Below are 144,179 nucleotides of genomic sequence, written 5' to 3' on the forward strand. Positions count from 1 at the left end.
TTTGTAATTGCATCATGGCATCCTCTAATGGGAATGGCGGCCATACCTCCTTAGCTGGGGAAAAGGGACAATTCTAATTTATTTGGGGGTATTAGGCCAATTATTAGTTTATAAGGTTGGAAATGACAGGTGTCCATCAAACTCAACCTGTGTTGATCCAGAGGAAGGCAAAAAACCCTCGTGAGGCAGACGACAGTAGCCTCATCACAGGGAAAAATTCCTTCCCGACTCCATAATGGCGATCAGAATAATCCCCAGATCAACGTGACCCCTGAAATAGGAATAAGGGACAGAATTTAGATAATGTAGAACTCCAATGACGTGTGGTGCGCCTTGGAGCGATCCAGTATACAGAGGCCGGGGCGATCAGGACAGGTGTCACACTGGAAAATGGTGTCCTTCCTGATCCCCCTGTTACCCCACACTCTGCACTTCTTCTGGGGTCTCCCTTTCTCCAGTGTGGGGGACGTCACCTGGAAAATGTTTCCCTGGTGCGATACGGGGTTCTTCATATCCAGAAGCGCTGGGTCCGCTCCATGGCTGCTAAATATTAGGGCGCTATTACTACTTCTGATATTTACGGATCATGCCGCAAGCTACAGTAGCTCGGGCAGCGAGGGACCAGAAGAGGGGGTGCTGGTATAAAGGTTATCCCCGTACAGGTGGTGACCTTTATCCAGCAGTGGGAAGATCAGTTCCCGGACGATCTTCCCACTTGTTCCGAGGATTGGGGGTGGGGGGCATCTGGGGGCTGGATTCGGGTGTCCCTTCCTACATACACTCTAAGGGTACGTGCACACTGCGGAATGGTGAAGGATAACCCTTTGTGCATTCCGCAGTTGGCACCCGCCGGCGGACTGATGCAGGCGCACTTCTCCATCCGTGTCATAGACTCCATTCTATGCACGGGCGGATTCCGCTCTCCGTCCAACGTATTCATTCTTTGGACGGACGATGGAATCCGCCCGTGCATAACATGGAGTCTATGACACGGGTGGAGACATGCGCCTGCATCAGTCCGCCGGCGGGTGCCAGCTGCGGAATGCACGAAGGGTTATCCTTCGCCATTGCGCAGTGTGCACGTACCCGAAATCTGTAAGTGTACCCTGAGGTACGCTCACAGAGTTTGTAGAATTTCACACCATACCGCCATCTCTTATTGGGACGGTACTGGCGGAAAAGACGTGTCTGGGGGGCAGCGTACGCTACGCTACCCCCAGACACGTCACAGGATGATGAGGATGAATGGAGGAAAGAAGGATCCCCCCCATTTATCCTCACTGGCTGTTTTGGTGTCGGAGGCAATAACGTATCCCTCTGACGCCGAAAACACCCTGGGGGCCATCTTTATATGGGGACTAGTATATGGGGTATGTAGTGGTGTAGTGTCAAACTTTATTCAATGTAGTGTGGTGTAATGTAGTGTTTTTTTACGTGTTTTTTTACAGTAAGTATAAAAAAAAAACTACGCCAACAAAGGAGTTGCTGATAAATGCCGCACTTATGTGCGGCACTTATCAGCAGACCGTGGCAGTAGAATATAGAAAAAAAACACCCTACGTCAAAAAGGAGGAGTTGCTGATTAGCAGCGCACTTTCGTGCGATGCTGATCAACACTCAGCGGCGATAGGGTGCGGAAAATAGAAAAAAAAAATTTGAAAAAAAAAAAAATTCTACATTCTGAACATCCCTGTAGCTGCTGATAAGTGTATTACACATATCAGCCGCTAGAGGGCAGCAGAGTGCAAAATACGGAAAAGGCCGACGCTGGAGCCGAAAATAGCCGAGAGAAGCCGAACGTGACGTCACGGAGGAAGCCGAAGACCCGAACGAAGACGAGGACGCCGCGAACCCGGAAGACGCCGATCAGGAGCCCGGGACAGGTGAGTAATGTACAAATACCTGCTCTGGACCCCTCGGCTACCTAGCTGAGGGGTCCAGGGCAGGTATTTACTATTTTGTGGGACTCTGATCGCCGTGCCACCGGCCCGATCGCCGTGAACGGCCGGGCGGCCGTTCACGGCGATCGGGCCGGTGGCACGGCGATCACCATTACTTTTTACAGTAATGGCGGTCGATGCCGTCCTCGGACAGCACCGACCGCCATTTTTTTCCGGGTCATCGGGTCGCCCATGACCCGGAAAGGTTCCGATCGCCGCTATTGGCTGATCTGAATTGATCAGCCTATAGCGGTGATCGTAAGCACGGGGGGTGTTAACCACCCCCCGTGCCGTGAAGCTAAGATGGCCTGCTATGATTTATAGCAGGCCATCTTCCCCGATCGCTGTGTGCGAACACGCAGCGATCGGGGAAACATCGGGCGTAAATTTACGCCCTGATGCGCCAAGTACCAGGGCGCGAGGGCGTAAGTTTACGCCCGATGTCGTTAAGGGGTTAAGCCACAATTACTTCACATTTGACATTTTTCTCTTTAGGCAGTAAAAAAATGGAAAATTTAAATTTTCCAATAATATGTACGTTTAGATTAAAGTTTCTCATTTTCAAAAGGATCATGAGAGAAAAAGCACCCCAAAATTTGTAACGCAGGTTCTCCTGAGTACAACGGTACCCCATATGTGGGCGTAAACCACTGTATGGGCACACAGCAGGGCTCAGAAGGGAAGGAGCGCCAATTAGCTTTTCCAATGCAGATTTTGCTAAAGAAGTTTCTGAGCGCCAGGTGCGTTTGCAGTGCCCCTGTAGTGTCAGCAGAGAGAACCCCCCCCATAAGTCACCCCATTTTGGAAAGTGCACCCTTCAAAGAATTCATCTTGGGGTGTGGTGACCATTTTGACCCCACAGGTATTACAGGAAAGTATTCAAAAGAAGACAGTAAAAATGAAAAACTCGAATTCTTCCAATAATATGTTTGTTTACTTTGAAATTTCTCAATTTCACGAGGAACAAGAGGAAAAAAGTACCCCAAAATTTGTAACGCAGGTTCGCATGAGTACAATGGTACCCCATATGTGGGCGTAAACCACTGTATGGGCACACAGGAGGGCTCAGAAGGGAAGGAGCGCCAATAAGCTTTTTCAATGCAGATTTTGCTGCAGAAGTTTCCGAGCATCAGGTGCGTTTGCAGTGCCCCTGTAGTGCCATCAGAGTAAAATCTCCCCAAAAGTCACCCCATTTTGGAAAGTGCACCCCTCAAAGAATTCATTTTGGGGTGAGGTAAGCATTTTGACCCCACAGGTATTAGAGGGAAGTATTCAAAATTAGACAGTAAAAATGAAAAACTCTAATTTTTCCAATATTATGTTCTTTTAGTTTGAAATTTCTCAATTTTATGAGGAACAAGAGAAAAAAAGTACCCCAAAATTTATAACGCAGGTTCTCCTGAGTACAATGGTACCCCATATGTGGGCGTAAACCACTGTATGGGCACACAGGAGGGCTCAGAAGGAAAGGAGCGCCAATTAGCTTTTTCAATGCAGCTTTTGCTGAAGAAGTTTCCGAGCACCAGGTGCGTTTGCAGAGCCCCTGTAGTGCCAGCAGAGTAAAATCTCCCAATAAGTCACTCCATTTTGGAAAGTACACCCCTCAAAGAATTCATTTTGGGGTGTGGTGAGCATTTTGACCCCACAGGTATTAGAGGAAAGTATTCAAAAGTAGACAGTAAAAATGAAAAACTCGAATTTTTCCAAAAATATGTTCCTTTAGTTTTAAATTTCTCAATTTCACGAGGAACAGGAGAGAAATGTCACCCCAATATATGTAACGCAGGTTCTCCTGAGTAGAACGGTACCCCATATGTGGGCATAAACCACTGTATGGGCACACAGCCAGGCTCAGAAGGGAAGGAGCGCCAATTAGCATTTTCAGTGCAGATTTTTCTGAAGAAGTTTCTGAGCGCCAGGTGCGTTTGCAGCTCCCCTGTAGTGTCAGCAGAATAGATTCCCCCCAAAAGTCACCCCATTTTGGAAAGTGCACCCCTCAAAGAATTCATCTTGGGGTGTGGTGACCATTTTTACCCCACAGGTATTAGAGGAAAGTATCCATAATTGGCCAGTAAAAATGAAAAACTCGAATTTTTCCAATAATGAGGCGACGTAACGTGGTCAGAGGCGTGTAACGTGGTCAGACGCGCCGTGGCGTGGTCAGAGGCGATGTGGCGTGGTCAGAGGCAACGTGCGGTGGTCAGAGGAGACGTCACGGGCAACCTGCTGTGGTTACGGCAACCTGGGGTAGTTACAGGCAACGTGGGGTGGTTACGGGCAACGTGGGCTGGTTACGGGCCACCTGCTGTGCTTACAGACAATCTGGGGTGGTTACGGGCAACGTGGGGTGGTTATGGACAACCTGCAGTGCTTACAGACAATCTGGGGTGGATACGGGCAACGTGGGGTGGTTACGGGCAACCTGCAGTGCTCACAGACAATCTGGGGTGGTTACGGGCAACGTGGGGTGGTTACGGGCAACGTGGGGTGGTTACGGATAAACTAAAGTTCTTATAGGCAATCTGGGGTGGGTAGCTGTAATCTGGCATGGGCACTGCAATCTGGAGGGGGTCATTGGCAATTTGGGGTGGTCAGAGGCGCCGTGGCGTGGTCAGAGGCGACGTGTCGTGGTCAGAGGCGACGTGTGGTGGTCAGAGGCGACGTGTGGTGGTCAGAGGCAAGGTGCGGTGGTCAGAGGCATCGTGGCGTGGTCAGAGGCAACGTGTGGTGGTTACGTGCAATCTGGGGGGTTACATGTAATCTGGCGTGATCTGGCGGGAAACCTGGAGGGGTTATGTGCAACCTGGAAGGGTTATAGACAATCTAAGATTGTTACGGATAAACTAAAGTGCTTATAGGTAATCTGGGGTTAGTACATGTAATTTGGGGTGGTTATGGGCAATCTGGAGGGGGTCACTGGCAATTTGGGGTGGTTACGGGCAATGTGCGGTGGTTACAGGCAACGCACGGTGGTTACGGGCAACGTGCGGTGGTTACGGGCAACGTGCGGTTGTTATGGGCAACGTGCAGTGGTTACGGGTAATCTGGGGGGGTTAGGGGTAATTTGGGAGTAAACTGCAATTATTACTATAATAAAAAGTGTGTGTTTTATTTTTTTGTATGTTTTCACTTTTTGTACTTTATACATTCATTTTCACTGTATTACTATGATTACTGTGATATTTTCTATCACTGTAATCATAGTTCAGTGACAGAGACCAAATTGGTCTCTGTCACTTTAAATTTTCAGAGTTGGCTGGTTGTGGAGCACATGCGCACTTCACAACCAGCCAGGACGCCGAAGAGGAAGGAGCTCCAGGATCAGGTAACATATATGGGGAAGGGGGGGGGTGACTAGGGGATGGGGGGGTGACTGGGGGGGGGGGGGGGGGGGCGACTTGGGGGGTGGGGGGACATCACTTTTTATCCCCTGTCACCAATCATTCATGGTGACGGGATAAAAAGTGCCGGGATGCACGTGGCACAAGCGATCAGCTGTATATAGTATATACCGCTGATCGCTTGTACCGGGACCCCACAGGGGGGGTCCCCGATCACTGCCACATGCTCCCCGCTACCTCCGGTGGCAGAGAGCATGGGGCTTTCATTCATTTTAACTTTTCCATCGCTGTGAACAGACATTAGTCTGTTCACAGCGATGGCGGCGGTCATCTTGGAAATGATGGCCGCCGGGGGAGGGGGGTTAGCGATCGCCCTACTGGGGGGGCTGATCTGAGGTCTGGGGGACACTTATTTCATCTCCCCCCGCCGTAGATTCACAGCGGGGGGAGATGAGCGGCACCGGTAATCCCCTTTACCGACGGCCGCCGCTATAACGTTAACAGCGGCGATCGTCAGTAAGGGGGGGGGGGGCGGGACGGACCCCACACACTGCCCCAACCCCTCAGCTGGGGGGTTGGCGTGGGGGCCGCCCCGGCCACGCAGCCTTATTCTCTGCCATCGCCGTAAAAAGCTGATGGCAGCAGAATAAGGACCCTTAGTGACCGCCGTAAAAAGCCGTATCGGCGGTCACTAAGGGGTTAAATAAATCGTGCACCTATTCACCCAGCCAGATTTACAGGTGCACGCCTTTGGTAATAGGTTAATATAACTTTTGGGGTAAGAGTTCATTTAACTAAAAAAACATGGCGTTTTATGCTCTCTGAGCACTTGGTCAGGTTTATGAAGTCATAATAATAATAATAATAATAATAATAATAATATAGTACTACAGTTTGTGTATTTGTCAAAAATAAAATGCTGTCAGAGAGGTCAAGGAATCTCCTCAGGTCAATGTGTAGTAACACCAGCACATTGACCATCAAACAATTGATAACATGTCTTTGAAAGCAAGTAAAATAACACAATGCATAAAACAACAAAACATTGCTTTACATCTTTCACATTGTTTTGTTTAGAATCTAACCAGTCAACATAAAACATAATCACTTGGCTTGTCTTGCAGGCTGTATTTTACAGGACCACCACTAGGTGTCATTGCAGTACTGGTTGCACAACCTATGTGAGAATAATTAGGACACCCATTCAAAGTCATAATAACCCCTAAAAATAGTGTAGCCATGTGGACTCAGGACTTCTTTGAGGTAGTGAGTTCTACTATTAAATGTTTCTTGCCTATAGATGTGATCTACCAGTGTTTATGCATTAGTTAACATCACTAGTTCTGTTAAATATGACCCTAACCTGGGTGAATTTTAGGTATTTATTCTAATAAATATTATGTCTTAGGGAACAATTTTTTTTAGGGGGTGGGGGTGTTATTATTGGTATCCTATGACTGATATAATTTTTTTTGTGTCTTAACCCTTTAAGGACATGGCCCATTTTCGTTTTTACGTTTTCGGTTTTTCCTCCTTGTGTTTAAAAGGTCATAGCACTTGCATTTTTCCACCTAGAAACCCACATGACCCCTTATTTCTTGCGTCACTAATTGTACTTTGCAATTACAGGCTGAATTTTTGCATAAAGTACACTGCGAAACCAGAAAAAAATTCAAAGTGTGGTGAAATTGAAAAAAAAAACGCATTTCTTTTATTTGGGGGAAATGTGTTTTTACGCCATTCGCCCTGGGGTAAAACTGACTTGTTATGCATGTTCCTCAAGTCGTTACGATTAAAACGATATATAACATGTATAACTTATATTGTATCTGATGGCCTGTAAAAAATTCAAACCGTTGTTAACCAATATACATTCCTTAAAATCGCTCCATTCCCAGGCTTATAGCGCTTTTATCCTTTGGTCTATGGGGCTGTGCGAGGTGTCATTTTTTGCGCCATGATGTGATCTTTCTATCGGTACCTTGATTGCGCATATACGACTTTTTGATCGCTTTTTATTACATTTTTTCTGGATTTGATGCGACCAAAAATGCGCAATTTTGCACTTTGGGATTTTTTTGCGCTGACGCCGTTTACCGTACGAGATCAGGAATGTGATTAATTAATAGTTCGGGCGATTACGCACGCGGCGATACCAAACATGTTTATTTATTTATTTATTTGTTTACTTTTATTTAAAACCTGGGGAAAGGGGGGTGATTCAGACTTTTATTAGGGGAGGGGGATTTTTACTATTAACAACACGTTTTTTTTTTTTTTTACACATATACTAGAAGCCCCCCTGGGGGACTTCTAGTATATACACTTTGATCTCTCATAGAGATCTCTGCAGCATAGATATGCTGCAGAGATCCATGAGATCGGCACTCGTTTGCTTTCGGCTGCTGCAGCCGGAAACAAACGAGTGCCGAGCCGAGGACGGCGCCATCTTGGACGCGTCCCCGGCCGGCATCAGTAACGGAGATCGCTCCTCCGGGACAAGGTCCCGGAGGAGCGATCTCCCCCACTAGACACCAGGGAAACAGTGCCTCCGGTAATCGGAGGCAGCTGTCAACTTTGACAGCTGCCTCCGATTAGCTAATTAGCGGGCACGGCGATCGGACCGTGCCCGCTAATAGCGGCGGTCCCGGGCTACACGCGGCACCCGGGATCGCGGCACTTCAAAGCGGGGCCGCCGCGCGGCCCCGCTTTGAAGTGCTAATGAGGACATAGGACGTACCGGTACGTCCTATGTCCTTAAGAGGTTAATTCTATATGAAAATAATGGGTCATGTACAGTTTTGTCACTAGAGGGCCTTTGCAGGTGATAGGTGATAGGTGATTTTTACAGGCTCTTGGCTGCATGACTCCCCATACTTCCTGTATTACCTATTACCACGACGGCTCCCCATCTCTTCTGTGGTGCAGTGCAGGACCTTTGCCATGTCACTATGATTTCACCAAAGGACCTTCAAATAAAAAAGAAAGAGTGTACGGGCTCCCTGCAATTTTGCCACAGTCCTCACAAATTCACCAGGTGCTCAAGGGGTCACTGGGGGCTTCATCAGTACTGCCTCTCCCATAGGCCAGTCCAAGCCTGCAATCCCCCAACTATTATACCTAGTAGTTTTACATTTATTGTCATTTAGATTTATCTGCAAATACAACACGATTTCATATACAAAGCCTTATACAGAGAGCAATCCTTTACTGTATTAGAGAGAGATACATCAAAACTAGTGCAAAGGAAAGGTGGACCAAACAATCAGATCATAGTTTTCATCCACTAACTGAGGGTTGGGAATCGGGATTGCTGTGGGTACATGTAGTAGTCTGAAAATTTACCAATCACCATTCTCTCAGGCTGTTTTTGACAATGCTTTTTTGTTAGGTCCCTTGAAATTTTATTGCAGGTAGTATACTGCTAGTGATGAGCGAACATGTTCTTAAATGTTCGTATGTTCGTACGAACACAACGCTAATTGTTTGTGTTCGTCGATCGCAAACCATTTATTTTGAAGTTCGGAATGGTTATAATGTTCATTTTCGAAACATATTTGAACTTGCAAACGTACGCCACTGCATAATTTACACTTTGCGCTTGATACTCTGTACGCATATGCGTAACTCTAGATCGAAATTTACTCAATCTGTACGCAAATGAATGCAATGCGTACGCAAATGTGTATGCAACTGCGTAGATCAAAACATATGCTTCTACTGTATGTTTGTTATTTGTTCGTGAATGTTCAACAAACACATACCGTTCACGATCATTTTTTTTTTCTGTTCGTGTTTGGGATCTAAACCGAACATCACTCATCAATATATACTGGCAGGACTCAGATAGGTGCTTTAATTTTGGGGAAAACTTGACGGCAATGGTACAGTGCCCCTGCAGTACCACACTGGTTCTCACTGAAGTGAGTCTGCTGTGCTCCAAAGAGATGGAGACTCTTTGTATAGTAGTTACTCTCCACTCTGGCTAGAGGATTGAAGTCATGAACAACACAGTCCATCCATTGACTGGAATTTGGAAACTGGTTTCTGAACCAGACAGTATTTTTCATTAATGATTTTCATTGCTGTCAAAACTTCACCGTTCCTTAAACTATAGACAAGAGGATTCAATAGTGGGACGACTGCCGTGTACAGCAAAGACAGCATCTTGGCCTGCTCCTCAGAACGCTCACTCTCTGGGATCATGTAGGAGCTGAGCGGCGTTCCATAGAACAAGACTACAATGATGAGATGGGAAGAGCAGCTGGAGAAGGCCTTTTCTTTACCTTTTGAGCCAGGGATTTTAATAATTGTCAAGATAATAAATATGTAAGACAACAAGATGAGCAGAAAGGGGAACAACCCTAAGACCACACAAACCACAAATAACAATGTCCTGATGTGGGTGGTGTTACTGCTTGCCAGCTTTATCACTGTCTTTAAATCACAATAAAAATGATTAATGTCCTGAGAACTACAGAAAGAAGCAAATAAGACCAGTAAAGAATGTATCAGAGCAGTGAAGAAGCCGACCAGCCAGGAAGCCAGGGCCAGGAGGACGCACCTGCCTGGATTCATGAGTACTGAATAGTGCAGAGGGACACAGATGGCCACATATCGGTCATACGCCATAGACATTAGGAGTAAGAACTCTGTCCCAACACAAAATATAAAGAAAAACATCTGTGTCATGCATTCTGGGAATGCAATCCTGTTGTCTTTGGTTATTGTAATACCTAGAAATTTTGGAAGAATGGATGATACGTAAACAACGTCTTGGACTGCGAGGTTAGACAGGAAGTAGTACATAGGGGTGTGAAGCTGAGGTGTCAGGGAAATTAGACCAATGATAACCAGGTTCCACAGTATGGTCAGTGAATACATCAATAAGATCCCAATAATAAACGCAATCTGAAAATCAGCAGAGATGGAAAATGATAGGAGGTGAAATTCTCCCAAAGTGGTGCAGTTATCAATATATGGACTCATTGTCCCAGTAATGATTAATAAATATCAGAGAATATGAGATATGCAGAGAGAGACTATAGCCTGCTCCGTGGTATCTATATACACATCATACTATGGAGCCCAAAGCCCAATTACTATAATAAATATGCATAATTCCATTGTCTTACTGTTTGGTATAAGACAAATACATTGAAGACAATTGGTTATTTTTCTGGATGAAGGGCACACAGCAGTTGTTTATGTCATAGTATGAGGCTACGTTCACACTGCGCATGTTTCCGTCCATAGTGCGAACCATGAATATATGCACGTAGTTTTGAGGTTGATGCGTTCGCTGGGAAGTATACGATATACGCCCGCACAATGCACACTACGTATGAGCTTACGGCCGGATCGTATACGGCACCGTGAAAAATGAACAAGACCATTGTTTGAGGACGGAAATGTTGAAACTCACGGCCGTGGATTTCAGTGCGGTCCCATACGAAGTACTTATTCCAGCCAAATTTAACTTGATTTTTCGATCAAAAAGGTTCTGTGAGTTTAATTGGGCTGGGCGAAGATTTCCAAGTAAATGACCTGTTTCAGAAAGCTACGAAACAAGCTAAGGAAGCATAACTGTACTACGGGCGTATGTTCGAGGTTCGTACGCATCCGGCCGCATGTCGCTTATTCCCACGCCCGTAGTTTCAGCCGCACATGTACGGAGGCGTACGAACTACGGCCGGACTAATATGCAGTGTGAATATAGTGATTGTGAATACTTTCCTCCAGCCCCTGTAGGGTTAAAATGCTCATTATACCCCTAGATTCTTTAAGGTGTGTAGTTTCCAAAATGGGGTCACTTATGGGGGTTTTCAGGATACCAGACTTCTAAATCCATTTAAAAAAATAACTGGTCCCTAAAAAAATCAGTTTTGGAAACTTTCACGAAAATTTGATAATTTGCTGATAAACTTCTAAGCCCCATAACACCCTATAAAAGTAAAATATGTTTACAAATTATGCCAGAATAAAGAAGACATATTGGTAATGTGACTTACTAACTAATTTATGTGATATGACTTTCTTTTTTTAGAAGCAGAGAATTTCAAAGTTCATAAAATGCAAATTTTTAAAATTTTTCATGATATTTTGGTGTTTTTCACAAAAAACACACAAAGTAGTGACCAAATTTTGCCACTAAAATAAAGTGCCATATGTGACGAAAAAACAATCTCAGAATCGCTAGCATACGTTAAACAATTATTCACAGAATAACACACATTACAAAGTTATACAACTTTGTAATGTATGTTATGTCTGTGAATGGCCCCCTTCCCCATGTCCCACCACCCCCACCCGTGTACCCGGAAGTGTGGTGCGCTATACATACCTGTCACGTGCCGACTCGTCTCCGATCTTCAGTCAGCGATGTCGTCTTCGGACGGCCGGGCCGAATCCCTCTGTCTATCCTGAGTGCCGGCCGCCCTCTTCAGCGTCATCAGATGCTCAGCCGCGATTGGCTGAGCACAGTTTGGCTCAGCCAATCGCGGCTGAGCGGCCGATGACGCGGCAGAGGGCAACCGGCACTCAGAACGGACGGAGGGATTTGGCCGAAGACGACATCGCTGACTGAAGATCAGAGACGAGTGGGCACGTGACAGGTATGTATAGCGCACCACACTTCCGGGTACACGGGTGGGGGTGGTGGGACACGGGGAAGGGGGCAATTCACAGACATAACATACATTACAAAGTTGTATAACTTTGTAATGTGTGTTATTCTGTGAATAATTGTTTACCGTCGCACTACCCCTTTAAAGCATCACTGAGCTATAAGAGCATAAAGTGAGACAGGTCAGATTTTTAAAAATTAGCCTGGTCATTAAGGCCCAAACTAGCTGCAGCACGAAGGTGTTAAGGGCAGCAAACCAGTATGCAGATCTTTATATATCTCCCCCAAAGCCTTTAAAAGCTAAGCTGAGAAGCCATAGGGGGAGGGAGCTTAAATTGGACACATGGCTCCTCTTTGTCAACAAACATTGTACAAAGTCAGAGTACCATTTTTACCCTATAGACTTCTATATCAGGGGTGTCAAATTTAAATACACAGTGGGCCAAAATTAAAAAATTGGACAAAGTCGCGGGCCAACCTTCATAATTATTGAAGGACGAATGTCGCGGTCCTGGCATTGTCAGAGCAGCGTGCGGCATTCCTGCCACTATCAGTGGTGTGCGTCTCCCAGCATTGTGCACTATGATAAATGACATGATGAACTGCTATGACATGATTAAACCCCAACCCATGTAATAGCCAACCTCCCCCAATATTGCCCCATGTTGTAGCCAACCCAAAAAAATTGCCCCACATATTAGCTAGCCCTCCCAATAGTGCCCAAATAGTAGACAGTCCCCCAATAGTCTCATATAGTAGCCAGGCCTCCTCAATAGTCTCATATAATAGCCAGCCCTCCCCCATAGTCTCATATAGTAACCAGCCCTCCCCAATAGTCTCAAATAGTAACCAGCCCTCCCCAATAGTCTCAAATAGTAGCCAGCCCTCCCCTATAGTCTCTTATATAGTAGCCAGCCCTCCCCAGTAATCTCCTATAGTAGCCAGCCCTCCCCCCATAGTCTCCTATAGTAGCCAGCCCTCCCCAGTAGTCTTATATAGTAGCCAGCCCTCCCCAATAGTCTTATATAGTAGTCAGCCCTCCCCAATAGTCTTATATAGTAGCCTCCCCTGCCCAATAGTATCTTATATAGTAGCCAGCCCTCCCCAGTAGTCTCATATAGTAGCCAGCCCTCCCCAATAGTCTGTCATGTAGTAGCCATCCCTCCCCTATAGTCTCTTCTATAGAAGCCAGCCCTCCCCAGTAATTTTATATAGTAGCCAGCTCTCCCCAGTAATCTCTTATAGTAGCCAGCCCTCCCCCATAGTCTCCTATAGTAGCCAGCCCTCCTCAATAGTCTTATAGAGTAGCCAGCCCTCCCTAATAGTCTCATATAGTAGTCAGCTCTCCCAATAGTCTATCATATAGTAGGCAGCCCTTCCCAGTAGTCTCCTATAGTAGCCAACCCTCCCCAATAGTCTTGTATAGTAGCCAGCCCTCTCCCATAGTCTCTTATATAGTAGCCAGTCCCACCCCATAGTCTCATTTAGTAGCCAGCCTTCCCCATAGTCTCATTTAGTAGCCAGCCCTCCCCATAGTCTCTTATATAGTAGCCAGCCCTCCCCAGTAGTCTCATATAGTAGCCAGCCCTCCCCCATAGTCTCTTACATAGTAGCCATGGCGGGCCAGATGTAATTCAAACTCTGAATTGCCTGGTGGGCCAAAAATGATGGCCCTATGGGCCGGATTTGGCTCGTGGGCCAGAGTTTGACTTGATTGGTCTATATCATCTGTGTTGTGTTTTTGTTGCACGTGCTAACATTTTGTAAATTTTTTTTGTGCATTAAATACTAAAGGCTGTTTGTATTATTATTATTATTTATTGCTCATCATTTTTCATTTCTTAAAAATCCCAGAGTTTGACATTTTTACACTTGCCACTGACACTTCTGATTCTGAATAAATTGCGTCCCAGCAGTCATCTCATACCATCACAGATGTAATTACAATATAACTTGACATGGGATCTGTAAGGTATGGACAGTGCCCACGGTTATTATGTCTGATGTCTCAGGATTCCATGGGAACCTAACCATTCTCGGATGCTACTTACTGTCATAAGTGTCATATATGTTTGGTGCAGAACAGCTAACTAGTGATCACAGCAGGACACACCAAAATACTGTTGCATGAGGGATGTGCAAGTTCAGTAAAAGGTTAAACAGATGTGTATTGAAATGCAATAATCATTTTTATTTATTTTTTGTTACTGATTATACACATTCACATCATAAACATTAAAGCCCTAGCAGGTCAAGGGGCCTACCTACTACAACGGTAACAGGAACATTTCATATGTTCTTGCTGGCAACCTAAAGGGTCTGCGCCACCTCGCAAACTTGAAAAAAATTTCTTGGTGATTAAGGTTCAGAAAACATTACAGAAATCAGTCATTGGGTTATAGAGGAAGCTGTGGATAGCTTATACACTGGGAGCTTTTTTTTTATATAACTGTATTTTTATTGAAAAGATTTTGCAAATTTTTAGCAAAGACATAACAAAGGAATACAAAACATGTATAGAATAATATACAAAACAATAGGACAATGGGGTATCAGTAGTAGAAAACATATCAGGCACGGGTATAAGGTAACAGTGGTAACAATTAGCTCTGACATGATCATAATGGTACAGCGTATTTCTACAGAGAAAGGTAGCATATGAGGATAATGCAACAGCTGTCAGCAGAGGAAAAATTACTGTTACTCATGGCCCAGGTATGGGATTATATCCTAACTGTAGCCCAATAATGAAACACACTGGGAGCTTTTATCACTTATCAGGGTTGTGGTACTATTTACATGTGTCCCCTATCTAGCAGATCCTCTGCAATTGCAAGAACAGGGGTCAAGATAACTATGGCAGTCGCATGTGGTATTTCTCTAATCACTGTATATTGGAATGTTGACGATAACTGGGTACAGTGCTTGGCTGTCCCTGGCAGTCCCATAAGCAATGAATAGAGCAGCAATACACACCATCAACTATCGAATGGGGGGCTTCAGCCCATAGTCACAAAATCGCAGGGTCTTAGTAGTCAGACCCACTGCAGCTAGATCTAGATCTCAACTTTGGTTGTGTTTCTGCACCCTCTGGTTTGGACCACATGCTTTCTTGCCTTCTGTGATTCCAAATCGTCTTCTGTCATAGACTGATTCATGGAGACACCATGGGGGAGATTTAACATGGAGTAAAGTGAAATGGGCTTAGTTGCCCCTAGCAACCAATCAGATTCCACCTTTCATCCCTCACAGACTCTTTGGAAAATGAAAGGTGGAATCTGATTGGTTGCTAGGGGCAACTGAGCCAGTTTTACTTACTCCATGTTTGATAAATCTCCCCACATGTAAGTGAATATGAGGGCTATGTCATTGTGCATTTTCTTTTCTTTTTCTAAATTCATTATTTTAAACAAGTTTTGGGGGTAACAGATAGAGTGGCGTAAGGGAAAGAGTGAATGAAGTATAGAATCAGAAGACGGAGGTTCAATTAGTGGAATAGTGAACCTGGTTCCAAGAGTCCCAAATCTTCTCATATTTATGGTAGTGTGTAAGTCCATCTTTTCCTTACCCAGCTGAATAGGACTAATTTAACAAAATATTAATACATTTGTGGGAAAAAATAGTCGCAAAAAAAGTCACAAACAAATTCATCTGGTACTGACCAGACTTTTTAAAAAGTGGCAAATGATAAATTGGTCACAAATCTCAGATTATGTGAATTTTTTGGGTGCATACTCAACAAGTTACATATTGTTGTAATTGTACTGACTTGAGGAACATAGATAACATGTCAGTTTTAAAATTTATAAGTGACACACCACCCGAGTTATGCTCAGTTTTTTTTTACATATTTTGACACACCAGGCTCAAAAGGTTGCCCATCACTGCTGTAATGTAATCATACATTTTTCTGTAGTGCAATACGGTGTGATGAAAATTTTGTGTTTAAACCACTGATCATGTAGGATCATGAATGTTACAATTCAATACAGTAATTCAGACAATTCTGTATGCAGCAATACCATAGGATCATGTGAATGATCCAGTGTCTGAATTAATAGGCCCCCCTGCAGGATCTTAGTGGCATTATCAGATCTTTCTATTCTTCATTGTGGAGCTTAGTTTGCTTCCTCCTTATTGATATTTATAGTGCACATGTTCAGTCCATCATTTGATGTTTTTGTGATGCCTTCTCCTTTTTCTGGTGATTGGTCAGTTCCATCCTCTATGATTTTTTCCTTGTTTCTAAATGTTTTTTTCATTTTATCTTTCTCTGTGTGGATAATATTTTCCAGTTTATGGAGCCATTTAATTTCATTCGCATTAAATGAGTCCTCTGAAATTTTTCTGACAATGTCGTCTATAATGGCTTTCTGCTTTCTGCGTCCTTTGGATCTCAGAGCTTTCTCCAATTCCTGTAGCATATTAGCCTCATATTTGTTACGGAAATAGCATGCTGAGATGCATTTAAGGCAACGACAGCCCTCCAAGCCGAATGACAGTAGTAGCAGCACTGATATGCCAATAATCCCACAAATCTGCAGAAAATAATTAGATCTATGGTTATTCCTGGGAAAAGGGTAAAGAGCTGAAGTGCAATAATCAACTTGGTTTGTTTAAAAATTCAACATGTCAGCACAAACATGCCAACATACTGTACTGATTCATCTCAACAACTATACAACATGTACTATATTTTCCGGCGTATAAGACAACCCCTGACTCTTAAGAAGATTCTCAGGGGTTAGGCCTTATATGCTGGACCTTAGCAGGGTTTACTAGCTGGAGCAGGGGTTAACTGCAGCTAAAGCAAAAAAAAACTACAAACATTTCACCTGTTACCTGTTTTTGGCAGCCCCGCATCTCCTATCCCGTTCCCAGCGCAGGTAGGGTGACACGCACTGCCTGTCCCGGAGGTCCCGAGTGTGTCATCAGAGAGGCTCAGAGACGATTGGCTGCCAGGAGAGCTTCGGGAGAATGACAGAGGCGCCGGAAGTTCCTGAAGCCTCTGTCATTCTCCTGAAGCTCCCCAGGCAACCGAGCGGCTCCATGCTTCTCCAATGAGACGCTTGGCTGCCTGGGAGAGCTTCGGGGACCTCTGACGCAGGCAGTGCACGTCACACTGCCTGCGTTGGTAACGGGACTGGAGACGTATAGCTGCTGGAAACGGGTCACAGGTGAGTAGAATTGTTTATACTTGTTGTATAAAACGACCCCCTGACTCCTAAGAAGATTTGTTGCTGTTAAAAAGTCGTTTTATGCTCCGGAAAATACGGTAAATACAACTGCAGCAATCTGCTAAACTAAAGGTCCTAATGCACCCTATACTTTTAACCATACTCGAGTATAAGGGTCCATTTACACAGAAAGATTATCTGACAGATTATCTTCTAAATATTTAAAGCCAAAGCCAGGAACGGATTTGAAAAGAGGAGAAATCTCAGGCTTTTCTTTATGACCTGATCTCTGTTTATAGTCTGTTCCTGGCTTTGGCTTCAAATCTTTAGCAGATAATCTGTCAGATACTCTTTCTGTGTAAATGGACCATAAGGTTCCACCGACAGATTATGTCAGTAGAAATCGGGGTTGGGCGTGATGGTAGAGATAAGCCACAGCCAGACAGGGCTGGACCTGAGTGATAACTGAAGGCTTTTGAAGGTGTATCACCACCTTTACCGTAGTGGTGACTGCACGTAAAATGTTATCATGTAAAGCTTTGTTTATTCAGGAGAATGAGTACTCTGTCAGAAAAATGGAGCTGAGGGAGCTATAAGCATATATGTGGATACTAATCAGAAGAATAGTTGACCAGTTAAGAGAACCGTTTATAACTTTTTATCCCCTTCGCTCCCGGCCAATTGTTGTTTTTGCATTTTCTTTTTTTCCTCCTCGTGTTTAAAAGGCCAAAGCACTTGCATTTTTTCAGCTACAGACCCACGTGAGCTCTTATTTTTTGTGCCACTAATTTTACTTTGCAATAACATACTTAATTTTTGCATAAAATATGTAATTCCGACACTGAGCCCCGTCCGGCTCAGCATACCGGATCTCTAGACACCAGGGATAAGGCTGCAAAGTCCACTAGACACCAGGGATAAGGCTGCAAAGAACATTTAAATGCAACTCTCATGTTTGACAGCTGCATTTAATTGTCCTAATTAGCGGGTGCCGTAATCGGGCGCACCCGCTAATAGCCGCAGTCCCGTGCTGCAGTAAGCAGCTGGGATCGTGGCGGTTCAGAGCGGGGTCGCAACACGGCCTCTCTCTGAACCTCCCCACCGCCCGCAGGGCGTACCAGGGGTTAATCTAACTAGGGAAAGATCAGACTTTACTGAAAGAATATTAAATGTTAGGAACAAATTTCCAGCAGATGTGGAAGGTAAATCCACTGAATTTAGCCCCTTAGTGTCTCATAATGTATCTGGTATGTCTGGTTTAATTCACATAAAAATGAGTGCTATACATAAACGTATAGCACTGATTTTTATGTGAATTACACTTTTATTGGAATAATCACTGTTAATTGGCTTTTGATGTGAGTACGGAAATATACTGTCACTTTGTGTACATGTATTCAACACTGCTTGAAAATGGGTCAATTGTAGAGCCGAAACAACGCTTTTTTTTTGAGTAAATAAACATAGATTTTTTCACTATTTTCAGAGTGCTGCCATCCTCTTGCTTTGGTACATATGAGCACTTTTTTGGTCACATAAGTGCTGATCGATAGCACCACACTTTATCCACATTAGAGTGCTACATTTCTGCTTGGATATTATATGATTTTTTAGTTATCAGTGAAAATCTGTTTGTAATGCTACATAATGACTTCAAACATAAATCTGCCCCATCAGACTTTACGGGATTGAATATTGTGGTAACAATTCTACAATGGTAATTCTTATGTTAGAATAATCCGAGAGAAATACTGGAATGGAAATCAATTTAATAGCATAAGAATCACATCAAACATAAACCATGACAAGCTCCACAAATGAGACTGCTAAATAAAAAAACTTACTTGACTCACTGGTTTCCAATACGATACTGCCCCATCATTCATGTCCGAAGATTTAAACCAGCAGGCGAGGTATCGACCATCTGATAATAAAATAAAGAACCACAGTAGGGGACCATAGAAAGTGTCTTTCAGACAATACATGAAGTCACAGCATTTGCATGATGCTTTACAGTTTGAAAGCTTCCAGCCCAAAAACATAAGGACCAGTAAAGGGACTAAAATGAATATCGCACTGTACCAGCGCCCAAGCACTGAATGAGTAGGACAGACGAAATCCGATTCCATAAATTTCTCTAGCACAAGCAGCACCAGAGCTAAGAATGACGTTCCTAGGATGTTATAATGTTGAAAGATAAAAGTCCCAAGGTTCATCTTGCCAGGCATTTTGTAAAGAAATGAAAATTCCCTTCTTCTGGTGATCTTATAGCAATGCTGTGTTTACCCAGTGTCTGTTCTAGCTTTGTGAAATGTGAAAGCATGGCTCTCCTCCCTACTTTTGTATTGTGATATAATTTATTTGCTGGGTGTAACCTTAAAAAAACAGAGAAAATGAAAGTAATGTGCAGTTTATCAGCCAGTGTCTCATACAGGCAGATACAGGAATGCTGTGCTGTAATATTACACTTTACGCCTTTGTTCCCACTTTCGGGAACATGTCAGAGAAAGGCGGCTATCTCTATAAATAGATGGCTGCTAATAAAGATCATGATCTCTGCGCCCTCCTCACTCAGCTCCCCAGCGGCGGTGCCTGGTGATGTGCCGGCCAGGCAGCCTGCCTCCCGCCGGATGATACAGGTGGCGGCTGACGTTCACCCCATCCCCCTGCCCATAAGGTCCGAGGTGCGGCAGGATCGCGGGGTGCAGGCCCGTGTAGCCCCTCCCCCTCAGTTTTACCAGCCCGATGGCCTGGCTGATCCCCAGGGCCTGCTTTCCTCCCAGAGCCCAGCTGCCGGTGATGATGCGGTGTGTGAGGGAGAAGAGTTTCTGCAGTCCAGCCTCATGGCCCCTGTGTTGCTGGAGGATCATCGTCTGGAGGCTCCTTCGTCGGCTGGCGGGCCCACAGCCCCTGCGCAGCCCGGTGAGTATATGTCCCTGTCTTGTCCGTTTCCCCCTATTCTTATGTCTCAGGGTATGGGAGTAAGTCCCGCGGGGGGTGAGGGGTCCGTGACTGTGCCTGGGGCGGGTGGAGGGGCGACTGGGTTGAGTGAGAGTGTGGGTGAATTGGTTGGCTGTGTCCGTGCGTTGTTGGCGCGCTGCTGGTCTGGGGAGTGGGCCCGTTGGGGGTGGAGTGACAGCTAGAGGTGCTGGGGTGGCCGTTTCGGTGCAGACAGAGAAGGAACAGGCAGGGGATATGGTTAGGTTGGATGACAGGGCCCGGGGTGAGGTATATGTCTGTTTCGAGGGGGCGCTGGGTGCCTATTTGAAACAGGAAGTGAGGGAAAAGATTTGGCGCTTAGAGAAATTTAATCTTGATAAGAGAAAGAAGGAGGACAGTAAGAAGGAGGAGGAGGTGGAGGCTTATTCCACAGACATTTATGAATTGGCTCCAGGCGTTTGCCATTATGGCGAGCGTCATTGGGGAAAAGGCGCCCGAACATTGTTTGGTCCTTTTTTGTTACATGGATGCTATCAACGAGGCTCATCGGGTGTACGGAGGTCAGGCTTGGCTCCGTTATGATGAGCAGTTCAGGCAGAGGAGGGCAATTAGGCCAGGCATAAAGTGGGATCATAAGGATATAGGGCTATGGTTGAGAGTCATGGCTCCGGTGAGGTATGGTCAGCCCTTTCAAGCGGGGGCCGGCTCGGCCGGCCAAGCCGCCTCCTCAACCTTGCAGAGTGGCCAGCAGGGCGGACAGAAGTTGTAAGAAATGGACCTTAGGAAATATATATATCTTATAGTCGGCCATCTTGGGTATATTTTATAAGGTATCTATTTATTGGAAACAAGATGGAAGACTACAGACGTAGCCAAGGTTAACCTGATCTCTGACACAACAATTGTATCACAGAGCTTTGTTTAGTTTAGTTAAACGTGTCATTGTGATCAGGTTGACACAGGCTACATCTGTATATGGTTGTATTTTTCCCCAAACATGCATGCTAAATACCCATTGTAGGCCGAGATTCTCGTATCAGGTAGTCACTTGGTGTCACAGGTATAGTGTTTACAGATGCAAGATAACACTGTGATACCAATTGGCAAATTGTCTCTGTAGTGATCAAAGGGTTTGGGGCCAATGAGGTGGAGACAACACGTCTGTGAGAATAGGGACAAAACAATGGAGGATGTGGCATAAAAACAGGGCTCAGGAGGGAAGGAGGACAGGAAGGAGAGGAGCAGGAGAGGAAGGGGAGGTCACAGGAAGTGGAGACCAGACCGGAGGGAGATGGAGACCTGTGTGGTTAAAGGCTGATAGTGTGTGGTAACTATGCTTGAAATTGTTGTTGTTGGAATTGATGTAATATTTAGTTTTCTGTAGTAATGGTTATTCCTTATTGGTTATATTGTATTTGTATTGTAGTTTCGTATTCCTTATCTCTTTCTGCTCTTTTATATGACTGTACAACTTTTATAACAAATATAAAATCAGTATTCCACTCTGACAATATGTGATTTACTTTACACTCGCTCTTGTATTCCATTTACTGGCCCAACCTCGAATCTAGACCCAGTAAGAGGGTGGTGTGTATATATACGTATTATCTATACTCTAGATATAGATTTATATATACATAATATTTCTTACAAAGTCCGGTTTCTGTTGGCAGTTCAATGACGGGCAGTGTAAGTTTGGCGCCAGTTGTAAGTTCAAACATGCCTGCTTGACATGTAATGCCTCTTCCCACAGGTCGGCGAGATGTTTTAAAAAGGGCAAGGGGAGGGTTGGAGGAGGTAGTACTGGAAAAGGGGGTGACGCCGGTGAATCTAGCCGCGATGCTCCCGCATCTACTTAGATTCCCAGATAGGCAGAAGGCAGATTTGTTGTTACGGGGTTTTCTGGATGGGTTTGTGATTCCGGCCCCCGAGCACGTGGTGCCGCCTACGCTTAGGAATTTGAAGTCTGCTTATTTGCATGCGGAGGTCGTGTCTGACAAGCTGAGGAAGGAGGTTGAATTGGGTAGGATGGCTGGGCCTTTTGCCGTGCCGCCAGTGGCGGATTTTGTGGTATCTCCCTCGGGTGTGGTGCCCAAAAAAGAGCCGAATAAATTTCGGCTCATCCATCATCTTTCACATCCCAGGGGGAAGTCGATTAATGATGGCATTGACCCAGAGCTTTGCTCCGTGGTTTATACATCGTTCGACGAAGCCGTGAGATGTTATGGACAGCGTGGGCTTGCTGGGTTGCTACTGGGATGGGGCTTACTATGCTGATCGGTGTTTGCCCATGGGATGTGCTATCTCATGTGCTTACTTCGAGACTTTTAGTTCGTTCCTTGAGTGGGTGGTGAGGGACAGAGCGGGGTTGAAGTCGGTTATCCACTACCTGGACGACTTTTTGTGCATAGGTCCTGTTGGCTCCCCAGTGTGTCGCACGCTGTTGGGTACGGTGGAATGGGTGGCTGGGTCGTTTGGGGTTCCTCTGGCCCCCGATAAAACGGAGGGGCCTGCTACGTCCCTGAATTTTTTGGGAATCACTCTTGATTCTGAAAGGATGGAGTGTCGGCTGCCGGAGGACAAGTTGGTGTCCTTGAGGCATGAGGTGAGACGGGCGCGTGGCCTCAAAAAGATCACGCTCAGGGACTTGCAGTCGTTGCTTGGGAGGCTTAACTTTGCATGCCGGATCATCCCTATGGGGCGGGTCTTTTGCCGGAGGTTGGCTGGGGCAACCTCGGGGGTGAGAGCTGCGCACCATTTTGTGCGTCTGACCAGGGAACATAGAGATGATCTGGCTGTTTGGGAGAGTTTCCTTGAACGATATAATGGCCGAACCATAATGCTGACTGGTGTGGTGGAGAATGCGGACTGTGATTTATACACTGACGCGGCGGGGAGCGTTGGTTTCGGCGCTTACTGCCGTGGACAGTGGTGCGCAGGCACATGGCCGCCAGAATGGGAGGGCGTGGGGTTGTTGCGCAACCTTGCCTTTCTGGAACTCTTCCCGATTCTGGTGGCTGTGTCCTTGTGGGGGGACAGTTTTCGGGACCGGAAGGTGCGTTTTCCTTGTGACAACATGGCAGTGGTCATGGCTATCAATAATTTGACGGCCTCATCTCCTCCGGTGATACGTTTGCTGCGGCAGTTGGTGTTGGAATGCCTGTGGTTGAATGCATTGGTGGTGGCTGTTCATGTCCCTGGTGTTCTGAATTCAATAGCTGGCGCCCGACGCGGAGGTCAAGGGGATGGTGTGCCCGGGGCATCTGTGGAGTCTGGCCTTCGAGCGGCAGGGGGATTGATTCGTAATTCCTTGTCATCCGGTACGTGGGCAGCTTATGAGGCGGCTTGGGGTTTGTGGTCTGCATGGGTGCGGTCATTGGGTGTTGGGGATAGTGAGGAAGAGAAAGTGGTGGCTCTTCTGTGCTGGTTAGGGCATGTGTCGGGGGAAGGCTGGTCGGTGGCAAGGCTGAATAGAGTTATGGCAGGGCTGGCGTTCGGTTTTAAGTTGAGGAGGATGAGGGATATCACTAAGGATTTTGTGGTTGGACAAGCGCTTAGAGGTTTTCGGAGGGGCAGAGTGACGCAGGATTCTCGTAGACCTGTTTCCTTTTTGTTGTTGGAGCGTTTGGGTGGGGTTCTCGATGTTGTGTGCAACTCGCTTTTTGAAGCGGTTTTGTTTAGGGTGGCGTTCTCCTTTGCGTTTTTTGGGGCTATGCGGGTGAGCTGGTGGCCCTTAGTAGGCGGGTGGCGGGTGGGTTGCTGAGGGAAGATGTGGTGCTGTATCCGGATAGATTGGAATTTCGGTTGCGGAAGTCGAAAACAGATCAGCTGGGCAGGCGGCGGCGTGTTATCCTGGGTTCGGTGCAGGGGGCACTTATGTGTCCGGTCCGCTGTTTAGAGGCTTATCTGCGGGTACGCCCAGGGGACGGGGGGTCGCAGTTGTTGTGTCATGACGATGGGACCCCCCTTTCCCGATATCAATTTACTGCAGTTTTTTGTCAGTGTTTGAATGAGGTAGGGCTGGATAGCGCCCGTTTTGCCCCCCACTCCTTCAGAATCGGGGCGGCTACTGAGGCGGCTGGATGGGTCCGGCGCATTGGGAGGTGGGAGTTGAGCAGATATCGATCCTATGTCCGTCCGCAGTTGCTTGTGTGAATCCCTAGGTTGTGATGGGGAAGAGGGGGCTGTTACTCTGAAGGGGTGGGGGGTGTCACTTGGTGCCATGTGTTGTGGTGACTTTGTTTGTCTGTTGTGTCTATCGTTTCAGGTGGCGGCCCTTGCTCGGTGCGGATATTGGGCCATTCTTTTGTGTCTAGGGGGGCCCGGCGGGCATATATACGGCCGGATGGCAGGCAGCTCGGGTTTCCCAGGGATACTGCAGTGGTGCGCTGGCTGGGCCTTGGAGGTATGGTCTGGAACAGAGTTCTTTCTGAGGTACACCGTTTTGTTGCCCTGGACCGTGCCCCCGACGTCTTAGTCATACACGTGGGGGGTAATGATTTGGGTGTCCGCCCGATACGGGAGTTAATCAGGGACATACGGCATGATTTTTTGAGGCTTTGGGTGCAATTTCCAGGTTTGATCTTAGTCTGGTCCGAGATTGTTCCTCGGACGTGCTGGCGAACAGGTCGGTTGACAGATTAAACAAGGCTCACATAAAGGTTAATCGTGCGGTGTCAGCGTTTGTGGTTCGGAATGGGGGCTTGGCGGTGAGGCATGTGGATCTGGAGGACGGTAAAGGGGCATTTTGGTTGGAGGATGGGGTCCATCTGAACGCTGTAGGTTCGGATCTGTGGGCGCTTGGCCTTCAGGAAGGGATTGAGAGGGCGCTGGTGGTGTGGGGCAACTCGCAGGCGGCATGAGGTGTCAAGGCCTGCTCGTGATGGCGGGGGAGGTCCTTGAAGTTGGTGGTAAATTAGTGAGGGATGGGTCGGGGCATCACAGGGTATGACTCCCCACATCTCGATTATGGTAGTAACTTGGTGCTCGGCTGGCGCAATTTTGGGGCTCTCTTATGGTGTATCAACCGAGAGTTGGTGAAGTGTGGTAGCCAAAAGTTTGGCTTGGAGCCTCCGAGCCGGGAGGTGGACGGCTGGGGGAGGATAATGTTGGTGAAGTCCCTAACTTGGGGCGCCAGTCTTTGTAGCTTCAAGGACCTTCCTTGCTTTGGTTGAGTATAGAGGTGTTTTATTATGTACATGTTTTGACATTCTGTGTTTTGTTATTTGTTAATAAAACATTGGCTGCTGTGGCCAAATTTATCCAATCCAGGTGTCGGTGTCCATTTTTTGGTTATGGGTCAATTGGTAAGTGGTAAAGGGGGTGGGAGGAGGGGGTTGGGTGGGTAACTCAGGGTGGGGGCTGGTATTTCAGGTCGGGAGAGAATAAAGGTTGTCTTGCTGCCTTTTGTGTTGTGGAGCCGGGTTACGGCCGGGCTCTACAATGCCAGAGTCAAGGAGGGCCGGAGCGCGGCAGCAGGCCTGCGTGCAGGCCCGCATGACTGGGGCTTGTAGGCAGGACCTGGTCACGTGCTGGGGGCCTGGGGGCGGGGAAGAATTAATAAAAGGGCCGGTTTCCCGCCTCGGGCCTCAGTTGAGCAGGAGCCCTGACAAGTCCCACCCTCCCTCCCGTTTTTCCTTTGAATGTTGGTTGCTCTTAGTATTGTGGGGCTTTTATAGGGATTGGTGACATGCCACAGGGTCAGCTAGTGGGTTGTCATAGCAGTCGGGGGCGGGGGAGGTTCTTGAAGTTGGTGGTAAATTGGTGAGGGATGGGTCGGGGCATCACAGGGTATGACTCCCCCCATCTCGATTATGGTAGTAACTTGGTGCTCGGCTGGCGCAATTTTGGGGCTCTCTTATGGTGTATCAACCGAGAGTTGGTGAAGTGTGGTAGCCAAAAGTTTGGCTTGGAGCCTCCGAGCCGGGAGGTGGACGGCTGGGGGAGGATAATGTTGGTGAAGTCCCTAACTTGGGGCGCCAGTCTTTGTAGCTTCAAGGACCTTCCTTGCTTTGGTTGAGTATAGAGGTGTTTTATTATGTGCATGTTTTGACATTCTGTGTTTTGTTATTTGTTAATAAAACATTGGCTGCTGTGGCCAAATTTATCCAATCCAGGTGTCGTGTCCATTTTTTGGTTATGGGTCAATTGGTAAGTGGTAAAGGGGGTGGGAGGAGGGGGTTGGGTGGGTAACTCAGGGTGGGGGCTGGTATTTCAGGTCGGGAGAGAATAAAGGTTGTCTTGCTGCCTTTGGTGTTGTGGAGCCGGGTTACGGCCAGGCTCTACAATGCCAGAGTTATGTCCCCCGCAGCCACAGCAGCATCATAGATTAGTAGTTTATACTGGACAACCTCTTAGGGGACAATTAGACACAAAAAGGTTCACATGCAATAGATAACCAGGGATATGCTATATCCGTATTGTAATACTAGATGTCAGTGTCTATCACTTATATTCCGGAAACCCACATCAATACATTATACGTAAAACAAATCATGGGCATAATTTCCATAAAATTAGTACTATTTATTCATGATTGAGTTAAAATGTGATATGCAATACAAAAACTTATACAAAAACTATTGCAGACTCCTGCTTTTTTTTCTGGTGTGGATGTCTATCCTATACCCAACTGCATCTGACCCAGATATACCAGTAACTTTCATCCTGCCCTCCTGCACTCACCCATTATAAGTTGGTGGAACACACACTGGATGTCCTGATGTGTGTTTCGCAATTAAAACAGCGAGATATATTACGTTAAATGTTATTTATATAAAAAAAAGCATTACATTTAAAATATGAACATTAAAAAAAATGTTGTTAAAAAAAAGATATTAAAACATGAAAAATAGAAAAAGGTAACAGGGATCTAAAAATGAAAGAAATCTATATTTCCACTGTAAAAGTCCACAGTTTCATTCGGTCTCATCCCATTCTCCCCTAATTTTTTGTGCTGGTAATAAATGTGTCAAAGAAGATGGGCAATAAGGGAGTTCTCCCAATTCTTCCTCAATAGTTATGAGCTGTTACCAGGATTAAGGGCCATAAGCCTATTGGTTACCGCATGAGGGTCTGGCTTCGGCTGCATATATGGTGTCCCACTATTAAGTGCCTTATGCACCTGTTACAAAGTTCTTACTTCTGGTTAAAGTGTCACTGTCGTAAATTGTTTTTTGCAGAAATCAATAGTCCAGGCGATTTTAAGAAGCTTTGTATTTGGGTTTATTAGCCGAAAAATGCATTTTTATCATGAAAAAGCAGTTTAAAGCTCTCCCCTTGTCTTCATTGTTCTCCTATGGAAAGAGTTAAATAAAAGACCAAAACAGGACAACAAAGAGTTAATCTACAAATACATCACCCTCTATCTCCTCTGACAGTCACCACTGACCTCTCTGAGCTCTGATTACAGCTGTCACCCAGCTCCATACCTGTAATCCTCTGTTACAGCTTTCTGCTGTTGGCTAACTCCCTCCTCCCTCCTCCCCCCTCCCCTGTCCCTAGAACAGACTGGGTACGTCTCATGCAACAAGTCACAATTTCCTGATTTTTTGCAGTGGATGGAAAAGAGGAGGAAGGGGGACCTGGGAAAGTCTTTTTAAATGCAGATAATGGCATATTTGGCTAATAAACCCAATTACAAAGTTTCTTAAAATCGCCTGGACTATTGATTTCTGCAAAATAAATCAATAAAAAAAATACGACAGTGACTGAGACAACCCGTTCTTTTAGTATTTCTACTATATCTACTATGCAGTGCTAGGCACTTTAAAGGAAAAAGTCATCTAAGAACACCCCGGCCCACACTGAAAACATGTCTACACAGAGCAGGGCAGTATCCTGAACACAGGAGGAACTAGCCTGGATAGTACAAAGTTACCGTAAAGAAGTTCTTCGTATCCTATCTCACAGTGCAGATAACTGGGACACCCCGGACACTTAGCTAGGCCCAGATAACCACAGCTGGGGCTTGTAGTACCCTGACAGGATGGGAAGCTTGACACTGTAGGGCACAAGGTGGTCAGACCAAAGTCTAAACACAATACAAGTAAACTTCTCACTATAAAGTATTTCTTCAAGTTCAGGCAGAGTACACAGCTACATTAGGTTGGGGCTTTTCTGACAAACTCCTCTACAATAATCTTCCAGCATCGCTACAACTACCTCTCTTCTACTCTACTTCTCGAGCACCTCCAAAGCATTACGAGTTTAAAGTGGTTATGCAGCGCTACAAAAACATGGCCACTTTTCCCCCTACTGTTGTCTCCAGTTCAGGTGCGGTTTGCAATTAAGCTCCATTTACTTTAATGGAACTGAGTTTCAAAACCCCACCCAAACTGGAGACAACAGTAGGGGGAAAGTGGCCATGTTTTTGTAGCGCTGGATAACCCCTTTAGGGTACAAACCCTCTTGACGTATTTGCTGCGTTAGGGTACAAACACACAGCAGATACGCAGCAGATATGCAGCAGATTTGATGGTGCAGATTTGATGCTGTTTTCAGTTATTTAGATCTAATCTGTTGCGTATCTGCTGCGTATTTGCTGCGTATCGCAGCAGTAAATACGCAGCGTATATGCCGTGTGTGTTTGTACCCTAAAGCACTAAGGGAAAGATTTATCAAACTGATGTAAAGTAGAATTGTCTTAGTTGCCCCTAGCAACCAATCAGATTCCACTTTTCATTCATCACAGATTCTTTGAAAAATAAAAGGTGGAATCTGATTGGTTGCTAGGGGCAACTAAGACAATTCTACTTTACACCAGTTTGATAAATCTCCCCCGAAGAGTCTGTGTCAAAGATTTATCTATTCTACAAAACTGTATTGTACTATCGAACAACTTGACAGTAAAGCTGTTCTATTTTTACAACACCAAGGCTCTGTCCGATTCTATACGCACCAGCACACACACACAACAATGCACACCTTGGGTTATTTTCCCCTTTCTGTGGGTGGCGGTACCGACAGTCTGGGTGGATCAGCTGCCACTCAGGACTGCCGTGACAAGAACCCAAGTGACCTACAACAACCCGGCACGTTACCAACCATTTGGGGAACACCGCCAGCCACACAAACAAGCAGGTACCAACATCACACCTGTGTGCTGGACTAGCACTGGCGTCACAACAATACCACCTTTGGCTGAGCTGACACAACCATCAGTAATAACATCACCTGGTGGAGCACCACACATGGTGATGACATACATGGTGGTGACATACAGTAAATGTAGGAAAGCGGCCTAAGGCTATGTTCACATGCAGTAAGAGACCGGCCGTGTCACGGAACGGCTGGTCTCTGAAAGGATCATCCTGGCCGGTACTGCACTACTGGCCGCATAATCTTTAGGCCGCAGGGTTCTGATGCAGGCACATCCGTGCGCGCCGTCATTATGAAGCGAGCAGCCGTAGCCACTCGCTCCACAGTGTGCACTGACATGTCAGTTGTTGGCGGCGCCGCTAGGGATCCCGGCCAGAGCGTATACTGCGGGGAGCGTAGGGCAGCAGCATCTGTTAATACAGCCCTGATTCCTGATACTACTACTCCCACTATTATTGCTGCTACTACTACTTCAAATACTGATGCTACTACTACTTCTACTCCTGCTACTACTACTTCCAGTACTCCCACTCCTACTACTTTCACTACTGCTACATTCTTTACTAGTCTACCCCTCATTTTCTATACCTCTACTATTACTCCATCCCTCATCCACTATGCCTCTAATACTACATCCATTTTAATTAGCAAAAAAAAAATTATAAAATCAAGTTAAAATGTAGATTTTCTTTTTTTGGCTATATTACCCAACCCTAGTTCAGGCTGTCAAATTCGGTTTGGTTTTGATGCAGATTCAGACTTAGCTCTACACTTTAGGAGGTTTTGATCATATCCTCCCTTCTATTCTCCAGACTAGACATTAAATGGGTTATCTTGGTAACAAAAACAATAATCTAAACAATCCCCCTTCCCAACACCCTTTCCCTGTTTTTTTCCTCATTCTTATCCGCTCTGGATATCTAAAATCCTCTACTCTGGGTCCACTCTGACAACACTCAGCTCCCTATTCTTCCCTCCCTTTGAAATCACAGGACATGTGATCTCCTCTCTGGGGGATGGGTTAGCTGTCTATTGACTTAGTAACCCGTACCTTAGAAGACATTATGTGTCTCTGCTCCATATATTGTAAGCGTTATAGATGTTCTTGAATCTGGATAGAAATAAAATGTTTTGATTCACAGTCAGCAAGCAGAGATCTAAAGCTAAATAACATCCACCACCCCTGGTAAACTGATGCCCGTTATGCAGCACATAGATACATCATGCGCGTCAGCTTTGCTACACCATGCGCGCGTCAGCTTTGCTACACCATGTGCGCGTCAGCTCTGCTACACCATGAGCACGTCAGCTCTTCTACATCATCAGCTAGAAAAAAACTGTCCTGTGTTTACTTTGCAATAGTAATAACAGCAGTGGGCAGGAAAGAAAGCTAAGGGGGCAAGTATGCAAATAAACCAATCAGGGAAATGCATGATGGGAAATGTTATCCTTGGTTAGAGACTGGATTTTAGAAAAACTTGTAGCTCAAGAATGGCAGCAGCTAGAAAAACAGGAGAGGGCTCAAAATATTTAGGGACACTTGGTGAGTAAGACCAGCTAGCATTTAATTTTTTTCGCTCTTAGGTGGATAACCCCTTTAATCTAATGTGTATGATCAGCTTTAGCTGTTCAGCAACATCCCTGCTTATGAAATAGACACTTAACATAGTGAGTCCTTTGAACATTATTGAGAAGCATCAGTCCCAATGATGTTTGAATGACATCTGGGGGTAACTGCACATATGAAGGGACATATGTCTAAATATTTGTGGGGCTGGGCTTTGCATGAGGCTATTTCCCAAATTTACTCAAGTATACGTAACTGTGCGAGTGGATGTTGTCTGAATCCATAGTGTTAACCTATTACATCACAGAGCGGCCGAGCACATAGGTGGAGCTGAGTCATAGGAGACTTCCTGAGATGTGCTGCACACAGGTCACCTGCACCTGCAAAGTGTCATTATACATATCTGAAATAACAATGAAAAACATCACAGCCAAGTAGTGACACACCAAATTTCTAAAAACTAGTAAAGTTTTGGCTGGGGCCTAGGTGATTACTCACAGAGTCCAGGAAGCAGATCTGGGGTTGCACTGTAGTAAAATGTAATACCAGTTCCTGAAAATATGGAGCTTTATTGGTTATATGGAAGAATACTGGTTATGGGCAGGTCTGTCAGGTTCTGTTATATGGAGGAATACTGGTTATCTGGAGGTGTTCTTGTGGTGAGCCCCCGGATGATGTTGTAGCGGTGGGACGGCCGGTCACTTGCTAGGTGGAAGTGTGACACCACCTCTTGAGGTGGATGGCCGAGGCACAGCCGGACCTTAAGGATTTTGTCACGTGACGCCAGTGCCTGGTGGGCTCACAGGTGTGATGGCAAACCTGCTTTTAGAAGATAAGGCCGGTTGTATCCTCCCCTGTGGTCGGCGTCCTGTCGGGTTGCTGCTGGGTCCCTTGGGATTATGTCACAGGTGTCCAGAGTGGTGTAGTAACCCTGCCGAATAGTGGTAGGACCCGCCACCCACAGATAGGGGAAATGTCCCAAGGTTGCAGTGTTAGTGCTGTGCAGGTGGTAGCCAATAATCACAGACTCAGTAATAACGTTGACTTGGTTTACTACTTATAAATGTGCAGCAGGGAATACAACGAATCTTCAGGTACAATAGATACAGTTCCAATAAATGCACGTATATAGAACCACCAGATCTGTGATATAAGTGCTGAGTAGGATGTAGTAGAGTTGATAAGGTTATACTGAAGTATTAGAGAGAAGGGTGCCGTGAGAGTCTCAACCCAATTAGTAATGTGCTCTGCCGGGATGTTGGAGTATAGAGTACTTGTAGAAGAAGAAGAAACAACCTGTGCCTGCGTTTTGACCTTTCCTATAGTCTTCACACTGCCTTAAGCCCACTAGCTTTGTCCGAACCGTACTGATGGGTGACACAGGCCCAGACCCTGTTACCTGGGATGAGCGAAATGGTTAGGTTTTCCTAAGTACGCCCACGCTGCAAGATGGAGTTCATCGACTTTTAGTGATTTTGCTCCACCAGGATCAGTTCCTAGCTCTATGGCTCTTTTGCGGAGATTGTCCTGCACTGTAGTTACTCCTAGTCCTCGGCGTGGGCTTGTTTGTTATATATCTGTGCCCGCTTACACTTGAGGGTTTGGTGGGTCATGGCTGGACCCATGGCCTGTGCATGTGCCAGAGCTTTAGTTTTCACGCTGTTCTAGGGGGACGAAAGCGGCAGAAAGAGGGATTTTAGGAGAAAAACTACTGCAAGCTGTTGTGTGACAGGCAGGGCCATACAGAGACATGACAAGCCACTAGATCAGAAGAGAAAACTACAACCTGGGATGCTGGTTATATGCTGCCACCTATTCCTATGCATGTCATCTATGTAATACAGGGCGGCAGGGAGGACACAAGCCGCTCTCCATCCTGGATAATAGGGTGTATATCCCAATGGGCCAGAAGCATTGTCAGCACAAGGCCCATAGATCATACAATACACTAATGGATATACTGTTCCCCTAATAATTCTCTTCTGATGATATCTACTACACATGTGACTGGCTGACATGATATACTGGGTTACTAGGGACACCACCATACACATTACTGGGGAGATTTATCAAACATGGTGTAAAGTGAAGCTGGCCCAGTTGCCCCTAGCAACCAATCAGATTCCACCTTTCATTTCTCACAGACTCTTTGGAAAATGAAAGGTGGAATCTGATTGGTTGCTAGGGGCAACTGAGCCAGTTTCACTTTACACCATGTTTGATAAATCTCCCCCTACATGTATATGGTCATCTAGCTCAGTAGATGGTGTCACACACAATAGGCTTAGATACAGTAGCACCCATAGTAGGCTTAGATACAGCAGGCAGCGTATTATGATGACGCGCAGTGACGCGTCATGAATGGGAATAGTTGTACAATGTCGCAGCCGGTAACGTTATGAATAGCAGCGGCAGGAGTCACGTTATTTACGCGCAGTGACACGCTGTTACATTCGTTTCATTCTCGTGTGGTCACGTGGTGCTGTTTACATGGAATGTGAATGGCCGGGTGACAGCTGTACCAGGCACCGCCCACTTTAATAGCCACGTGATAGCAGGCAACAGCCAGTCCTAGTAAAGCTCGGGGTCACATGACTCGGGGTTACATTATGATCCGCTGCTCCTCGGTCCAGGTGTTTCCGGTCTGGGGATGGGGGAATGTACTCTGTATCACGAGCGGCAGCGGCTGGAGCTGTGCGCCATCCACGCCCTCAATAACCTGCTGCAGAGAGCGGAGATCACCCAGCACCGGGCCGAGGAGATCTGCTGGGGGTGAGAGATGGAGGGCAGCGGGGGAGGGAGGGTGGGAGGGAGGGAGGGAGAGCTGGGGAGATGAGACTGTCAGAGGGAGAGCTGGGGAGATGAGACTGTCAGAGGGAGAGCTGGGGAGATGAGACTGTCAGAGGGAGAGCTGGGGAGATGAGACTGTCAGAGGGAGAGCTGGGGAGATGAGACTGTCAGAGGGAGAGCTGGGGAGATGAGACTGTCAGAGGGAGAGCTGGGGAGATGAGACTGTCAGAGGGAGAGCTGGGGAGATGAGACTGTCAGAGGGAGAGCTGGGGAGATGAGACTGTCAGAGGGAGAGCTGGGGAGATGAGACTGTCAGAGGGAGAGCTGGGGAGATGAGACTGTCAGAGGGAGAGCTGGGGAGATGAGACTGTCAGAGGGAGAGCTGGGGAGATGAGACTGTCAGAGGGAGAGCTGGGGAGATGAGACTGTCAGAGGGAGAGCTGGGGAGATGAGACTGTCAGAGGGAGAGCTAGAGAGATGAGACTGTCAGAGGGAGAGCTAGAGAGATGAGACTGTCAGAGGGAGAGCTAGAGAGATGACTGTCAGAGGGAGAGCTGGGGAGATGAGACTGTCAGAGGGAGAGCTGGGGAGATGAGACTGTCAGAGGGAGAGCTAGAGAGATGAGACTGTCAGAGGGAGAGCTAGAGAGATGAGACTGTCAGAGGGAGAGCTAGAGAGATGAGACTGTCAGAGGGAGAGCTAGAGAGATGAGACTGTCAGAGGGAGAGCTAGAGAGATGAGACTGTCAGAGGGAGAGCTAGAGAGATGAGACTGTCAGAGGGAGAGCTAGAGAGATGAGACTGTCAGAGGGAGAGCTAGAGAGATGAGTCTGTCAGAGGGATGGGGGGGAGATGAGATGTCAGAGGGAGAGCTGGGGAGATGAGACTGTCAGAGGGAGAGCTAGAGAGATGAGACTGTCAGAGGGAGAGCTAGAGAGATGAGACTGTCAGAGGGAGAGCTAGAGAGATGAGACTGTCAGAGGGAGAGCTAGAGAGATGAGACTGTCAGAGGGAGAGCTAGAGAGATGAGACTGTCAGAGGGAGAGCTAGAGAGATGAGACTGTCAGAGGGAGAGCTAGAGAGATGAGACTGTCAGAGGGAGAGCTAGAGAGATGAGACTGTCAGAGGGAGAGCTAGAGAGATGAGACTGTCAGAGGGAGAGCTAGAGAGATGAGACTGTCAGAGGGAGAGCTAGAGAGATGAGACTGTCAGAGGGAGAGCTAGAGAGATGAGACTGTCAGAGGGAGAGCTAGAGAGATGAGACTGTCAGAGGGAGAGCTAGAGAGATGAGACTGTCAGAGGGAGAGCTAGAGAGATGAGACTGTCAGAGGGAGAGCTAGAGAGATGAGACTGTCAGAGGGAGAGCTAGAGAGATGAGACTGTCAGAGGGAGAGCTAGAGAGATGAGACTGTCAGAGGGAGAGCTAGAGAGATGAGACTGTCAGAGGGAGAGCTAGAGAGATGAGACTGTCAGAGGGAGAGCTAGAGAGATGAGACTGTCAGAGGGAGAGCTAGAGAGATGAGACTGTCAGAGGGAGAGCTGGGGAGATTAGACTGTCAGAGGGAGAGCTAGAGAAATGAGTCTGTCAGAGGGATGGGGGGGAGATGAGATGTCAGAGGGAGAGCTGGGGAGATTAGACTGTCAGAGGGAGAGCTAGAGAGATGAGACTGTCAGAGGGATGGGGGGGAGATGAGATGTCAGAGGGAGAGCTGGGGAGATGAGACTGTCAGAGGGAGAGCTAGAGAGATGAGACTGTCAGAGGGAGAGCTAGAGAGATGAGACTGTCAGAGGGAGAGCTAGAGAGATGAGACTGTCAGAGGGAGAGCTGGGGAGATGAGACTGTCAGAGGGAGAGCTGGGGAGATGAGACTGTCAGAGGGAGAGCTGGGGAGATTAGACTGTCAGAGGGAGAGCTAGAGAAATGAGTCTGTCAGAGGGATGGGGGGGAGATGAGATGTCAGAGGGAGAGCTGGGGAGATGAGACTGTCAGAGGGAGAGCTGGGGAGATTAGACTGTCAGAGGGAGAGCTAGAGAGATGAGACTGTCAGAGGGGGAACTGAAATCTGCACAGACTTTAATTCCCTTTACAAGTGTGCTGTCCATAATTGTGAGCGGCACATTCAGACGAGGCCTTAGAGTGTCAGAGATGGATGGGTCTGTGAATGAGAGAGCGCTGGGGTTGAGACTGTCAGAGAGCAGAGAGAGGAGATGACAAATTATAAATCTGTTTTCTGTTTTCCAGGTTGTCTCCAAATTCAGTAATAAATCCTCATCGCAGCTTCTTGGGCACCGGAAATTATGACGTTAACGTCATCATGGCGGCTCTGCAGACTCTGGATTATGCAGCGGTGTGGTGGGATAAGAGAAGGTAAGGACGCCTCTCCAGACCCTCAGCCCCATCATAGATATGCAGATTGGTTGCAGCACTGCATGGTGTGTGTGATAAGCCCCACCCTGCAGTTTACATTATATTCGGGAATCGTTCTTAAGATGGTGGGTGGTATGTAGAGGGCAGGGTAAGATGGTGGTCGGTATGTAGAGGGCAGGGTAAGATGGTGGTCGGTATGTAGAGGGCATGGTAAGATGGTGGGCGGTATATAGAGGGCAGGGTAAGATGGTGGGCTGTATATAGAGGGCAGGGTAAGATGGTGGTCGGTATGTAGAGGGCAGGGTAAGATGGTGGGCAGTATATAGAGGGCAGGGTAAGATGGTGGGCGGTATATAGAGGGCAGGGTAAGATGGTGGGCGGTATGTAGAGAGCAGGGTAAGATGGTGGGCGGTATGTAGAGAGCAGGGTAAGATGGTGGGCTGTATATAGAGGGCAGGGTAAGATGGTGGGCGGTATGTAGAGGGCAGGGTAAGATGGTGGGCGGTATGTAGAGAGCAGGGTATCTTGGTGGGCAATATGTGGAGGGCAGTATGTAGAAGGCATACTAATATGGTGGGCAGTATGTAGAGGACAGGGTTACCTAACGGGAAGTATGTAGAGGGCTGGTAACGTAGATGGCAGGGTAACATGGTGGGCAGGATACCATGATGGGCAGTATGTAGAAGGCAGACTAATATGGTGGGCAGTATGTAGAGGACAGGGTAACATAAGGAGGCATCTGTCATTGAACTGCTGTCTTCTTGTCACAGGTCTCTAGAGAGTTTGGTCTTGAGTGAAATTTTTGGTTTTATCTTGAACATCCCCTCCCCCATCTCCCTGGGCTTCCTCTCTCTTCCCATCACACGGAAACACTGGATCGCTGTGCGCCAGATTAATGGTGTATACTACAATCTGGACTCCAAGCTGAAGTCTCCAGTGCGGCTTGGAGGCCCCCAGGAGCTGAAGTAAGTAATGTCCCCTGAGTGTCTGAATGTTCCTTACAGCCATGCAGGATTCTTAAAAGGGGAACTCAATCCAACAAAATTTACTACTGCAGAGACCCTCATCATGACTACTTAACAGTTTATTGTAGGATAACCTCTTTATGTACAAAAACCATCTTTGGGTAGATTTATCAAACTGGTGTAAAGTAGAATTGGCTCAGTTGCCCCTAGCAACCAATCAGATTCCACCTTTTTTCAAAGAATCTGTGAGCAATGAAAAGTGGAATCTGATTGGTTGCTAGGGGCAACTAAGACAATTCTACTTTACACCAGTTTGATATATCTTCCCCCTTGTGCATAGTAGCGGTTTAGAGAGGCTGTTTCTGGGGGTCTCTTCCCCTCCAGTGTGCACACTGGTATCCTTAACAGAATGGGATGCCCATAGATTTTGTACTGCCAGAATCTCTTCCTCCTATGTGGATAACTAGAGATGTATACCTCTTTATATAGTGGGGGTGGTATATACTATGGTCAGTCTCTGTGGATAGAAGATAACTTTTGATGTTGGGAATATCTCTTTAAAGGGGTACTCTGGGCATGCAAGTTTTTTTGTTTTGCTGAGGCTGCACAGAAATTCATAACTTATACTCGGATAACACACACAGGATTTCCTGACAACCCGCTCAGCCAATCACTGGCCACAATGTGGTTCCGCTTCAGTTTGTGATTGGTTGATCAATTGGTCACTGCTGAGATGAGTTAATCTCTAAAGCATCAGCCAGACATTCAGCAAGCGAAGATGTCACTCCAGGGGGAACGCGTTAGGTGAGTATGTGTTCTTTATTATTTTCTGTGCATTCTTAGCAAAATAAAAAGAAAAACCTGCTTGTGGAGTACACCCTTAATGATTTTACAGTCAGCAGATACTTGCAGTACATTCACATGTACAGGATCTGCTGCAGATTTGATGTTGCCGATATCAATGTAACTAAATGATTACAAGGGTTGGCCACTTTATTGTAAAATTGCTTAGTGTACATTACTAGTAAGTGTACTTACAGCCCTTACTGACAGCAGCTCCCTGTGTACCTCATGGGCTGCAGTCACACTTTCCGTGTTCCCCCGCTCCCAGCATCTAATTACAGATGCTGCCTGGGCGGAGGGGGAGTCCGTTACATGCATTCCACCTCCATGTTCTGTGTGAATTTGACCATACAGCTTAAATCCTCTTCCAGGCTTCGCTGCCCGGCTCTATGGTGAGTCTGTTCATAAGAAGGCCGACATGAATGAGCATGTGACCATGCTCCGTCCCAAGTGTTCTACATTAACAAATACCCGCTCAGTGGAGGACACTTATTGGCGGGGCATGGTCACATGCTCCTCCATGTCAGCCATCTTATGGACAGACTCACCACAGAGCAGGAAAGCACATCCTGGAGGAGGAGGAGTCTGATTTTAGCTCTTTGATGTACACAGGAAGCTGCTGTCAGTATATACAGTGAGTACACTTGCTAGTAATGTACACTGAACAATTATACTATCATGTGGCCAACTTTAAACACTGCCTTAAATTTGCAGCACATCCTGTAAGTGAAAATGTGCCCTTTAAGGGGATATCCAGGACCTTTTCAATTGATTTCTATACTAAAGATAGGCCTTAAAGGGGTAGTGCGGCGCTAAACATTTATTCACAAAATAACACACATTACAAAGTTATACAACTTTGTAATGTGTGTTATAAAAGTCAATGGCCCTCTTCCCTGTGTTCCCCCCCCCCCACCCCCACCCCGGAAGTGTGGTGCATTATACTCACGGCATTGCTGTCGACCCACGGCCGCCATCTTGGGACAATGACGACATCTTGGGGAGGCCGGCCGAACCACTTCAGCCGTCCCTCATGCCGGCCCCTCTCTGCTACAGTAATGCTCAGCTAATCGCGGCTGAGCAGCTGATGATGCGGCAGAGGGGGGCCGGCGGAAGAGGTCGTCATTGTCCCAAGATGGCGGCCTGGGGTCGACAGTAGAGATGAGCGAACCGGGTTCGGGTTCGAGTCGATCCGAACCCGATTGTTCGGTAATTGATTAGCAGTGGCTGCTGAACTTGGATAAAGCTCTAAGGTTGTCTGGAAAACATGGATACAGCCAATGACTATATCCATGTTTTCCGCATAGCCTTAGGGCTTTATCCAACTTCAGCAGCCACCGCTAATCAAATGCCAAAAGTTCGGGTTCGGATCGACTCGAGCATGCTCGAGGTTCGCTCATCTCTAGTCGACAGTAATGTGGTGAGTATAATGGACCACACTTCCGGGGTGGGGGGGGAACACGGGGAAGGGGGCCATTCACTTATATAACACACATTACAAAGTTGTATAACTTTTGTAATGTGTGTTATTTTGTGAATAAATGTTTAGCGCCGCACTACCCCTTTCAATGCCTGATGAGTGTGGGACAACTCCTTGAATCCGCAGTGCCACATATATATAGTGAACACATCTAGAAGCAAACGACTGGTGTAGTGGCCATGTGGAGCTGCAGTAAACCAGCACTGCCATTGCTCGGAAGAGTGAACTCTTATGACTCGGTGTGAGTGACATTGCACATATAGCTGATGGGTTATGAGTAGCTTCAGGTCTGGGCAGGATGGGCGCTTAGACACTGCACATAGTGGAGGAGCAGCTAAGTGTCCTGACTGCGAAATTCTTGGAGCTGTTTACATTCCTTGTTACTGACGTGTCACATGACTCACATTCCTGCACCGCACAAGGTCACGTGCGCTGAGCTGTATACACAGGTTTCCAACCTTTGAGGTTTCTTCTGCTTTTATTTGTGGGCGGCTACACTGGTTGCCCAGAGGCAGAGCCACCTGTTATTACCCCAAATAGCCACTTAATTGTGCTGTAATAAGGCTTATTAACCACTTGTATACCAGCATGAGTCTCCGCCCTGAGCTCGAGGTATACACTCCAGGCACATCCAGAGCTGCATTATTAATTCTGCTGTCTTCATGGTGACTCTCAGAACTAGTAAGGGGTAGTAGGGAGATAATGACTGTTTCCGACTGTGTTTTTACTGAGTATCCTCTAAAGTGGTGCATTGTGGGGGATGGAAAAATGGCATCTTCCAGAAAACAAATCTAATGTGGCACAAGTGAAGCAGCCTTATGGTGTATACAACTCTGGTTGTGATTGAAGTGAGTGTTGTTACGTTATTACCCTGAAAAACTCTTCATTAAATATACTAATGACCCGGGCCATCTGCCACATCTCCACCACCTGCAAATATATTTCTACCTTCCCATTCCTTTATTTACTGGCGGAGATCCTGTGTATGCATAGATTGTAATGCTACGTTTACACGAAACGATAATTCGCCCGATCGTACAATTAACGATGTCGGAGTAATGTTTTTTTTTTTCATAACGATCAGCGTTTAGACGGTACGCTATATCGTACGGAAAATTCTTTTTGCGATCGCTTAAGCCTATCACATTGGTTAAATCTGCGAACGACTGTTTACATGGAACGATCTGCGAATTTTTTGCGAACGATCAACGACTATTTGAGAAGTTGTTGAAAGATCAAAATGAACAATTTCTCGCTCGTCGTTTGATCATTCGCAGCGTTTACACGTACGATTATCGTTCGAATTCGATCGTTATCGTGCGAATTCGCACGATAATCGTTCAGTGTAAACGCAGCATAAGTCTGGGCCATTAGAGTCTGGGTGAAGATATATTTAGTGTGTTTAGGACGTGCTGGGATTTCTAGTGCCTCCTGTAGAGATGTGGTTTCCATAACCTGCCCAGATGAGCACTAATAACTACTAGAGAGTTTCAGTTCTATGCAGTTGTGCCCTGGTATGTTCAGCTGGTGGTGCTGTTGGTCTCGTAATGAATACTAACATTGTTATAAGGCTTTATGTATTCGTTGTAGTAATTAACCATTTATCTGCCTCCACAGAGATTTTCTGCAGGGCTGCATCTCCCGGGGAAGCTGTGAAATTCTTCTGGTCGTGACCAAGGATGTGGAAGAGGGTCGACTGTGGGTCAATGAAGGTGAAAGGTCCACATGAGCCCCAGAGTCCTCAACTCTCAGCTGGGCTGAGTTCACCACCCAAAGACTATACAGACCTAAACTGAGCATCTATTTATTGGGGACCCCCCCCTTACTGTTCAGGTCACCGCCACTTCATGGATGGAAATCTCACATCATCCTGAACCTTGTACTGATATGCACTACTCTGATGCCTTAATGCTTGTTGTTTGTTTTTTTGTTTTTACCAGGTGCTGAATATTAATATATTACACAGGATGTGACCACTTTTATGCTAACTCCATTAAAGATTTTTTTATACATATATACGAGTGGGGGACTGCTCCTGTATTCTGTTGTACAGTATGTAGAAAGCAACTAAAACAATACACAACATATGAAGGTTATAGATCTGTGTCCCCTTGGGAATCCTATTTGGATTTTTAGTGTGAATTTACCAGTCTTTTTTAAAAATACCTTAACAATGGCTGATCTTGTTGAAGCTATCTTCTCTGGTGCAGACTAGCTACATGGCCTATGTTGTTTTATTACTCTTGATATTGTTTTCCTTATTCACACACCTTTATTGTGTTTGTGTTAACTTGATTTGCTGGTTACATTTACAAGGTTCTGGAACTGTTCGACCCTCTGCTTGCCACTAGGTGACACTATAGTTGGTTTACTAATGGAGAGAGATGTCACCACCTGGTGGCTGATGTGTGCCATCATATGCTTAAGAACTAATCAATGCATAGAACATCATGAATATTGTCTAATTATACCTCATGGAGGAAACAAATTCTTCTTTAAATCTTTATAAATTACAATGTACAAGAGATGTATCTAAGTAAATATGTCTTGGTGGGGTAGAATTAGTCAGAAATGTTCATTTTCAAGTCTCTAGAAAAGAAAGGTGGTTCATAGTTCTTCATCTTTTGATTTGTTCATTTTATTCTCTCTTTCATTGTGTTCTTCATACCTAGTAAAATAGGAAAGGCAAAAGTCAGTGCCACTTGAGCCAAGTCACATGACCTCACATTGTGTCAGAATGGAAATATATTTAAAATAATGTTGAGGTGGGAAGATGTTTTTTTGAACACACCAGACATCCTAGCATTGCCCTAGGTGTACACTTTTATAATGGGTGTTGCTTAGTAGCATCCATCATACATATAGGTATAAAGGTTAAAAAAACAAAAAAAAAACCCCTGCATTTTATACACGGGGATGCTTGATCCTTCACCTATTGGGAGGTAATAACTTTGGTTATTTTTTATTTCTGCCTTGGCAGGGAATTACCTTCTTTCCCCATAGGGGTAAAACTTAACTTTTATTGAAGTCTTTAAACAAAAGGAAAAAGTGCAAGTGTATATACAGTGCTATGAATTAAAAATAGTCACTTGATATCTCATATCCGTATTTCAGGGTAGGCATGCCTAGGGGCAGGAAAGAACAGCGCAAAGGGGTTACACCAATCGGTAATGTTTAGTGCTGAATAGGGGAAGCTAGACTGCCAACTAGTCTGGCTTGTATTCCCTCCTAAAGATGTAGGTAGCTTATAAGTTTGTAATTTTGTTACGCGTTTACAAGGTCGCGATATCACTAAGTGGTTATCCGATGGTGTATGGTGTGTCTCAGAGACTTATGAAATTATTGAAGTAAAAATCGCTTTGTATGTTTGCGGTGTCGCTGAGATCATGTTGCTGTATGTCTTATTTAGAGTGTGCAGGCACCCAGTATCTATTTGGCAGCATGGACCGCTTGCCTATTCAAGACGCTTGGGATATATCTTGCACACAAAATAACTAGGGTCTCGCTGTGTCGGCACACGGGCAGCGTGCCCCGTGTTCCGAGAGCTGCGGACCTCACTGCCCGGTACTATGCCTATTCTCCTATTTGTCAGTAGATTAACTGTACATATATCTATCGGGTTTCATAGTATCAAGTAGACTATGTTAAAATTCTTTGCCTTTCAAGACCTGACTAGTTTTGCCAGAATACTCTGGCTTTCTCAAAGGAGGCAATGGTAGGGGGTGGAGCTAGATGTGGCTTTTATGTCTTTGCTACGACATTTCACCCCTGGTCATAGATTGAGAGAACCTATTGTAATATGTAATGGTGCTTTGGGGCTCCGATAGCCAGCCAGCCTCGACGTAGAGGCATTGTACACCAGTATCAGACATGAGAGCGGCATACAAGCAATCCAACACTATCTATCTACAAGAGGAACCTCTTTTGTTCCTCATAACAACTTTGTCCTGAAATTACTCCAGTTCGTACTCACTCATAACTTTTTTATCTTCAATAAACAATTTTACTTACAAAAAAATGGCACAGCGATGGGCACAAGCTGTGCCCCCACCTACGCCAATCTCTACTTGGGTTGGTGGGAGGCAACCCACGTCTTCTCGGAAGAGTTACAAATCTACACAGACCGCATCATTTTTTGGGGACGCTACATCGATGACATCCTGATACTTTTGGATGAAGATGTAGCGTCCTTCCAAAATTTCGTCCAAATCCTCAATACCAACTATGTCAACCTACATCTCACAAGTGAGATACATGAAAACCAAATCTATTTCCTTGACCTTACTATTGGTAAAGATAAAGTAGGAAACATTACTACAGACATATATAGAAAACCCACTGCCACAACCAGTTTTCTTAACTGGCAAGGTTTCCACCCAGTGCCCCTCAAACGAGGCATACCAGTGGGTCAGTATCTGCGTGCTAGACGTAACTGTTCCACAGAAGAAAGTTTTTTGACGGAATGCAACACCCTATACCAAAAATTCCGCAGCAGAGGATACCCCAAAAAAACCCTGCATAGAGCGTTCTACAGAGCCAAACACACGAATAGAGATGAACTTCTTGGACATCAAACGATCAAAAATACCACCAAAATAATCAGATGCATCAGTACTTATGACGTAGCCCATCACGAAATCCGTCAAATTCTGACCAAATATTGGCCCATCCTTCAAGCGGACCCAGATTTGAAAGATGTTATCTCAGCAACCCCTACCATCACCTATAGAAGAGGGAAAAATCTGAAGGACCAATTAGTCCATAGTCACTACACGGAGAAAACTGAAGCACCAACCACATGGCTGAAGTCAAATGTGAAGGGATCGTATCCTTGTGGAAGTTGCACTTACTGCAAGTACATGCTCAAGACTAAGTCCTTCATTAACCCTGCCGATAATCATGAATACACAATAAGGGAATTCATCAATTGTCAGACCAAAGGATTGGTCTACGACGCAAAATGCCCCTGCGGTCTCCTCTACGTGGGGAAAACCATTCAACCCTTCAAGAACCGTATAGGGTCCCACCTGAGCAATATTTGAAGAAAACTGATACAAGTATTGCACGCCATATAAATGCAGAACATAACGGAAACCCCAAAGGTTTAACCTTCTGGGGAATTCAGCAGATACAACTGGGTCCAAGAAGAGGTAACCTGGACCTCAAATTACTTCAAGCGGAAGCTAAATGGATTCATCGTTTAAAAACCCTATCCCCTGGTGGCTTAAATGAGGGTTTCACCTATACTCCCTTTCTATAAATTCATTTTGTAGCAAATTCTATACAGCACTATTTTGAGGTCATTGGTGAACCATACACGAGTATTGAACCATACGTACCATAATCTTCCCTTTTAAACCGACAAAAAATCCAATCTTATGTGTAGTGAAATATGGCTAGGCAATGTTTAGATGTGTACATATATACTTTTATCTAGATACTCATACAGGGAATAACTCCACGCAATACTCAGTTCATCCCCCCCTTTTGTTCTAAAAAATATAAAACTAGACTAGTGTCCCATTTTATAGGTCTAGCAATTAGACCCAGTATTCATACCATACCCCTCATAAGATCTAACACCAAACACCTATCTAAAACAGATCAGGTCTTAAAACATGCGCAAAAGAGCAATAATTCTAATTGTCTCAAACTTTTTCTCTTACCTCTCCATCTTCTAAGTGACAAAACATGCGCAAAGCATACCACACCAAAGCCCCTGGGTATCTAAGTATTCAGACATGCGTAGTAGCCTTCATTTACCTGAATACAAGCTAAGTTCAATTACATGCGCAGAAGCAGCTAATGGATGAGGAATACAGACTACGTCTGAAGACATGCGCACAACTAGACACAAACCAATATGCATCTAAGTACCATGACATGCGCAGTTCCGACCTTCACACAATGTTCGGACATGCGCAGTTCAGCCACTACATCTAACATATTTCTAAGTACTCCTATATAAGGCCCAAGTAGTGCGGTCTATGCGCACCCAAAACTGTCCAACATAAAAACCAAAAGAAAAAACTATGAATGCAAGACCAATATATATATAAATACTTTATTTTTTTATTGTTATTAGAATATCAAAATATCAAAAAGAAATTATTTCAGTTAAAAATACAAAACAGGGGGGCTAGAGCTAATACAAATCCCCCAAAAAACGGTGGATTAACTAGGTTCTTATACATAAGATATGGTATCACAAAATAGATAACAGTAGAAAAAGGGGGAACCTATATACACACATATATACTGGGCACTGGGTTGGTACTACATACAATACATAAATATAACTCACAGTGAGTACACAGAAAGAAATATCATCCATATATAGTAAATATTACCCATACGTGTCCTTAGTATACGAGTCCACCTCACCATGCACCCGACGCGCGTTTCACGTGTTGCTTTATCGAGGGTACCATTGCCTCCTTTGAGAAAGCCAGAGTATTCTGGCGAAACTAGTCAGGTCTTGAAAGGCAAAGAATTTTAACTTAGTCTACTTGATACTATGAAACCCGATAGATATATGTACAGTTAATCTACTGACAAATAGGAGAATAGGCATAGTACCGGGCAGTGAGGTCCGCAGCTCTCGGAACACGGGGCACGCTGCGAGACCCTAGTTATTTTGTGTGCAAGATATATCCCAAGCGTCTTGAATAGGCAAGCGGTCCATGCTGCCAAATAGATACTGGGTGCCTGCACACTCTAAATAAGACATACAGCAACATGGTCTCAGCGACACCGCAAACATACAAAGCGATTTTTACTTCAATAATTTCATAAGTCTCTGAGACACACCATACACCATCGGATAACCACTTAGTGATATCGCGACCTTGTAAACGCGTAACAAAATTACAAACTTATAAGCTACCTACATCTTTAGGAGTGAATACAAGCCAGACTAGCCGGCAGTCTAGCTTCCCCTATTCAGCACTAAACATTACCGATTGGTGTAACCCCTTTGCGCTGTTCTTTCCTGCCCCTAGGCATGCCTACCCTGAAATACGGATATGAGATATCAAGTGACTATTTTTAATTCATAGCTCTGTATATACACTTGCACTTTTTCCTTTTGTTTAAAGACTTCAATAAAAGTTAAGTTTTACCCCTATGGGGAAAGAAGGTAATTCCCTGCCAAGGCAGAAATAAAAAATAACTGCATTTTGTACACCGCGGAAACCGTGCAGAGAAGTTTCCGCAGATTCCGTCGCTTGTCACCGCCCATACCATAGACTCCATTCTATGCATGGGCGGATTCCGCCGTCCATCCAAAGAATTAACCGGTCCATTCTTGGGACAGACAGCAGAATCCGCCAATGCATAGGGTGTGGTCTATGGCACGGGCGGGAACGAGTGATTGAATCTGCGGGAACTTCTTTGCCCGGATTCCTCAGTCTGAACATACCCTTACACAGTGTAAAAACAGCTTAACCTAATCTCTGCCCCAAACAATGGCTATTGCCATGCTCTCTGAGTCTTGCACATTGCACCAGAAGATTAGTTTCTTATATAAGAGAAACCAGGGGTTGATAAAATCTCTGGGCGGCAGAACTAGCAGCTTTAGATTATCTGAAGTGAACTTGTGCTCCTGTGACACAATCTAGTTAAAAATATATAACTTAAGCAATAGTGTTTGACTAATTTATGGATCACGGTTGAAAATGAAAAGCTGCAACAGAACTTGGCTCCTTGTTTTTGTGGGGATCCGTTTTATTTCCTTGACTCACTGCCAGGATTTAAAGGATCATCAACATTTACAAACATAATCTACAGGAAAGTAAATAAAAAATCATAGACAAACAATAGGAAAACTACTAATGCAACACAATAACAGCGTCCCTGTCACCTCCATATAGCACTGCCAGCTGAGCGCACTATACTATGCACATTCTTATCAGGGCAAAAACCAAAATATAGACCTTTTAAAAAATAAAAAAAAGGAGATATGTGAATCTCTAGCAAGCGACTTTTGCTTTCTGTCTCACCCCCTAGCTTGTTCCCAGGTGTTATGGAAGGAGGGGCCCATACATATCCCACAACCTGTACAACAGGGGACAACCTGCCCTTGGACCAATGCTTGGATGTGCCCACATGGAGAAGCCTGAGGGCTCCATGTTATCTGGTCCTTGGTATCATGTGAGTCAGAACTATTAATGCGGCTTTGGGTCCATTTACACAGAAAAATTATCTGCAAAAGATTTGAAGCCAAAGCCAGGAATAGATTTGAGAAGAGGAGAAATCTCAGGCTTTCCTTTATGACCTGATCTCTGTTTATAGTCTGTTTCTGGCTTTGGCTTCAAATCTTTGGCAGATAATCTGTTAGATAATCTTTCTGTGTAAATAGACCCTTTGTGTTTTTTACTTACCTTGTTTTGGCAGGACAAGTGATTGCAGCTGTTGGGGCAGCATTTCAGGTCCTCCTCACATTTGCTATCAGATAAACATTGAAGGCTTGGGTCACAGGTCGTCCCATTGATAATCTCAACGGGAGGGCAGGAGCCAGGTTTATCTAAAGGGAAATAACAGATGTCATGGACTGTCGGATGTCACGGGTCACCATACTGTATCACATGGTCTGTACTCACAGTCTGGGATCTGGCACTGATATCCATTACATGAGGTTTTACAACATTTGCGAACGCCGCTACAATCGGAGTCATCGTTGCACCTCCTGGAGCAAATCCCAAGAGGAAAAGAACCCAGAGTTGGACATGTTCCTGTCTTATCTGAAAGGGTAAAGCAAAGAAATAAAAATCCCAGCTGCAGCTGACTGTTCTCATTGTCCTCTTACAGGTGGATCTGTAGTATGATTTCTGTGTGTGCACAGCCTTAGACGGCATTCATGTATCCGCAATAGAGACACAACTTACATCAGTATCACAGGCATGTGGGTATAGCCTATACCCCTTTTCACACATCAATATAATATTGTATAACACTGGATCGATTTCTATGGGCCTTTGCACATATTTTTGTCACTGATCCAGACTGGGGCCATGATTTGTGAACTCACTAATAGAAATCAATGGGTCTGTGCAAATTGCTTGCAGATTAATGTTAATCTGTAACTTGCAGATCTATTGCCTGCTTTTTCTTTTCTTTTTTTCAGACAATTTAGCAGACAATATTGCATTGCCGACTTTTGCAGATTGTGGACATTGGACGTGGACAGAAAAAACAATAGTTAAATGTGAAAGGGGCCTTAGGCTGTGGGCGCACAACAATCAAGCCCTACATTACGTGTTTGGACCAGGAAAGTTCCTTGGAATATATGTTTATGTACCCATAGGGCTCTTTTCACCTGAGAGTAGCCAAAAGAGTATCAAGTTGGTATATATGGGGATACTGCCAATGACTTTCAGTAAAATTAAGCCAAATCCACTTATTTAAATGGGTTTTCTTGTTCTTGTCTACTATCCAAGTATAAGATACTATTAGTAGAATAATAATACAGTGCCTAGGTGTACTCTACCTGGTCTCTTTTTATCAGCTGCTTGTGACCTTCAATAGGTCATCTCTCTTGCTCCATGTGGCAGGCCTCTAATACTGAGGAGTTACTGGGACCTGTTCTAATACACACAACATCAACTTGAAACAAAGATTTTTACATTGAGAACACTCCTAATTTTCCTCCATGCTGATCTCAACCAAAATACCAACTGAATTGTAACTGTTGAGGTGAAGAAATAACATCCTTCTAATACCAGCTATCAGCATTGCTCAATCTGAGGTTCTTAGAGACAGGTAAACAATTCTGAATATCAGTGATGATGACAGGTTAGAAGTCATATCCAGGCAGCTATACACATGATAGTTGTTGCTCTATCCCTGTTCAACCCTACTTATATAGTGTCCCACAGTTAAGTACTTTAGGTCAGAAAATTATCCCTTCAGTGGTAATGAAGGTGCATTCTTTAGTTTTACCACAAGGTGCCAGTGTTATGTTTAAGCTTTGTTATCTGTTGCGCAGCTGTAGTCACTATAGGGTTACTGTTTTTCTACCACATGGTTTGTGCCAACCAATGAGAGATGCTTTTATTTTTCTACCTATCCATGCACTTTATACATACACAACACACAGCCCCTAGGGGACAGTGCAGTCTAGTGTGTGACAGTGGATAGACATGTATGGAGAACACAGAGACTTTCTTTCTAAAAGCTACACTTACAGACACTATGCAGTGCTAATCAGCTAAGGGAGGACAAGTCAGAGATCATCCCTGCCCACGCTGTAAACCTCCCTGTAAACCAGGGTGGTATCCTGAGACTGAGGAACTGACCTGGTTAGAGCAAAGCAACCGTAACCAAGGTCTAAGTAATCTCGCAGTGCAGGTGACACCGGGACACGCTCGGACACTTACCTCAACTCAGGTAACCAAGACTGGGGCTTGTGTCACACTTGTAAGGTGGTTTAGCGACATTCAGGTCAACACACGGGCACAAGTATTCTCTCAAGTATTTCTTCTCACAAGTTCTAGCAGTGCACATTACTACACTGGGTTGGGGCTCTCCTGACAATCTTCTCTCCACTCCTCTCAAGTCTTTTACTCTACTTAATTGAACCAGTACTGCTACTCTTCCTCAGCACTTCAGCATCTCTCAGCATAGATTCAGTAAACTCAAGTCTGTATCTCAAAAGTCATTTGTTACCCTGCTATCCTGTATTTTCAGTAAAGATCAGTTTATTTATTCTACTGGGACTAGAACCAGCACCTATACTTACAGGCTACACCATCCTTGGGTTATTTTCCCCTTTTTGTGGGTGGCGGTACCGACAGACCGGGTGGGCCATCTCCCCATTCCAGACCATCGTGATAAGAGCCCAAGGGCACCATCACAACCTGGCAGGTCGCCGACCATTGGGGGTCAATATGGCCAGCCACATTAACTAAAAGCAGGTACAACACCATACCTGTGTGCTGAGCTAGCACTGGCGTCACGGTTATACCACCCGTAGCTGAGCTGTATTCCAACCACTGACATAACATTATCCCGGCGGTCGAGCACCACACAAACTGGTGCACACACCACACTTACACATAAATGCTTGGCTTAAAAGGAAAAGAGGGGGAGTAAGCTGTCAGCAGGCACGGACTGGCCCACGGGGATCAGTGGAATCTCCTGGTGGGCCCTACCCCTTTGGTGGGCCTCTGAAAAGGAGGTGGGCCTCCCTGTTTAGCAGCTTCAGGACAACGTATAATCTCCCAGCACTGCTACACATGCCTGTCACCCAGTCACTGCCTCTATATAGTAGCAAGTAGTGTGCAGAATCAGGGTAGCCCCTCTCCTCTCGCCTAGGACCCACCCCCACCTCCTCTAAGGCTGCCTCCATCCTCTATTTGTGCTGCTGATTGCAGTCGGGACACAGGAGGAGGGGAGGGAGAGCATCTGCAGCATGCAGAGTGTGGGCTTGGAGCAGCTTCTTGAGGGGTGCTTTCCTGTAACAGAGGTAAATATGTGTGTGCACATGATGTATGCGAGTCTGTGTGTATGGAGCATGTGTGTATGGGTGTATTATCTATGCATATATGTAATGTGCATTTGTTTATATCTGAATATGATGTGTGTGTACATATGGTGCATGTGTGTACTATGTATGTATATAGGTGTTTATATGTGTATATGCATTGTGCATATTTGTATTTAATATGTATGTACATTCATTTGTAACTCCCCCTCCCAAACATGACCATGCCAGGAACTAAGCTTTCAGGTTTCAGACATTCCAGCTTACAGCTATTCAGAAGCTTTTTTGACTGTTTGTACCAGAGAATAAAAGCATTTTCTATGCTATGGAAGCACAGACAAATATATTTAAGGTACCATGTGTCTTCTTGACCTAACAGCATCTAACAGTGTCATCAGATTCCCTTTAAAGCAGAAGTCTCATGAAACTAACAAATCACAGGCAGGCGGTGCGGTAAAATAATAATGAAAGTATACTTACCCGTCCCAGTGCCCTTGCAGCACCACTCTTAGGTCTTTCCCACAGCCACCAGAAGTAAGTTTCGTCAGGGTTTTGTGTATGTAACAGCCTTGACTCAAGCTGCAATATCTCAGTCCCACACCAGTCACTGATTGGCTGAGTGGGAGCGATCCATCAACCGAGTATGCGATGTTGCAATAACAAGAACAATTGGGTCACGGGGACTGGTAAGTATACTTTCTTTATCATGTTCCTGCATCCCCCCACCTGCCTGAAATTTTTTAGTTTCATGGGACATCTCCTTTCAAGAAACTTAAAGGAGTATTCCACTCAAACATAACTTTTTATATCTTGCTGCCCACAGCGAGACTAACAATTCATTCGATACTTATCTATTCCATACTTATTCACTCTCCTTCTCCCAGTTCTGAGCTGCTGCTTTTTGCTTAAGACACAAAATTCTACATGTGAGCCTTTCTCTCTGTCTCCCTCTCCTACCCTCTCCCTTCTGAGACAGCTGATGTAAGCAAGTCCCTCACGGGCTGTTTCTGCAACATTGTAGCTTCTTTGTAATGCTGGGAGGGTTACTCACAGCGAGTTCATTCACAAACAAGCTGCATTGTTGCAGATAAAGTCTGTCTGGGACTTGTTTACATTAGCAGTCTCAGAAGGGGGAGACAAAGGCTCACCCACAGATTTTTGTGTCTGCAGCAAAAAGCAGCAGCTCAAAACTGGGGAAAGGAGACAATAGATAATAACAAGTATGAAAGGAATTGTTAGCCTTACCATGGGCAGTAACATATCAAAAGTTATGTTTTAGTGGTATAACCCTTTAAGTGGCACGCTATGCTGTTTGCATAGAGTGACTGAAAAGTTACTAACAGTGAGCCAACATCGCTGGTCACATACACAGCTCTGTGCAAAGTCGCTATAGTAATGTAAACAGTTTGGAGCTGGTATATCTGGTGTTTGTAGGGTGGCCCCCTAGCATCAAATTCCTTGATGAGCCCAAGGTACCATAGTGCAACCCTGGCTGGCAGACTCCTTTGCTAGCAGCTTATCTAGCATTTTAAATTCCACACATTTGATATTTCTGTCCACCAACATGACCTAGCCAGAGAGAGTAAGGAGTCCCCCATGCACATTAGACATTGGCTGGTTCTCCCCACAAGGTGACTAGTTTGGGCCATTAACGTAAATGAGTCCACTAACAGTATGCATCACTATAACTTGGCACCCCTGTTTGACACAATGGCGGACATTTATTAAACTGGTAAAAAGTAGAACTGTCTCAGTTGCTCCTAGCAACCAATCAGATTCCACTTTTCATTCCTCACAGACTCTTTGGAAAATGAAAGGTGGAATCTGATTGGTTGCTAGTGGCAACTGAGCCAGTTCTACTTTTTACCAGTTTAATAAATCTCCCCCATTGTGTCAAACAGGGGTGCCAAGTTATAGTGATGCATACTGTTAGTGGCCTCATTCTTACAAGTGAGCCAATATGTGGCATATAGGCATATATATATATATATATATATATATATATATATATATATATATATATATATATATATAAAAATATATATAGGCAAATTGTAATAAATGCCTGCGACCACTGTCAGCTGCAATTCAGTGCAGGGATGTGGAGTTGGTAAGCCACAGCTCTGACTCCAACTCCGACTCTGGCTCCTGAATTTTATCAGGACCGACTCTGACTCCAGCTCCTTTATAAATTGCCAGTCAGACTTGGGTCAGCAGCTTCAGTGGAATAAGGAAAGCAGCTTCTCCTGTGTGTGCAATGGATGTAGCTAGTCTCCAGCCTCCATGTCCTGAACAACTCACAACTAGACTAGCTTAAAGGACAAGTGCCATGAAAAACTTTTTCTCAGTAATTGAAGTACATTACAAAGTTATATAACTCTGTAATATGCTTCAATCACCTATCTGCCTCCCTTCCCTGTCTTTTCCCCCTCAACCCCCCACCAGGAAGTGTAAGAAACTCACAGATACCTAATTACTGTCGTCACCAGTTTCTTCTCTCAGCTCCTTCTTGTGACGATGAGTCATCAGCAGGAGGGCTGCTCTAGCTCCTGTTACACCAGCCTCCCCCTCCCCTGCCTTTTCAGGTGACTCAGCTTGCTCAGCTCTGATTGGCTGAACAACTGCAAGCCATCTGAGTCATGTCACTTTCTTATCTTCTCTCCGACTGACTCCCAGCACATAGGCAGCCTCCCCCCTCCCCTCATACTCTCGCCTGCTGCCGAGTGGACTCAGTGAGTGAAGGAGTCATGTCACTAGGGAAGATAAGCAAGTGACATGACTCAGATGGCTTGCAGTTGTTCAGCCAATCGGAGCTGAGCAAGCTGAGCCACCTGATAAGGCCGGGGAGGGGAAGGCTGGTGTAACAGGAGCTAGAGCAGCCGTCCTGCGGATGACTCATCGTCACAAGAAGAAGCTGAGAGAAGAGCTTGGTGACAACAGTAATTAGGTCTGTGTGAGTTTCTTACACTTCCTGCTGGGGGGTGGAGGGGGGAAAAGACAGGGAAGGGAGGCAGATAGGTGATTGAAGCACATTACAGAGTTATATAACTTTGTTATGTGCTTCAATTACTGGGAAAAGTTTTCATGGCACTTGTCCTTTAAGCAGGTGGTCTTTTCTGCTGACAATTTTTAATTAAATATTCACCATACACAAAGAAACACTGTTAACAATGCCAGATTCCTATAATATAGAGTGTTCAGCCATAGTGATATAGAGGGGTCCTCCATAGTGATATAGAGGGGTCAGCCATAGTGATATAGAGTGGTCAACCATAGTGATATAGAGGGGTCATCCATAGTGATACAAAGGGGTCAGCCATAGTGATATAATGTCATATGGTCAACCATAGTGATATAGAGGGGTCATCCATAGTGATACAAAGGGGTCAGCCATAGTGATATAGTGTAATATGCCCAGAGGATCGCTCATTGTCCAGGCAGCCCATAGGATACAGCAGCGTCTGCTGACGACGCTGCTATTCCACAGAGTGGCAAAAGCAGATTGTTGCAGTGTGAGTCGTTTGTCTTTCAACATGTTTGAAAGACAAACGACAGAACGATCAGCCAATAATCGGCCAATAATCGTTCCGTGGAATAGGGCCATTAGTGCTTGAGGTAGGTGCTTGGAAAGAGTAGTGGAAGTAGTAGTAGTGCTTTGTAGAGGTAGAGAGAAGAGGAGAGGAGTTTGTCAGAGGAGCCCTTTGTAGCCCTTGTACTCTGCCAGAACTATAGTGGAGATCTGTAAGTACTGAAGTGATACTCGTACTCACATTCAGACTATGTCTGACTGCCTTGTGCCCCCAGGTATCATAACCCCCGTCCCAGCTGGGTAGCACAAGCCCCAGTCGTCGGTTATCTGGGTGTAGCTAGGTGTCCGAGATTTCCCAGTTACCTGCACTGCGCAGTAGGATACGTAACTTCTCTATACGGTAGCTTTGTTTCAGGAGTCTGTCCTGCACTTTTTTGAGGAGTTCCTGGCATCAGCGAGGGTATTCCTTGGTGGCTGCTCTCCCCTACTTTAACTGCTTGTCTAGAAAATCTCTCTGTTAGAGCTAGTCTTTCCTGCATCTGTTCATGCTGGATACCTAGTCTGAACTGAACTGAACTACATCACCTCCTCCACCAGTGTAACTCCTCCTACAGGGGTGTATGTGTACCCTCCTGTGAGTGGTGGAGCTGGTTGTGTAGAGAGAGAAAGAGAAGCAGATAGGGCAGGAAAGAAAGAGCACCTCCTAGTGGTCAGCACATAACACATGACATAGAAACTTCAGCTGTGCATAGAAAGACATAATATATAAAACAGTGACACCTAGTGGGGAAATTGAATACTTCATCCACCACTTAACCTGAGTGCAAACTTTAGGACAGGTGCATAAGAGAACACTAGTAGTTGGACACCACAGAGTGGTCAGCCATAGTGATATAGAAGGGTCAGCCATAGTCCTAGATTTATAAGCTCTTTGTCAGCGTATGCGCTCCTGAATCATCACAATCCCACAGGAACTACCCACTCAGTTAGTCAATGACTGCAGCTTTGTCCCGCTTCACTCACTGATTGGCTGAGCGGGTATTTCTGAGTGGGGCCATGACATCACAGGATTGGGAGCATGTTGCACTGTGGGGGCACGGGGGCGGGTAAATAGGACTTCTTTATTATGATCCAACCTCCTGTACCCCCTCGATTTTTCACTGATGCCCATAATACCCATTTAATTTCTGCCTCTCTCTCTAACACACACACAGCCTGCTGCAGCCATAGCACTCACAAACGCAGCCTGTTGCAGCCATAGCACACACAGACACAGCCTGCTGCAGCCATAGCGCAGACACACACACACAGCTTCCGGCAGCCATAGCACACACACAGCTTGCTGCACCCATAGCATACACACACACAGCCTGCTGCAGCCATAGTGCGCACACACACACACACACACACACACACACACACACACACACAGCCTGCACAAGCCATAGCACACTGGAGAAAAACACAATCTTCTCTCAGAGAGAAAACACCACACTAAGAACAGAGGTTACTGCTACACTGCTTATGGCTTCCTCTCCTTCTCCTCTATATAACACAGGATATCTTCATATTACTCTGCTGCTCATATACAATCACCCAGCTTCTAAGAGAACAGCACAGCTTTCCCCCCCACACAATGGCCCTTCGCTTGTTATAGCTACCATCAGGACTCTGTGATTGTTTTGCAGAACCCCGATGGTGAACAGAGGGAGAATTCTCCATCTGTTCTCCCTATAGATGTTGTGGTCGCACTGGCCACAGAATCTATAGGGTTAACTGCCAGGATCCGAGCCAGGATCAGCTTCTATGCCCATGTCATCCACGGGCGTTGCGGTATGTCCATTTGTGGGAAGATAAGTGTGCAGTAATGCCCAAATGCAGGAACAGGTTAAAGGAAGCACATTACATGCAGCTTTACATATTGCATATTGTGCATATTGAACTCATGTGCATTGAACAGTGCATATTGAACTCATGGATCTATAAATCCACGCATAAGGAGGTCCCTCCAGTGGTAGTTGCAGGTAAAGACTGTTACATAGCTGTTCATGGAAATACATGGTACCGTTTATATATCTCTGTGCTTCTGTACTGTAGAAAAATGCTTTTAATTCTTCTTTGCAAAAATTCAGAGAGGAATTCCTAAACTACTGAAATGGGAGGGCGAGTGAGGAGGTTTTCCAGCTTGCAAATTAGGAACTTGGGAAAGCCTCTTTGACACTTTGCACAGGAGAATTTTTTTTTCTATGTTCTGGAAGCCCAGGGAGACATATGAAAGTTATCATATGTCTCGACCTAACACCTACCTAACAGTGTTAACGCATGTCACTTTAAATTACAAAATGCTGTCTGCTTTCAATGACTACCTGGAGGAGCCTATTGCATGCAGACTTTTACAGTTAGTGGCTTTGCACAATGTTTTTAAGGGAGAAAATACGGGTGTATTTGGATAATTACAGCTGTAAATTATTATTATTATGCTCTTTATTTATGCCTGTAATTATCAAAATACTGGCATACAGTATGTTTTTAGATTCAGCTCTATAGTCTTCAAGTTCAAGAGCTGAATTGGTGCTTGGATCAGCTGAACGTCATCAGACAAAGTAAGTAAGAGTCTAGCAAGATCCTGTATGTATGTGCTGTGTGCATGGTGTTCAGATAGATTATCTTAAGCCCCTATTACACTCCCCGGACAATCTTTAGATCGTCCGGGGATCCCATAGGAAATAGAAGCGGTCTGATGCTGCCGCTCCTATTACACAGAGCAATGGCAGTAGATGGTTGCTCTTCATGTCCTTTGTCTTTCAACATGTTAAAAAAAGAAAACGATGTCGACTGATCATTGTTTTTTATTACACAAAGCAATTATGGTCCATAATGGCCGATAATCGCTTTGTGTAATGGGGCCTTTAAAAATACAGTAGAAGGTGAAAGTATGTCTGCTCTATGTTAGTGTTTCTCAACTTATGGTGCTGCATCTTCTGCAATACAACCACCCTCACCATCCCTCATATGGAACATGATGGAATTAACCAACACAATACATTGGACCAAAAGTGACAAGAAGATAAAAAAAAATTTAATTGCTGGATTAACAACACCCTACTTACTATATGTAACTACGGTATTACCTTGGGAACAGAGACGGCTCAGAAAATTCAGCGCAGATTAGTCTGTAGAATCCAGGTGGTGCAGCAGATATATAAGTATAGCAACACCATTCCTATCACTCCCCACTATAGTTTGAGAACCATCCAGGTACTGGATGTAGCAATTCTGATCTATGTATTAGGGATATATATATATATATATATATATATATATATATATATATATATATATATATATATATATATATATATAATATGGATCTATGCATCAATTGTATTAGGTGCTCTTTAAAGCTGCAGATACACAACTTGCTACCTTCGCCCTGTAAACCGGCCTGTTCACTGTGTGTTATCTTATCAGAGATATAGAGATAAGAGTCGGATTCACACCTGACAGCGCTGATCTCAATCTGAAGTAAATGAATAGATGACATAACATTCAGCCTGTTTTATCCATGTTACCCCTTTAGTTAGACATTGGGGGAGGTCAGTCTTTCTATCCTGTGACTTTAGTTTGTAGGTAGGATCCTGTAATAAATATATGTGTAGTATAACTTAAGTCGCACATGTGCAGCCTGTTGTATCTGACATGAATAACTTTGTATTTACACTGCATGGAAATGAGTGTCATATAATTTGATGATGAGGCTTCTATAGGGACTTACTTGTAGGTACAACCGTAGGAGACGGAGAGGTCACGCTTGCCCCACCAACACACGTCAGTTCCACCAGAAATGCCAGCAGTAGGTAGAGCTTCATTGTACTGCTCGCAGGTTCCAGGTAGACGTCAGTCCCTGCAAATTATCCAAATAGCATTTAAATGTGAGGAGTTGTAGGGGTGGAGCAGCTCGGGGTTGGACTTGGGATGGGATGTCCCCAGCCACCTGTTACCTGCAGCCCAGAAGAAGTTCAGGAAATACTTCAAGAAAGTTTCTCACTTGAAACAAAATATTTAATGTTGTCAAACAAGAAAAGCCAAAAGAAAAGCGAACGACCTGCCTCAGGGGAGAGCATGAAAGATTAATGTCAGGAACATCCTGAGGCCCCCTTCACACGTCCGGAAAAACCATCTGGATTTCCTTTCAGGATGGATTTCCGGACCCAAGTGCGCCGGAATCACGGGCACTTTCCTTATGTACATCAGGAAAGTGCCCGCGATTCCGCATTAGCTGCGCACCCCCCACCACCCGCATAACTCACGGGCCTCCCTGGTGTTCACCTGCTGCTGCCGTCCACATCTGTTCCCCTGGCCTCCTGCTTCCTGGTGCCATGTCCGGACCCCTCACCCAGCGCCCCCCCCCCCCCCCCCCCCGGACCTCAGATTAGCGGCCCGCGCCCAGACCCCTCACCCAGCGCCCCCCTGGACCTCAGATTAGCGGCCCGCGCCCGGACCCCTCACCCAGCGCCCCCCCCCACCCGGACCTCAGATTAGCGGCCCGCGCCCGGACCCCTCACCCAGCGCCCCCCCCCCCCCCCCCGGACCTCAGATTAGCGGCCCGCGCCCGGACCCCTCACCCAGCGCCCCCCCCCCCCGGACCTCAGATTAGCGACCCGCGCCCGGACCCCTCACCCAGCGCCCCCCCCCCCGGACCCCAGATTAGCGGCCCGCGCCCGGACCCCTCACCCAGCGCCCCCCTGGACCTCAGATTAGCGGCCCGCGCCCGGACCCCTCACCCAGCGCCCCCCCCCCCTGGACCTCAGATTAACGGCCCGCGCCCGGACATCTCACCCAGCGGCAACCCCCCCCCCCCCGGACCTCAGTTTAGCGGCCCGCGCCCGGACCCCTCGCCCAGCAGCCGGACACCCCACACCCCCCTGGACCTCGGATCAGCGGACCCCTCGCCGCACCAACCACCCTCTTCCCCCCGCCGTGGCACTGCTGTATCCTCACCTCCTGAGATCTACCACCAGCCCCCCACCCCCCCAGAAGTACAGCTCCCACCATGTCCTGCTGACAGGTCATAACGGGAGTTGTACTTCTGCAGCCTGCGGCCATCCAGGTTGCAGAAGTACAACTCCCACCATGTCCTGCAACCTGGGTGACCACAGACTGCAGAAGTACAACTTCCATCATGACCTTTCAGCCGGGCATGATGGGAGTTGTACTTCTGCAAGCTGTGACCATCCAGTTTGCAGATATACATCTCTGATCGTGTCCTATTTTTCTTCTGATCAGGAAATCCTGAAGGTTTTTCCTGATGGTTTCCTGAAGGTGAAAACTGATTACTGTCAGGAAATCCTGATACTTTCCTGATGACATTTAAGGCCTCCTGATCAGGATTTCCTGACAGTAAAAACTGACACAAACGTGTGAATGGGGCCTGAGAGTTCCTATCCAGATCTGCACTGTGACATCATCTCAAAAGTGAAGCTATGGGAAACTGACATGGGAAAACACAAAGGGCAAAAAGATGGGCACCACTGCACTGCCCGATCCTGAAGTTTCTATGGAAATTCTTTATTATTTTCAGTCTGACACAGTGCTCTCTGCTGTCACCCCTGTCCAAGTCCAGGAACTGTCCAGAGCAGTAGCAAATTCCCATAGAAAACCTTTCCTTCCCTGGACAGTTCCTGTCTCGGACAGAGGTGTCAGCAGAGAGCACTGTGTGAGAGGAAAACAACACTTCCTGCAGGACATACAGCAGCTGATAAGCATGGGAAGACTTGAGATTTTTAAATAGATATAAATTACAAATCTATATAACTTTCTGAAACGAGTTGATTTGAAAGAAAAAGATTTTTGCTGAATAACCCCTTTAAGCTGACCATACACTTTCAATAAGTGTCTGCCAAATGGTCCTCTCCAGACCTTCCCATACACAATTTATTCACAGTTGAATGTACATGTATCCTCTGTGGGGAAAGGATAGGTAAGTCACAACCAAACTACTTGGCACTGGCTTATCCCTCCGAGAACAATAAGGTCCCGAATTGAAAAACCATCATGTCCAACCTCCTCTCCCAAACATTATGTCTCTGTGAAGAGTCAGAAGGCCACCAAACATCTTTAGTATAAGGTGTACTGGCACCTCAGGAGTGTTTGAGATCACAGTGGCTCAGGCTGTTTGAAAATCTTTAGACTGTTTAATCTAAGTTTAGACCATTTTTTAGGTGGCTTACTTTTAAGCCAAAAATGTCCTAAAACATGTGGGACATTTATGGCACACAGTGTGACATATAAGCTACGCCTCTTTTTACAGTAGTCATGCCTATTTTCCCTAAGCCATACCCCCTTGTTAAGCATGTCACACACCTCCATTTTTTTGTCCATTTTTATTTCAAATATGCCACTTCTCCCTGACCTTTGTACTGCCTTCAAGGTCAGAGGTTTGGGGTCCTACTCATCTTGGAGAGAACAGCAAAAAACCACATCCTATTAAAGGGGTACTCCAGCAGAAAGCTTTTTTTTTCCAGTAATTGAAACACATTACAAAGATTTATAACTTTGTAATATGCTTCAATCACCTATCTGCCCCCCTTCCCTATCTTTTCCCCCCTCAATCCTCCACCAGGAAGTGAAGTAAACTCATTCTTACCTAATGACTGTTGACCCCAGGCTGTTTTGTGGGAGCCATTATGGGACAATTACATCATCAAGAGGGAGGCATGTCTAAGCCCTGTTAGGCCAGCCTCCCTTTGTCAGATGACACAGGTTACTCAGCTGTGATTGGCTGAGCAAGATGTAAGCAATCTAACAGTTTTACAGAGTCAGATATCACAGGAGACAAAGTGCATTATGGGAAACCCCAAACCAGGAAGTGAAGAAAAAATGAAGACACCAACTGGAGCTTCAGGGACCTGCAAACAGCGGGAAATTCAAATGGAGACAGACTCAGGAGGCATGGTAAGTGTAAAAACGATGTTTATGATTGATTGATTGTTTTTTTTATCAGCGGAGTACCCTTTAAGTCCTTTTTATGGTACATGTGTGAAGAATCTCAGGCCAGTTTCTACTTGTGTCCAGTAGCTGATTCTAATTTCATCATCCATTTAAGGGGGGATATATTTTCTAGCACACAACCAAGTCCTTTTTCACTGAATGTCCATACTATCCAGCAGTTGTACATTATTGGGTACATCCACAGGTGACTGCATCCACATGAAGACTTTCTAGTGCCAGGCAATGGAATAATGTGCTCCAGCCATCATAACCTGGCTGCGCCACAGATCTAGCATAATGGGGGCATTTACCTGCTGTACAGTGCAGTTGACATCCAATCTGTGCCTGGAATACTCCTGCTAAATAGGATGGTAATTTCTGGAAAATTATGTAGGGTAAAAATAGACAAAAAAATGACTGTGATACTGGTCTGTACTGGTTTCCAGGCATCAGGAATATTTGGGGCCTTGTAAACCCAATTATATAGGATCGACACACTAATATAATCAAATGTCAGTTTTATTTAATCAGTTGAAAACCTTTTTAAAAAAATACCGCAGACAGCTGGATAAGGATAGAATAATTATGTAGTGGAGGTAAAAAGACCTTACTATTACTGCTATTGTGCTGTCCCACCACCAGTGTTTTTGTCTCTCCTGTGCACCTGTCAAAAAGCCTTTTCTCTCAGGTTAAAGTGGTGATAAGGTATTCTGCAGTTTCACCACTAGTTTTTTTTTTTATATGTCTATGTATTACACAGCTGAAGTCAGTATTGGGTTAATGTTTATCATATACCATGTGCTTCTTACTAACCAATAGGAGGTGCTCTCTATTTGTATCCTATCTCTTTTTTCTTTTCTCCTGCACACACTTATCCCCACCATACAGAGGCCCCTGTAAGAGGAGTTACATAGTGGAGGAAGTGCAGTTTAATCTTATCCAGATTCTCAGAGAGGGAAGAGGCAAAAACAAATGTTCCTGCAGTAGGTAAACCAGGGCCAGGCTGATGCCAGGACCCCTGTCAGGGACAAGCAAGTCAATTGAGTCTTGACACAGAAGTGTATAGATGCAGTAAGAGACAACCAGTTCTTTCATAACTTCTACTATATCTACTATGCAGTGCTAAGAACTTTAAAGGGAGAGGTCATCAAGGAACACCCTAAATCATGCCCATGCGTCTCTTCTTTCCCTGCTTTAGCAGAAGCGCACATGGTCATGTCAACCAAGCACCCTCCACCAGAACATGAAGAAAGAATAGACACTGGAACGTTGGCTACTGAGAGGACCTGACTACTGGAGAAAATACCTAAAGAGAGGACCTGGCTACCTAGGGGGTACATAGCTACTGGAGATATTACCTACAAGAGGGCCTGGTTACTGGGGATACCACCAACAAGGGGGGACCTAGCTGATACTACCTACAGGGGTGGAACTGGTTACTTAGGGTACTACCTACAGGGACCTGGCTTCCAGGGGTACTACCTAGAGGGGATGTCCTAGCCACAGCAGAAACTACCTACAGGGGGGGACTTAACTGACTAATTCCTTTGCAAACCACTGTAGTAGAAAGCCCCCATCTGTACTCTTATATTGTATAAAAGAACCCCTCCCCTAAGCCTTTTATATAGAAAATATTTTCCCTCTGTGCCTACATATAGTAGTTAGGCCTTCTCTTTGCATCTATATAGTAGTTAAGCCTGCTCCGTGCATCTATATAGTAGTTAAGCCCCCTCTGTGCATCTATATAGTAGTTAGGCTTATCTTTGCCTCCATATAGTTGGATCCCTCTGTGTCCCCAAATAGTACTTAGGCCCCTCTGTCTCCATGTAGTAATTAGGCCTCCTCTGTGCATCCATATGGTAGTTAGGCCCCTCCGTGCCCCATAAAGTATTTAGGCCTCCTCTCTGCATCTGTATAGTAGTTAGACCCCTCTGTGTTTTTTTTTTTGGGGGGGGGGGGGGCGTGTTAAGGAGTAATTTTCAGTTATTGAACTGACGTAAGGAATCATATTGGCTGTCAAATGTGAGTAAGTTGTTCGAAGTGACATTGCCCATTTGATAACTGCGTATATACCATCTAGAGTATTAGACCATCACACTCAGTATAATACTACCATCATCATTATTATTAGACTGACATATCTGCTATTGGACCAATAGGTGGCTACTGATTAGATAAAGCTTAAACACTCAGGATTTAATCACTGATGGCATGTGACCGGGAAGGTTGTTTGTTCCTTCTCACAAATGTCAATTGTTGCAGGAATGTATTAATTAACACTATGTGTAGAGGAATTTTGATGCAACCCATTGAACCTATTTTTATTGGATGGTGAGTCAAACCAGTAAAATAAATTGCACAACTGAAACCAACATAACTATTGTATCTTGTGCTCCAAGTGAAGCAACTGTATTCAGTGTCAAGGCCTGCGCACCCAGCTAATGAGACACTGGTGAATAATGATGACGGCATCTACTAAGGACAACACATTGACTTTTATAGTCCGAATGCAGTCTAACATTGAATATATTCAGTCTTTTTACCAAACATTCATTTCCATTTTGTTAGACTCAGCAGCATGGTCTACTTTGCTTTTGAGTCCCTCAAAATGAATGTATGTGTTTAGAAAGTTGAGACAGTGTAGTCACTAGTAGCCGACGTTTGGTCTAATACAGTGAATGGGCCATGGGTAGGCAGCAGTATATGATAGAATATCTTTTTGACAATAAATCAATGAACTGGATGTACTAAGAATGTTCCTGTACACTGACAGTGCTTGTTTTATAATTATAACTCTAATTGCTCCTGGCTCAATCACATTTCTCTATTACAAGTCTCACATTTCCCCATTGTAATGCTTTGATTACATTGGCTTCATTGCTTATATACGTGTAGCCAGCTGGGGCCCAATAAAAGTCTCAACCAACGCCCCATCTTTGTCATTGTGGTTGTTGTGACAATAATTTTTGTTGCTCAGACACCCAACGCCCAAACTGGCAAATACCATTGCCAGTAACTGTACAATCTCCACCCGCTGGCAGGTGTTTATACATCTGATCCTGCCATAAGAAAGCATGTTTGTGTGCCGTGGCAATATGAGGCACTTAAGTCCACTTTATCTTCCCAGTCTTTACATAAATAGGAGGACTATTTGTTACTGACTCTACGCAGGTTACCTCATGTTCTCATGTTGAAAACATTGAGTCTACATTGAGTCCACATTGAACCCATGTGATTGTCTACAGGGGTTGCAAGTAAAACAGTTCTATCCACCATAGCTTTACATGCAGACTTTACAGTGTTAGCCATTAGTATTATTAGATTACACGCTGGAGTTTGTGTCTCAGTAGGTTGCATGGTTGAGCTTTCTGTTTTCTTCACTGTACACTGGTTGACATAGTTCCAAAACCATAATCACTGGCTCCAATGTGGCTCCAACTGGCTCCTATACTAAACCACGTATCTCCCTCAATGGTCCTGCATTGCACTGTACAGGAACTAACACACTGTAAGTACATTTGGAAGACTCTTCAGTGATACCCATCTTTTCTAGGACCAATTGCTTCAAGAGAGAAGACAGAAATGAACATCTTTCTCCCATCTTGATCAATTAAAGTTAATTGTTCCACTCTCTCCCCAGACCCACAAGTGCACAGCTTCAGGATAATCCTTACATCCTAACCACCTCCTGCCACCTTCACCTCATTCCTCAAATTCATTTTTTTCACAACATTGACTCCACAAAAACCTTACCACAGAACATTATTTCCCACATGGACTACTTCAATATTCTTTTCTGGCCTTCCATCTAACAATATTGTTCTTCTGGAATATACTCTTAGGCCGTTCTGTAACGGGATGCAGGGTCATACGTGTGTGCCCACATCCCAATTCACCATTAAACACAACGGAGAGTGCAGCTGGAGCTGCACGCTCCATTATGTGACCTGTCAGGCTTGTATTAATTGAATTGAAACTGACATGTCAGTTTTTGCTGCAGCCACTAGGGATCCTGACCGGAGCGTATACTATGTGTATAGACTCTGGCTGGGATCCCATTCATTTTCCATTGAATTAATAAAAAAAATATGTTGTGTGAACATAGCCTTAACATGCAAGGCTATCAATAACCTGCCCCCTTCATATATGTCTGACCTTACAACAGTTTTCAAGATTTCTCCTATGATGTATCTGCCATACTGTAGAACTCAACCACCCTGAGAAATCAGACTCCACCATTGATCTAATAAAATAGATAATAATTATAAACATAAAGGACAATTGTATGAGGTTTGGCGAGCATAAGCTTTATGAAACACCTACAGACCTTATTGTACCCAGTATGGTCATATACAGTCAAGGGAGAATTATATGGTAAGTTGCTGAAGCCACATGCAGCACAATTCCCTCCAAATCTCTGGTTTACATCATCTGGGTTTTTGATCTTTACTTTGATTCAGCCTTATTATTATAGAAGAGATCGGGATTATTAAGTCAACAGCCGTTTAAAAAGAATACATACCTCACCACAAAATCCATGTTCCATTTACTTAGCTATGTTGACATAACAAAGGATAATATTTCACAGGTCGAGATCAGCGCTGATTCAACAATACCCACCCTCTTAGATACGAAAGGTTCTTGAGATCAATTTGCCAAGATGTTGTAAGAGGAAGACTCTCCATCTTGCATAACATGTACAAGTGAGGAACGTATGATCAAACGCATCTTCTGAGGACTCTGGGTAAGGCCAGCTTCCAGGATTTGCAAGAAATGTTACTTTTTATTGACAATCTCATGGTGACTAATTCAAGGTTGCAGCTTTGAAAATTGTGCAATAAACCAGTTCTGTAGAATAAATTGACCGCATTATGTGTAGCTCTTTTTACATTTTGAATATAAACCAATTTGGACTGATGACGATCATCTGGTACATCCCAGTTCCCAAAGGAACCACTTACCCATGTTTTTTCTATATTCATTCTAGAGGGCAATATTTGTTGCATTCTATAACCAGTCACTAAATGGTCAACATATCGGCAAACACTGATGATAAATAGATTGAAAAGTAGAATCTTCTTATATGTCAGAAGGTCACTTGTAGGCATCCCTGCATGTCTTGTTATATGCCATCATGGCAGTCCCCCTCTAACCACGTGGCCTGTCTATTGCTTGTTTTCAGTTGTCCATTATGTGTCTAGAAAGAGCGTATTGTACGTTCTTTGAACATTGTGAACGTTTCTTAGAAGATCATTTTGACAAATTGACTACTATCTAGGCCGTTCTGACTAAGCATGTTGAAAGTAGAATTCATTGCACACTTCTGTCTCTGCCCAGGCCATTCCCAGGCACTTTGCAGACGGAAATTAGGTGTCATAATGCCTATTATCATGTGTCCTGCCATTGACAGCCAGACAGCGACTGCCACCTTTGCTGTGGTGTAGTGTGTGTGAAACCTGGACTGCTATCTACTGGAACCGTATAGTTTTTATGAATGAGTCCAGATTCTTTTTGAGATCTAATGACAGTCAGGTTCAAATATTGAGGCCTCATGGTACTCCCTGCTGCCAACTCTGTCTGTGTCAGGAATTGTCCAGAGCAGTAGCAAATCCCTATAGAAATCTTCTCCTGCCCTGGACAGTTCCTGACATGGACAGAGGTGGCAGCAGAGAGCTTTGTGTCAGACTAGAAAGAATACATCACTTCCCGCAGAACATACAGCAGCTGATAAATGAAATCTGTATAACTTTCTTGCAAACATTTTTTTTCCTCTGGAGTGCCCCATTAGGTGCCTTCTTGTGGGCACCACCATGCATTTGTGTATATGTTTATGTAACTATAAAAGAATACATGCCTGTTGAGAGTAAAGCCTTTAAGGGAATTTATTATTGGGGTTGTGTACACTAACCTGATTTATTTATGTAGTAGCCTATGTCACTCCAATTCTAACACCATCTGCCTTTTTAAAATCCATTGAACCATACTCAAGATATAGCTAAAAAATAACTTTATGTAAATAAGCAGTTTAGGTTCACTATGGTGCTAGGGTGCACCCAGCCGTTGACTTCTTAACCATAGATAATCATGCCCTTCCCCAGCAGTGACCTAGGAGATGATACTGTGACTTCTGGGACAGGTGCTTCTATGTGGGACAAGGGCACAAAAAATCAAATAGAGAGTGCTCTTTGTGATATGTCAGGCAGGTGAAACAGTACACTTAGGGGTTAAATCAGGTTAGAATGTACTAACTCAATGATAGAGTCCTTTTAACTAAGTGTGCATTTCTTGCTGCATCATCTTCCCGACTGAGATCACGTAACAAAGAGCTGGGAGCTGCAGTGATGCAGCGTGGTCCTCTCTCGCTCGTTCTCATGATCGGTATGGGTCTGGATGCTCAGGACCAGACCGAACAAAACTTTTGACATGTCTCTATGACAGGTAGGCTTTAAGAGCTATTAAAGGGGTAGTGTGGCGCTAAACTTTAATTCACAAAATAACACACATTACAAAGTTATACAACTTTGTAATGTGTGTTATGTATGTTAATGGCCCTCTTCCCCGTGTTCCCCCCCACCCACGCTAGACCCGGAAGTGTGGTGCATTATACTTACCTCCAACCGTCCCTCATGCCGCCCCCCCCTCCCTCTGCCGCGTCATCAGCTGCGATTCGCTGAGCACAGTTATGCTCATCCAATCGCGGCTAAGCAGCTGATGACGCCTCCTGAAGATGAAATCATTGTCACAAGATGGCGGCCAAGGGGTCGACATGAATACGGTAAGTATAATGCACCACACTTCTAGCGTCTAGCGTGGGTGGGGGGGAACACGGGGAAGGGGGCCATTCACTTATATAATACACATTACAAAGTTGTATAACTTTGTAATGTGTGTTATTTTGTGAATAAATGTTTAGTGCCGCACTACCCCTTTAACTATCAATACAAATTACTAATCAAAATATGTTTCAAATTTACTATCTAAACATTTGTCTGTAATTACGTCTGAGGAGTCCCACACCCAGGTCACATCATTGTAGAGAGCGAAACCTCAGATCAAGCCTGACGGTGATAGACACAAATGCAGCTGACACATTCCCAGGGCATTCCAAGGATTAATGCACATGTATTAGATGTATCCAGATCTGAGGAAACTAACTCCAAAGTAGGGCTGAGTGATTAATTGAATTAATTTGATTGATTCACCCTTAAGGGGGCTTATGATTAGATTTTTTTTGGAAATCGCATATTCGATTTTAAAAAAAAATCATTGTGCGCTCTGTCCTGCAGGAGGCGCAGCGGCGCTCCAGGCTAGGGCGGCATGGTTAATGACAGTACATCCGGGCCCGAAACTGCAGCTGGAAGAGCGACCCCTGCTGGATTGAGCACTGCAGAGGATCTTCGCCGCTCCCCACACAGACTGCCGCTGACCCGCCACTGTCGCCAACATAAACCGCTAGCTAGAGAGGGCCCCCATAAACTTTGCCAGCTAGAGAGAGAGAGAGGACCCCATAGATAGTGCCAGTCTGAGAGGAGCCCCATAGACAGTGCCAGCCTGAGAGGAGCCCCATAGACAGTGCCAACCTGAGAGGAGCCCCATAGACAGTGCCAGCCTGAGAGGAGCCCCATAGACAGTGCCAACCTGAGAGAGGATCCCCATAGATAGTGCCAGCCTGGGAGAAGACCCCCAAAGACAGTGCTAGGCAGAGAAAGGACCCCCATACACCATATTTGAGGCTGCCTGCAAGGATAAAAAAAAAGTTCTGTTTATTTAGCAGGGGAAAAAAATATTTAAATCGAGAATCGTCTATGATGTTAAAAAAAAAATTGAGATTTTATTTTTTGGACATATTGCCCAGCCCTACTCCAAAGTATAAATGTGATATATAAATTGTCTTCAAATAAAATAAGATCATTTAGGTGACCCCATGCAAGGTGAATAATGCATGGTCAGTAAAAAGAGGTATATAGTTATGTTGTTTTCATACACGCAGCATTATAGTAGCCATATGTTTCCACATGGTAGCCAATACTATAGTAGTTATAGTATTATACATAGGGGGCAGTATTATAGTAGTTATATTCTTGTACATAGAAGGGAGTGTTATAGTAGTTATATTCTTGTACATAGGGGTCAGTATTATAGTAGTTATATTCTTATATATAGGGGTCAGTATTATACTAGTTATGTTCTTGTACATAGGAGTGAGTATTAAAGTACTTATATTCTTATACATAGGGGTCAGTATTATAGTAGTTATATTCTTATACATAGGGGGCAGTATTATAGTAGTTATATTCTTATATATAGGGGTCAGTATTAAAGTACTTATATTCTTATACATAGGGGTCAGTATTATAGTAGTTATATTCTTATACATAGGGGGGCAGTATTAGGGTATATTCACATGAACGGGCTCGCAGCGAGATTCTCGCTGTGAGCCTGGCAGGTCCTGGCAGTTCCCATACACTACATACTTGCTGCGGTCTAAACGACCGCAGCGAGTATGTAATTATACCGCCCTTAACCCCTTCTGCTCCAGCCCGGCTCCCCCGCTGTAAGCATACTTTACCTGTCCTTGCTGCACGGGCCCGGCGTCCTGCTCTCCCGCCCGGCCCGTTTAGACCGCAGCAAGTATGTAGTGTATGGGAACTGCCAGGACCTGCCGGGCTCGCAGCGAGAATCTCGCTGCGAGCCCGTTCGTGTGAATATACCCTTAGAGTAGTTATATTCTTATACATAGGAAACAATATTACAGTTCAAATTTGCGTACTAAAATTTTAATTTCATGACCATCCTACAGTAGCACAACACTGGATTTAGAAAAAGCAATATTAAGATGGTGGGACTTATGCAGCTTTTTATTTATTTGTTGAGCAATGTCTTGCCAAAAGGCCAAACCTTCTAAATAGAAGATGTTCTATCAGTAATGTTTGCTAAAAGAAAACATTAGTCTATTAGTAGATGCCCAAATTGTGCTCAAAATGTAGCAGTTAAATGGGCTCTTAGACATACAGGAGACTCTTGACCAAGAACAGAAAACCATTATCTTATGACCTCTAATCCAAAAGACAAGGGTCATAATGTTGCTCTTACTGCCATGAAATTGGAGGAATAATGCTGCATCAGATCTCTTTAGTTATGTAATGTGAAAACAATTGAGAACTGGCCTTCTCCCATGGAGTGTATGTACTAGTAGCTGTGGTCATCCATCTGGGAAGGAGACTGAAATTCCTTGATTAATGTTAGATGATGATGAGACTATTGGCAGGAACCCTCACATTGTGTGCAAAATGAGACAATCTTGCTGGTCTCTCAGATAAGTTTCCCTTCATGAAAGAGCTTGCAAGTCTACGATATCTTGACTGTAGTGATGGCCAATAGGGATAGAGTTTAAAGAGAGACACATTTGAGACAGGGAATAAGCATAGGTTAAAATTGCGACCCTGCTAAAGCTTTAAAGTGTCACTGTTGTTTAAAAAAAACTTTAACATGTCTCTCTGACGTGTCCCCGTCTGAGAGTTCAGAGCCTGACCAATTATCAGAACGACTGGGGACAGGATCGCGCTACTGCTCTGTGTCAGTGAAGACAGTCGGGCTGATAGACTTACATTCTGAGTCTGACTGATCACGTGACACAGAGGCAGAAGAGAAATGCGCAGAGCGGGGTCAAGGTCTAAACACTTAAGGCCCTATTATACAAAGCGATTATCGGCCATATTCGGCCAATATAGGCTGTTACGGACTAAAATCTCATAATAGAAGACAATGATCATACAACAGGCACGATGTCGGCTGATCGTTGTCTTTCAACATGTTGAAGCAGCAACGATAACGATAGCAGCGAGTGGGGAACAAGGAGCAAGCGAGCGCTAACAGGTTAGTGCTCGTTTGCTCCTTAAAATCACACCATAATAGGGGCTTTAGACCTGGACCATTATAAAACTTTTGACATGCCTCTCTGACATGTCAAAAGTTTTTGAAACGACAGTGACATCTTAAAGGAGTTCTCTGATTTAATCACTGAGGCTGCAGGGGGTTCAGAACATCATCAGTAGAGTAAAGGAAGTAAATTTAAGACCATATTACCAGTTGGGCAAGGTGAGTTTATTATTATTATTTTACACATCTAGCAGGCTGTATTTTTTTTTATTATTACATTTGAGGACCCCCTTAAAGGAACAGGGATTTCAGAGATTTTGGTTGACTAACTGCACTTTTCTCTGAATACTCAGGTGGGCAAACCTTTATGTGGTGTGTAAGCGTAAATCCCACCCCCTCAAACTAATTTTTACCCCCCCCAGCATGATTCACACCCCTTCAGCGTCATATTCAGCCATTCGAGCCTGATGCATACTTCTTATTCTGATATTTCCATACCCTGAGTGTGATTCACACCCCCTCAATCAGCCATTTGAGTCAGCCTGACAGGAGACAGCCTGAGTACCACCTGGAATTCCGGGATTCAGCCTAGGTAATAAGCTGTATCCCGGAATTCCAGGCGGTACCCAGACTGTCTCCTCCTTCCCCAGGGACCGGGGAGGCATAAGGAATCAAATGCGGAAGGTCCGACAAGGTTCGAGTTCTATAGAACCTAAGATTTTCCGATGTTAGATCATCTCTAGTGTTAATGACCGTCTTCTAGACAAATGTCAGATCAGCAGTAGAGATGAGTGAATAAGCCGCTGTATGCATGTTTTCCAGGCAGCCCTAGGAATGCATCCATCTTCTCCAGGCAGCGGGATTCAAATGCAGAGCAATCGGGTTCGTTCAAACCCAAATGTACTGTAACTTCGCTCATCTCTAATCAGCAGTTTACCCCATGATTGTGTAGCTTACTGAACCAGACTGAATTTTGCTAACTGTAGGTTTCTATAAGCTGTAAGTCATGGTTATTATTATTATTTTTAAAGCGCCCTTGATTCCAGAGTGCTATACAAGCAAAAGGGGTAACAAACAGGGACATTACAAGATCAAAACTCAGTACATTATTAAGATAAATGGCAGACTGGTACATGGGGAGAGAGGACCCTGTCCGTGAGGGCTTATAATCTATGAATCAACATTACAATAAATAACCACTTGAAATTGACTCTCTGGGTGCAACAAATCTATATAATATGAGTTACATATTTTTTAAATTGAATTACTGAAATAAAACACCATTTTGATGACATTCTAATTAGAGATGAGCGAACCGGGTTCGGGTTTGAGTCGATCCGAACCCGAACGTTCGGTATTTGATTAGCTGGGGCTGCTGAACTTGGATAAAGCTCTAAGGTTGTCTGGAAAACATGGATACAGCCAATGACTATATCCATGTTTTCCACATAGCCTTAGGGCTTTATCTAACTTCAGCAGCCACCGCTAATCAAATGCCGAAAGTTCGGGTTCGGATGGACTCGAGCATGCTCCAGGTTCACTCATCTCTAATTCTAATTTATTAAGATACATCTCTATGTGTGCTCTGACAGTAGTTGCTATTTCTCCCACTCAGCAGGGGGCAATACTGAGAACAGAAGAAAATTCCTCCCAGACTACAATCTGAGGCATGATGGGAGGGACATTGGACTTGTGCTGGACCTGTGTATAAACAATCTCTATCTTGTAGCTGGAGTATAATACATGGTGCTGCATGCGGAGACAATGATAATCCACATAAAGACTATAATACGCTTGAGTGCATACATATGAGCTCATCCGCTCATCCCGGCAGTGGAACAATGTAACCTGTGTTTAAGGTGATGTCCTTTCCTTGCTGCCTGTGGGAACGAGGACACAGTAATGACTGAGGATTGTAATAAAACCAGTTGCGGCAGGATTTCTGGTGATTGATTAAGCTGCAAATAAATGACTTGGCGCAGGCCAGAGGGATAGTTGATAACAAAAAGGATCATGGGCGCCACCAACATCTGACCGAGCATGACTGTAACAAGCAGACGACTTAGCAGTCACTTCCAGTAGATAATGTGTGCATGCTGTTCTAGGAAACCTCTTGGGGTTTGTGTTGACATGGGGAGGCTGCGGGATTTATGACGATGAATGTACCTGGAGCCACAAAAACAACCGTTGTAATTACTGCAGGTAATAGAGGACGTGCCAGGCCTAGACGTCACCTGAGAACTTCACCGGGGCCCTTAGGATACAAACTCAATTAAATGTGACTACTGCCAGAAAACCGTACTACGCTTCGCTGGAGGTTTCGTGTTCCCAACAGAAATGGACAGGTTACCCTTTATATTAAGTGGAAAGATAAGAGGCACAGATAACCTCTTAACCCCTTATCCCTGGAAACAAAGGCCACACAAGAAGCCAAGAAATCCTATGCTGATGGGAATAACCTGCCAGGTTTCTGCTTAAAAAATTAAAACCGTTACTCTCATCTACCTGGGAAGGGTCTAGGACTGTGTGTCCTGTGCTACTTCGTGGACACTAGAATCATAGACAGAGCTCTAGAAGGGTGGGGGCACTGCAATGTCAGATTTACATAAGAATAATACAGGTACATTTCTGTAAGTCTCCAAATGAAGGTCTAATGGCCAAACTGACAGCATCATGGATCTTGAAACGCGATTCATTCTGGTCCTACAGCGCCGCTCAGATCCCACTGGTGGTGACGTCACCACTCTTCTCACCCCTCTTGTTTCTACAGGTCTTTTGAAGACCAGAAGTCAGGGTCTTCAATGCATCTCATGCATGAAAGTGCTCTCATAGAGATGCTTTGGAGACCCTGACTTCCAGCCTCTTGAATTGCAGAGCTGAAGAGGTCATGTGAGAGGTCATGTGAGCGCCAGTGTGATCCAAGCGGTATCATAGGACTGGAACGAAGTTGCGCAACGGGACCCTGATCGTCATCGGTTAGTATATGTGGCAGCCTGCAGCCGGGGAAACAATTAAAAAAAACTTACAGAATGCTTCTTTAAGTATCCACCCAATCCCCCCACGATATGGTATAAAATGCATTCAGGGCACACTGCACTTCTGATCTCCAGAGGCATACTATGTTTTTTTCCCCTGGAATCAGTTTATATCATTCTAGAAATACCACTAGGATCTCAGCACATATAAAGGTATTATTAAATAGAAGCTATATTATTATGCACTATGCGCCCCCATAGTGGTGACTGCAGGCAGATTAAATATCCGGAGTACATAAACTACAAAAAAATAATGCGTAAAAGGGTTTACTGGGCAAAAACTATTGATAGCCTGTTCACTGGATAAGCCATCAATAGCCGACAGGGTGTCACTTGGCAGGTCAGTAGTGCTAAAAGTAAACCTTGGCTCAGTACATTGGTCGCAATGGTGTGTATCTGGAGTGAATGAAAAAAGCTCTGCAGTTACACAGCACCAAAACTACAAGCAGTATACAGAAGCGAGGCTTCCGGCCCCTGGACACTATCTCTGGTGCTGCTGCCGCACTGCTCAACTACCTGTGAATCCTGTGGATAGGTCATCAATAGATTTTGCCTGGTAAACCCCTCTACCTTGGCTTTATGAAACAGCTCTCAAACATGTAAAAGGAAATTATTGATATCCTGGGCATATATTGGTTTTTTTTCAAAGGGAGAAAAAAAAGGAAAACAAATCCCGGTACAGGCACCGCACGATTGTTATGTGGAAGAAAACATGGCCCTGAGATGTCAATTGCAAATATGGACATGAATAAACTCTTAATATAAAAAGATAAAAATCCAACATGCAAAAGATGTTGGTTGTTCCCAGTTAGGTGTCCGTAAAATTTGGTGCAAATATAAACAAAATGGAAAGATGATTAAAAAAAACATACAGGCAGACCAAAGAAAATGGAAGTGCCAGCAGTATGCCTAGAAAAAAATAAAATGTACAAAAGAAGAAATAAAAAAAAAAGTGGATGGAAACAGAAATCATTGAGGGAGATAATTAAAAAAAAAAAGACTATTTTATACCATTTTAGGCTGGGTTCACACTATGTATATTTGAGGCTGTATTTGGTCCTCATAGCAACCAAAACCAGGAGTGGGTTGAAAACACAGAAATGATCTGTTCACATAATGTAGAAATTGAGTGGATGGCCGCCATATAATGGTAAATAACTGCCATTATTTCAATACAACAGCCGTTGTTTTAAAATAACAGCAAATATTTGCCATTAAATGACGGCCATCCACTCAATTACAACATTATGTGAACATAGCCTTTCTGTGTTTTCAATCCACTCCTTGTTTTGGTTGCTATACAGCCTCAAAAATACAGCCTCAAATATACGTAGTGTGAACCCAGCCTTAGGCTGGGTTCACACTACGTATATTTCAGTCAGTATTGTGGTCCTCATATTGCAACCAAAACCAGGAGTGGATTAAAAACACAGAAAGGATCTGTTCACACAATGTTGAAATTGAGTGGACGGCCGCCATATAACAGTAAATAACTGCCATTATTTTAATATAACAGCCGTTGTTTTAAAGTAACAGCAAATATTTGCCATTAAATGACGGCCATCCACTCAATTTCAACATTGTGTGAACAGATCATTTCTGTGTTTTCAATCCACTCCTGGTTTTGGTTGCAATATGAGGACCACAATACTGACTGAAATATACGTAGTGTGAACCCAGCCTTAAAGTGTATTTTACGGCATAAATAACGCAAAAATAGGTGCATTCGCGCTAATAAAAATCAGCACAGAGAAGAAAATAAGGTTACAGAGGGCTCAAGAGAAGTGATCATAGAGTGGAGGGTTGGATGACAGTGGTATTCAGGGAGGAATCACTAATCTGCATTAGCCAAGAAACTGATGCTGCTTTTTTATGTCGGAAATCAATGGCACAGGGCTCCTAGTGCTGGATTCCATTTAATATGTCAGTATTCACACAGAACCCTAGAAATCCCCTGCAGCACAATGACAAGTCGGCAGCCTCATAAAAAACAAAGTAATTTTTATTTATTTTGTTTTTCTATAGAAAATACAAAGCTAAGGGTGAATTCATCTGATTTGTTGGGTTGAGTCTGATTTTTGTTAAACTTTTTAATTTTTATTTAATTTTCTGGAATGTAAACCACCCCCAAAAGAGAAACAAAAAAGTAAAAATCCGGGATGACATCAGCAGCGTTTATCAAACTGGCAGTATATGTCCAGATAAAAGGGAAAACAATTCTGTTTTGGCTAATTTCTCATGCATATCATGTGACCTCATCGCCGCCAGATTTACATTTTTTCTGGGTAGAACATGCACTATGTAAACCTAGCATGCCCCATGGTGACTGTGTTAATCTGATTCCACAGAATGTAACACTAGAGGTCTGTTACCCAATTCCAAAAAGTAAACACATAATGACACAGGAGGTTGCCAACGTAAAACCATTAATGATGCCAATCCTCCTGCTGATTCATTGTATCTAGGGTACAATAATAGAGATTGTCGCGGTAAGTCACATGACTATTATCATGAACCCCCATCCAACACAAGATGTTCACCAAATTTGACATCATTGAGGCACAGACAAAAGCAAAAAAAGTCAAAAAAGAGAAGGAGGTTTGATCCGGAACACGTCCATGTAACAAGCCACAACGACAGAGAAGATTGAGCAGACATTTTCCCGAGACCCTTTTTCAGACTCATATCGTCTTGCGGCAGAGAAATCAAAATGAAGGCAGAGGTTTCCGCACATCCCACAGGCCTAGTCTCGGTACTAATCTCTCAGGCCAAATTTGGCTGCGAGTGGGGTGTTTAACTGTCCTCGCCATTTTCACCTGGCCCTTTAATCAGACGCTTCTGTCCACGCTTTCCAGCAGGTCCTTTGGGCTTGGCAAAAGCTTGTTTAAAGGCGTGCTGCTTGGGGTGCACTTCATCATATAGGAACTCGGAAGTCAGCTCAGAACCGTCCTCAATTTCAATCTGAAAAGCAGCAACAGATAAAATGTGAGTTCAGGACACTCCATAATACAAAAGTTATTTAAGGGGAGCGTTCTAACATTTCATTTCCTCACCATTATCACAATTTGTTTCCTGTCAATGAATGGAAACAAATGCCTACCTCTGATGATATGTTCACACGTTTTTCCACACAGATTACGGAACATATTCTGTATGAAATCCACATCCCGCTGAATGGCAGTCCAGTTCATTCCCATGGAAATCTGCTGCACACATGCGGCACATCCCCTGCAGAATTCCTAGGCTAAGGACTTTTTATAAAACACAGAACCTATGGAGGGGGAAGCCCTGTAGTGGATTCTTTCCCCACCTGGTATCATGTATCAATATGATGCTGAGAGCAGGAAAGTGTTTCAATCTTCGTGGCACTCAAATGACAGCTACTTCAATACACCGTTGCGAAGAGTCAAACCCTTTCCTCGCTCCCGGCATTATGCTGACATATGATGCTGGGTGGGAAGACAGTCTACTACAGGGATTCCCTATCTGTAGGTTCTGTGTTATACGGAATGTGGGAATAAGCACTCAGCCTCAGATTTTTGCTGAGAAAATCTATTATGGATTTTAATCAGTGTTGTGAACATAGCCTTAAACTGGCCATACACACAATAACTGTAGGCCGAACAAGTGCTATCTTCATTCTTCTTTACTGTTCTTTGGTAGAACAATGTGTGTGCTTAGGGTCTTTGTCTTCTGGATTGATTTTTAGTAAATAACAAATGGGGAGCCATGTTCTTTTTTGAGAGCCATGCACACCTTGTTGTTCAGGGTGCTTTTTGATGTGTTTTTGTTGCTGTTTTAGTACAATTGCAGCAGAATGGCACTATTTTACAGCAATTTGCACAACTGCTTGAAATTACATTTTGGATGCAATGTAAAAAATCAATAATGCAATGTGTGAACACAGCCTTGCAGATATGTGATATTAGATTATTGTCCTCGATAAAAAAAAAATGACCAAATCTAATACTGTTTCATTAAGTTCTCTTTATCTCCATTAAGGACTGTGAAAGTCTGATGTAGCTTTAGGTCAAATTTACACAGGAATATTCTTCGGTGTTCAGAAACTTTCAAGCACCACTGTATGTAGTGACCCATTCTGCTGCACCTGCATTGTTACATAACTTCTTGCCAAGGATAAAGGGCAGCTGGGTGATGACCTTTATGTTCAGAGCTATTATGTTGGTTGGTTATATTTCTTGACAGCCAGCTTTCCCAGTTACATCCCCACACCTGTATCACTAAACAACTTAGAACATGTTGAGAATTTTTCTCAAGATGATGCTTTTAATTTTTTTTGAGGAACAAGCCCTGTAATGTCACACATGTTACATGTGATCACTGTAGAGACATTACCTTTTTTGCAATTTCCAATTGAAAGTCCTGCTCCACGGTTTCTAGAAGTCGATTCTTACAGCTTGAGTACAGCATGCGCTCCTTGATACTGCACTTATAGCCCGGCATGGAGTAAATAAAAACTAAAAGAAAAGAGACACGATGGAGATTAGGGCATTGCAGACAGTATGGAGATACTTGTGTCACATGACTCATTAAAAGTGCCAAGTTAGATGCCCATGACTTTGTTAACCTCTTTATTTATGCTTTACTCTGCATCGTTCTTTTACATTGAAAAAATCTTAATAAACAAGTGGCAAGTCCCCATAATAAACACCTAGTCATATGATAATTTCTATCTCCCTACAGCCTCCACAGCTAACTGAGTTCAGTGCATAAGCGACCCTCTCCTCTAAAAATTTTTAGGGTCTAAAGGATTGACCATAAAAAGCAAAAGATCCTTAAAGATGCGATCCGCAACCTTCCTATGAGGCATCCTGCATTAAAGAGGTCTACTAAGAAACACTGAGGATGAATGGTCATAGGAGAAAAGGCTTCTTACCTACAGACTCCAGGTAATCCCCCTCATGGGAGTGTTTATAAAGGAAAAAGTGGTAACGTGCTGTGTCCTTGGGGATCCTTGCCGGCAGGTCCTGGACATCAGTGTGCTTTGTATGAACCAGATCAATGGTCTCCTTCTCTTGATCCAATTTCTAAACAAGATGAGAGAAGAGCAAAAAAAAAACATTAAAAGAAAAGAACTTAAGAAGCCCCTCACTAAAGTGGCAGATTACAACAACTATCTGTGTGATTATAATAACAGACTTGAATTCCTTTTATCCGGCATCTAACAAACCAAAATGTTTGATAATCTGGCACAAAGATGAAATATAATGTGGTGTTTCATAAAACCAGAAACAAGAAACCAATGACGGAATCCCTCTGACATTAATTTCCTACACATTATTTTATTTCCCTTCCATAGACAGGTGTCAGCTGCACACAGCAAGAGGCAAGGGAGATGACGGCTTTATTGCAGCCTATTATTATATGAACCTTCGCTGCCACATCCACGTAACTGAATCCTCAATAACTGACTGTCTCCCTAAGCCAATATTGCTAAATTGCTCAATGAAGCCAGATGTCTCCTTTGAAGTGTCACTGTCATTTGTAATAACTTTGAGTTACTGATCGCGCCGGGTATCAGCAGCGGTCCAGAGATACAGGCAGGGGGTTACAGTGCGCATCTCCCCAATTAACATCCAATGCAATTAGTAACTTTTGACATTGAAATAGATAATGTTTATGCTACACCCAATTTCAGGGATGGTATAAAATAGTAATATAAAATGAAGATTTGCTGCAGCATGTGTTCCCCCTGCTCTGTGTAAGAAAAAATAGAGTCAGGCTCCATAGAGCTTGATTATAAGCCGGACTCTTTTTTTTCTAACACAGAGCAAGAGAAGCATCTTCTCCCAGCTCATTCTCTCGATTGGTACGGGTGTGCATACTCAGACCTGGACCGATGAAAACTTTTAACATGTCTCTATGACATTGTCAAAAAATTTATGAATCAACAGGTACACTTTAAGCTTCCAATGTACTACTATTCTTGCACCCCTAAAGCACTGAGTAAGGATATGTATAATAGAAGGCTCTCAATCTATCACTGAATCAAAGTACCAGTACCTAATAAATCTATATATACACAGTACCTGGCCTAGCTTCTTGAGAGCCTACAATTATACACAACTTTTGACATATCTGATGAATTTTTTCTTCACAGCAGTAATGAAATACAAAAACATCTATATTACGCATATATCTTAGCATCTGTAGTGTGCTGTTTTACTTTTTTATGTTTGTGTCTGTATTTCAGCCATAGCAGGGTGCTCCTACTAAGTTAATGTAGTTGGATATGCTAGCAAATTATTTTCTAGTCCTGTGTTGAACATAAGGATAGTTGCTGCCTCCATCTTGCACCTTGCATTCTACCCATACCCATGGGTGATTAAAAGGGGTTAACCAAGATTAGAAACATGGACACTTTCTTCCAGAAACAGCATGATTCTTGTCTCTAGTTTGGGTGTGGCTTCGGAACTCAGTTCGATTGAAGTTAATGGAGCTTAATTGCAAAACCAGACCCAAACTGGAGACCAAACTTGTGCTGTTTCTGTAAGAAAGCGACATTGTTTCTAATCCTGGGTATGTGCATTCACACGTACAGGATCTGCAGCAGATTTGATGGTGCAGATTTGATGCTATGTTCAGTTATTTAGATCAAATCTGCTGCGAGTATGTCTGCCCATAGAGATTACAGGGCAGGGATCCGCAGCGAGAAATCCGCTGTGGATTAGTTGTGTGTGTTAGTACCCTTAGGGTAGCTTCATACACACCGTATCGCAGTGGATTTTCTGCTACAGATCCGCAGCAGATTTGATCTAAATAACTGCTGTGGATCCTGTACCTGTGAATGTACCCTTAAGCAGGAAAAAGCTGGATCGTACATGTCCAGAATTTTTAAGATTTTTGTTAGCCCAGGAGAGGCGTGTCTATAGTGTAGAATCCTTGAGGTAACCTTATTGTGTTGGGATGGAACACACTATTTGATCAAATGGTATACTAAGAACCTACGTTATTCTATGGCAGTACTGCAATTTAAAAATATCAACATAATCAATATATCTTTTGCACTGCTGCAGTGTGCTGTTGTACTTTTCTATGTTAATGTTTACTACAATGATAGGAACACTTTAACACTTAGGCCATGTTCATGTAGCGTAAAAGATGATCTTTTCGGCCACAGTGTTCTGATGCGGGCGCATCCGTGCGCGCCCGCGTCAGAACTCTATGGAGCGAGCGGCTGGAGCAGCTCGCTCCACAGTGTGCACTGACAGGGTTTTCTACGGCTGCTATTCAATGAATAGCGGTGGCAGAAAACTGACAGGTCAGTTGTATGCGGCGCCGCGAGAGATCATGGCCAGAGCCTATACTATGCATATACGCTCCGGCTGGGATCTCATAGAAGGAAAGGTAACGTATATTTTCGTAATAATCGTGGCTGTTGTACAACGGCTGTGATTTTACAAAAATATACGTTGTGTGAACAAAGCCTTAAAGAACCTGAATTTTCACCACACAAGTCTCTCCCTCTATCTAGCACAGAGTTTTGCTCATAGACTCTGTATTAACTGTAATGTCTATTACATTGTCAAGTACTCTGACTGGTTGCTGTGTATTAGTACAAGAGCAGAAAGGCGTCATTGCATGAAGAGATGATTTCATGTAGCTGCTGTACAGAAACTATGACTGACAGCAAACAGTACTGTGCAACAGGGACCCAGTAAGAGATGATAACTGTAAGGCTGCATTCACACGGAATGCCTGAAATGGACTCTCCCCGTCCGGGCAGCATCTGTGATAAGATGCTGGAAGCGGGAGAACTGTACAGATATGCACCGCGCTGTAATGACAGAGCCGCGCAGCTGATTCATTACAGCGTCACATATCTGTCCAGTTCCCCCGCTCCCAGCATCTTATCACAGATGCTGCCCGGGCGGGGAAGAGTCCATTACAGGTATTCCATGCAGCCTAACTTCTCATGCAAATCATGGCGTTCTTCCACCTACCAGCTGTATGTAATTGATTTTCCGCTGCTTCAGGTGCTGAATGGCCTCTACCCCCTCAGGTCTCAGTGGAAAGGACAATCCCTGCAGGGTCTGCTGTTTACTCTCTACACTGATCTCAGTCTTCACCTGGGGAGGAATCATTGGTTGGTTGTTATAAGTGTGATCCAGTCCAGAGATCCCATACCTCCAGTCATCTCACTTTCTTACCTCATTGATTTTGATCTCACGCAGTTCCCTCTCAGCTGCGGTGAGCGGCGCTGGAGCAGCACAGGATGACACGTGTCTCTGGTATCCGCTGAGAGTGATGTCTTCCTACCACATACAATTTTTCAGTTATTTTAAGGGTACAAACACACACAGCGTATACGCAGCAGATACGCGTCAGATACGCAGCAGATTTGATGGTGCAGATTTGATGCTGTGTTCAGTTATTTAGATCTAATCTGCTGCGTATCGCAGCAGTAAATACGCAGCGTATATGCCGTGTGTGTTTGTACCCTAAAGAGAACAATATCAGATACAACCATCTATGCACATACATATAAAAGACTGAAATGCAGTAATACTATGAAATTCCAATACTGGCACCCAGTGATCCACAAATCTTACATCACCAATGTCAGTGCTGAACTTTTTTTTTTTTTTTTTTACTAATCAGACATTAGACTAGTTTTGTTATCTGATGCGAGTTATGTTGAATGCTAAATTAGCAGGAACCCTAGTTAACAGTACAACACTGTGTCCCCACAACAGGCCCACACTTATCACAGTATATGGATGTACATCACAGTATGTGAGCCTTAGGGGTCCCTGTATGGATCATCTGCTCAAGCAATAGAACACAAGGACACCAGCAGTGATAAATGTAATAATATACAATATACACTGATCAGCCAACTCCTCCATTTCTCCTCAATACAATCTGCCATTTATAGGCTGACCTTTACTGTGCCAAACACTTCGTCCTTAATGTGTCCACCGCCAAACTCTTTCTTGACTGTTGCCCTTGTTGCTGCGTACAACATCTTCAGCCGTACCTGCCACCAAACAACAAAAGATGGTCACAGAGAATTCATCTTATACTGTATGGTTTATCATGGACTGGAGACTATCTATACCACCTACAGGGCATATAGAAGAGCAAAGTGATTGGTCAGGAATACATTTATTACAGTTCAGTGTCCCCCCCATAATCCCTGTGTGTAATGTACATATTCAGGAATTAGTCCTACATATCCCCTTACTAATCTTACAGAGGTCTTGTAGTTCGACCTAGGGGCTCTAGAACTAATGTTCCAAAACTTTCTAAAATATCTCGTATTTTAATTCCTTACTATTTCCAAGACTTTTGCCTGCTGTCAGTAAATGGGAACAGCTATGGAAATACTTCTCACAGCTGAGGGTTTGCTATAATTGTATCCAGACTAGACAATTCTCCCGGAGCAAAACAACCTGGACTCCAGAATAAACGGACCTGTCACTTCTAAAACTTTTATCATGTTCCGACGACATGTGAAAAGTTTTGATTAGTTGGGGGTGTGGATGTTTAGATCCGGACCGATAGTTAGAATGAGTGGGGAGAGAAGTGTGGCTGAGCGCTTCTCCCCCCACTATCTGTGCAGGGGACACAAGATGGTACCCATACTCTCCATAGCTGGGAAATGAACACACTTGACATGGACATCTTTCAGCTTATTCTAGTTATGGGTCACAGTCTGAATACTCAGGCAAGTCTCTCCCAGAGGTCAAAAGTTTTTTTAAAGTGATTAAAACATTTGTACTAAATCGTCAGCTGAGAAGTATTAGGTCTTAATGTGTTTCCAGCTTCTGGATTGTTCATGTTCATTCCACAGTACTGAAGCCATATATTATTATTAGAACTTAAATCTATGCAGCACTGTCTCCTGTCACAAGGGAACAGACGGGGGTGGGAAGAAACTGACAGACATCATATTAGATATGTGAGGAAGATAACTTGTGACCAGGCATATCGCATTATACCGGGGAATGATCAGGTGACCATGACAAGAAAAGCCACTCGTAACCCTGGGCGTTCTGGCTGTCAAGACGATACAGGATGTAACATGGCTGACTGTCCTCTAGGAGCGGAAGGATGAAGGCATCATAGTCTTGGTCCCAGCTCTTCCTCAGGTCCTTGTGAGCTCCCAACACAAGCTGTTCTGCAGGAGTGAAGAAGAGAAATAATAATAATAATAATATTACTATGTGCAGTACCTTCCATTATACAATGACATCTGACTGCACACCAGCCCTTCAATAAGTAGTCATAGCCCCTGTGTACATGACCATCGTGTTCATCCTAATGACTCCTAACACTTCCAGTGTCATAGGGTCACCACAGGTCTTAGATGTCTGCTGTTCTATGCGGGGCCTATGACCACATTAGTGACATGGACTGGCACTCTCTTTATAAACAGGCGGCTGTGTCTCTCGGCAGAATGTGTTTATCTTGCAGCTATTCTGAGCCGGAGCATTCCACATGACGACACACATTTTCCAGGAGCTGTATAACAGATCTCTGGGGCTCCCGCCTGTCAGGTGACGGCCAGCGGTGACAGGACGCAGAGGACACACTGGAATTTATATGTCAGTTCTTGCACCAGGCTGCACAATGGTCATTGTGATCCGGATTATGGTCTTGTCCAACAACATCTTAACCTTCCATGAATTACGTGTTCAGTTACACATTTAGAGGTCTACTACTCCACATTAAAGGTCCGATGCAGTCCTTAACTCTGATAAGTGTTAGAGCCCTATTACACACACAGATTATCTGACAGATCATTGAAGCCAAAGCCAGGAACAGACTATAAACAGGGAACAGGTCATGAAGAAAAGTCTGAGATTTCTCAGTTTCTAAATCTGTGTGTAATAGGGCTCTTAGGTTTTTGGCCTCTGGAAGCAAACACTGACACCAAGCAGATGTCTAACTAAAACATGGTCTATTAGACAGTTACAGTATAGAAGTAAGCTTTCCTTTCACAAAACCAGAAAACTTCTAAATCTCTTTGATTGACATGTTCTAGAGACAAAGAGTTATCAGCCTAGAGGTTCGGGATTCAGACCCAAAGTGATCACTAAAACAAGTTGGGTAGAGAACGCTCCTTTACTTCTCCCATCTCCGTCACATAACACAGATGGACTCCTAATGTCTATGGGACTCTCTCATGTGGTGTGCACAGAAAGTGGGGAGACAGGCAATCTCTACGACACATCAAACATTTATTTTAAAGTGACGGGTACACTATAAGCCACTATGTGATCCCCTTAGCATCCTTCAGGTTAGGTGTACAGGATCCACTGCCGACAATATGACCCCAGTAGCTGCTGATGCTCACATCACATCTGTCTGACTGCTGGGGCTTGTGGTTCATGCAGCCTGCACAAGCAAATCCTTTATATTATTAACAATGTTACAAGCATAGACATTGGGAATGTAGTGTACCCATGATCTGTCCTAAACATTAAGGGGCCATCCAGACAAGATATCCTCTGTAGACAGCATTCATGTTATTTATTGTATTAGGTTCTCAGAAATCCGGGTACCAGCCACTAACCCTGGCCATTCCACAGAGGCCCTGTCACCCAGCTTTCTCAGGCTTCTGCACTATATTCACAACCAAACATAATCTGCCAGATATGCTTCTCAGGAGTCTGGGTAACACCTATCACCTAGCTTTCCCAAAAACAGATGAGACTGAGGTGGAGAGGAAAAGGACTCCAGTACCTCTAGCTACAGGATATACTGTTCTTTATGGGGGATAGGCTGTATAAACATTGTTTCTTCACACATTTCGGACTATAACACAGCGAGAGAAGCTCCCCAAACACTCACCATCTTCGATGACCACTTTTATCAGCCGGATAGATCCATTTCGAGCCTTTGCGAAGAATTCTTTCAGTTCTGGGGTAGCTATAAGAACCAAGAACATACCGGTAAGTGAGATAGAGAAAGCAGGCGAGGAGAGGGCTGCGGGAGGGGAGGCTTCAGCCTGTCTGTCTGGGATCAACTACAAATGGGCAACAGCACATGAGCTAAACTCGATCCCTGACAGCATAACCTCCCAAATATAGCCCGAGGCTCAGGGAGGGGCTGCTTAATACAAGAGGGATAAACACCGCCGCTATATACATAGAGCTATCTCTGTCCTGTTACTCAGGGGAAGAGGGCAGCAGTTCATGCCCATAAGTGCCAAGTCCTGCTTTACAGATGTTACCAGGTTTCCACACCTTCTATGATTAATGGCTTGAGGGGGTCACGTCTCTAGGATACTCAGGATAATCACACCCTGAAGGTGACACCGAACACACAACTCCTGACATTTATGGCTAGCGCCACCCTCCCCCCACTACCCGTCACCAGGTAACAACACAAGTGCATGTCATTAATATCTCTATCATATAGGATAGCTGGGACGCCACTAGTGGCCATGCCAGAATGACACCTCTAACAGACAAGACCTCTGATTATTGATTGATACTGGACACCAGTAACATACTGGAGACATCACAGCTGGGCACCAGTAACCTACTGGAGACATCAGGGCTGGGCACCAGTAACCTACTGGAGATATCACGTCTGGGCACCAGTAACCTACGAGAGACATTGGGACTGGGCACAAGTAACCTACTGAAGAAATCATGGCTTGTGACCTACGAGAGACATTGTGCCTATGCATATGTAACCTAAAGGGAGTTGCTTTGTGCACTTGTGACATACTGTAAAAATCAAGGCTGGGCAATTGTAACCTCCTGGAGACATCAGGGGTGGGCAATTGTGACCTATAGAAGATATTGGGACTAGACATATGTAACCCACAGGAGACATCACAGCTAAGCAGTTGTAACCTATTTGAGACATCAACACTTTTAACCTACAGGTAGTGGCTCTGGGCAGGAGAAATTGACACTAGGCATATGTAGCAGCAGTGGCTAGATACGTGGAACCCATGGTAGGCAGCAATGGGCACTTGGAAACTACAGGAGGCATTGCTGGGAATTTTGATCCAAAATGGAACCTGCAGGAACTGGCAATTGGTACTTGTAGCCTACAAGAAATGATGCATTTGACTTAAGTTACAGCCCAGTCAAAGCCCAGTGCCTGACCACAGCCCCAGCGACATCCATAGCCCAGCATCTGACCATATCCACAGCCAAGCATATGACGACAGCCACATCCAGAGCCCAGCATCTTACCAAAGCCTCAACCACGTCCAGAGCCCAGCGTCTGACCACAGCCACGTCCAGAGCCCAGCGTCTGACCACAGCCACGTCCAGAGCCCAGCATCTGACCACAGCCACGTCCAGAGCCCAGCGTCTGACCACAGCCACGTCCAGAGCCCAGCGTCTGACCACAGCCACGTCCAGAGCCCAGCGTCTGACCACAGCCACGTCCAGAGCCCAGCGTCTGACCACAGCCACGTCCAGAGCCCAGCGTCTGACCACAGCCACGTCCAGAGCCCAGCGTCTGACCACAGCAACATCCAGAGCCCAGCGTCTGACCACAGCCACGTCCAGAGCCCAGCGTCTGACCACAGCCACGTCCAGAGCCCAGCGTCTGACCACAGCCACGTCCAGAGCCCAGCGTCTGACCACAGCAACATCCAGAGCCCAGCGTCTGACCACAGCAACATCCAGAGCCCAGCGTCTGACCACAGCCACATCCAGAGCCCAGCGTCTGACCACAGCCACATCCAGAGCCCAGCGTCTGACCACAGCAACATCCAGAGCCCAGCGTCTGACCACAGCCACATCCAGAGCCCAGCGTCTGACCACAGCCACATCCAGAGCCCAGCGTCTGACCACAGCCACGTCCAGAGCCCAGCGTCTGACCACAGCCACGTCCAGAGCCCAGCGTCTGACCACAGCCACGTCCAGAGCCCAGCGTCTGACCACAGCCACGTCCAGAGCCCAGCGTCTGACCACAGCCACGTCCAGAGCCCAGCGTCTGACCACAGCCACGTCCAGAGCCCAGCGTCTGACCACAGCCACGTCCAGAGCCCAGCGTCTGACCACAGCAACATCCAGAGCCCAGCGTCTGACCACAGCAACATCCAGAGCCCAGCGTCTGACCACAGCCACATCCAGAGCCCAGCGTCTGACCACAGCCACATCCAGAGCCCAGCGTCTGACCACAGCCACATCCAGAGCCCAGCGTCTGACCACAGCCACACCCAGAGCCCAGCGTCTGACCACAGCCACATCCAGAGCCCAGCGTCTGACCACAGCCACACCCAGAGCCCAGCGTCTGACCGAATGCTCCATCCTGGTCTAGTTTTGGATCAGTACAGGAGCATTATATTTAGTACCAAGGCCCAGTTCCAATCCCATCTCATCCCTGTCTAATGCTGATTTAACCCTTTACATTACAGGCCTTATTGACAGAAGTGTAAAAACTCCCCTCCCTCATGATCTCTATTTTCTTACATCTCTATCTAGAGCTATATATATTATAACATTGCCCTGCATAGTTATAAGCTGGAGACCTCATCTTTTCTAGGATGTGAGCTCAGGGGCTGCCGTCATATACACCCCCCTCCACAAGCTTAATCATAGTCGTGTACCCAGAGCCCAGGACGTGGGATTATGTGGGCGATGATGCTGTGAAGTCACCGTCATATTATCATATAAATAGCAGCGATCACAGCATATGCACTAAACCACAGCAACGGATACCCTATGTGTCATATTACAATCAGAGACTGGGATCATGTGCTGTGGGGAACCACATGTCCCAGCAAAACACTCGATCAAAGACAGCGACTCCATTAAGAAATAATGCCACTCCTACAGCCATCTTCAATTCTGTTACTTAGTAGACGTTTTTATATGTTTATATGGAATAAAGTACTATTCCATTTAGCCCAATCCTTTTCGGAAAGTACCAGTCCAGAGGGTACAGTGACCTTTTCCTTCTGACCCCTGTTGGGTGATTGGGGTCTATGGTTAGGGTTGCTGTATGTGCCTGGAGGCTTCCTGATGCATACAGCAAAGGGGTAAGAAATGAAGGTGTGAATATGTCCATAGTACTTTACGGTTTGTCTTTATATTTACAAGTTATAGCTTCATTCCAGCCATCAATACGGACAAAATACATAAAAAACGAGTCAGGTTTTAAAAGTGAAAACAACAACGTTTATACTAATAGCCCTATTTCACGGAACGATTATCGTTCATAGACTCGCTCCAACGACCGCTCGTTAATGAGCACTTTTTTTTAAGCGAACGATAACACATAATACGTGTGGGAACGTAAACGATATCTGTAGTGTAACGATTTTTTTGCGGTCGTTACATGGTCGTTTAAAACGTGGGGAAATGTAGGTAGACATTTCAAGAACGACTGAAAGATTTTTTATTCAACGAAAAGATTAGCGAATTATTGTTGAAAGACCAACGATTTTTTTTCGACATGTTGAAAAAAAATAGTGAACGACTCAACGACGATTTAGCTGTTGTCGTTCGCTCGTTTACAGCTATTCCACAGAACGAATATCGTTAACGAGCGGTCGTTTGAACGATTTTATGAACGATAATCGATCGAAAAAGTTCTGTGGAATAGGGCCTTTAGTATAGCCTGTGTCTTCTTAGGTTACTACTAGGCGAGAAACATTCACCTGACAGCCCACACGCACCCTAGAAGCCAGCAATGCAAACTCCTACTCTCAGTCATTTCAATGGAAGGAAAACAGCAAAATATGGTAAAACCTAACATAGTCTTAACTGTATACAATTGTAACAAATTCTCAGCTGTGACACAGCAGGATGATGATGATGATGATGATGATGATGATGATCAGCTCCTGAATTACTGCTGATCCTGCTATTCTTACTCTGCAGCACCCAGAGACTACCTCGCTGACATGTATCGACCCGTCCTGCTGGCTGGAAAAGAAGCGTCCTACACAGCCGTGGTTATAATCCTGCTGCTATAACTACAAGCCGCCTATCCATTGGGGAATAGGACCTCATATCAATTAGAAAAGTTACTGTCAAGAACAATGAAAAGTCAATGAGTAATGTGCTGCTGGCGCCCTCTACAGGTATACTCACCAAACTGCACCAACAGGAGGAAATCCAGACAAAATGCAGGTAGCTGAGCTCACAGAGCATTGTCTGGGCTGCATACAAATATAAGGGCAGATGCATGCTAGGATGATTTGCTGCAGAAAGAATTTTTAGCAAATGAGCACAAATCCCTGTACAGATCTGCAGCTGATCCTACCTCCCAAGTGAAATCAGTAGGAAAAGCTGCAATAAATCTATAAGAAGCTGACGGGATGCTGCGTTTAGGATTCACAGTGCAGATCCAGGTCTGTCAGGAAGGTTTCTGCTGTATACCACTGTATACCAGACTGCTGGCACATAGAATGTGATGATGATTAGTATTGTCCTTACCTCTGGCATTGTTATGATGGTCTCAGGACTTTCCTACAAGGTGGGAGGGATAAGTGAGAGTGGCCTCCCCCAGCACTGAGCACCCAGATCAGCCACAATTATTAAAGGGCCAGCGCCTGTCCTGTGTGACACTCCCTGCCCCCATGGCTGACACTGTATGATCTGGTGGCTGCCATACAGGGAAGGTGCACACACAGCATGACTTATTTCTAGAAAGGTTTAGGCTGCTGCTTAGCAACCGATTGTCCAGTCAGCAGGTGACCACCCAGGATTTCCTGCTGTGAGGGGGGCAGAGCACTGGCACCCCTGGTGGCCAGAGCCGGAGACTGGAGTAAACACCAGCAGGGGAGGGGGCATAAGAGCAGGGGATTTGGGGGAGCAGACTTTATGAGAACTAGGTGCCATGCAGTGTGGTAATACACCGAGGATACCCCTCACACACAGTGCATGGCCTCCCCGTCCCCATCACTAGCTCCTCGCAGACGCAGATTGTCCTGGGTCAGTGACAGCCAGCTTCCCCCATACATTCCCCCTCCCCCAATCACTGCTGTCTGGGGGAGGGGCGCATGGAGGCTATACACTGCATATATCCATCTGTGGGCTGCAAGGCTGTCGGGTACTCACCGTGTATACCGGTCTGGTGCGCCATGTCGTTATATCGTGACAGATCGGGATCAGGGAGCGGCTCTCACTGGCCTGCGGGAAGGGGCGGGGCCGGATACCCGGGGGGCGGGGCTACACGCGAGTATGCGTAGAGCATCGAATCAGTGGCCGGCTCGCACGGTACGCCGGGAGTCACAGGGCATGCTGGGAGATGGAGTTCTGCAGGTCTGGGCTGCCCCTAGGGGCAAAGCTGCCTCTCGCTCACAGGAATGTGTATGAGGATAGACGTGCTGGGACTTGTTGTTCTAGACGCACTTTGTGCAGGTTTAGGAATGAGGTTGGTCACATATAACATGTATATATATATATATATATATATATATATATATATACACACAGTGGTGCCTTGGATTACGAGCATAATTCGTTCCGGGGCCGTGCTTGTAATCCAAATCCACTCTAAAACCAAAGCATATTTTCCCATAAGAAATCATAGAAATGCAGACAATTGGTTTTGCACCCCAAAAATAATGATTTATTATTCTGAATAACATGTTAAAATTATGAAACAAACATTCAGAAACAGCAGAATATGTGATATTATAAGTTACTGTACAGTAATGGAGAGGATGGGAAACACAAGGGCTGACAGAGACTGCAGGGCGCATGAAGGAATGAGCAGGACAGATGTGGGCACATACATGCTGCACTCTCTGTCCGGGAAGAGAAGGGTTACAGCTATGAAGAGATTACCTCCACAGTCCTGTCCCCTGATGTAAGCCCCAGCCTGAAGTGGATCTGCTATGATTGGAAGGTGAGGGAGACTTCCTGGGTCAGAGTACAGTGCTGTAGACCCCGCTATGCAGACCATGCCCCTCCTCCACTCGCATTCCCACCCAGTACAGGGAGCTCTTAAACCAAGTCACAATTTTGAAAAACTGTGAGCTCTTAAACCAAAACGCTCTTAAACCAAGTTACTCTTAAACCAAGGTACCACTGTATATATATATATATATATATATATATATATATATATATATATATATATATACAATCAGTGTTCCTATAGCTGGTAGTTTGTCCCTACTGGTGCAAAAATGTGCGGAGCCCCTGAAAGATATAGAGGTAATGGCCAGACTGAAGATCATAACCATTAATGCCCCAGACTGGAGAACATAACCAGTAATACCCCAGACTGCAGATCATAACCATTAATGCCCTAGACTGGAGAACATAACCAGTAATACCCCAGACTGCAGAACATAACCATTAATGCCCCAGACTGGAGAACATAACCAGTAATACCCCAGACTGCAGAACATAACCATTAATGCCCCAGACTGGAGAACATAACCAGTAATACCCCAGACTGCAGATCATAACCATTAATGCCCTAGACTGGAGAACATAACCAGTAATACCCCAGACTGCAGATCATAACCATTAATGCCCTAGACTGGAGAACATAACCAGTAATACCCCAGACTGCAGATCATAACCAGTAATACTATATAGAAACAACTTGGCTGAGTGCACTAGGGTGTTTGTAGCGGGTGTACGTGGGAGGCTCCCAATCACCACAATCACAGTCCAGTATACAATTCACTACGCTTGCAAACTAGAACTTGTTTGATAATGCTTTACTGAAAGTATCCTTTCATTTCTTTTGCAACACGAATTCACACGCAAGAAGAAGGGAGGAACACTCCTGAAACGTCCATCCGGCTGCGTGGTTGCACGCTTACCTGTCTTCAGTGATGCAAATGGTGGATCAAGAGCTCCGTATGGGGTGAAACCGTATCCAGTTACCAGATGTGGTCCGCGTCATGAGCACTTTGGGTGATTTATATGTTTTGTACAACATTGTGAATTCGTGTTGCAAAAGAAATGAAAGGATACTGTCAGTAAAGCATTATCAAACAAGCTCTAGTTTGCAAGCGTAGTGAATTGTATACTGGACCATAACCAGTAATACCTCAGACTGGAGATCATAACCTGTAATGCCCTAGACTGTAGATCGTAACCAGCAATAACCAGTAATACCCCAGACTGCAGATTATAACCAGTAATACCCCAGAGTGGAGGACATAACCAGTAATACCCCAGACTGCAGATTATAACCAGTAATACCCCAGAGTGGAGGACATAACCAGTAATGCCCCAGACTGCAGATCATAACCAGTAATACCCCAGACTGGAGATTATCAGGGCCGGCCTTAGGGTAGATGGGGCCCTGTGCGAAACTTTCTTTTGGCACACCCCCCCTCCCCCGCCTCTGTTGATAACCCCCAATAGTGACATAGACTAAATATTACAGCCTCCCACCCCCTCCAGACAACTCCCACAATAAAACCACAAACGAGATGGGCGGCTGTAGTATTTAGATATGATAGACTAAATCCTACTACGTGCACCACCCCTAATGCGCCACCCAAACTTGGACTTGGCCTCTTGCGATTACACCATTTACCGTGCAAGATCAGGAATGTGACCATTTTATAGTTCAGACAATAACACTTCAGATATCAGGGTATGCTGGAGCAGTAGTTATGCACTGTTTTAGCTGTTGGGGTATGCTGGGGGTAGTAGTTATGCACTGTTTCAGCTATGAGGGGTGTTGGTAGTAGTTATGTACTGTTTTGGCTGTTGGGGTATGCTGGGGCAGTAGTTATGCACTGTTTTAGCTGTTGGGGTATGCTGGGGGTAGTAGTTATGCACTGTTTTAGCTGTTGGGGTATGCTGGGGGTAGTAGTTATGCACTGTTTCAGCTGTTGGGGTATCCTGGGGGTAGTAGTTATGCACTGTTTCAGCAATGAGGGATGCTGGGGGTAGTAGTTATGCAAGGTTTCAGCTGTTGTAGTATGCTGGGCAGTAGGTATGCACTGTTTTAGCTGTTGGGGTATGCTGGGGCAGTAGTTATGCCCTGTTTTAGCTGTAAGGGTATGCTGGGGTAGTAGTTATGCACTGTTTCAGCTATGAGGGATGCTGAAGGTAGTAGTTATGCACTGTTTCAGCTATGAGGGTTGCTGGGGCAGTACTTATGCACTGTTTTAGCTGTTGGGGTATGCTGGGGGTAGTAGTTATGCACTGTTTCAGCTGACGGGGTATGATGGGGTAGTAGTTATGCACTTTTTTTAAAATAACATTATGGACAATTCTCTTTTTAAATCTTTTTATTTTACAAAAAAAATCTTAGGGGGCGGTGTCTGTATATACTGTGGCAGTGCAGTATGGTGAGCACAGTGTACATGAAGTAGATTGGCACAGTATATACATACTCAGAGAGAGAGAAAGAAAAAAAAAGAAGACAGCCAGCTAGGTAGGACAGGAGATAGATAGATAGATAGAGAGGTAGATGGGAAGGAGGATAAAGAGCTAGACAGAGGAGAGAGAAGAAGCATCAGGCTTACAGCAGGGGCAGAGGATTCTGGATGCTGCACGAATTGCTAAGGAGAAAGGAGGATGCACCCAGCCGGGCAGAGGTCACAGGTCACCGCACTGCCCGGCAAGCACGGCCTGTGCTTCAAAGAACAGCTGACACACACACAGCTGATGACCTCTACGGCGTACAGTTTAGTAGGCTGCATTGTGGCAAGGAGAGAGTCAGTATCCCACCCGCGGTGGGCGCCGGTGGCGGGGCTTGTTGATGGGGGAGGAGCTTACCGGGGCATACCCAGAACATTAATTTTCCATGTCCCTAGCCCCTCTGTCTTCAAGAGCACCCCAAACCAACCCCTATGCTAGGAGCGCAGGTGGCCAGCTAGAGGGGCGCTCTGGCAGACAGACAGAACGTCTGTCTGCCAGACCAGTTAGGTGTGCAGTTGACTGTCTGCCAGAGCGCCCCCTAGTTGACCAGAAGTGCTGCGCCCTGTGCAATTGGTCGCACACCCCAAAGGCCGGCCCTGGATATCATAACCAGTAATACCTCATACTGAAGAACGTAACCAGTAATACTTCAGACTGGAGATCATAACCAGTAATGCCCCAGACTGCAGATCATACTGTGCTGCTCGCATGTGGACGACCGGTCATTTGTCAGATGGTGATGTGTGACCCCCACTACAGTGGTGGTTGGTTGAAATATAGCGCAGCCAGTTGGTAAATTGTCATGACGCCAGTGCCAGTGGGGCACCCAGGTATGGAGTCACACCTGCTTTTATTTTAAGGGGGCTGACTATATCCTCTCCCATGTGGTCGGTGACCTGACGGGCTGCGAGGGGGTCCCATGGGTACTTATCACGGTGGTCCAGAGTGGAGCTGTGACCCACCGGGACTATTGGTACCGCCACCCACAGAAAGGGGAGATGACCCGAGGATGGAGTAGTGACTGTGTAGGTGCCGGTACAATAATCACTGTTATCCTGAGTCCTGTTATCATAAATAAAATCTTCTTTACTGTGAGAATACTTTGTACAATAGCTGATCATGCAGACATGACAGAACAGGATCTGCGCTAAGAGCCTTTGGAGCAGAAGAGCTGAGCTGACTTGGTTGTGTGCTGAGAAGTAGAGTGAGCTGAGAACGTTAGAGAGGAATTTGTGCTGCAAGTTCAGAGTAGTGGAGAGGAGTTTTTGCTGAGAGTCCCAACCCAGGGTAGATGTGTGCTCTGCCAGAACTTTAGAAGAAGAAGTAGAATACTGAAGAATACTTGAAAATAGAAGTATACCTGTTGCCCTACAGTGTGGGGTGACCTGTCCTATTAGGGTGACACAAGCCCCAGGCCTTGATACCTGAGTTGAGAAAAGTGGCCAAGTTTACCTGGTTACACCTGCGCTGCGAGATACGTAGGCTTGTAGCAACTTGTAGGAGTACGTAGGCTTGTAGCAACTTTGCTCTATCCGGATGAGTTCCTCTTGTTTCAGGATTCTGTCCTGCTTTTTTAGCAATGTTTACAGTCAGGGTTGGGGTGATCTCCGACTTGTCCTCTCTCAAGTAGTTAAGCACTGCATAGTTGGACCAAAGATAACATCTAAAAGAAAAGTCTCTCTGTCCCCCATGTGCGTTCTTCCAGCCCTCACTCCTGACTAGACTACACTGGACACTGACTGGAGGGGGACCTGGCAAAGCCAGGGCCCAGCTGGACCACAGCAGGGACCGTCTTGTCTTGCGTCCTTTCTCTACCAAGACTTAGGTAAGACTCACTAAGTGTAGGCGTGCATTTCCTCTCCCCATGTGACCACTTCTTACAGGAGGTGTAATGTCCCCTCTGAGTGGTGGAGAAGAAAGTGTAAAGAGAAGAAAGAAAATAGAGATAGGTTAAGAAGAGAAGAAAGCTCTTATTGGTGTACAGATAATAAACAAGCAATAACCCCTTGTTCACTGCAGCTGTGCAATATATGAGTGCATATAAGTATCACTTCATTACCCTGTTAACTTGTAGTATAGACTTTTGCGAGGGGTGTATAAACTAATAACACCAGTGGTGGGACACCACAATACTGGTCTCGGCTGTGACCACTATAATTGCTTAGTTAGCTGTTATGAATTTCCTGTGGTGTTGATCTGATGGTGACACAACAAGCTGCTTATGGACACAGATGTTTGGTGGCTGCTCATTTAGTATATAATATTTTATTATTATACTATTTATTATTCAACATTTTTTACATGTCTGCCTTTTTTCTTTGTTTTTTTTTTTTTTTATGACAGTAACATTTTACAATGCAACCTCCTTTTTTTTTATTAATAGCAGGATACAAATGCAACAGCCCAGGCTTAGGAAGTATATTGTATAGGTGGGTGCTCATCTCACTAAACCCGACCCAAGGTTGGCAGTCCAATCCAAAAATACACTAGGAGACAGCACGTCCAAAAGAAGTGGGTAGTTTAATATCAAAGTGAGTAACATTTCGGCATATATGAGGAACATAAGTATCACTGCTTGAAATAGGCTGACATATGCCGAAACGTGGATGTGCTGTCTCCTCGTGTATTCTCCTCTTTTATAAGTCATTCCAAGTCCGCCTTTTTTTTTATTTTTATAACAGTTCCCTTAAATTGTATTTGGAAAGACAGAAACCACAACATTTATGCGTCTTCCGCTTGTCAGTTCCTTCGACTGGCTTTTGCTTCCTCTAAACAATTCCTGATACTAAAGTATTGACGATTTTAGATCTGTGGAAGCAATGTACATCACTATGGTAGTCAGGTTACATAGTGAACATAGTATTATAGTATGATATTTTACATAGGCAGCAGTATCAGGCTATGTTCACACACAGTCAAAATGACAACCATTTTTACTGGACAGCCATCATTTAAAGTAAAATACCAGCCATAAAATCAGTCATTTATTGCAGTTTGTACATATGACAGGAAGCCGTATATAATATCAGGTTATATTAAATCTGTGGTTGTTCGGCAACTTTTTGATGAATTTTTAGGCACGTTGTTGGGAATTATCCGGCTTCTTTATTCAACCCCTTTCATGAACTCTAAAAATTCTATAAAGAGAGAAGGAAAATATGAGATTTCACAATTTCTAAACAGAGTTATACCTTAGATCATGGTATCAAATCAGAATTCTCAGATCTTCTATAAAATGTAAAAGTTCCAGGAAAGAACTCACCATCATAATCAATTCTGCCGTCATTATTCTTGTCGCCGTCTCTCATCAGCTCCTCAATGTCGTCCTCGGTTATGGTCTCACCAGTCGCTTGCAGCATGAGTTTCAGCTCCTCAAGATCAATGTACCCATCAACATTTCTACAAAGATGTGAACCTCTGGTTATAGCAACACATTCCCTCTCCCATCATGCTATGCATAAGTTTACCTTTAAGGTAAAGCTGTCAGATGCAATTCACGTTCTAAATAGCTCTGTTAGATAGTTGTTAGGAAACACATGCAGGGCCGGGACAAAGAGTAGGCAGGGGTAGGCGATGGCCTAGGGCGCAAAACTACAGGGGGCGCAGTCTGGATGGGTAATTAATTTTCTTACCCATCCATCCTGTCCCCCGCTCGCCCGCCAGCCCACCCTGCACTGTAACCAGGGCCGCATTGACGGGAGTGCTGTAGGGGCCAGGTGACTCACAGAGAGGGGACGGTGCTGCTGGCTGTATACTGCATTGCTTAGTGAGAAGAACAGACTTTTACAGAGCTGTCCTTCTCACTAGGATGCAGTCTGGGGTCGTGCTCCCTCCCCTGTCAGCAGTCTGTAGGTCTCACCGGCTCTCACCTCATGGCTTCAGTCTCCTGTCTGTGCAGGACAGGAGGGGGAGGGGCGGGAGAGCATAGTGCCGGTGAGGAGGACGACAGAGGAGCTGCAGGTGCTGGGAAGATAGAAGGAGATCCCTCATGAAATGTAAGTGCCTGCATGGGAATGTGTGTGTGAGAGTGGATGTATGCATGTATGTGTGAGAGTGAGTGAGTGAGTGTATGTGTGTGTATCCCTCCCAGTACTTGCTGGCAGTTGTAGTGTTGTCACAGGTTAGCTGTCAGCCTGTGACAACACTACAACTCCCAGCATGTACTGACAGCTAGCCTGTGACAACACTACAACTCCCAGCATGTACTGACTCCCAGGATCCCAGTGCATGCTGGGATTTGTAGTGTTGCCACAGGTTTGTAGTGTTGCCACAGGTTGCCAGTACATGCTGGGAGTTGTAGTGATGTCATAGGTTAGCTGTCAGCCTGTGACAACACTGCAACTCCCTGCATGTACTGACACAACACTCATCCATACCGGTACTACTACACCCCTTATCTATACCTGAACTACTACACCCCTTATCTATACCTGAACTACTACACCCCTTATCGACTCTACCTCCACTACTACACCCCTTATCTATACCTGAACTACTACACCCCTTATCCACTCTACCTCCACTACTACACCCCTTATCTATACCTGAACTACTACACCCCTTATCTGTACCTGAACTACTACACCCCTTATCCACTATACCTCCACTACTACACCTCTCCTCTATACCTGTACTACTACACCCCTTATCCACAATACCTCCACTACTAAACCCTACCTAAATGGAGGCACAAAGAAGATCTCCTATACTGTATGGGAGCACATATTTGGCAAACCAATTTATATGGGGTGCTTTGGGGGCTTGTCTACTACATGGGGGCACAGGGGGAGCACTGGCACAGTGGGAAGCAATACAGTTGCTGTCTCAAACCTTCCCCGCTGCTGTGTGATCCCGTGTCTTGCTAAAAAACATTTTTATCCCAGGGAGGTGGGTCTGTGACTATGTCTGTGCACGCCCTGCTCTCTGGCCACTGCTGTATCTTCAAGCTGCCACGTCCTCCAGAATAAGTGACAGCTGGAGGAGTGGAGACGACCTGAAGATACAGCAGCCATAGAGCAGGGCGTGCACAGACATTGTCACAGACCCACCTCCCTGACACTCTCAACCTGTGATAAAAATGTTTTTTAGCAAGGCACCGGATCCCACTGCAGTGGTGAAGGCATGTACAGTATGTGTTGCAGTAAAATGATAGAATCAGTTGTTTGTTTTTCAACATGCTTGAAAGACAAACGACGCAACGATCAGCCGACATGAACGATGTCGGCTGATCGTTGCCTACTATTCCACAGGACGATTATCAGCCGAATATGGCCCGACAATCGTTCCTTGGAATAGGGCCTTTAGGGAAACTGACCGCCGATTCTGATAACGCTGGGTTCGGGGGGGGGGGGGGCGCAATTTGCCTTCTCTGCCTAGGGCACCAAAACTCCTTGTCCCGGGCCTGAACACATGGTACCTTTCATATATCCATCTGTTCTTCTAGAACATAAACTCCCCCCACCATCCCTGTCCCTGCTTGAGGCTCAGCTGTCAGTCAAGCAAGGTCAGGAATAATCGATAATCGTTCAGTGGAATAGAAGGCAACGATCAGCCGACATCGTTCATGTCGGCTGACCGTTCTAGTCGTTTGTTTTTCAACATTGTTTTGCTTGTGGTCACAAGAGTCCGGCTCCGTCTTCCCCCGGCTGCTGCGCGGCTGACGAGGGTGTCGCGTCTTATCCCCGGCAGCGCGCACATCCCAGAGCTCCCTGCGCGCCTTGGGCCCTGACTTCCGGTTCCGGCGCCCAGGGAGCTCTGGGATGCGAACACTGCCGGGGATAAGACGACACACCCCTGGCAGCCACGCAGCAGCCGGGGGAAGACCAGGAGGAGTGAGGATCGACGTGGGAGCGCGTTGTCATGTGAGTTAAGTTTTGTTTTGTTTTTTTATCAGCCTGCAGGGTGGGGGGAAAGAGGGGGGCATCTATGAGGGTGGGGGGAAAGAGGGGGGCATCTATGAGGGTGGGGGGAAAGAGGGGGGCATCTATGAGGGTGGGGGGAAAGAGGGGGCATCTATGAGGGTGGGGGAAAGAGGGGGGCATCTATGAGGGTGGGGGGAAAGAGGGGGCATCTATGAGTAACAGTATGGCGGTAATATGTACGGTGATAATACTTTCTCTTCCAATATGCTGGTGTTATTGGTAATATCTGTCTTGGTGTGTGTGTATATATATATATATATATATATATATATATATATACACACCAATAGCATCACTTGGTCATGAAAGGAGGGGGGGGCCCAAGTTGGCCTCTTGCACCAGGGCCCAGGAGACATTAGCTACGCCCCTGGCAGCGATGCTATGGTGCACGCTGCTATATGCTATGGGCTGCCTAACCCCCCCCCCCCCCCCAACCCCCCCCCCCCCCCCCCCGGACTCACCCGCTCACTGCCGACACGTGGAATAGGGCCTTTTTTCCTGCAGCAAGACTGATTTCAGAGAGCCAGGGAGAGAAGCATGCATCTCCTCACGCCAGGCTCCAAATGATTAAAAACGTTTGACATGTCTCAAGAGAATGTTAAAGGTTTTATAAAGTGACAGCAACACTTTAAATGTAAGTAAGACGCAGCACTTAAGGGATGATTCTGTTAATATATATTTTAAAGAGGAAGTCCCACAAACTATAAAAACGTCAGGCAGACGGGGGTGGGTAAGAAAAAAACAAACAGGTGAACTCACCTGTCCTGTGCATCCGTTGCACCGCTCCAGGGTCCCATTCATCGCTGCCAGCTGTCATCTCCTGGAAACAGGATATATCACGTACCTGACTCCTGCAGCAGCAATGTCACGGCCTGGCCGAGTGATTGCCAGTCTGGGACTGTGGCTGGGCAGTTGGCTGTGCGGGCAATCAGTCAGCCGGAGTCACAACTTGCAGCTAGTGGAACTGCAGGACCCCGGCTGATGTGAATGGGACCTGGGAGCAGTGGAAGAGAGGCACGGGGATGGGATGAGTTTACTTGTTTGTTATTTTCTCACCCACCCCCTCCTGCCTGCCATTTTTACATTTTGTGGGACTTCTCCTTTAAGGATTTGCTATACATGCCATTTTCTTGTATATAAAATGTCATACATTTTAGATATAAATACACACATGTGGAATATTATAACACATACCAATAAAAGTTTTGTTTTATTTGCTACTGGGGAAAGAAAGGTCACTTGTGGGTCACTTTTTGTCCCTTATTGTATTAGAACCAATTTCAGTAGAACATTACAGCAGGGGTGGGGAATCTCAGACCCGCTGGCCGCAAACATGATCCTTGTGAGGCTGTCCAATGGCCACATAATGTATAAAATGGATGCTGCCTATATTACTACCGACACTCCCTGGCAACCGCCAGGGTCAGACTTAATCCGGGCAGTTTAATCTTATAGATAGGGTTTAGAAAATGGTAATGTATTTTTATATTGTTAAATTTTTTTTCCATTTTTTAAAGTAGTATGAAAAGTAAAACTATAATTTGGGTATTGCTGTGATCATACAGACCCGCAGAACAGAGTTATTACAGATGTAGCCAGCACCAAGGTAATAGTTGGCAGGCTCCAATTTCTGCAAAGTGCCCTACACTATTAGGCCGGTTAATTAAAAAATTCCTCCACCCTGCATTGCATTGACCTTCTTTTTTTACTCACTTGTCAAACATGCGGAAAATTTCAGATAATTCCTCCTCTGACTTTCCTTTACTGTCATCTTTCATACACCGGACCATCATGACAAGGAACTCATCGAAATCTACAGTGCCGCTTCCTGAATGAGGGGAACCAAAGCAGAAAATGGTGAGTATTATAGACATGATAATGTGGCACTACACAAATGATCCAACATGTAGCTCTCCAGATGTTCCAGACTCCACTGTAATACTCACCATCCTCATCTACCTCGTCTATCATCTCCTGTAGCTCCTCAGGGGTGGGGTTCTGCCCCAGCATTCTCATCACTTTGCCCAGTTCCTTTGTACTGATGCATCCATCCTCTGCATCTTGTACAAAAATGTCGAAAGCTGCTCTGAATTCTGGGGAAAAAAGAACATAAAACATTTTATTTTGTGAATCTGTGGCAGTGACAGGCATTTCCCTGTCCGGCTTTAATTATTAATTTTTAGGGGATAGGGCAGAAGAAAGAAGAAGGGAAGACAAGCTGAAGCTGCATCATTGATCACTGGCAGGCCTTTGACAGGAATTAGGGTATGTTCACACTGAGCAAATCTGGCGGAATTTCGCGACAAAATCACATAAAATCCCACCTGCCTCAGTGTCAAATGGTGTTTCTATGGGAGATCTTGTGCACCTCTGCTCTCCTTCTTTGAGCGGGGGTGCGCAAGCCCTCCTGTAGAGACACGGTTTGACACTGAGGCAGGCGGGATTCCTCACCTTGCTGTGCCCACTTGTCGGGAGACAGGTGTATGCTAGGGAGAAGGGGCAAGTCTGCGCCTTCTCCCTGGCATACGCCTTGAGTGAGCCTTACGTAGATGTCCCTCATGTGTTTAGTCTCTTTTTTCTTAACCTGCACAAGATTAAAAAGCAGCATGCAGGAGACTGGGCCTGGATTTCTGGTTAGTATAGCTAGTATAGCATCTACTGTTTATTTAGATTTTGAAAGTTATAAGGACACTTTAAAGAAGCACTACAGGGAATGCTTTTGTGGTGTCCCACCACTGGTGTTTTCTCTTGTGCACCTGTCCTAAAGTCCTCACTCAGGTTAAAGTGGTGGATGTAGTACCTTAGTTTCCCAGCTAGAGATCTCTATTGTTTGTTTGTACTTATGCACAGCTAATTAATAGGTTAATTGTTTATGTTGTGTTTGTGTGTTGACCACTAGTAGGTGCTCATCCTATCTTTCCTATCCTGTCTGTCCTCTCTTACACACACTCAACCCTGTAGGAGGAGTTAGCTCGGTGTGGGAGGAAGTATAGGGAGTTAGTTGTTGGATGTTCAAAGGGATAGATGCAGGGGAGACTAACTCTAACAGAGACTGCTTCTACAACAGCGACCACTACTTTCACTATGTAGTACTAAGCTACCTTAAGGAGAGAGAAGCCACTCAGAAACACCCTAGTCCACTCCGGAAACCTCTAAAAAAAGTGCAGGCCGACCTCCTGTTAGCAGAAAAATCAACCCCAGTAGGACAAAGCTACCAAAAGTAAAGATCTACGTATCCTACTGCACAGTGCTGGACAACCAGGTTACCTTGGAAGTTTGCTACACCCAGATAACCGACGACTCGTGCTACCCACATAGGACGGGTTCTACAAGACTAGGGGGCAGAAGGCGGTCAGACATTTGTCTAAACGTGAGTACGAGTATAACTTATCTACTCTCTATATATATCCTACAGTTCCGAAACAGTACAAGATCTACCTTGGGCAGGGCTCCTCTGGCAACTCCTCTTCTCTTTACCTCTACAAAAGCACTACTACTTCTATCAAAGCTCTTACTTACTCCGAGCACCTATTCCAAAGAGGCTACTGTCAGCAACCTTTGTTATCAAGATTTGCAGATCTGTATTAAGTGTACTGTTCCTTTGCAACGTTCTTCAGTAAAGTGTCTTATTTTTGTACTAAACACACGGTACTCTGCTTCCTCTGTCTGCACCTGCACCCCTTTTTCCCCTCTCTGTGGGTGGTGGTACCGACATCTTGGGTGGGTCTATTACGACTCCAGGTTGCCATGAGCCCAAAAAGGAGGTTACCGACCATTTGGGGTTATAAACCGGCCATACAAAAAAACAATTATCAACACACCTGTGCACTACTACAGTGCTGGCGTCACGACAAATAACATCAACACTACTGGCCGAGTACCATACTTTTATACTTGTATGGTTTGATATAGATTAATATTAGAGAGAACCTGTCAGGTTCCTGGTGTCTCACACCAGCCTCAGGCCTTACTAGTGAGTTCTTCTGTGCTCTATATGATGCTGCATAAAGCTGAAGAAACTATCGGACTATCGCGCGACGACTGTTTACACGGAACAATCGGCGAACTTTTTACGAACGACGATTTGATAACATGTTGAAAGATCAAAATGAACAATTTCTCGTTCGTCGTTTGATCGTTCGCTGCGTTTATACGTACTGTACGATTATCGTTCAAATTCGATCGTTATTGCGCAAATGCGCACGATAATCGTTACGTGTAAACGCACCATTAGTCAGAGTTGTTGTATAATGTTCTCATCTCCTGGGCTCTATATGTAGGGGAGCAATGATATATTCAGCAGAAGTACAAGGGGAAATACAGATGAACAAAGAAGGTAGGAAGAAGTCTGACAGGTAATGATGTAATCATGTAGCTCATAGAACATCAGGCACATAGGAGAGGCCCCTTCCTGTTACACATTAAAGCATGTCAATTTCTTGTGGTTGTTGATCACATGACCCAGCTGCAGCAGCAAAATAAATGGATACAGCTGAGCTGGGATGAAAAAAGTTACACTGTAGGAATACTGAGAGTGAGTTAGCATCATATGGACTTCATGTGAATTCTTTATGTCCAAATATATATGTATCAAATATTTAAATTCTGCAACTTTCTCTGACATTTTGGGGGAATTTATCATTTTTGGATATTTGAAGTAAAAGTCAGGCATCCCTGATTATATGCCCGCGTAATGGTGCATTTACACAGATTTTTGAAGCCAAAGCCAGGAACAGACTATAAACAGGGAATAGGTCACAAAGGAAAGACTGAGATTTCTCCTTTTTTTCCAAATCCATTACTGGCTTTGGCTTCAAAAATCTGTCAAATAAACCTGTCTGTGAAAACGCACCATGAGGGTGCCTTCACACCTACCGACTCGCAGTGTAAATCTTGCTGCGAGTCTGGCAGGTCCTGAAAGATCGCTGTGAGTATGTAATTCTGCCGCCCCGTTAACCCCTTCTGCTCCCGCCTTGCTGTGTATATACATTACCTCTCCTCGCTGCATGGGGTCCCGGCGTCCTGCCCTCCTGGCCAACCAATCAATGTGTTGCCCAGCCGCAGCCACTGATTGGCTGGGCAGGAGAGTAGGACGCCGGGACCCCGTGCAGGAGACAGGTAACGTATATACAGACACAGCAGAGCGGGAGCAGAAGGGATTAAGAGGGCGGCAGAATTACATACTGGCAGCGGCCTTTCAGACCGCTGCAAGCATGTAGTGACAGGGACCTGCCAGGACCTGCCAGACTCGCAGCGAGATTTACACTGCGAGTCGGTAGGTGTGAAAGCACCCTGAAAGAGAGAGTAATCATCTGAGGAACAAGCAAACATTCATTTGTTGGCTGATTGCATGTATTGTGTGGCCAATAAAATCATCATTATCAGCTACACATTTCCTTGTCTAAACAGGTGGAATGAACGATCCAGTGATCCTCCGTGCTTATAAAGTCTTTGCAAATCTGCATCATTTTCACTGATCAGCACAAGATCTCTGCTTGCTGTCAGATTGGTAACATTCTTGCTAACATATATGAGCCTGGAAACCTCTATGGACCTCATGCTTCTCACAGCTGAGGATTGGTTTGGATACCATTTAGTTATTCCTCTGTTATATAAACAGCCTGGACTACACACAGATAAATTAGGACAGTATAAAGACTCCAATGGAAGACAGAAATGTTTACATAACAGAAGATTGTGTAGACTAGTAAATATCAACGTTTCACTTCGCTGACAGTAAGTAAAAGCATTTACAAGTATCAGAGCAGTGTCCTCTTTTAAAGGAGTATTCCACTCAAAAATAAGTTTTGATATGTTGCTGCCTATGGGGATTACACAACAAACAGGGTATTCTTACCACACTCCCCTGGTGTTCTCTTATGGCATCTTTGGGTCTCATCTGAGATGATCCCACCGTGGCCAGTGATTGTCTTAGCGGCCTGTTACCCTCAAATGAGTCTGTCTTGCAAGTAGGGGCGGGAAAGTTGCCGTAGGAGAACACTGGGGTAGTGTGGAAAGTTAAGAATAGTTTGTTTTGTTATCCCCATGGGCAGCAACATATAAAATGTATTTTTGAATGGAATACTCCTCTAAGCAGGGAGCTTCAATGACTTTTAATAAAAGCCTAATAATATCTATGCTGGTGTAGGAAAGGAGCCGATCAACTGAAGAAAAATGTACAGAATAATGAAAAAAAAAAATGTATTTATTGCAGTGACATTTACCACTTTTTTGTTCTTCTGTAAGTTGTTCAACCTGAAAAAGGCAAAAGTGAAGGTAAGAGAAAGACATGATAATAAAATGGACAAAGACAATAACTCTCAGTGCACTTTCATTGTAAAATACATTTGAAGTTCCGACCCATAGCAAACAAGCAAATCTCATGCCCTGAGTGCATAACACTCATGGTAACAAACTCTCAGAATGGTTCTATTTACTGAGGAAACAGAGATCTTGAAATGGCCCTGAATTCTGTTACAGGAAATGTGTCACAAAATGTCATCTGATCTATTGGCATAATGTTATAGAGCAGGAAAAGCTGAACAGATTGGTACATATATACTCAGCTCTCCCTGTTATATAGCATGGCATTGATAGATTAGATTTGTGGTGGTCCCCTTTAATAACAGCATGGCGTGTCACATCAATTGTGCTGTCGCTAGATGCTCAGATGTTCCGCCCTTTTCATTGCTAATGTTATAAAGTCCAATCAACTAATGCACATGGTCGGAGGACTATTTCTGGCTCAGTGATACAGAATAGAAAAGGCTGAGATAAAGCTTTTTGTTCCCAGCGCTGCCAACCAACCCGTTATTATCTCCTCAGCCAGACAAAGCCAGGTCCAATAATAGCATCGAGGGGGACCCACAATCCACACCAAATATAGTCCTGAGAGCACATTACCTTACGTAGACAAGACCCACAGGTACTAGGGCTTCCTCCCAACCCAATACTGCCAGAGAGGTACACATTGCTCCCCAGTGATGTCACCACTGATCCCTGGTGAATGGATAGGCTTTATACTCAGGGATGTCACTGTTCTCCAGTAAATTGATAGGCTGCATTCCCAGTTATTTCACTGCTGCTCTCTAGGTACATTCTCAGAGGTGTTGCTGTTGCTCTCTAGTCAATGTACTTATTTGGCTCACACTACAGTAAGGAAAGGGTTAACCATGAAACTAAGAATATTCCCTTTTTGGAAATCAAAGTTGAAAGGCCATAATTCCCATAATCCTCTATGGTTTATTTCAGGCCCTCATTGTGTGGAGGATTTTCTCTAGAATAGACAGGTGGATGATAAGCTGCAGCTTTGTTGTCCATGATAATGTTACTATATATAGTGAGAGGATTCACAATGCCTTAAGTAAAAATGTAAGAAAATATTTAGTGTCAGGAGATATTCAGCCCATGTGGTTGCCATATGTTTTTTTCCCATGTAGCCAAGATCCGTGCCAGAAAAGGGGAGAAATAAATGTGGGTGCGCCAGTTTGCCATGGAGAGGTCCCACACCTGTTAAGTTCTGGGCACTAACTCTATAAATTATTCCAGGTACAGATTAGGCAGATACCATTTAACTGAAATAAATCCAGGATACAAAGACATATCAATACATTAGCCCAGCAGTTATTTTGGAGAGCTATGGACACAAGAGTGGGAAAGTTGTGTTTTAGGTTTTTTTTGTTTTTTTTTGTGCAAGCCACATTTTTGTGCATTCTCGAGCAGGGAATGATACATTTCCCTGTATGCTCAGTTTATGAATTCACTAGAGACAAGTGAAATCTCTGAGACGTAAGGGTATGTTCACACTGAGCAAATACGGCAGAACTCCGCCGCAGAATCCCGCCATGCTCAGTGTCCCTCCACTGCCGCTGCTCTCTGCTCGAAGAAGTGACATGTCTCTTCTTTAAACAGAGAGTGGCAGCTGCGGAGGAGCGAGTGCTCTCCCATAGACGGGCTATGGCACACTGAGACAGGCGGGATTCCGCCTGTTTTACTCAGTGTGAACATACCCTAAGGCAGTGATTTTCAACCTTTTTTGAGCCGCGGCACACTTTTTATACTTAAAAAATCTCGGGGCACACCACCAACCAAAATGGCACAAAATGACACTAAAACAGTACATATTATACATATAGTTAATAATATAGATTCTAAATGTATTTATACTCCTGTGCTTCTCTCCACCATACTTCTCCCCCCTACTTCTCTCCTGTGCTTCTCTCCACCATACTTCTCCCCCCTGCTTCTCTCCTGTGCTTCTCTCCTGTGCTTCTCTCCTCCTTGCTTCTCTCCTGTGCTTCTCTCCACCATACTTCTCCCCTGCTTCTCTCCTGTGCTTCTCTCCTGTGCTTCTCTCCCCCATGCTTCTCTCCCCCATGCTTCTCTCCTGTGCTTCTCTCCACCATACTTCTCTCCCCCCTGCTTCTCTCCACTAAACTTCTCTCCCCCCTGCTTCTCTCCGCTGTTTCTCTCCCCCATCCCCATGTTTCTCTCCATCCTGCTTCTCTCCCCTGTTTCTCCCCCATCCCCATGTTTCTCTCCCCCATTCCCAGGTTTCTCTCCCCCAAGCTTCTCTCCCTGTCTCTCCCCCGTTTCTCCCCCATGGTTCTCTCCCCCATCCCCAGGTTTCTCTCCCCCATCCCCAGGTTTCTCTCCCCCCTTCCTCCGCACCTCCTCCGAGATGGTCGCCGCTGCTGTCCGCCTCACCTACTGGCCGCCCGTAGGGCCCGGACGTGCTCCTCCAATCAGCGGAGACCAGGAGCGTCGTGCGCTGCGGCAGTCCGTAGCGCACACGTTGATTGGATGCGTGCATCACGGCCCGCCACAGCGCACCATGCTCCCGCTCTCCGCTGATTGGATAGGAGGAGCACGTCCGGGCACTACAGGCGGCCAGTAGGTGAGGCGGACAGCAGCAGCGGGGCGATCTGCAGGGGCACCATAGTTTGGGGAACTTTCCCCGCGGCACACCCGACACTGGTTGAAAATCACCGAGAGAGCATCGCCATTCCCCGCCCAGCCCGCTCCTTCCCATCCCGCCCACTATGCATATTTATATATATACATGGCGGCTGTGTAGGGAAGCAGTCCCATCGCCAATCCTCCCGGAGGTCCCTCAGGACGTGAGTATAAGATAGACTTATTCTTACGTCTTGAGGAACCTCCGGGAGGATCGTCAGAGGCCTGGTGGATTGAAGCATGCACGGGAAGCGGGACTGCTTCCCTGCGCAGCCGCCATGTATAGAGCCCACTATGCATATATGAACGGGAGGGGGCTGGCTGGGCGACAACGCCCTAAATGCTCTTAAGCAAGTGATTTGCATAAGAGCATTTAGCAATTTTAGAAAAATGTGGGGGAGGAGAGAGGTGAAAGTAATGGCTATCTACTACGGAGGGACACAGCTACTGCGGCATATATGCAGGTTCTCTGGGAAGAACCTGCTGATAGTGCCGCTTTAAAGGAAATCTGTCAGGTCAGTACCAGGTACAGAGCTGCAGACATGGGCAGATAGGTGGTAGAAAGATAAAACAAATAATGCTTTTGTCTTTGCTGATGGCCATTTGCAAAGTTATAAAATTGCATTTTTTCTCAGAAGCTGAAGTGGCACAGCTATCTGTCTGTAGTATTTGCCTTAGAATCTAAAGTGCCACACCTGTCAGCAGCTCTACCTGATAGGGACCTGACAGTTACCCTTTTAAGGTGCCTTCACACGTAACAGATCCGCAGCGGAATTCACGCTGCGAATTCGCAGCTAGATCCGCGGCGGATCCCTGCCCTGTACACTGCTATGGGCAGACAAACTCGCAGCAGGATGGACATCCCGCTGTGAGCATGTCAGCAGCTCGCCTTATTAACCCCCACCGCAGGAGTGTATACATCACCTTCTCCACGCTCCGGCTTGTTTCGGGGGTTCACGGATTTTGCAGCGAGAAATCCGCTGCAGATCCGTTATGTGTGAAGGCACCCTTAAACACATCTGTGTACAACCTGTGAGCCAGCCGTATATATATCACAGACCAAAAACGTATCTGTGATGGAACTCTGTATTATAATTCATTATGATGCAGTGAGATTCTGAATGGCCCAGAGTTTTGTCAGTTCAGTAGTGTAGTGCTCATCGAGTGCAAGTCGAGGAATGGAGCACACTCCCCCCAGCTGCATCTCTCGATCGCACTGGGTCTCAGGAGTTACAGGTAGAGTTTACTACAAATGACAGAGACGCTTTAAGCCAGCGCTTATCAAAACTTTATTTAAATCACATTAACGCATGGTATAAAAGTAAACAGATGTATCACATCTAGATATTTTGCACACTTTTCTTGTCCTTGGCTGGCTTACTTTGCTCCAATATTTTGTACTAAAATAGTATATGCCAGTAATAAACCAGGAAAAAATTTTGAGCCACATACCTTCTTTTAGATGCCTTTTAACATTTCATCAGAGAGTTTCGAAAAAGTAGCTAAAAATATATTAAATTTGGTTTGATGTGAGGTGTTTTCATGGGTTGGTTCTAGACTTTTGTGGCATCTCCACAGATATTACAAGATACATTCTGCCAGTAACAGTTTCATGTTATTATTGTAACTCAGAGAAAAATCACAGCCCCAGTACTGTCCCTATTGACTGACATGTTTCCATTATGAATCATAATACAGTGGTACCTCGGTTCTCTAACTTAATTGGTTCCGGAAGGCAGTTTGAGAACCAAGCAGTTTGAAAACCGAGCAGTGTCTTCCCATAGGAAATAATGTAAATGTGATTAATTGGTTCCAGCAGCCACCATTGATTACCTACAATACTCATTTATTACACTGATAAGTGCTCAGTATAATCTCTACAATACAGTACAGAACAGCACTATACTGTACAGGACATTACACATAAGAAATGTTCATCAGAACCATTAATTATAGTACAGTAGTCACCAACTCCTCACCCATCCTTTACCCCATCCAAGCACTGTAATGTATGGGAGATGGTGGTGCACTGCCTGTACTACTACTGCACTGTATATGCACTCCAGCAGTCTTATACAGCACTGTACTGTATGTGAAGCCTCACCACTGCTTAACTCGCCAGGCACAACCCACCATCCACGCTCGCAAACACGTTCGAAAAACGTTCAAAAACCGAGCAAAGTTCAAATTCCAAACACTACTTCTGGGTAAATTTTCGTTCGAATACCAAGAAGTTCGAGTTCCAAAGCGTTCGAAAACCGAGGTATTACTGTATAAGAAAAAGTTCTGCAACTTTGTTACAACTGTATCCAGTCTAAACCATCCTCTGTAATCTAGACCCATCAGCACTATGTATCATGGACACAACTACATATATTTTGCTTCCCCCCTGTGCACTGGATGGTAAACACTTACCGCTGCCTTGTAGATGTCATCCATGGTGAGGCAGGCTGCAGGGAGTGGAGCAGAGGTGAATGTGGCAGCTTGGGATGTAAGTAGAGAATTGAGCTTATTTATGAGGGAGGATTGTTGAGTCACCAGGTCCCATCCTTGAGCCTGTCCCACCCTTATTGGGTATAGCAGGGGCTGACCACATCAGGTCCCTATTTATACACTCAGCCTGGATGATCTTCTCATTGCATTGTTCTCAGCTTTGGGGATACATCTTATACACTGGCCTCAGTTGGTTCATTCTGCTGCTGAATTTTTGTAACAAAGACAGACCAATAGATAGCAAACACCACAATAGGTCCAGACAATGAAAAGTCTTCCAACCTTGCATCCCTTGGTACATGTGGAACAATGCATAACAATCACTATAGCTTTTATTAAACTCTTTATGTAAATTTCACACCGTTACAAACAAGTAATCAAACATAGTCGAGAATGTGTAATCATTCATAGTGAAGAAGTCATATAAAGTCATTAAGACGTTGTCAGAGAAGAACAAATATCGTAGCAGGGTCCTTTCCAGCTCCATATTAAGTACATTTTTATTCCACCATTTGGATCCCAATGTGTTATTAATTGGTTATAATAATACAGTGGATGGTTACTTGCTTTACCAACCTTTACCTTCAATATTCTATTTATAAAAGATGACGGGACAATTGTAGCAATGAAGCACTTCTACCCCTCTGCTTTTTTTGTCTCCTACCCTCTCCTTATAGATTGTAAGCTCTTGCGAGCAGGGTCCTCACTCCTCATGTTTGACTTAATGGACAGGGGAACATGGGAATCCCCCGGTGGGCCCTAACCTTTGGTGGGCCCCTAAACAGGAGGTGGGCCTCCCTGTCTAGCAGCTTCAGGATGACATATAATCCCCCAACACTGCTACACATGCCTTTCATCTGTTGGCACTATACAAATAAATATTATTATTATATCATCATTATTATTATTATTATTATTATTATTTTTTTTATTATTATTAATACTTACTTACTGCCTTTATCTAGTAACCTGGGGTTTCATCGTATTATATAGAGGCAGGGAGTGACTGGAGTGACAAGCAGCAGCATGTTGTGTGCAGATTTAGTGCAGCCCCTCTCTCTTGGGACCCTCTGCCACCTTCTCCCCTCAGGCTGCCTCTATCTGCTCTATGTGCTGCTGCTGGCAGTCGGGACACAGGAGGAGGGGTAGGGGCTGCATCCTGTTCAGTGTTGTCCTCGGGCTGAAAATCTGACATGTGAGCTGTACCTGGTGCTTTCCTGTACCAGAGGTAAATATGTGTGTGTGAAAATGAAGTATGTATATTGTGTGAGCTTGTGTGTATGGTGCATGTGTGTGTATTATCTATACGTACTGTATATATAATGTGCATTTTTTAGATGTGTATATGTGTGTATTCTGCATGTGTGTGTGTACACTATGGGGGACATTTATCAATGAAAAAATGTGTATTTTTTGGCAGGAAATGGCCAGATGCGAATAAATTTATTCGCAAATAGCTGTTTTGCGAATAAATATTTGCTCTGGCCATTATCCGCCCGGTACGCCAGGGCGGGGAGGGGGTGTGGAGGGGACGGAACGGGGGGCGCTGACTCAGAGTCTGTTCAATTCATCAATTTGTTTGCAATAAAATAGTCAGTAAACGTACTCCAGCTTCAGGGGCTGGCTGGCACATTTTAGCCTGGGGGGCAGGTACACAGCAGTGGCCCATGAGTAGCCGGCTAGCGGCCCATCCTTCAAGGACCACTCTGGTCCTTACCTTTTATTACGCTCCCCACATCAGTGCGAGGAAGGTAGATGCCACCCACTCCAATACTTCCTCCAGCGGCACTGTTCTCACAGTTCGGATAACACACTGAGCCCTTCCAGTCATTTGTAAACAAGGAATTCCTACTGTTCCCTGTGAAGGGGTCGGAAGACACTTTTTCTGTATAAGTCCATGGGACGGCTCAGCGCTGACACGGATCATAGTCCCATAGACTTACATTGACAAAGAGACTTCTGGCCCTTTCACACAGAGCAGTGGGAATTCCCTGGTCACAAATGACCAGAAGGGCTGGAGACATTATCCAAACTGTGCTGCTGGCAGAAGTACAGGCCCGGGTTATCATCCACCATCCGTGCACTGATGTTGGGAGGGTAATATTTGGTAAGAGCACAATTGTGCTGATATGGTTTTCAGCTGCACAGTATAGATTTACTGTGCATCTCCCCGAGGCTACCAACCACTGGGTATAAGATGCTGGGAAAGCTGGGTGACCTCCATTACACTGAGTACAATACAAGATGCTGGGAAACTGGGGTTTCTGTATTTTCACCATAGTCACTTTTCCCTTCACATGATCACTTTTGCTGTCGAAATTCCCCCCGCCCCCCTCATGTGCGCACCCCCTATTAGTAAAAATAATAATAAACATGGGATGCTGTGTGTGTGTGTGGAGGGGGGGGGGCTGCAGGGGATGCTGTGTGTGTGGGGATGGGGGGCTGCGGGGGATGCTGGGAGGGGGGGGTAGGATGGGGGGCTGCAGGGGATGCTGGGAGGGTAGGATGGGGGGCTGCAGGGGATGCTGTGTGTGTGTTGGGATGGGGGTCTGCAGGAGATGCTATGTTCGGGTATAGGGTGGTCTGCAGGGGATGCTGTGTTTGGAGATGGGGGGTCTGCAGGGGATGCTGTGTGTGTTTGGGGATAGGGGGGGGGGCTGCAGGGGATGCTGTGTGTGTTTGGGGATAGGGGGGGGGGGCTGCAGGGGATGCTGTGTGTGTTTGGGGGTGGGGGGGGCTGCAGGGGATGCTGTGTGGGGGGGATGGAGGGGGCTGCAGGGGATGCTGTGTGTGTGGAGGGGGCCTGCAGGAGATGCTGTGTGTAAGGATGGGGGGGTGCAGGGGATGCTGTGTGTGTGGGGATGGGGGGTCTGCAGGGGATGCTGTGTTTGGGGATAGGGGGCTGCAGGAAATGCTGTGTGGGGGGGATGGAGGGGGCTGCAGGGGATGCTGTGTATGGGGATAGGGGGGCTGCAGGGGATGCTGTGTGGGGGGGATGGAGGGGGCTGCAGGGGATGCTGTGTGTGTGTGTGGGGATAGGGGGGGCTGCAGGGGATGCTGTGTGGGGGATGGAGGGGGCTGCAGGGGATGCTGTGTGTGTGTGGGGATAGGGGGGCTGCAGGGGATGCTGTGTGGGGGGGATGGAGGGGGCTGCAGGGGATGCTGTGTGTGTGTGGGGATAGGGGGGGCTGCAGGGGATGCTGTGTGGGGGGGATGGAGGGGCTGCAGGAGATGCTGTGTGTAAGGATGGGGGGGTGCAGGGGATGCTGTGTGGGGGGGGATGGAGGGGCTGCAGGCGATGCTGTGTGTGTGTAGGGATGGGGGGGCTGCAGGGGATGCTGTGTGTGTGGGGATGGGGGTCTGCAGGGGATGCTGTGTTTGGGGATGGGGGCTGCGGGGGATGCTGGGGGGGGGTAGGATGGGGGGCTGCAGGGGATGCTGGGAGGGTAGGATGGGGGGCTGCAGGGGATGCTGTGTGTGTGTTGGGATGGGGGTCTGCAGGAGATGCTATGTTCGGGTATAGGGGGGTCTGCAGGGGATGCTGTGTTTGGAGATAGGGGGGGCTGCAGGGGATGCTGTGTGTGTTTGGGGATAGGGGGGGGGGCTGCAGGGGATGCTGTGTGGGGGGGATGGAGGGGGCTGCAGGGGATGCTGTGTGTGTGGAGGGGGGCTGCAGGAGATGCTGTGTGTAAGGATGGGGGGGTCCAGGGGATGCTGTGTGTGTGGGGATGGGGGGTCTGCAGGGGATGCTGTGTTTGGGGATAGGGGGCTGCAGGAAATGCTGTGTGGGGGGGATGGAGGGGGCTGCAGGGGATGCTGTGTGTGTGTGGGGATAGGGGGGGCTGCAGGGGATGCTGTGTGGGGGGATGGAGGGGGCTGCAGGGGATGCTGTGTGTGTGTGGGGATAGGGGGGCTGCAGGGGATGCTGTGTGGGGGGATGGAGGGGGCTGCAGGGGATGCTGTGTGTGTGTGGGGATAGGGGGGGCTGCAGGGGATGCTGTGTGGGGGGGATGGAGGGGGCTGCAGGGGATGCTGTGTGTAAGGATGGGGGGGGTGCAGGGGATGCTGTGTGGGGGGATGGAGGGGCTGCAGGCGATGCTGTGTGTGTGTAGGGATGGGGGGGCTGCAGGGGATGCTGTGTGTGTGGGGATGGGGGTCTGCAGGGGATGCTGTGTTTGGGGATAGGGGGGTCTGCAGGGGATGCTGTGTTTGGGGATGGGGGCTGCGGGGGATGCTGAGGGGGTAGGATGGGGGGCTGCAGGGGATGCTGGGAGGGTAGGATGGGGGGCTGCAGGGGATGCTGTGTGTGTGTTGGGATGGGGGTCTGCAGGAGATGCTATGTTCGGGTATAGGGGGGTCTGCAGGGGATGCTGTGTTTGGAGATGGGGGGTCTGCAGGGGATGCTGTGTTTGGAGATAGGGGGGGGGGGCTGCAGGGGATGCTGTGTGTGTTTGGGGATAGGGGGGGGGGGCTGCAGGGGATGCTGTGTGGGGGGGATGGAGGGGGCTGCAGGGGATGCTGTGTGTGTGGAGGGGGGCTGCAGGAGATGCTGTGTGTAAGGATGGGGAAGTCCAGGGGATGCTGTGTGTGTGGGGATGGGGGGTCTGCAGGGGATGCTGTGTTTGGGGATAGGGGGCTGCAGGAAATGCTGTGTGGGGGGGATGGAGGGGGCTGCAGGGGATGCTGTGTGTGTGTGGGGATAGGGGGGGCTGCAGGGGATGCTGTGTGGGGGGGAAGGGGGGCTGCAGGGGATGCTGTGTGTGGGGATAGGGGGGCTGCAGGGGATGCTGTGTTTGGAGATAGGGCGGTCTGCAGGGGATGCTGTGTTTGGGGATAGGGGGGGCTGCAGAGGATGCTGTGTTTGGGGATAGGGGGGGCTGCAGAGGATGCTGTGTGGGGGGATGGAGGGGGCTGCAGGGGATGCTGTGTGTGTAGGGATGGGGGTCTGCAGGGGATGCTGTGTGTGTGGGGATAGGGGGGCTGCAGGGGATGCTGTGTGTGTGGGGATGGGGGGCTGCAGGGGATGCTGTGTGTGTGGGAGGATGGGGGGCTGCAGGGGATGCTGTGTGTGTGGGGATGGGGGGCTGCAGGGGATGCTGTGTGTGGGGAGGGATAGGGGGCTGCAGGGGATGCTGTGTTTGGAGATAGGGGGCTGCAGGGGATGCTGTGTGGGGATGGGGGGCTGCAGGGGATGCTGTGTGTGTGGGGATGGGGGGCTGCAGGGGATGCTGTGTGTGTGGGGATGGGGGGCTGCAGGGGATGCTGTGTGTGTGTGGGGATAGGGGGGGCTGCAGGGGATGCTGTGTGGGGGGGATGGAGGGGGCTGCAGGGGATGCTGTGTGTGTGTGGGGATGGGGGGCTGCAGGGGATGCTGTGTGTGTGTGGGGATAGGGGGGGCTGCAGGGGATGTTGTGTGGGGGGGATGGAGGGGCTGCAGGCGATGCTGTGTGTGTGTAGGGATGGGGGGTCTGCAGGGGATGCTGTGTGTGTGGGGATGGGGGTCTGCAGGGGATGCTGTGTTTGGGGATAGGGGGGTCTGCAGGGGATGCTGTGTTTGGGGATAGGGGGGGTCTGCAGGGGATGCTGTGTTTGGGGATAGGGGGGTCTGCAGGGGATGCTGTGTTTGGGGATGGGGGGGGTCTGCAGGGGATGCTGTGTTTGGGGATAGGGGGGCTGCAGGGGATGCTGTGTTTGGGGACAGGGGGGGGCTGCAGGGGATGCTGTGATTGGGGATAGGGGGGCTGCAGGGGATGCTGTGTGTGTGGGAGGATGGGGGTCTGCAGGGGATGCTGTGTGTGTAGGGATGGGGGTCTGCAGGGGATGCTGTGTGTGTAGGGATGGGGGTCTGCAGGGGATGCTGTGTGTGAGGATGGGGGGGCTGCAGGGGATGCTGTGTGTGTGGGGATGATGGTCTGCAGGGGATGCTGTGTGTAAGGATGGGGGGGTGCAGGGGATGCTGTGTGTGGGGGGATGGGGGGGCTACAGGGGATGCTGTGTGGGGGGGGGATGGGGGGCTGCAGGGGATGCTGTGTTTGGGGATAGGGGGCTGCAGGGGATGCTGTGTGGGGGGGATGGAGGGGGCTGCAGGGGATGCTGTGTGTGTGGGGAAGGGGGGGGCTGCAGGGGATACTGTGTTTGGAGATAGGGCGGTCTGCAGGGGATGCTGTGTTTGGGGATAGGGGGGGCTGCAGGGGATGCTGTGTGGGGGGATGGAGGGGGCTGCAGGGGATGCTGTGTGTGTAGGGATGGGGGTCTGCAGGGGATGCTGTGTGTGTGGGGATAGGGGGGCTGCAGGGGATGCTGTGTTTGGAGATAGGGGGGTCTGCAGGGGATGCTGTGTTTGGGGATAGGGGGGGCTGCAGGGGATGCTGTGTGTGTGTGGGAGGATGGGGGGCTGCAGGGGATGCTGTGTGGGGATGGGGGGCTGCAGGGGATGCTGTGTGTGTGGGGATGGGGGGCTGCAGGGGATGCTGTGTGTGGGGAGGGATAGGGGGGCTGCAGGGGATGCTGTGTTTGGAGATAGGGCGGTCTGCCGGGGATGCTGTGTTTGGGGACAGGGGGGGGGGATGCTGTGATTGGGGATAGGGGGGCTGCAGGGGATGCTGTGTGTGTGGGGATGATGGTCTGCAGGGGATGCTGTGTGAATGGATGGGGGGGTGCAGGGGATGCTGTGTGTGGGGGGATGGGGGGACTACAGGGGATGCTGTGTGGGGGGGATGGGGGGCTGCAGGGGATGCTGTGTGGGGGGGATGGGGGGCTGCAGGGGATGCTGTGTGGGGGGGATGGAGGGGGCTGCAGGGGATGCTGTGTGTGTGGGGAAGGGGGGTCTGCAGGGGATGCTGTGTTTGGAGATAGGGGGGTCTGCAGGGGATGCTGTGTTTGGAGATAGGGGGGGGCTGCAGGGGATGCTGTGTGTGTGGGGAAGGGGGGCTGCAGGGGATGCTGTGTGTGGGGATAGGGGGGCTGCAGGGGATGCTGTGTTTGGAGATAGGGCGGTCTGCAGGGGATGCTGTGTTTGGGGATAGGGGGGGCTGCAGGGGATGCTGTGTGGGGGGATGGCGGGGGCTGCAGGGGATGCTGTGTGTGTAGGGATGGGGGTCTGCAGGGGATGCTGTGTGTGTGGGGATAGGGGGGCTGCAGGGGATGCTGTGTTTGGAGATAGGGGGGTCTGCAGGGGATGCTGTGTGTGTGAGGATAGGGGGGCTGCAGGGGATGCTGTGTTTGGAGATAGGGGGGTCTGCAGGGGATGCTGTGTTTGGGGATAGGGGGGGCTGCAGGGGATGCTGTGTGTGTGGGAGGATGGGGGGCTGCAGGGGATGCTGTGTGGGGATGGGGGGCTGCAGGGGATGCTGTGTGTGTGGGAGGATGGGGGGCTGCAGGGGATGCTGTGTGGGGATGGGGGGCTGCAGGGGATGCTGTGTGTGTGGGGATGGGGGGCTGCAGGGGATGCTGTGTGTGTGGGGATGGGGGGCTGCAGGGGATGCTGTGTTTGGAGATAGGGCGGTCTGCCGGGGATGCTGTGTTTGGGGATAGGGGGGGCTGCAGGGGATGCTATGTGTGTGGGGGATGGGGGGCTGCAGGGGATGCTGTGTGTGGGGAGTGATAGGGGGGCTGCAGGGATTGCTCTGTAGGCTCCAGTAATTACCTGGCTCCCTGCAGACCACCATCTCTTCAATTTTCCGGCTCCTCTATCCAGGCTGTATTAGTGGCAGCTGGGGGGAGAGAGCAGCCCCTAGTGGCCGGAGGGAGAAGGTACAGCAGTTTACTTTTAACTATAAGCCTCATAGGCTTTAGTTAAAAGTATAGGGGTCTGCTAAGGGGGCGGGGCTTGACGGCGTGGAGGGGGCGGAGCTTCAGCGGCGGCCCGCAATACAGCCTGGCCTCTCAGCGCTCTTAGGTGACAGAGAAAAGAGCGCTGGGGAGGCAAGAAGCTGCAGGGCGGCCCTGACACCATCAACCAGCTGTCAGTGAGTGACAGCTGTGCGGCCCTTCAATGAAGTGGGGAAGAACGGCCCGGGGGGCAGATGCCACCCTGCCCCCCGGCCCAGCCCGCCCCTGTCCAGCTCTGAGCTGGCATAGGTTTCCCGGCACGCAAACTCGCCCGCTCGGGATTTATGTAGGGGCAGTGCGCCTCTACATAAATCTCCGTACTGTCGGAGCTGTGGGGACACAAGTCCGGAGCAGAAAACGCCGGACTTAATAAATATGCCCCTATGTATGCATATATGTAATTTCTTTATATCTGTGTATAGTGTGTGTACTATGTAAGGATATAGGTAATGTGCATTTCTTTATATCTGTGTATGTATTGTGCATATTTGTATATAATATGTATGTACATGTTATGTGCGCTCACTTGTAACTCAAACCTCCCACACCTAAACCTGCTGAGGACTGAGCTTCCAGGTGTCAATTAAGCAGGGAGGGAGGAGAGAGGAGACTTTCTAGCTTGTAGCTATTCAGGAGTTTGGAGAAGCCTCTTTCACTCTTTGTACCAGAGAATAAGAACACTTTCTATGCTATAGAAGCACAGACAAATATATTTAAGGTACCATGTGTTTTCTTGACCTAACAGCATCTAACAGTGACAGCTGTCGGGAACATGATTTACAGCTGCCAGATTCCCTAGAGGAGACGTCTTGTGAAACTAACAAAAGACAGGCAGGCAGGCGTAAAGATAATAAAGAATGTGTTTATCATCATCATAAACTTTACAGCAATGGAGCAGCTTTATTAATCTGCCAGAGAAAAACACAGTCTGATTCACCTATAACAACCAATCACAGATCACCTTTCATATCTCAACAAGCTCTTATAAAATTAAAGCTGAGGTTTGATTGGTTGCTATGGGCCACATCAAACCATGTTATTTAGTGTTCTTAGTGGGGCCTAACCATAGGCTGTTTGCTTGGTCACAAGTGTGTTTAGTGACCTCTACAGTAAATCGCCAGTTATTAATGGGTTAATGCTTCAGATGTGTTTACCTGCAGTAACCATGGCAACCGTGCACTGTGATGACAAGCGCTTATGTCATAAAGAAGTTTCCATAAAGCAATGCACCGCACCCTGATCAGTGCCATCTTGGATGCGCCAGAGGACCTTGAGCTTGACTATCTTACTGCCCCCTACCCTTGATGTAATTTGGAGGTTCTAGCAGGGGGAAAGACTACCCCTTTATCGAGGAGTGGACCTGGATTTGTGAGGGAGAAGAAATACCTCCACCTAGCTGTCAATAAGGTGACAGATATTGCAGCCAGGTATCTCTCTCATCCAGTTTATTATATTTATATTATGGTATAACCCTCTAAGCCCAGGGGAGGGGCAGCTCTCCAGCCATGGCTCCCTCAAGGTTTCCCCTACAGGGGGTTTTTCCTCGCCTGAGTGCTGGATGGTTACTCTTTGTGAGTCGGGGGTCTACCATTTTCAGTGTCATGTAATTTTAAATAAAATTGGGACCCTTTGACACCTGATTACAATGTGTTGTGTCTTTATTTTGGATTGTTTGGTTTAACTTCTTGTGCCTGGGAGTTGTGGATCCGTCACATATTGCAGAGTCATAAAGCTGGACATCTGCCTGCTACACAGATCTATCACCTGCACAATGCGCACAAGTAGGCTATGTTAACACAATCCCAAGAAAGGTCCTGCCAACTTAACCCCTTCCCCCAATATGACGTCCAGGGACGTCATGAAAAGCAGTGCCATTCTGCAACATGACGTCCCTGGACGTCATGCCTTTTCTGCCTCCCCCCACTGTCCCTATACACGATCGGGAAGCAGGAGGAGGCTGTGTCACACAGCCACCTCCTGCTGCCACTGCACAGAGGGGAGCCGTGCTCCCCCCGGGCAGTTAACCCCATAAACGCTGCGGTCGTTGTGACCGCAGCGTCTATGGGAAGATTTGTTGTGTCCTGGTGATCGGGCGGCAGGAGGAGGCTGCAGCACGTTGCCTCCTCCTGCCGCCACTGCTGTAATGCTCTCCCCAAGCCCCCCCTTGCTTCCCGATGTAGTGTCCAGGCTCCCCCACCCCCGATCCAGCCCCCCCCCCCGTTCCCGATCCAGCTCCCCCCGCCAGATCCAGCTGCCTCCACCCCGACCCAGCTCCCTCCGTGCTCCCCTGTGTCAGCTCCCTCCGTGCTTCCCCCCCGTGTTCCTCCCGTGTCAGCTCCCTCCGTGCTCCCCCCCGTGTTCCTCCCGTGCCTGCCCCGTGTCAGCTCCCTCCGTGTTCCCCCGTGTTAGCTCCCTCCATGCTCCCCCCGTGCTCCCCGTTCTCCTCTCCTCCCGATCCCGCTTCCTCTCCCTCCCTTGTCGCCCCCCCCCGGATTCAATACACTCACCCTCCCTTTACTGCTGAACAATCCAGTCCCTGCACTGATCGTTTGAATCAGCTGCAGGGACCTGATCGTTTGAATGAGTGTCAGTGTGCAACACTGACACTCATTCACTCTATAATGCATTACAGCACAGCTTATGTGCTGTAATGCATTATATATGTACCTGCAAAAGTAAAAAAAAACAACAACACACACACACAGATAGGGAAATAAATAATTAAAACAAATAAATTAAATAATTAAATAAATAAATAAATAATTAAAATAAATATACACATTTCCTATCCCCCTTTATTAATGATCCCCTATAAATAAGATACACATATTTCACACACATATCAAAACATCACATGTACCCAAAAGGTGTACCACTAAGAACGTCAGCTTATGCCGCAAAAAAAAGAGCCCTCACATAACTTCATTGGCGAAAAAATAAAAATATTACTGCTCTTACACTATGCAAGACACAAACAGTATTTATAGTATAAATGCCATAAACTATAACAAAAGCCATATAAAAAGGATATCGCTGTAATCGTACTGACCTGACGAATGAAGTTAACATGTCATAAGTAATGTATAGTAAAGGGCGTACAAAAAAATGGTGAAAAACAGCTGCTAAATTGTGCTTTTTATTTGTACCACCTCATAAAAAATAAAATAATTAATGATCAGGGTGTAACATGTCCCCCGGAATGGTACCGATGGAAATGTCAACTTGTCTTACACAAATATTTTGGCACCGCAAGGCCTCTGTGACATGGTATAATGGCTAAAAAAAACTTGAAATAAAAAAAGGCCCCAAAATTCACTAGGTCTTTGTCATGTCTGAGGCCTGTGGTTGAGTCAGGTGACGCACTGCAGCCACATATGGGGGATTTCTTGAAACATTGGAATAAGGGGAATAAATATTGAGTGATATTTCTCAGTTAGTATTTGCTGTGTTAGAGGAAAAAATTATTTAAAATGTAATAGCTGCCAAAAAAATGAAAATTAAAAATTTCCCCTCCAACTTGCTTACATTTCTGCAAAACACCTAAAGGGTTAATAAACTTATAAAATGTCACTTTGAATACTTTGAGGGGTGCAGTTTTTACAGTGGAGAGATTTATGGGGGTAACTAACATACAGGCCCCACAAATCCACTTCAGAACTGGGCTGGTCTCTAAAAAAGTCTGAATTTGAAATTTTCCTAAAAATTAGAAAAATTGCTGCAGAATTTTGAAGTCCTCTAACATCCTAACAAGTAAAAAGACATTTACCAAATTACATCACTATAAAGTAGACATGTCATAGATGTTACAGTAATAATTAGTTCATGTGGCATGACTATCTTTCTCAGAAAAAGCGAATTTTGAATATAAAGGATTGTAAATTTTTCAAATTTTTGCACAAATGTTGTGATTTTTGCAAAAAACTACTCAACTATCGACCAAAGTATACCATAAACATAAAGAGGAATATGTCACGAAAAAAAAATCTCAGAATAAACGCGATAGTTAAAAGCACGGCAGAGTTATAACCACGCAAAAAGACACAGGTCAGATTTGCAAAATAGGCCCTGGTCATTAAGGCCAAAATAGGCTGAGGAGGCAAGGGGTTAATATCATGTAATGCAACCAATATTCCAAAAAATCCAAAGAAATTGCACAAACAAATAGAAATATAACAAAAATTCTTTATTTCAAATATTATAGTTAATTAGATAAAAGCACATAAGAAGTAAAATATGGAATAGACACAAACGACAAAAGCCAGAGGGAGAGGAAGAAAACAGTGTGGTGAAGCACAGGTAGTACAACTTAGTATATTATGGTGGGTGTGTGGACAACACCACCACCTAGTGGTCACTTATTGTATGGCAGTCTGTAACAAAAAGGACTGAGAGATATAAACTATGGTAAGTATGAATATTGTTAAATTGCTGATTAAATAAATACAGCTAAAAGAAGGGAACTGTATGTATCCCCTCCCATGTGGGCAAAAACAGACTAGTGATCACTATGAAAAAATCCCACAAAGGAAACTACATAACTAGTCCATATACAGCCATACAAAGTAAGAAGAAAAGCGAGCACTATAAATCCACACAGAAATCTTACCCCCCCCCCGTCTGGCACAGCAGCCCGACGTACGCTTCGCTCACTTCATCAGGAACTAATGGGCGAAACTGATGAAGTGAGCGAAGTGTATGTCGGGCTGCTGTGCCAGATGGGGGGTAAGATTTCAGTGTGGATTTATAGTGCTCACTTTTCTTCTTACTTTGTATGGCTGTATATGGACTAGTTATGTAGTTTCCTTTGTGGGATTTTTTCATAGTGATCACTAGTCTGTTTTTGCCCACATAGGAGGGGATACATACAGTTCCCTTCTTTTAGCTGTATTTATTTCATCAGCAATTTAACAATATTCATACTTACCATAGTTTATATATCTCAGTCCTTTTTGTTACAGACTGCCATACAATAAGTGACCACTAGATGGTGGTGTTGTCCACACACCCACCATAATATACTAAATTGTACTACCTGTGCTATACCACACTGTTTTCTTCCTCTCCCTCTGGCTTTTGACGTTTGTGTCTATTCCATATTTTACTTCTTATGTGCTTTTATCTAATTAACTCTAATATTTGAAATAAAGAATTGTTGTTATATTTCTATTTGTTTGTGCAATTTCTTTGGATTTTTTATGTTCACACAATGTAAGTTTAGTATTAATCACTTAACTTACATTGTGCTGCAGCTAGAGAGAAGCTAGCAGCTACACAAAAAACTGACATGTCAGTTTTGTGCGGCTGGTATTTATTGAATAGCGGCTGCACAAGCCTGACAAGTCACACCCGCATTCCCAATTCAGCACAGAGAAATATCATCCAGCCAGTACTGCAGTACCGGCTGGGATGATCTTTACAAACACGGGCTGTTCTGTGACCTGGCCAGGTCACAGAACGGCCGGTGTTTTACGTTGTGTGAACATAGTCGTAGGATGGAGCAGTGGACAATAGAACTCCTGCATGTATGTGCGTATCCCTGGATTAAAGGGGAACTCGGATCTTGAATAAAAACACGCATCGCAAAGTTTTTATCTACATCTGCAAGGTTTGTCAAAAGTTTTTTTTCAAGTGACAGGGTCACACCAATCATAGCGTATCATAGCAACATACCACCACCATAAATATACTTCTTATGGCTATGTTTACACTGCGTATGATTCCGTCCGTAGTTCGTACGCCGCCATACATGTGCGGCTGAAACTACGGGTGTGGGAAAAATGCGGGCGTATATCGTATACTTTCAAGCGAACGCATCAACCTCAAAACTACGTGCGTATATTCGCGGTTCGCACTACGGACGGATTCATACGCAGTGTGAACATAGCCTAAATATGTTGCAGGGAAATGATAAAATCAGGAATTTCATCAAACCCCTAAGGATTTCATGTACGTTTAACCCCTTAAGGACAGAGCCTGAAATGGCCTTAATGACAGAGACAAATTTTATGAATATGACCAGTGTCACTTTATTCATTAATAACTTCGGGATGCTTTTACCTATCCGGCTGATTCTGAGATTGTTTTCTCGTGACATATTGTACTTTACATTTCTGGTAAATTGGAGTCGATACTCATAACAAATCTTTATGAAAAAAAACCAAATAATGTGAAAAAATTAGAAAAAATGCATTTTTCCAACTTTGAAACTTTTTTGCGTATACAGAAAGTGGTTATACCACATAAATTATATATTAAATAGCATTAGCAACATGTCTACTTTATGTTGGCGGCATTTATTAAACTATCTTTCATTTTTTTTAGACAATAGGGAGCTTAAAACATTAGCAGCAAATTTCCAAATTTTCTGTAAAATTTCAAAATCAGATATTTTTAGGGACCTGTTCAGGGATAAAGTGTATTTGAGGGGCCTGTATGTTAGAAAGCCCCACAAAGCACCCCATTTCAGAAACTGCACCCCCCAAACTCTGCAAAAGCATATCCATAAAGTGTTTTAACCCTTTAGGGGAGTCACAGAAATAAAAGCTAAGTGTGTAAGGAATTTGAAAATTTTAATTTTCTGTGCAGAGATTTTATTGTAATCCAATATTTTTCATAATTATAAACCTATTACCAGAGAAATGCACCCCAATAATTATTGTCCCGTTTCTGCAGTTTATAGAAATACCCCATATGTGACCCTATTGCGCTATTTGACGCAACCACAAGCCTCAGATATAAGGGAGCGCCTAGTGAATTTCAACGCCTCCGTTATATTTGGTCATTTTTGACTGTACCACTTCAGGTTGGCAGAGGCTCTGGGGTGCCAAAACCTAAAAAACACCCCTAAAGGGACACCATTTAGAAAATTACACCCCTCAAGGAATGTAACAAGGGGTGCGGTGAGCATCTGGACCCCACAGGTGCTTCACAGATTTTCAGAACAATATGGCTTGAAAAAAGAAAAAAAATTTTTTTTACACTAAAATGTTGTCCTAGCCTTCAATTTTTCATTTTCTTAAAGGGATAAGAGGGAAAAAAAGACAAAAAATGTGTAGCGCAGTTTCTCCCGAGTACGGAAATACCCCACATGTGGCGATAAAGTGCCAAGGGGGCGCAGGACGAGCCTCCAAAGGGAAGGAGCGCCAATTGGCTTTTGGAAGCTGAATTTCACTGAAAAGGATTTCAAGGGCCATGTCGCATTTACAGAGCCCTCGTGCTGCCAAGACACTGGAAACCCCCCACAAGTGACTCCATTCTGGAAACTACACCCCTCAAGGAATCTAACAAGGGGTTCAGTGAGCATATGGACCCCACTGGTGACGGGCACAAATGTGGAACAATGTGACGTGAAAGGGAAAAATTTCATTTTTTCACTTTCATGGCACAAATGTGCCCGTCATTAAGGGGTCCATATCCTCACTGCACCCCTTGTTAGATTCCCTGAGGGGTGCAGTTTCCAGAATGGGGTCACTTGTGGGGGGTTTCCAGTGTTTTGGCAGCACGAGGGCTCTGTAAATGCGACATGGCGTTCATCATCCATTCTAGCCAAATCCAACCTCCAAAATCCAAATGGCGCTCCTTCCCTTCGGAGGCTTGCCCTGCGCCCACATGGCGCTTTATGTCCACATGTGGGGTATTTACGGACTCGGGGGAAATTGCTCTACACATTTTGTTTTTTTTACCTCTTTTAACCCCTTGTGAAAATGATAAATTCAAGGCTAAACCAACATTATAGTGTAAAAAATTTAATATTTCATTTTCACGCCACATTGTTCCACATTTGTGTCTGTCACCAGTGGGGTCCATATGCTCACTACACCCCTTGTTACATTCCTTGAGGGGTGCAGTTTCCATAATGGGGTCACTTGTGGGGGGTTTCAACTGTCTTGGCAACACAGGGGCCTTTTGAATGCAACATGGCCCCTCGAAATCCATTCCATCCAAATCCAGCCTTCAAAAACCAAATGGCGCTCCTTCCCTTCGGAGGCTTACCCTGCACCCGCATGGTACTTTATGTCCACATGTGGGGTATTTCCGTACTCAGGGGAAATTGCGCTACACATTAAATGTTTTTTTTTTATCTTTTAACCCCTTGTGAAAATGAAAAAATCATGACAAGATTAATGATTTAGAGTAAAAATTTTACAAAAATTACACTAAATGTTGGTCTAGCCTTGATTTTTTTCCATTTCCACAAGGGGTTAAAAAAGAAAATGAACACAAAACGTGTAGGGTAGTTTCCCCTGAGTACGAAAATACCCCACATGTGGGCATAATGTGCCATATGGGCACAGGGCAAGTCACCAAAGGGACAGAGCGCCATTTAGAGGCTGGAATGGAGGATAGAGGCCATGTCGCAATTACAAAGCTCCTGTGCTGCTAGGTCAGTAGAAACCCCTGACAAGTGACCCCATTCTGGAAACTACACCCCATAAGGAATCTAACAAGGGGTGCAGTGAGCATATGGACCCCACTGGTGACGGGCACTTATGTAGAACATGTGGCGAGAAAATAAAAAATAAAATTTTTTTCATTTTCACGTCCCAAATGTGGCCGTCACCAGGGGGCCATATCCCCGCTGCCCCCCTTGTTAGATTCCTTATCGGGTGTAGTTTCCAGAATGGGATCACTTGTGGGGGGTTTCTACTGTCCTGGCCGCACAGAGGCTTTATAATTGCATCATGGCATCCTCTAATGGGAATGGCGGCCATACCTACTTAGCTGGGGAAAAGGGACAATTCTACTTTATTTGGGGGTATTAGGCCAATTATTAGTTTATAAGGTTGAAAATGACAGGTGTCCATCAAACTCAACCTGTGTTGATCCAGAGGAAGGCAAAAAACCCTCGTGAGGCAGACAACAGTAGCCTCATCACAGGGGAAAAATTCCTTCCCGACTCCATATTGGCGATCAGAATAATCCCTGGACCAACGTGACCCCTGAAATAGGAATAAGGGACAGAATTTAGATAATGTAGAACCCCAATGACGTGTGGTACGCCTTGAAGCGATCCAGTATGCAGAGGTTGGGGCGATCAGGACAGGTGTCACACGGGAAAATGGTGTCCTTCCTGATCCCCCTGTTACCCCACACTCTGCACTTCTTCTGGGGTCTCCCTTTCTCCAGTGTGGGGGACGTCACCTGGAAAATGTTGCCCTGGTGCGATCCGGGGTCCTTCATATCCAGAAGCGCTGGGTCCACTCCATGGCTGCTAAATATTAGGGCGCTATTACTGCTTCTGATATTTACGGATCGTGCCGCAAGCTACAGGGCAGCGAGGGACTGGAAGAGGGGGTGCTGGTATAAAAGTTATCCCCGTACAGGTGGTAACCTTTATCCAGCAGTGGGAAGATCAGTTCCCGGACGATCTTTCCACTTGTTCCGAGGATGGGGGGGGGAGGGGGCATCTGGGGGCTGGATTCAGGTGTCCCTTCCTACATACACTCTAAGGGTACGTGCACACTGCGGAATCGCGACAGATAACCCTTCGTGCATTCCACAGCTGGCACCCGCCGGCGGAGTGATGCAGGCACACGTCTCCATCCGTGTCATAGACTCCATTCTATGCACGGGCGGATTCCGCTCTCTGTCCAACGTATTCATTCTTTGGACGGACGATGGAATCCGCCCGTGCATAACATGGAGTCTATGACACGGGTGGAGACGCGCGCCTGCATCAGTCCGCCGGTGGGTGCCAGCTGCGGAATGCACAAAGGGTTATCCTTCGCCATTCCGCAGTGTGCACGTACCCTAAATCTGTAAGAGTACCCTGAGGTACGCTCACACAGTTTGTAGAATTTCACTCCATACCGTCATCTCTTATTGGGACGGTACTGGCGGAAAAGACGTGTCTGGGGGGCAGCGTACGCTACGCTACCCCCAGACACGTCACTGGATGATGAGGATGATGAGGATGAATGGAGGAAAGAAGGATCCCCCCATTCATCCTCACTGGCTGTTTCGGTGTTGGAGGCAATAATAACGTATCCCTCTGACGCCGAAAACACCCTGGGGGCCATCTTTATATGGGGATTGGTATATGGGGTATGTAGTGGTGTAGTGTCAAACTTTATTCAATGTAGTGTGGTGTAATGTAGTGTTTTTTACGTGTTTTTTTACAGTAAGTATAAAAAAAAAACCTACGCCAACAAAGGAGTTGCTGATAAATGCCGCACTTATGTGCGGCACTTATAAGCAGACCGTGGCAGTAGAATATAGAAAAAAACACCCTACGCCAAAAAGGAGGAGTTGCTGATTAGCAGCACACTTTCGTGCGATGCTGATCAACACTCAGCGGCGATAGGGTGCGGAAAATAGAAAAAAAAAAAAATTGAAAAAAAAAAAAAACTTTCTACATTCTGAACATCCCTGTAGCTGCTGATAAGTGTATTACACATATCAGCCGCTAGAGGGCAGCGCAAAATACGGAAAAAGCCGACGCTGGAGCCGAAAATAGCCGAGAGAAGCCGAACGTGACGTCACGGAGGAAGCCGAAGACACGAACAAAGACGAGGACGCCGTGAACCCGGAAGACGCCGATCAGGAGCCCGGGACAGGTGAGTAATGTACAAATACCTGCTCTGGACCCCTCGGCTACCTAGCTGAGGGGTCCAGGGCAGGTATTTACTATTTTGTGGGACTCTGATCGCCGTGCCACGGCCCGATCGCCGCGATCGGGCCAGTGGCACGGCGATCACCATTACTTTTTACAGTAATGGCGGTCGGTGCTGTCCTCGGACAGCACCGACCGCCATTTTTTTCCGGGTCATCGGGTCGCCGATGACCCGGAAAGGTTCCGATCGCCGCTATTGGCTTATCTGAATTGATCAGCCTATAGCGGCGATCGTAAGCACGGGGGGGTGTTAACCACCCCCCGTGCCGTGAAGCTAAGATGGCTTGCTATGATTTATAGCAGGCCATCTTCCCCGTTCGCTGTGTGCGAACACGCAGCGATCGGGGAAACATCGGGAGTAAATTTACGCCCTGATGTGCCAAGTACCAGGGCGCGAGGGCGTAAGTTTACGCCCGATGTCGTTAAAGGGTTAATGCATGTGTGTTTATACTATGTATGTATATATATATAATGTGCATTTCTGTGTATGCTGTGTGTATTGTGCATACTTGTATTTAATATGTATGTACACCTGCTGGGGACTCAGTGTCCAACTGTCAATTAAGCAGGGAGAAGCCTTTTTAACTCTTTCTACCATAGAATAAAAGCATTTTCTATGCTATGGAAGCACATACAAATATATTTAGGGTACCATGTGTCTTCTTGACCTAACAACATCTAACAGTGTCAGCAGTTTGGAACATGAATTACAGCTGACAGATTCCCTAAAGGAGAAGTCTTGTGAGACTAACAAATGACAGGTAGGCAGGGGGGTGCGTGAAGATAATAAAGAAGGTATACTTACTAATCCCTGTGCCCCGTAGTGCTGCTCTCGGGTCTCTCAAAGCTGCCAGTTATTTTCTCCCAGGTTCTATGTACCTCTCAGCACTGACTCCTCCAGCTGCACTGTCACGGAGCGTCTGATGGATTGCCTGCTCGGCCAGTCAGTGACTGCAGCATTGTCCTGTCCCAGTAACTGATTGGCTAAGTGGATGACGTTGCAGCTGGAGGAGCTGCAGGAGGCTTGCATCTGTTGGATATTTTTAAGGAAGCGCTATAAGGGCACGGGGACAGGTAAGTATATTTTTGTTATTATGTTCCCTCACCCCCCTGCCTGCTTGAGATTTCTTAGTTTCATGACACTTCTACCTTCAAAAAAATGAAGTGGCACGCTATGCTGTTTGCATAGAAAGACTGACAAGTTACTAGCAGTGAGCTAGCATCTCTGGTCACATACACAGCTCTGTGCAAAGTCACAATAATCACGTGAAAGGTCTGACGCTGGTTATTTCTGGTATATGTAGGGTGGTCCCCTAGGATTCAGTGGCGGATTATAATGTGGGCGGTTTGGGCGGCCACCCGGGGCCCGAGGCTCCGGGGGGGCCCATGCCGCGCCGCCCACATAATAATCCGCCCACGCCGCTGCGGCCCGGTCCGCCACTGCACTCTTGTGACCGCAAGCATTATTTCGCTTGTGGTCACAGGAGTCCCCGGCTGCCTCCGGCTGATGTGCGGCTGCCGGGGGTGTCTCTTCCTCTCCCCGGCAGCGCGCGCATCACACAGCTCACTGTACCACCTAAGCCCTGACTTCCGGTATTAAGAGCGCACGTTAGAGACGCTCTGTACCGGAAGTCAGGGCCCAGGCGGCACAGTGAGCTGTGTGATGCGCGCGCTGCCGGGGAGAGGACGAGACACCCCCGGCAGCCGCACATCAGCCGGAGGCAGCCAGGGACAGACCAGGAGCCGAGAGGATCGACGGGGGAACGGATGGCAGGTGAGTTGTGTTTTGTTTTTTTATTTACTGACTGCTGTGCAAGGGGGGGGGGAAGCAGAGGGGGACCATCTATAAGGGGGGGAGCAGAGGGGGACCATCTATAAGGGGGGGAACAGAGGGGGACCATCTATAAGGGGGGGGGAGCAGAGGGGGACCATCTATAAGGGGGGGGGGGGAAGAGGGGGACCATCTATAAAGGGAAAAAGAGGGGGACCATCTATAAAGGGGGGAAAGAGGGGGACCATCTATAAAGAGGGGGACCATCTATAAAGGGGGGAAAGAGGGGGACCATCTATAAAGAGGGGGACCATCTATAAAGGGGGGAAAGAGGGGGACCATCTATAAAGAGGGGGACCATCTATAAAGGGGGGGGAAGAGGGGGACCATCTATAAAGGGAAAAAGAGGGGGACCATCTATAAAGGGAAAAAGAGGGGGACCATCTATAAAGAGGGGGACCATCTATAAAGGGAAAAAGAGGGGGACCATCTATAAAGGGGGGAAAGAGGGGGACCATCTATAAAGGGGGGAAAGAGGGGGACCATCTATAAGGGAGGGGGGAGAGGGGGGCCATCTATAAAGGGGGGAAAGAGGGGGACCATCTATAAGGGAGGGGGGAGAGGGGGACCATCTATAAGGGGGGAAAGAGGGGGGCCATCTATAAAGGGGGGAAAGAGGGGGACCATCTATAAGGGGGGAAAGAGGGGGACCATCTATAAAGGGGGGAAAGAGGGGGACCATCTATAAAGGGGGGAAAGAGGGGGACCATCTATAAAGGGGGCAAAGAGGGGGACCATCTATAAAGGGGAAAAGAGGGGGACCATCTATAAAGGGAAAAAGAGGGGGACCATCTATAAAGGGGGGAAAGAGGGGGACCATCTATAGAGAGGGAAAGAGGGGGACCATCTATAAGGGAGGGGGGAGAGGGGGACCATCTATAAGGGGGGAAAGAGGGGGACCATCTATAAAGGGGAAAAGAGGGGGACCATCTATAAGGGGGGAAGAGGGGGACCATCTATAAGGGGGGGGGGAAAGAGGGGGACCATCTATAAGGGGGGAAAGAGGGGGACCATCTATAAGGGGGGGGAAGAGGGGGACCATCTATAAAGGGGAAAAGAGGGTGACCATCTATAAGGGGGGAAGAGGGGGACCATCTATAAGGGGGGGGGAAGAGGGGGACCATCTATAAGGGGGGAAAGAGGGGGACCATCTATAAGGGGAGAAAGAGGGGGACCATCTATAAGGGGGGGAAAGAGGGGGACCATCTATAAGGGGGGAAAGAGGGGGACCATCTATAAGGGGAGAAAGAGGGGGACCATCTATAAGGGGGGAAAGAGGGGGACCATCTATAAGGGGAGAAAGAGGGGGACCATCTATAAGGGGGGGAAAGAGGGGGACCATCTATAAAGGGGAAAAGAGGGGGACCATTTATAAAGGAGGAGAGAGGGGGACCATCTATAGAGAGGGAAAGAGGGGGACCATCTATAAGGGGGGAAAGAGGGGGACCATCTATAAGGGGGGGAAAGAGGGGGACCATCTATAAAAGGGGAAAGAGGGGGACCATCTATAAAGGGGAAAGAGGGGGGTCATCTATAAGGGGGGGAAAGGGGGACCATCTCCTATAGGATTAGCACCCTCCTCTCCTGACATCCTCTGTGCTGCTGTGTCCTCCCCTATAAGATCAGCCCCCTCCTCTCCTGACATCCTCTGTGCTGCTGTGACCTCTCCTATAAGATCAGCACCCTCCTCTCCTGACATCCTCTGTGCTGCTGTGTCCTCTCCTATAGTATCAGCCCCTCCTCTCCTGACATCCTCTGTGCTGCTGTGTCCTCTCCTATAGTATCAGCCCCCTCCTCTCCTGACATCCTCTGTGGTGCTGTGTCCTCCCCTATAAGATCAGCCCCCTCCTCTCCTGACATCCTCTGTGCTGCTGTGACCTCTCCTATAAGATCAGCCCCCTCCTCTCCTAACATCCTCTGTGGTGCTGTGACCTCCCCTATAGACCAGCACCCTCCTCTCCTGACATCCTCTGTGCTGCTGTGACCTCCCCTATAAGATCAGCCCCCTCCTCTCCTGACATCCTCTGTGCTGTTGTGACCTCCCCTATAAGATCAGCCCCCTCCTCTCCTGACATCCTCTGTGCTGCTGTGACCTCTCCTATAAGATCAGCCCCCTCCTCTCCTGACATCCTCTGTGCTGCTGTGACCTCCCCTATAAGATCAGCCCCCTCCTCTCCTGTCATCCTCTGTGCTGCTGTGACCTTGGGGGGGGGGGGGGGGGGGCAACATCAGGGTGAGTTGGCAATATGTTTATTGGGGGAAGTGGGGTGGGCAATGCTTACTGGGGGTAGCAGCAAGGGACCAAACATTATGTTTATTGGGGTCAGCAGGAAGGGGAGGCAGGCAGTGTTTTTTTGGGGACAGCGTGGGGGGGGGGGGCAGTAGCGGATCATAATGTGGGCAGATTGACTGGGGGGGGCCCAGGTTGGGTGGACAGCCCGGGGCCCAGGGTACATTTAATCCGCCACTGCTAGGATTAAATTCTCTGGTGGGCCCAAGGTACCCCAGTCCGACACTGAATGTCTGACTATGTATATTCACCAGAATTGCAAAGTGCTGCAGAACATATTGGAGCTATATAACAAAAATGATCAATATGGTAATAAATTCTACCTACAGCTTAGTAGCATTGCAGAGAAACACTATTTTTTTAAATAAGAGATGAACTCCAATAACATTCATTATCCAGGTAAAGAAATGAGCTGATAATTTAACCACCACAATGTATGCCATACCCACATATTGAAACAATCTTTTGAGTTGTGTAACCCCCTCCCTTTACTTTGATTTGTCTTCTCTTTGAGCAGCAGCTAAACAGTAGGACATTTCTAATGAGAAAGTTACTTCATTTTGCATTCAGGAAACAAATCAACAACGGTAATATTAATAATAAAAGATACCGTAAGTCAGTACAAGACTATGGGGGGCATTTATTAAGTCCGGCGTTTTTTACGCCGGACTTATAAATGCCCCCGCAGCTCCGGCACTACGGGGATTTATGTAGAGGTGGACTGCCTCTACATAAATCCTGTGCGCGCCGATGCGCACCGCCAAAAACCTACGCCAGCTGAGGACTGGAGTAGGTTTTCGGCGTACATTTGGGCGGAACGGATGGTAAATCGCGCGGACTCTGAGTCCGCGCCCTCCGCCCACTACACGCCCCCTTTCCGCCCCCCTGGCGTACTCGGCGGAAAGTGCAGATTTGCGAATATTTTATTCGCAGATCGGCAATTTGCGTATAAAAAAAATACGCAAATCGGCACTTTCCGCCGAAAATCATCCGTTCGCCGGATGATACATGTGGCCCTATGTTCACACAATATTTCTGTCAGTCTTTTTTCAACCAAAACCAGGAGTGGGTTGAAAACACAGAAACTGTGAATATCTATCCATTATAATGTTGTCCTTTCAGTTCCACTCCTGGTTTTGGTTGAAACAATACTGAGTGAAATACTGTGTGAACATAGCCCAAAGGTGTCAATAACGTTACAAATAGATGTTCGCCAGGTTCAGAGATTTACATACTCCATAATTGCCCTCAGATTGTTCATTGGAGAGCAGAGTAACCAGCTCATTTATACAAATACACCTTTCTGACTTGGCAAAACAGCACTCCAGTATTAAGAGAGGTTTGGTTCATCATCCACTCATAATAATATAATAGCTTAGAAAGTATCATATACAGGATTAATGCTGCGTTTACACGTAGCGATAATTCGCCCAATCGATCGTTTAACAATTTTGAAGCAACGATTTGGTTCTTATAACGATCAGCATTTAGACAAATAAATCTTTAGAAAATTCATTAGAAAATTTGTAAGAAAAATCGTTATTGCGATCGTTTTTAAGATCGCTGAAGCCCATCTTTCACATAGGGTGAATCGGTGAAAGACTGTTTACACGAAGCGATCTGCAAATTTTTAGCGAACGACGAACGAGGATTTGAGAACATGTTGAAAGATCAAAATAAACGATTTCTCGCTCGTTGCTTGATCACTTGCAGTGTTTACACGGAACGATTATCACTCAAATGCGATCGTTATCGCGAAAAATTCGAACGATAATCGTTCCATGTAAACAGCATTAGGCAGATGTGCAAAGTAAGATCCCTCTCAAAACAATGCAAAGTCCACACTAAATTAGCTATAAGCAGCCTCAACACTGCCAGACTCCACCAGTCCAGCTTTAACAACTGTATCCAATATATAAGCTATGGAGGAAAAAACTTCTCACCCACTCGCTGTCATCATGGATCCGACTGAATCCGACATGCTCTGTAGATACAGAGCGATTGATACTCACAATGGCTTCATGACCTGGATTTAGTTTATTTGGAACTTTGATGCAGCATATAACAAAGCTCACAGCTGATGTAGACATCAACCTCGGACACCCAGGTACGTACTCACCACAAATGTTTTTGGCACATGAGGAAGGAGGAGTTTTTGCCTCCGAAACGTCCGCGGTGAGGATGTACCTGGGCATTTAAGGCTGATGTCTATATCAGCTGTAAGCTTTGTTATATGCTGCATCAATGTTCCAAATAAACTACATCCAAGTCATGAAGACATTGTGAGTATCATTCGCTCTGTATCTACAAAGCGTGTTGGTTTCAGTCAGATCCATGATGACAGCGAGTGGGTGAGAAGTAAGATCCCTGCCATCAGGGGAGTCAGCTCATTAGCTCCAAATTTTCACTCTGCAGGAGAATGGTGACCCCAAACATACAGCTAATGTCATTAAAGAGGGTGTACCATCAGGTACATCCTTTTTAATCTGACCGGTGGATAGAATGGCGTTGTCATGGGCAAGCCGGTGCCTTTTTTCCTGTCCGTTTTTCAATCTGCAGCCTGGTTCCCGTGTACAGCGCCGTTCTATGCACGGGTACTGGGACGGAGCTGACGCACAGGAGGCGGGCGGGTCCGCCCCAGTGGGCGGAATCCCTCTCCCCTGTATGACGCGGCTCCATTGATTCTAACGGAGCCGCGTCATAGAGGGGAGGGAATTCCCTCTCACTGGGGGCGGGAGGCCCGCCTCCTGTGCTTCAGCTCCGGCCCGGTACCCATGCATAGAACGGCGCCATACACGAGAACCAGGCTGCGGATCGAAAAACGGGCCGGAAAAAGCGGCACCGGCTTCCCCGTGACGGCGACGATCTATCCACTGGTCAGATTAAATAGGATGTACCTGATGGTACATTCTATAAAGCTAATATACCACTGATGCTAATGAATTTATCTTCTTTACATCACCTTTCGGTGTCCGTCATGGAGATCTCGGTGGTGTCATCCTTTTTTCAAAGCAGCACACTGGGGACCCTAGGCCTGCCTCCTGTACCTAGAGCGGCAGCAGATTAGAATGTAAATTATAGCTGATAGATAAGTTTAGAATGTGAATTATAGCTGATAGATAAGTTTAGAATGTGAATTATAGCTGATAGATAAGTTTGACTGGCTCCATTCTAACTCCTTTTTGTTATGTGCAGAGAAAAAGGGAACAATAGACCTTGGTTCTAGTGATTAGTGGGGGTCCCTGCAGTTATACCTTCATCGTCCAGCCTGTCAAAGGTGAAATCTTTATAAATTAGCATCTACAGTATAAGGCAAAGGTGGTAGTGTAATACTCTCTCTACTTAAATGGGTTTCCATTGCTACAAAAACACAACCATTTTCTTCCAGAAACAGCACCACTCTTGTCTCCAGTTTGCATGTAGGTTTCGCAACTTAGTTCCATTAAAGTGAAAGGCGCTTTATTGCAAACCACATCTGAACTGGAGACAAGAGTAGTGTTGTCTCTGGAAGAAAGTGGCCATGTATTTGTAGCACTGTATAACCCCTGCTGTGGTCATTTACTATACCTTATAGGTACTGGTCAAGGGAGCACTTGACCTCAGAAGTATCCCCCAAGTAGAATGGTAACTTTATGTGTCTATACTGCTTCCTGCCTTTAGTTATTTGTCCATAATGCAGAAGTGTGGAGGACATAGATTTTAGTTTAGGAGTTTCATGTTCAGGACTTTTCTCATACCGAGAAGAATAGTAAATGCAGTATATCATAGGTTAAATAAAGTCTCTTGGACTAGTATTTATTGTTTAGGTATATGTTAGTTATATTATTGTTATGTTATTGTCTAATATTATCATTGTAATGTTCGCTACTACAGGCTGTCATTTAAATATACTTTTAACACGTTGCACAGACATGTAAACGGTTAAAGGGGTTGGCCACTTTATAGTAAACTAGTTCAGTGCACAGTATTAGTAAGTGTACGCACTGTATATACTGACAGTAGCTCCCGGTGTACCTCATAGAGTTAAAATCAGACTCCCCTCCTCCAGGGTGTGCTGCCCTGCTCTGTGGTGAGTCTGTCCGTAAGATGGCTGACATGGAGGAGCATGTGACCATGCCCCGCCCCCAGTGTTTACCATAGACATATACAGACTCAGTGGTGGACACAGGGGATGGGGCATGGTCACATGCTTCTCCATGTCAGCCATCTTATAGACAGACTCACCACAGAGCAGGGCAGAACAGCCTGGAGGAGGGGAGTCTGATTTTAGCTCTATGAGGTACACCGGGAGCTGCTGTCAGTATATACAGTGAGTACACCTACTAATACGGTACACTGAACTAGTTTACTATAAAGTGGCCAAATCCTATAAGATCATTCAGTGTCTCAGTCCTGAAATACCCACTGATCTTTAGATATTGCCAGGAGAAGCCTTTGCTTGATCTATCTAATTGCAGGAGATAGATTTTTCAGACTCCTGCAATCAGTCAGACTGAGCAGTACCTGGCTATATCTGATGAGTACAGCTCTGGTGTTTAATAAATGGTGTAAAGTGGCCATACACCTTCAATAACTGATGCCTCTCCCATCCTCCTCATACACAGAAATGTTCAACATGTCCAAGCAATCTTGTGTTCTCTGTCGGAAGGGGAGAGATAAGACAGAGCCAGAGCTCTGACTGTGGCTTATCTCCCCCAGAACAAAGGGGTTAGGAGGTGATTTTCCATCACAACCAACCCCTATCTCCACTGATGTCATCTGTTAGTGGTCTGTCTGGAGAGCCCCATACACCTTGTACTGAAGGCCGTAACCACCGCGACTGGTGTATAAATATCAGGTCCCTGGGGACTTCTACTAAGTATCAGTACTGGGCATACAGTCAATGATTTTGTAGGTTAATTTCAAATCAATGTTTTATTAACACATCTATCAATATACAATAATAAAAGTGAGTTTCTCTATTTCCAGAAACTGATCACTCATGGGGGACATATAAAAGAGAGAATGTGACTTCTCCTTCTCCTTTATTTTATACTTTCAGTTAAAAACCTTAGGGTGTGAACACACCTTAAAAAACATTTTTGAGTTGTTTCCATTCCCATTAGCTCCTTCCTCCCACATTCTGGCCACTTGTCCTATATCTATAAGATGCAGCATTCTATAGGGATTGTGCATCTGTTATTTCCATGCATAAGGTAAGCACACATTATGGAAACATTACATCATCCTAAGCTGATTGAACCTTTAATGCTGAGCTCAACTTCTGTCTTTCGGAAGTCTGTATGCCCTATGGTAGTACAGAAGTTATAGAGAAGGGGTTCTGCTTAGGACCCTACACAGCCCACAAAGCAGAAAGCACAGCAAGCAGAGCTTTTTGATGGGTGCAGCAGACATGGGTGCCATGCGGCAGTGAATACCACCAGGGGGCAGCGCTTATATGTAAAGTCCTGCAGCCTGAAGCCTATTATGAAGATAGCAGAATTATGACTGCAGCTCTGGATGTCACTAGAGTACTGTTAAGGATGATATTACTCAGGATTTCAGTCTTTCTTGTGGAATGTACAATCCTGTCTCCACCAACCACAGTCAATGAATTATTATTAACCATAATACTTGGGGAAGGTGCTAAATATAACTTGTGATGTTACATAGTAAAACTGAGGGTGTGAATTAAAGGGAAACAATCAAAGCTTTATCCGAGGCGCCACGTCTGGACACTTCAGGGATTTTCCTGTGTATTGGATTTTTCTGCCCAGATGTCCTCCCTCCACAGGGACATCACATCATCTGCAGCTGCAGCCTTCACGGTTCAAGGACTGGGACCTGTTAATGGTACAGCCGCTGAGACACTAAGTTCTGTTGTCTGAGTTGTGAGGTGGAGGACACAGGGGAATTTACTGCTCCTTCCCTCATCAATGACATAATCTCAAGTAATAAGGAAACTGGCGTCTTATAGATCTCACGTCACATGACTGGAGGCAGCTCAGGATGTCTGCACTACAAATCCCAGCAGACAGAGTGCTGGAGGGTATATATAAGCGTCATGCTTCCTGTTACATTCAGAGTCCTACAGCGTGGTGGACTTTTAATAATTACTATAAATGCTGAGATTCAGCAAGTGGGCTGACAGTGTGATACAAAATAGATTTAGATACAGTGGCTTAACTGACAGTATCACGCATGACAGGCTTAGATACATCAGCTCAGCAGACAGTATCACGCATGACAGCCTTAGGTACACCAGCTTAGCAGACAGTATCACGCATGACAGGCTTAGATACACCAGCTCAGCAGATGGTATCACACATGACAGGCTTAGATACACCAGCTCAGCACACAGTATCCCACATGATAGGCTTAGATATACCCACTCATCAGCTAAAAATAAACCTATTGTTCACAGATCAGTTACTTCTCTGCCTAGTTTCATACCATGTTTCTGGGGTAAGTTTTGCAATATGTGTCAGGAAATCTAAACCAACTGAGGGATGGATTCCAAATCACACCGAAACTAAAGTAAAAAAAATTGAAATCCCAGACAAATCTAATTTGTATGAATTTTATCACAGCAATTATTTATGAGACGCAGTAGGATTTCCCTATGTGCCTGTATGCAGTCCCAACAATGTCGGTCAAGCTCCTGATGACACGACAGATGGTGGCCTGAAGGTTTTCTTCCAAAGTTAAGGTCCTAATACACGAATCGATTATTGGCTGTACATAGCTGGTTACCTTCTGGACGATAATCATTTGGTGTAATAGGACATGTTAAAAGAAAATGATCAGCTGTATTGCACAATGTCAGCTGATCATGGTCTTTCAACATGTGGAAACAGCACGATCACGGCAGCGATGGTCTGCTGCACGTCGATCTGTTGTAACAGAAGCAGCAGGAGCCGCTGACTTTAATGGGCAGCCTGGACGATCTAAGGATCTACTAGGCAGCCTCTCCTGCAGCTCCTCACGGCCCCCTCCAGCTGCTGCCCGGTCGCTGTCTGTGTGTGTAATAGTACAGGCGGGGAGTGGGACTTGATAGGTTGGCGCTCGCTTCCTCCTCATTATCAAGCTGTATTATACAGCCTTTAAATCAAACTGCAAAAGTACAGAGTACAAAACTACAAAGTAAATGCTGAATAAAACACATGAAGCTTTATGGTGCAGGGCTGTAAGCACAGGTCCCAGTAAGGGAGAGGAACTACCTGTGCAACCCGAATGGGCTGCATGTTCCTCTTCACACTGACACTAGTAAAACACTTAAAGGGGAACTCCAGATAAGGAAAACTTGTTTTCTATTAAAAGTATATTAAAAGTTGTATAGATGTGTCTATACTATAAATTACCATATCTGTGCGGTTCTGCCACACTGGTAGATCCAGGAAGTGAAGAAAAATGGCCTCTGTGCCAACTCACATTGTCTCCTGCTCCCTATTCTCTTTCACCAAAGGCTGTATTCCCTCATTCTCTGTTCCTCACGGAACATAGTCAAGGAATGCCTGCAATGAACTCTCCCCCGCCCGGACAGCATCTGTAATTAGATGCTGAGAGCGGGGGAACTATAAAGATATGCACCGCGCTGTAATGAATCAGCAGCGTAGCGCTGTCATTACAGAGCGGCGCATATCTGTACAGTTCCCCCGCTCTCAGCATCTAATTACAAATGCTGTCCGGGCGGGGGAGACTCCGGTACAGGCATTCCTCGTCCGTTTTCCATAAGGAACACGGAACGTGGAAATACAGCCTTAGGCTATGTTCACACTCGCCGCGGAACTACGGCCGTAGTTTTGAGCGGAGAAACCCGGGTGGGATCCCGGCCGGACCGTATACACACAGTATGCGCTCCGGCCGGGATCCCATGTGGCGTCGGAAACAACTGACATGTCAGTTTTCTACGGCCGCAATTCATTGAATTCCAGCCGAGAAAGACCTGTCAGTTCACACAGTGAAGCGAGCGGCTCCGGCCGTTCTCTTCACTGTGCGCTATGGGAAGCTCTGATGCCGGCGCGCGCTGATGCGCCCGCATCAGAGCTCTGTGGCCAGACGGATCATCCGGCCAGTACTTAAGTACCGGCCTGCGATAATCCGGGCACAGACCAGCCGTTCCGTGACCCGGCCGGGGTCACAGAACGGCCAGTCTGATACGCTGTGTGAACATAGCCTTAGGAGACAAATATTCCATGCCTTTGTCTCACATTGTGTGTGTTTGCTGAGCACAGGCTGATGATTCCGACAGGGGAAAGGGGGGTGATTTCACAGGAGGCTTGGCTGAATCCCCCAATCCCCTGCTGAACTGATTTCGCTGATTGTGCAAATGTTTGCAGTCAAATTAGGGCTGTGTTCACACATGTTGGAGTTTCATTGCAGTACTGCATCGTATTCACAAAAATTACACCGTAACACAAGTAAATGATGCTAAATGGCAGAGAGGATCAGAGGCGGCACTGCCAATCCCACCTGGACAAAAAACGAGGCATAAACAGTATATCCCATGTAAGATAGTATTGGATAAACTCCTTATTGTGAGGCTCAACTTCAAAGATAAAAGATGTGTGATCATAATATGTGCATGGAAATGAAAAGAAATAAAATTAAATTCAAATAGTTCTTTATTCCAATATCAGCATTACAGGTAGAGAATACAGCATGCTGTGTGGTGTTACAGGTAGAGAATACAGCGTGCTGTGTGTTGTTACAGGTAGAGAATACAGTGTGCTGTGTGGTGTTACAGGTAGAGAATACAGTGTGCTGTGTGGTGTTACAGGTAGAGAATACAGCGTGCTGTGTGGTGTTACAGGTAGAGAATACAGTGCTGTGTGGTGTTACAGGTAGAGAATACAGCGTGCTGTGTGGTATTACAGATAGAGAATACAGGATGCTGTGTGGTGTTACAGGTAGAGAATACAGCGTGCTGTGTGGTGTTACAGGTAGAGAATACAGCGTGCTGTGTGGTGTTACAGGTAGAGAATACAGCAAGCTGTGTGGTGTTACAGGTAAAGAATACAGCGTGCTGTGTGGTGTTACAGGTAGAGAGTACAGCGTGCTGTGTGGTGTTACAGGTAGAGAATACAGCGTGCTGTGTGGTGTTACAGGTAGAGAATACAGCGTGCTGTGTGGTGTTACAGGTAGAGAATACAGCGTGCTGTGTGGTGTTACAGGTAGAGAATACAGCGTGCTGTGTGGTGTTACAGGTAGAGAATACAGCGTGCTGTGTGGTGTTACAGGTAGAGAATACAGTGTGCTGTGTGGTGTTACAGGTAGAGAATACAGCGTGCTGTGTGGTGTTACAGGTGGAGAATACAGCGTGCTGTGTGGTGTTACAGGTGGAGAATACAGGATGCTGTGTGGTGTTACAGGTAGAGAATACAGTGCGCTGTGTGGGTGGGACCACAATTAAATGATAAAGTACTGCAAATAATTCAGTAACACAAAGAAACTACAATGTGTAAACACAGCCTAGATGTTCTGCAACAGATTTGGGGGGGGGGGGGGGGGAATAATCAGGGTGAAGGACTGTGATGAACAGCTGAGGGAAAGCATTGCATTCTGGAACCTGTAGTACTGCATTCTGGGAACTGCTCAATTAGGAAGTACAGAAACACAATACAATACAAAACAAAAAAAAACAAAACAAATGGATTTTTGGTATTTTCTAAACTAGGATAGATAGGTAAGTAATACTTTATGCTTCTGCAAAAGTTTCATTTTTTTTCAACCTCTACCTGGATTTCCCCTTTAATAGAGAAGAATTAGGAAGGAAAGGAGAGAGTAATTGTGGTCACTGCAAAACCATTCTCCAATTGAGACTATGTTAACACACCATCTTTTTATAGCCAATTGATGGCTGTCTTTTAGTACAGACGTCATTTTGAGGTTAAACAACGGCTGTTGTTTTATAACAATGGCTATTATTA

General features: G+C 45.9%; 6 protein-coding genes across 8 annotated transcripts in view; 1 reads left to right on the plus strand and 5 right to left on the minus strand.

Moving 5' to 3' along the window:
* LOC138788583 (uncharacterized) overlaps window positions 1-15,154 on the minus strand; it is a 31,905-nt gene extending 16,751 nt beyond the window's left edge. Inside the window, exons 1-2 of one of the 2 annotated variants that reach the window (XM_069966612.1) lie at window positions 14,883-15,154; window positions 12,385-12,486 (exon numbers count right to left, since the gene is read on the minus strand). In XM_069966612.1, the coding sequence (XP_069822713.1) occupies window positions 12,385-12,390 (6 nt within the window). In that variant the 5' untranslated portion in view covers window positions 12,391-12,486; window positions 14,883-15,154. The remainder of the gene's footprint in view (window positions 1-12,384; window positions 12,487-14,882) is intronic. The other variant, XM_069966614.1, reaches the window with a different exon arrangement.
* On the minus strand, window positions 9,281-10,270 carry LOC138789146 (olfactory receptor 1G1-like). Its single transcript, XM_069967751.1, has one exon. The coding sequence runs from the start codon at window positions 10,268-10,270 to the stop codon at window positions 9,281-9,283; it is 990 nt and encodes a 329-aa protein (XP_069823852.1).
* An 18,007-nt stretch (window positions 15,155-33,161) lies between the features above and the next one.
* On the plus strand, window positions 33,162-41,147 carry JOSD2 (Josephin domain containing 2). Its single transcript, XM_069968695.1, has 4 exons — window positions 33,162-33,461; window positions 35,720-35,845; window positions 36,616-36,810; window positions 40,751-41,147. The coding sequence occupies exons 1-4, from the start codon at window positions 33,340-33,342 to the stop codon at window positions 40,860-40,862; spliced, it is 555 nt and encodes a 184-aa protein (XP_069824796.1). The 5' UTR covers window positions 33,162-33,339; the 3' UTR covers window positions 40,863-41,147.
* Window positions 41,148-41,377: 230 nt separating this feature from the next.
* On the minus strand, window positions 41,378-65,830 carry LOC138789850 (waprin-Phi2-like). Of its 2 annotated transcripts, none has more exons than XM_069968696.1 (5): window positions 65,755-65,830; window positions 57,920-58,048; window positions 47,734-47,874; window positions 47,515-47,657; window positions 41,378-41,801 (listed from the first exon to the last, which is right to left on the minus strand). In XM_069968696.1, exons 2-5 carry the CDS (start codon window positions 58,011-58,013, stop codon window positions 41,796-41,798), a joined length of 384 nt encoding a protein of 127 aa, XP_069824797.1. In that variant the 5' UTR covers window positions 58,014-58,048; window positions 65,755-65,830; the 3' UTR covers window positions 41,378-41,795. The 2 variants fall into 2 exon arrangements, with proteins under 2 accessions (XP_069824797.1, XP_069824798.1); XM_069968697.1 differs by lacking the exon at window positions 65,755-65,830 and adding an exon at window positions 60,791-60,852.
* Window positions 65,831-76,028: 10,198 nt separating this feature from the next.
* On the minus strand, window positions 76,029-91,151 carry TWF2 (twinfilin actin binding protein 2). Its single transcript, XM_069966617.1, has 9 exons — window positions 91,055-91,151; window positions 85,869-85,946; window positions 84,014-84,192; window positions 82,954-83,049; window positions 82,220-82,324; window positions 82,013-82,138; window positions 78,946-79,096; window positions 78,405-78,526; window positions 76,029-77,009 (listed from the first exon to the last, which is right to left on the minus strand). The coding sequence occupies exons 1-9, from the start codon at window positions 91,077-91,079 to the stop codon at window positions 76,842-76,844; spliced, it is 1,050 nt and encodes a 349-aa protein (XP_069822718.1). The 5' UTR covers window positions 91,080-91,151; the 3' UTR covers window positions 76,029-76,841.
* Window positions 91,152-97,310: 6,159 nt separating this feature from the next.
* On the minus strand, window positions 97,311-111,763 carry LOC138789851 (troponin C, slow skeletal and cardiac muscles). Its single transcript, XM_069968698.1, has 6 exons — window positions 111,631-111,763; window positions 106,485-106,515; window positions 102,207-102,353; window positions 101,974-102,088; window positions 97,602-97,738; window positions 97,311-97,476 (listed from the first exon to the last, which is right to left on the minus strand). Exons 1-6 carry the CDS (start codon window positions 111,652-111,654, stop codon window positions 97,445-97,447), a joined length of 486 nt encoding a protein of 161 aa, XP_069824799.1. The 5' UTR covers window positions 111,655-111,763; the 3' UTR covers window positions 97,311-97,444.
* Between the last annotated feature and the right edge of the window lie 32,416 nt (window positions 111,764-144,179).

This window comes from Dendropsophus ebraccatus, chromosome 4 (genome assembly GCF_027789765.1).
Source record: "Dendropsophus ebraccatus isolate aDenEbr1 chromosome 4, aDenEbr1.pat, whole genome shotgun sequence".
Lineage (NCBI taxonomy): Eukaryota > Metazoa > Chordata > Amphibia > Anura > Hylidae > Dendropsophus > Dendropsophus ebraccatus.

Coding starts and splice junctions, on each gene's coding strand:
- JOSD2 (XM_069968695.1), top strand. CDS start 33,340: ATGGGGGAATGTACTCTGTATCACGAGCGGCAGCGGCTGGAGCTGTGC. Junction 33,462..35,719: donor GCCGAGGAGATCTGCTGGGG/GTGAGAGATGGA, acceptor TCTGTTTTCCAG/GTTGTCTCCAAATTCAGTAA. Junction 36,811..40,750: donor GGAGGCCCCCAGGAGCTGAA/GTAAGTAATGTC, acceptor CTGCCTCCACAG/AGATTTTCTGCAGGGCTGCA.
- LOC138789850 (XM_069968696.1), bottom strand. CDS start 58,013: ATGAAGCTCTACCTACTGCTGGCATTTCTGGTGGAACTGACGTGTGTT. Junction 47,875..57,919: donor TCCTACGGTTGTACCTACAA/GTAAGTCCCTAT, acceptor TTACCCTTTCAG/ATAAGACAGGAACATGTCCA. Junction 47,658..47,733: donor TCAGTGCCAGATCCCAGACT/GTGAGTACAGAC, acceptor ATTTCCCTTTAG/ATAAACCTGGCTCCTGCCCT.
- LOC138789146 (XM_069967751.1), bottom strand. CDS start 10,270: ATGAGTCCATATATTGATAACTGCACCACTTTGGGAGAATTTCACCTC.
- TWF2 (XM_069966617.1), bottom strand. CDS start 91,079: ATGGCGCACCAGACCGGTATACACG. Junction 82,325..82,953: donor AAGTGTTTGGCACAGTAAAG/GTCAGCCTATAA, acceptor TGTATGTGGTAG/GAAGACATCACTCTCAGCGG. Junction 79,097..82,012: donor AAATCAATTACATACAGCTG/GTAGGTGGAAGA, acceptor CATCTTGTTTAG/AAATTGGATCAAGAGAAGGA.
- LOC138789851 (XM_069968698.1), bottom strand. CDS start 111,654: ATGGATGACATCTACAAGGCAGCG. Junction 106,516..111,630: donor ATGACATCTACAAGGCAGCG/GTAAGTGTTTAC, acceptor TGCCTTTTTCAG/GTTGAACAACTTACAGAAGA. Junction 102,089..102,206: donor AGACGAGGTAGATGAGGATG/GTGAGTATTACA, acceptor CCCCTCATTCAG/GAAGCGGCACTGTAGATTTC.